We start from the raw sequence: 144,179 nt of genomic DNA, 5'->3' as shown, positions 1-144,179 counted from the left end.
TCCTCGGTTGCATCTATCTACTAGGATAGACTCCTGAATTGATCTTACCAACACCGTCTGCCCATCTGGTCTACTTTTCTTGTGAGATACTGGATCTACCCACAGGATGAGACTAGGATCAGATCACACCTGGAATGTGGTTATTGAGGTCAAATGGGTGTCATGACTCATTTTAAATTATAGTACTTTCATTTTTGCTTTTTATTACCTTGAATTGAAAGAACTTTATGATTTCCTCATGGAAAGAGAAGAAAATGAATGAAAATAATGACCAATGATGTGGAGATTCTTCTTTCCCCTCTTGTTGCCACCTGGCAGGAATGAATAGGCCAATACAGGTATAATCACTCCTGAGGTTTCTGCGTTCTGGGGCAAAAAATATTTATCTTTGGGAAGACACTCCCCTTTTTTGTTTTAGACATCTTAAAAATATATCTTTAATCATACAGGTCTAAGGCAAAAGCCTACCTGTGAGATGATAGAAAATATATATATTGGTCTCTGCCACTGGTATCTGGCACAGAGCTCCTAAAAGTCCTTGTAATTTCCTAAGTGATAAGAGCATGCAGAGCATCTTTTGTTCTAATGTTTGCTCTTTGACCTGGGTTCCTGATACTGAGCTCTTAAATCCTTTGGAATTCTCTGAGTGATAGCAATGTCTTTACTTTGGTGAGGTGACTCTTGGTGGGCTCCTGGATGGAGGCTAGTCACCAGAGAGACCAGGATATGATTAAAAGCTTGGAACTTTCAACCCCAATCCCTATTCTTCAAGAAAGAGGGGCTGGAAATTAAGTTAATGATAATCATGCTTACAGGATGAAGCCTTCGTAAAGATCCCAAAGATATTAGCTTTAGGGAGCTTCCAGGTTGCTGAACACGTGGAAGTGCTGGGAGAGTAGCGCACCCGGAGAGAGCATGGAAGCTCTGCGCCCCTTCCCACATACCTTGCCCTACACATCTCTTTCATCTGGGTGTTCATCTGTATCCTTTATTGTTTCCTTTTACCATAAACTGGCTCCATACAATATTTGGGACATACTTATACAAAAGAGTTATTCATTATTTATTGAAATTTAAGTTTAACTGGGTATTCTCTATTTTTATTTGCTAAATCTGGCAACCCTAATCTGGGAAGAAATGACATCTTTAAGATACTGAGTCATCCTTTTCACAAACACTCTATAATCTCCATCTGTTTAGCGTTTATATCACTAAATAATTAGGATTATATATCTTCCTTATTTTGTTAGATTTAGTCCTAAGTGACTTAAAATTTCCAGTGTTGTTTTGAATGAGATCTCTTGATCTCTTGAGGAATCCTATTGATTTTGTGCAGTGATCTCATACAAAGTGACCTCAGGCAACTTTGTTGAACTTTATTTATTTATTTATCAAGTGTCTTGAATTTTTGTATCCACAATAATATCACTTAAAAAGAATGAGCTTTATTTCTTTCTTTCTAATCCATATCCTTTTATTTCTTTTATTTTACTGCCTAGACTTGGACCTCCAATACAATGCTGAATAGAAGCAGTAGTAGCCAGTATCTTTGTCCTGTTCCCAATTTAAAAGGAATATATCTATGATCTTATCAAAAATATTATATTTAGTGAAGGTTTTTAGTAAATAGTTTTGATCAGGTTAAAATTTTTCTATTTCTAGTTTGCTAAGAGTTACTGTTAATAATGATGATGATTATCGTGAATGCATATTTAAACTTATCAAAAATTCTTTCTACCTTTAGAGATCATCATATCACTTTTCTCCTTTAATTTGTTAATGTAGTAAATGTACTAATAGATTTCCTTATATAAAAATATCTTTTACTTCTTGGGATATTCCCAACTTAGTTATGGCACTCTCAGAGACACACACACACAAGCAAGGGTGGATTCGATTTGTTAATATTTTGTTTAGAGAGTTTATATTCCATGTGACATCAGCTTATAATTTTCCTTTCTGATAGTATTTATGTCTGATTTTGAAGTGAAGGCTATATTGGTCTCATAAAATGAGATCACTAGAGGGGAATTTGTTCTTTTTCTAGCCATTAGTTTTCATAATTTTAGGTTGCTCTTTTTCTTGAAACAATTATATAATTCTCAAATTTCAGCCTGCATCACCATATAGATTCATTGGCCTCACACCCAGAATTTCTAATTTAGTAGATGTGAAGTGGAACTTGAGAATGTGCATTTCTAACAAGCTCCTGGGCGATTCGGATGCTTTTGAACTGAGGGCTGGAATTTAAGAACCACTCCTTTAAATATTTGGTAAAACTGATTTATAAAATCTGATGGGCCAAGTTGTTTGTTTCATTTTATTTTCTTCAGTAATGGGTGAATTTTAAACTATTAATTCACTATCTTAGTAACCTAGTTCTGGTCTAGTTTCCTTTGGGGTCTATTTGGTAAGTTATAGTTCTCTAAGAAATTGCTCACTTTTTCCAAGTTTTCATTTATGTGGGCAGAATTATTCTTATAATATTTTAAATCTTTACTGCATTGGGTCCTACTTTTCAGTTTTGATACTGTTTGTGATGTCTCTCCAGTGGTGTGCTAGAGCTGGCTTGTACCAGCTCCCAAAGCCAAGTCTGTGCTTCTCTTCCGAGTTTGCATACAATTACATCAGGTTGGTAGATTAAAACCAGCAATAGTGGGAATATTTACACTATGGAAATCAGAATTTACACAATTTGAGGCCTACCCCAACTCCAGAGAGAGCTGGTTTAGCAGCACAGCGCGCTCTCTCTCTGTCTTCCCTCGCTTCCTTCTCCCTCTCTCCTTCTTCACCTCTCTTCCTCTCTCTCTCTCCCATCAATCTTGTTATATATTTTTCTATTTTATTAGTTTTTCTCAAAAAAATAATTTTTTAGTTTATTTAATTCTCTGGTTTGTATCTTTCTTTCTTATATTAACTGATATTTGATCTTGGTTTTATTATTATCCTTGTTCTATTTCTAGGATTTACCCTGTGGATTATTTTTTTAAGTTCTTGAGTGGATGATTAGCTCATTAACTCTTTGTTTTTCTTGTTTTGTAATATGTGCGTTCTTAAGTCTATACATTTTGCTCTAAAACTGTTGTAATTGCATCCATAAGTTTGGCTAGATGGGAGTTTAGTTGTAATTCATGATTAATATTTAATAGTAAACACTGTCCATTATGATTTTTTCTTTGACTCGTGACTTTTCTAGAACTGTGCTCTTTTAAATGTCCAGATATTTTTTACTATGATTTTCATTTATTTGTTTATTTTTTTTTAGGCTATACATTATTGATTTTTCATTTTGTAGCAGAGTATAGAATGTGGTTATGTTGTTAATTTTTTGGCATTTGTTGAGAATATTTTGTGGTTCAGAACCTGACCAACTTTCGAAAGTATCTCATTTGAGCTCGAAAAGAATGCGCATTCCCTAATTGTTCTCTAAATTATTAATTTTGTCACTCATATCTTTAAGAACATGTATCTGCTTTAAATAGCTGTTTCTGAGAGCAATGTGCTAAAATTTTCCACTATGGAGATACTTTGTCACTCTTCAGTCTTCCTGTTTGCCTTAGAACCCCACCCTGACTGCTGGATCTGATTGAATACTCTGCGGGCCATGGTATCCGCTTCCCTTTCCCTCTCTATGCTTTCTTTATTTCTGTTTATGGCTCCTGGAGTTTTCTTGTCTTTCTTTCAAGCTAAGAGTTGTATTAAGCCATTTAAAAAGTTCTTCATCCAGGATTCTCTTTGTAGTCAGAGGGAGGCCATCTGTGCTAGTTGGGCTGGCTGTGTTTGGTCATGGTCTTCCGCTTTCTCCTTCTGCCTTGAGTTTCTTTTTACGGAGATAAAAATTCCAACTTTTAGCTTTATTAGTTCCTTTCATTTATATATTTCTTACTTTTCATTTACTGTTTTTTTCCTAATCTCTTGGATTGGACCCCTTATTTTCTTGTCATTATTTTGTACTTAATTTTATAAAAGCACCTGAGACTTTTGATTTCTCTATTAAGAATTTTTTAAGGAAAGATATATGTCTTGAATATCATTTTCTTAATTTCCATTTGTAGCATTGTTCTTTGTCTGTTCTTCTGTATCTTTTTTTTTTTAATTTGTTGAGGTTTTGCTTGTACAAAATTATGATTTCAAAAAAAATTTTCCTATTACAAGGACACTTGAAAAAGCCATATAATTTCTGTAGAATTTAGTCAATACATAGTTATTATATAAATCTTATTAATGAGATTATGCAGTTATACCCTATATGTAAAATTTTTGATCTAATTAACCATTCATGAACTGAGAGTGACATGGCACATTTATTTATTCCTTTTGTGCTTCTGAAAATTTTTTATTTAACTATTTTGTGTTATATTTTTAATGGTATTTAAATAAATGGTATTTATTCAAATGGTAGTTAAACAAATTAGTTTAAAATTTAAAATAGGTGTGATATATAAGAAATGCAATGATATATACAGCTGCATGATTATTAAATAGTCTTGTGGCTTTTACTCTTCATCCCTATATATCACTCTTTTCCTGTTTATAATTTTTTTGCTTGAATTATAATTTGTTATTGCAAGACTCCATAAATAAATAAATAAATACATCCTTTATATTTTCTACATTGCTCATACATATATATAGTGGTCAACAAGATCACTTCTGGGAACAGACCATATATACATCTCAAATCTGTGATATACTCACTGTATGTCTCTTTGTCTATTTCCTCAACTGTAAAATGAAGATAAGTGTAGGGTCTGGCCCCGTGGCCCAGTGGTTGAGTTCGTGCACTTGCTTCAGCGGCCCAGGGTTTCGCTGGTTTGGATTCTGGGCGTGGACCTAGGACGGCTCATCAAGCCGTACTGGGGCAGCGTCCCACATACCACAACTAGTAGGACCCACAACTAAAATATTCATCTATGTAATGGGAGGTTTTGGGGAGAAGAAGGAAAAATAAAAACAATTAAATAAAATGGAGGTAGGTGTAGAATCTACTTTATAGGGTTGTATTGAAATTAAATACTATATTATATGTAAAGTGCTTAACCACTCCATTATATGTAATCTTAAATTATCTATCATCTATCTATATATCTATCATATGTAATACAGCACTTAGTAAATAGTAAACGTTCAATAAATGTGAAATCAAAAAATATTATCCCTAAAACAGCATTTGGATACTGACAAATAAATTTTTAAAAAATAGGAAGCTAAACATATCCTAGTTGAATACCGTTGAGTCTCTGACTCATACAATTAGTGAAAGTGAGTTAGGGTTTTTAAATTTAGGCAGAGTATAATTCTATTAATAAATAACATTTGTTTGGGGGTATAGTTTACAAGATAGTTCAAATTTTGAAAGTTTTGATTTAATTATGTGTTAGAAAGATATCTTTCCGTTTGAAGCAGGAAAGTATTATGGTGAAGATGGTGGTAAAGAATTTGGCATTGATGAGCAAGAGATCTGAAATGGGGTTGAGAAAGGAGTTAGAAAGGTCAGAAAGGAGGAGTTTATTTTAGATTAAAATAGAGATATATGTTGACAAGAGATCTGCAAGACAGAATTGAGAAAAAATAGGAACAATTGCAAAGGAATAACATACTCATCTTGGTGAACATCAACAGTTTCCAAGGTTTCAACGTAAATCTTTGAAAACTAAGTCCTCTACACATCTATAAATTCCCAGAATTTTTAAAGGAGAAGTTAGCCTTTATTTATATTTGAAAAATAAATATTTAAAAAAATTTATGAGCACATACTTGTTTAAAAATACACTTTAAAATTTTAAATTAGAATTTTCTATTCCAGTCAAGGTGAACTAAGAAGGACCAAATCTTATCCGCATCCATTGCCTTAAACAACTGCTGAAAGAGATATATGAGAAATAAAAGTGTTCAGACATTGGACAGCAAACAGCACAGGACTGTGACCCCTAAGAGAAGAGAAATAAACAATATGAGCCCTGAGACTTTACCAGTTTGTTATTTAGAGACAGTTTTCATGCCAGTTATTGGAGCCCAAAGAGAGCTCAGCTGAAGAAAAAGAAAGAGTTCGGGGAAGCTGTGTTGGCTAGAATTTGCTGGTGAGACTACTGGAGAGGAAAAAATTGCAAAAAAAAAAAACATTCATGAGATTTTTAGAATGAACCCTTGAGTCTTTAGCTGAGAAGTGATCTACACATGAGTTTGAGGAAAACTACCTGAGGATCACAGAAAGAACCACCATGAAGGAGTAGCAGAATAATTCCTAGAAATCACACAGGGTTGAAAGTTGTTCACATTCCTACCCACAAATATGTAAAGACCTGATAATACAGAATTCATCAGGTAAAATTCTCAAGAGTATCACTTTAGTGGGACTACATTAATCCTAGACTGAAGGCTGCTTTAGACACTGTTCTGATGACTTCCTATTCACCCTCTTGGTGAAGGAGGGGTTCCCCACCCTACATAGCATGAGATGGCTGAACACATGGCACCCAAAAATGGACAGAAGAGATTGGTGGAAGTTTATTGACCACGCATACTCACAGCTTGAGAGTGGACACCATATGCCATGCAGGGCCACATGGAAGTTGCACTTGGGAGCAACATAACCCAAAAGGGGCTGTGGGAGGCAGGCTTTGCAGTAACAAGAGGTGTCCCTTGGTCCTTCAAAGATGTTGTGATTTGCTTGTTTGAGTAATTTTGTAGGCTGGCCATGAGGTGAAACATGTCAGGTGGAGGACCAAGTGCAGTATAACTAGTCAAGCTGATAGGGGAACTAACCAGATGGGCAGCCCTTCCCAGTGGGTGGAGGACATATCTGATGAGAGCAGGGCAACTCACAGCTAGGCCTTTGGGGGCCTGTGTGGCTCAAAGATATCAAGGCAGCACTTGAAATTTCAGTTTTTATGCTACAGACACACTATAATAAAGTTTAAAAGAAGACTCAAAGTAATTCCAGGCAACAGGTAAGTAACTACCTGTTATATAAATTATCTGTATCTTACATGTTACAATTAACAAGCCAGAACAAAATTCAACACAACTTAAAAGGAATATAACAAAATAGAGCAACCACTAGAAAATGTCCATTAACAATCACAATTAAAATTAAAGAAATTTTTTTGCAAAACATTAGAAAAATATGATCCATAGCTATTATAAAAATCAATCAATAGAAATTGATCCAGAAATAATAGATGATGAAATTAGCATTGCTATATACACAGTTCTTATAAATATGACACACATGTTCAAGAAGGTAGAGCAAAACATGAAATGATGAGATCTTTTATATAGAAGATATAAAAACGTCCCACATGGAACTTCTAGAGATGAAAAATACAGTATCAGAAGTGAAAAAATGCACTGTATGGAATTAAGAACAGACTAGACACAGTAGAAAAAAAGATTAATGAACTCAAAGACATAGCAATAGAAACTACAATGAAGCACAGAGAGGAAAAAATTGATTCAAAAAACAAAACAAAGAATCAATGTCCAGTAGGACAATATCTAGCAGTCTAATATATATGTAATTGAAATCCCAGAGGAAAGGGATGGGTGGGGGTAGTCTCAGAAAAACATTTGAAGAAATAATGGGTAAACATTTTCTAAATTTGCTGTAAACTACAAATCCACTGACCCAGGAAGCTCAATAAAAATAACTCAGAAGGCCATGCCAAATCACATCATATCAAATTACGAAAAACCAGAGAAAATTTTAAGAGCAGCCAGAGAAAAAGTCACATTAAAATGCAATACATCTAAGCATAACAACAGGAACAATGGAAGCCAGAAAATAGTGAAGCACCATCTTTAAAGCACTCAAAGAAAACATGGTCAATCTAGAATTCTTTAGCTAGTGAAAATATGTTTCAATTATAAAAGCAAAATAAAACGTTTTTGTCAGACTACTAAAAGTTGAGAGAATTCATCACCACTGGACATGAACAAGAAAAATTGTTGAAAAAACTTCTTCAGGCAGATGGAAAATGACATTAGAAGGAAATTTTGATTTAAACTAAGGAATGAAAAGCACCTGGAACAGTAAATAAATGGGAGATGGATATTTTATTTTTACCTCATCTTTTAATCTCCCCCAAATATAATGACTGTTTAAAGCAAAAATAATGTGTTGTGTGGTTTAAAACATTTGTCAATTAAAATATATGACAAAAACAGCACAAAGGACATGAGGGGGAAATGGAAGTATACAGATTTATGGTTCTTAGACTATACATGAGTTAGAAAAGTATTATTTGAAGGTAGACTGTAATGTTGATATATATTGTAAACCCTAAAGCAATCACTAAACAATTTAATAAAAATGAGAAGGTAGTCAGTAGTAAGAATAAAATAGAATAAAAAATGGCACTCAATCCAAAAGAAGGCAGAAAAAATGGTCCAAATTGCAATGGGACAAGTAGAAAACAAATAACAAAATGATAATTTTAAATGCATACATATTGATAATTATATTTAATGTAAATAGCCTAACACACCAATTAAAAAGCAGAGATGGTCAGGTTGAAGTTTCTTTTTTAAAGAAAGGCCTAACTATGCTGTCTGCAAGAAACAGAATTTAAATAGAAAAGAGCAGATAAGTTAAAAATAAAATCATGAGAAAATCTGTTCCATGCAAAGGCTAATCAAAAGAACAATGGAGGAGAGGCCAGCCGAGTGGCACAGCTGTTAAGTTCACACGTTCCACTTGGACAGCCCGGGGTTCACCAGTTCGGATCCCGGGTGTGGACATGGCACCACTTGGCAAGCCATGCTGTGGCAGACGTCCCACATATAAAGTAGAAGATGGGTGCGGATGTTAGCTCAGGGCCAGTCTTCCTCAGCAAAAAGAGGAGGATTGGTGGCAGTTAGCTCAGGGCTAATCTTCCTAAAAAAAAAAAAGAACGGTGGAGGACTTTCACTTCTGGCCAAGGTGAAGGAACAGCGATGGGGTTTACCCACACATGTGAAACAAATAAAAAAATGTATAAGTAATATGAAACTAATTTTCAAAACACTATATATATAGAAGGTTACAAGGACAGTGGTTTCTGGCAGATGGGAAACAAATGAGGTGAGTCGTATGATTACCTTGCTATCATGCCTTGAGAGAGTTTTAAGGCCAAGAAAGAGGGAGGACATTGTTTCATTTCCACATTAATTACCAAAGCTCACTCAAGAAGAAATAGATAATCCGAATACCCCATATCTGTAAAAGAGATTGAAACTGTAGTTATAAAATTTCCCACAAAGACAACTCCAGGTTCAGATTGCTTACCCAGTGAGCTCTTACAAATATGTAAGGGAAAAATAATATTAATTCCACACAAACTGTTCCAAAAATTAATGAGTAAGGAATACTTCCCAACCTGTTTTATGAGACTACCATTGAACTGATACCAAAACCAGGCAAAGGCGTACCAAGAAATGAAACAAACCAAATAGGAAAAATTCCTGATGGATATTCCTCATGAGCATCTATACAAAAATTCCAAACAAAATTTTAGCAAATTGAGCCCCAAAATATATCAAATGGGTAATACATGATAGCTAACTGGGCTTTGTCTAAGGAATATAAGGCTAGTTTAACAGAAAATAAATCAATGCATTCACTATATTACAAACTAAAAAAGAAAAAAATCATCTTTGAAAACTTAAGAAACATAGAAAAAGCACTTCACAAAATTCTATATCTATTCCTGATAAAAATGCTCAGCAAAGCAAGAACACAAGAATACTCCCTCAACCTGAAAAAGAAAATCTGTAAAAACTGCAGTTAAATTAATACTTAATGGTAAAAGAACGACCGCTTTCCCTCTAAGGTCGGAACAAGACATAGATGTCTGCTCTTCCTAAATCCATTGTTGTGAGGAAGGGTTTCATCATGGTGAAGTTGGGTTTCTGGAGTGAAATTTCCCCTGTATATAACTGTGTGTGTACGTGCAAGCACCTGCATGTTTATAGCTCAGTGACAGGATGAATAGAAAGATCATAAACTGCATGATTCTTTCCCAGATTCCAAAAGTATACAAACTTTCCATGCTTCTTTTTATTTAATAACTTTTGGGTAACTTGACAATTTGTAACAAATGATGAGTATATTTTGCGTCCCAAATTCCACCTAGTATTAGTTCTACTTAGTTGAAAGCTATTTTGTTTTAAGAGAAAATGATTTTTTAGTGGGGGTTAAAGTGAAAAGAACAGTGTCTGGATTAAAAGTTCTGGTTGTGGGGGCTGGCCCCGTGGCCGAGTGGTTAAGTTCGCGCGCTCCGCTGCAGGCAGCCCAGTGTTTCGTTGGTTCCAATCCTGGGCGCGGACATGGCACTGCTCATCAAAACCACGCTGAGGCGGCGTCCCACATGCCACAACTAGAAGGGCCCACAACGAAGAATATACAACTATGTACTGGTGCGCTTTGGGGAGAAAAAAGGAAAAAAAATAAAATAAAATCTTAAAAGTTCTGGTTGTGATTTTGGTTCTGCCATTGAGGCAAGTACCTTATCCCTTCTTGGCCTTAGTTTCACAACCGAAGAGTAAAAGCCTAGACTCAAAGATCCCCTAGTTCTCTTCTAGCTTGGAACTTTCATAAGTACCTAGAATAGTAGCTTTCAAACTTTAGCATGCATCAAAGTCACCTAGAGAGTTTGTTAAAACACAGATTTCTGATTCCTGCATCCAGAGATTCTGATCTGGGGTGAAGCCAGATAATTTGTATTTCTGATAAATTCCAAAGCTACTACTGCTGGTCCTCAGATTACACGTAGAGTAGCATTGGTCTAAAATCTAGAGATACTAGTTGCAATTCTGTTTCAAGACACTAGATGATGCATTTTTGGATTAACACTAGTCAGGAATGCTCCAGTAAGGCTATTTGTTTTAAATGGCCCATCTTAAAAAATATAAAAAGCTAGTATTTATTGTTTTATATCGTCATCTGTTTTTGGTTGGTTAATGAAGTGTGTGATTGGTTGATGTGTGTGCATTAGCAAATTTAATCTCTTTTACTGAACATCTTTTATGTACAAAGTCTTTTGATTTGTATTTTGAACGTAGGTTCAGGGTCTTATGTCTTTCATGAGCTGATAATCATATGGGGGAGACAGGCATAAACACAAACAACTTTTAAATAAAGCATCAAATAGAAATGCTAAAATAGTTCCTGAAAAATACAACATACTCCCCTTAAAGGCAAAAGAGCATGAGGGAGCTATTCGTTCTAATTGGAGGGTACAGAGAAGAGGAAACAAATAATATATGATGACCTGGTAACTAGATTCTGGTAATAAAGAAAATAGAAAATGCCAGACTAGGGAAATCTATAAAATAGATGTGGGGATCTATTTAAAATACTCTTCTATAACAAGACAACTAACCTATTGGGAACTTTCTTTTGAGGTACTATATGCATTTTTCAAGTGTACTAATCTTAAGCACAATGAAAAAATTAAGAAATAATTGTTGTCTAAAGAATATGCTTAAACACAAAAGCAGTCATTCCAGCCATAAAAATGTCACTTTTAAATCTATTACCTTCCGTTAACAATAATATCTTTTAAATTTTCATGTTCATGAAGAATGGATGAGCAAACAGATAATTAGTCAAATCAGACACTGGTCAAACCAAATTTACAATAGAATGGTCAATATTTATAAAAATCAATTTTGGTGGAAACCATAATGTAATATGTATTTTCTGATTTAATGACAATACACAGTTATATGAGTTACACATATAAACTGCATGTGAAATACATGTGTAGTTACGTGAGTTCCACATATAAAATAAATAAAATATTTAGAAGTTGAAGTTCTCGAGGCACAGGGGTTTAACCAGATCCGTGGATTGCACCTATGGGTTTTATTCTTTTATTCCAGTTCCCTACTTGTGTTATGTTATTAGAGTTGATATGATATTCATGATGATTGCTACAATTTGTTGAATGACTAAGTGCTATCCACATCATAAACACTTTTTTCAAGAATCCCAACAAGTCTAGAAAATAAGTAGTACTAACCTCATGTTAAATATGGCTTAAATAGGTCACCTATCTTGCAAATGGTCTGGTAGATTTCTACTTGACTCCAGAGTGAATTCTGTGCCCGCATCACTTATTTTGCTTTAACTATTCTATTTTTATCTGGGAGGAAGAAAATCTTGCTGATATAATTACTTAATGGTCCGTCCTGTTAAAAGGCATGTATCCACTCCCACCTTTGTATATGTCTCTCGATTAGCAAATAGAACAGGAGAGTTATCCTGACAGGAGATATGTGCTATTAATGAATCATATTTACCCAGATATATGTACATATTGAAGATACTTCAGAAACATGAAGGACAATGAAAGATACCAGAACTTATGATCTTATAAACATGGCCGTAGAGTCTGAACAAGAAAGCCAATCAAGACAATATGCACAAAGTAAACATAATCTAGAACACGAAGACAACCTTTTCAGCTAAGTAAAGCAGCATGTTTAGTTAGTTCCAGATAAAGTGTGTGACTATAACCACACAGTCCGTCATTTTATTTGTTTCCTTTTCCATAATTATCAACCCTCAGGTTCACTAGTTGCCTCAGAACATTTTCTGCTCTTAAACTCAACCTTCCCATGACATTTCCTTCTGGAAATTGTCCAAGGCTTGAGCCCTCCTGGTTTCTCAGACATCTGTGCGTTACTAACCTATTTATGCTTGAATGATAGCCACAAATTTTTTGACACACCTTCTGTCAGGAGGTAGAGTCTATTTGCACTCTTCTTGAATCTGGGTTGGCACGAGGCTGTTTTGGCTAACAGAATGCAGTGAAAGAGAGTATGGCAGTTCTAGACCTTGTTTTTATGAGACTAGTAGCTTCTGCTTTGGTTTCCTGAAGCCCCAAGCCACAAAATAAGAAGTCAGACTACACTGCTGGAGAGACCTGATGGAAAGGCCTGAGAATACAGGGAGAGAGACGGAGAGATCTAGTTGAGCCCAGCCTTCTGGATGATTGTGGCAAGGTGTCATGCTGGAGAGTGAAGCCACCTTATATCTAGCCCAGCCCAGCCACCAGGTGACAATCAGTGACACAGCACCCTATGGAGCAAAACAATCACCCAGCTGATTAAGTCTAAATTCCTGACTTACAAAATAAAATGGGTATTGTTTTAGGTTTTGGAGTCATTTTTACAAAGCAGTAGATGAAGGAAACAAATGGATATTCTGAATCTTGGACTTAATTTTCCCTATAGGATGGTTCGTGTCAGTCCTCCTCCACTCTCCATCCCTCAAGATGGATAGCTCCCCTCAAATCACACCAACAAAGACGTTTCTGCAATAGTTAAAGGCCTTTCTTTCTGAATTCCAGTTCCCGGTCTCCTTTAGCTTGCCCATCCCGTTCTTCTTGAGTCCTGTTTATTTGTGTACATCCTTTCCTGCCTTGGTTTGTATATTTGTCTGTCTTTATAAAATATGCATACCTTTTTGGGGGTATGGATCTCTCTCTGTGGTTGTGTGCAATGTGAGTCTCTTTATATCAGGTTCCCGTTGCCTCTGTGGGGTGTGTGTGTGTTTCTGTCGACACCTTTCTGCCTGATCCTGTATCTTTATGCACAGGTCAGTTTTAAGATGTTTAAACTTTTTTTTTCTTTTCTGTCTCTGCCTTTTTCTACTTATTTCTCTCACTCTCTCCCAGGACAGGTAGTATAGCACGGTGGATTAGAGTGCAGATGCTGGAACCGAATCGCCTGGGACCAGATCTCAGCTCTGCCACACACCTTGTGATGACCTTGGGCAAATTTCTTAACATTTCAGTGTTGCAGTTTTCCCATCTGAAATATAAAGATAATAATAGTCTCCAACTCATAGAGTTGTTGAGTGAATAAATACATACCTACACACATGTATGTGTACATCTATACATCTATGTGTGTATTTGATTGATACTTGGCCCACAATAAGCACTCTGTAAGTATTAGGCATGGCTGTAAGTTTTGAGTCTCACTGTGTCTCCTTGTCTCCATTCTCTGTTCTCTATTCTTTCCCTCTTCTCTTTTCCACCTTTTTATGGAGAGTAAAAGAAGTGGAAATTTGATTATTTTTGGAGTAAATAAATAGAATTCAACATTCTCATTAATAATTTTAAAAGATGAGTAGATTGTGATACATTTCTCTCCTTAAAAATTCCACAATTGATGTAAGAATCTTCAAACTTGTTTGAACATTGACTTAGTTTTCTTCTCTCCCCTGAGGTACAAAGACTGGCTATATAAAAAGATTCCTCATATAGGCTTAGTTTAGGGAGGGATTTCAACCCTTTTTTTGGAATGACACATCTGACTGACGGCATTCCTAGGAGGGACAGTTCTGTGCATAGACTTGGAGTCCTATGCAATTTCTGACAGTTTATCTCCAAGTTTATCATTTTTTATTCTATTCAAGACAGTGTATTGTCTTAGACAGGGTGTCTCAGAAGCATACTAAACCCAGACAAAGGATTGGTAAAGGAAGTACTCGCAGCAGACACCAGCAAGGGAGCCAGGTGAGCAGGACAGGGAAGCAAAAGAAGTCAGGGAGAAGCCTTGGCCTGGTGCTGGGGGAATGTCAAGTTCTCTGGAATGTAAAATTCACCTCAGCATTTGTCCTGATGGGAGGGGATGCAAACTGGGCATTCATACTGTGTGGCAGTAAGTAATTCGCCAAGGGCTGGGCGTGTGGGAGGTACCTGCACTCCCAGGCACTTTCAGCTCCTCTGCTCTAAGTCTGTGGCCATCAGCTTCAGATGACCTCGGGCAGTTTTCAAAAGAGTCTCAGGTTCAGGCCAGAAGCTGGATGAGGGATAATAAAGGGGATTCAAGGAGATCTGGGCAGAACCCTGGGAGTGCCCCTGGCCGTAATATATCAAAACGCAAGGAATGAGAATGGCAATATTTTAGCAACAAAATTTGAATAGGTTCGAATTTACTTCTAGAAACAGGTCGCTCAGTAAGTGTTGATGGTTTAACACATAGCAGGTGACATCCTCCGCCTCTGGTTGCTATGCCTCTTCTGTCGTAGCAACACAGTTTATATTTAACCAGCTTAGACACTAGTTCCAATTTTTTTCCTTAGAGTAGTAACTATAGTATATCTGTGTCTTAGGTCAAACTCATTTTCCTTATATTATGTTGTCCCTACAAGCTGGCACAGTAATAATGATGTGAGAAAGAAAGAGGAGTCATTCCAAGGTTAACTCAAAGAACAGGTTCATTAACATTTTCAGGTCAACACCACTCTAAATGAGGGGGCAATAGCTAATTTCTGTGTTGGGCTATTTGACACCACCCAGGCCGCCCTGAAGCACCAGGAGTTCAGAGGGGCCATCTCTTATTGACTTCCTGATTTCAGAGGTGCCAAATGGACTCTTAAACCCTCTCCTAGGCCCTGCAGAGCCTTTCCCTGACTCGTTCCTAAGGGCAGAAAAGGCCAAGCAGTGAGGCAGTAAAGTTTGTATTTGGCAGCCACAGTCTCTCTTTTCTGAGCCTTTCTCTGCCCCCTCTGCAACGCCTGTGAATCTATTGCCTTTGTTGTTATCCTCAACCAAAAGGAAGGAAACTAATACTGAGTTTTAATGATGTTCCTTATAAGCTCTATAGTGCTCTGTGAGAAATTGTTGAACAGATACCTCCTCAACCGCTGTAGTCAGTGTTGACATAGGACATGTCATACACGATGCTCAGGTTTTAGTCAGTATGAAAGTTATTACCCCATCCAGAGATAACTCTTCTCGCCTTTTGTGTAGCATAATGCCAATGCTCTCTAAGAGCTTTCTTTTTTCCTCCCTTCCTTCCTTCTTACCTTTCCTCCTTCCTTCTATCCCTCCATCCGTCCATCCATCCAAGAAAGAAACAGACAGAGAAGGGGAGAAAGAGACAGAGCATTTCAAGGTTAAGAAGTAAAGCAGGCTGAAAGTACTTTATGGAACAAATTGAAGGAGTCAATTCTCTATGGAAATCAACTGGTAGTGAAATGTGAGCATGTAGATATAAAAAAACGAAGACTACTCTGAAAATAGTAATGAGGGCTTTTAAATAAGAAAGACACAAATCCCATCGTAGGTGGCCTGATAAAAACTATCACAGTCATGGAAGAGACTATAAGAGGATTCCAGATTGAAGCAATACAGATGCTATATATTCTGTTCTACACTGGCTAAGAGTGTCTCATAAGCTCCTTAGTAAAAAGGAACTGTCTATTTTAGAACCCTACTATATCAGAACCCCACATATGTATATATGTATTTAGTTGTGGTATAGTATATGAATAAGTGTGCGTATGTATGTATGTGTGAATTGCAAGAAATTTTTATGGAAAGAGATACAGCTAGCCAGAATAGAATATCCCAAAGCTCCTTAATTCTATTCTTAACAGGTGCTCATACCTACAAATCCAAAAAAATACATGCACAGAAAATTAAACCAGACAAAGTCCCATTTTATTGCTCTCTGGGGTTGGCTCGAAACTCCCATGGAGCGCTCCAGTGTGCTGGGCTAGCTTTGACCATACAACAATTCTTTTGACTTGGCTAATTGGGCCTACAAAACCTTCGACCAAAGTCCAGTGGAAGGCTTACATGCTTTCTTTGCTTCTACTCCAGAGTTCAAGTCTAAATTCTGAATGTCTGCACTCTCTGAGTCAAGGAAAGCACACCCTCCATCAATAAACAGTGGAGGAAATCACAGATAACCAAGAAAGTGTTTGGCCCAAGGCATAGGGCAGAGCTAGTTGGATTCCCTTCCTCTGTGTTTTTTGGGTTGGCTGGGAGATGAGCTCAAGGGAGCTCCCTTGGCCTTTCTTATGCAGCTGGATGGAAAAACTAGCCAGGGTTATGCAATATACACCAGATAAAAGCCTAGCTCGGTTACATGAGGCCAGAAATATAAAGTGTCTGAAGATTGTTTTCTTTCTATAAAACTAAACAAAACGAACCTCTTCTCTTAATCAAGAACATCTTTGGTTCCCACAGAGAAATGAAAAGTTCCTTAAACAGATCTTATTCTCAAATGATCCCTGAAGAAATATTAAAATTTTTGCCTCTTATTCTGATGTTGGAATTAATGTTCAGGACTTCCAAAGCTTTAGTGTGTCAACTCCAGGTCTAGCAGACCTCTGCTGAGTTTATTTGCCCAGGAGCTTTCCTCCTTCTTCATGTCGAGTTACCATGCATTTCTGTTTTCATCTACCTGGCTTACTTGGAGGCTGACAGTGATTGGACCATGGATGAGAATAGTGCCCAAACTGGGCAAACCAGAGTTCCTTTTCAGGTATTGAATTTCTTTCTATCTTCTCTCTGGTCAGAACTGTGGGATGTGATTGAGTAGTCGTGAGGCATTCCACATATTCACCACAATGAGAAATCCGAGAAAATAAAGCTGACCTCCCCACCTCCTGAAATAGAGGTGAGAAGTTGAGAGAATGACTTGAGAATATGACCATAAATAGAAGATTTCTTCACTATCTGGCTTATCCCTGAGGCTAGTTCAAACCTGTTCTTCCAAAGTCTTGATTGTTTGGTAATTTTCTAAGTTCTGAGCATTAGGCAAATATCTTTCTAGAAAAACTTCCCTTTTCCCCAAGCTATTTCAGTGTGGGTTCCTGTCATATATATCTGATAAGAGCCCTGACTAATGCAAGACTTTCATTTGTTCTGTTCTTTACATAAAACATTGCTGTACCAGTCCTAACGGGAGCTTCAACTTCAAATTCTGTACTGAGAACTCTAGTTGATGAGGCTGACCCATGTAGAGGACCCTTTTTGTCTAGTTTGGGTTAGCCTGACTGGCCTAGAAGAAAACTGGCCAAAAGTGTGACTTTTGCCTACTCCACTCGAATTCATTTCCTGACATATACCACCTGGCAGAGACTGCTAGTTGCCTACTCCAGTTTCCATTCTCTTTTTCTTCCTTGTAATGGAAACCCTAGATTATAGTTGGAAATATGGCTGCCTGGAAAAAAGACTCCATTTTCTCATCTTCCTTGCAGCTACATATGGCCATGAGATTGAGGTGGATGAGATGTAAGCAGAAAGTTTTTGTTTTTTACAGCTTCTCAAAACCTTCCTTAATGGTCAGCTGCATATGCTCTTGGCTGCTTTCTTCTTCAAGACTCCTTCTTTTCAGCTGGCCATAATGCAGTCTAGCTGGCACTTGACTATTTCTCTTGGACTGTGAGGCGAAAGGCTAGAGTTGAGGTTGATAGAACCTGGACCTGTGACATCATGGAGCTCCAAACCACTGGAACACGTATCTTCAGGCCTTATTTTTTTTTTCCACATGAGATAGAAATAAACTTCTATCTTGTTTTAGTCACTATTATTTTGTTATATGCAGCCAAACTAATCCTAAGTGATGAGCAATTCCAGTTGGAGAAAATTCCAGTTGAAATCACATCTACTGGCAAGAAGATCCAGAGACTAATAAAAAGGAACCTGAATAACTAGATTAGAGCAGACACATCTTAATTCCACCTACTAAGACTGTGACTCAGTATGGTGATCTGAGGCTTGAACAGAATTAGACTAGAGCTATTCTTCATTGTGAGTAGAATTTAAGGTAGGCTTATGAAAGAGGCTTCAGTTCTTCTTAAGGCCAACATATTTATGTTTATGTGTGATAAAAAGTATTGAATTCTCATTTCATGAATGGATATAGTCATTCTCAACAAACATTAATCTCTTAATAATACTCGATGTCATATTCTAAAAAGGCCATCTGAAAAATGTTACCACCCTGCTAAAAGCCCTTTAATGACTGAAAGCTCTTACCATAATTAGCAAAGATTGTATCTTTGCTATCCTTATTTGTTTGGGGTTTTTGTTTATTTATTTGTTTTATTCTCTTAGGTCTAACTATAAGCTCTGTGAAAGCTGAGACCATGTCTATCTTATTATGTCACCAGTGTCTAGCACTGTGCCTGGCATATAGCAGATAGTCAACAAATGTTTGTTAAAGGAATGACAGAGATGAATGAAGGAAGCAAAAATTCATGAATTTGAGAAATCTTTGAGGTAACGCTGTTCTAGAATGGTGCCTAGACTCGATTATTATGGTCAAGATTCTGGTGTGTCAAAAAGATTGAACCAAGTAGCAATTTTTATAAAATCTTGTTTTAATATTTTTTTGTGGGAAGTGCGTGTCATAGTGTGTTATATCCAACTGGAGGAATTCTAAGATGAGCTCCAATGACCCATGACCTTGTATAACCCCCACCCCATGAGTGTGGGTGAAACTGAGAATATGATAGGATATCACTCTTATGATTAGGTTACTAACACTTGACTGATCAATCTCAAAACGGAAATTATCCTCAATTAGTTGACCTAATCAGGTGAGGTCTTAAAAGAGATGAGAAGCATTAGTAGATACACTCCAACTGGTCTGGAAGGAAGCAAACATCTATGTTGTGAACTGACTATGGGAGCCATGTGGCAAGAAACTGTGCTTGGCTTCTGGTCACCAGCCAATAGCCAGAAAGAAAATGGGTGCCTCAGTGCTACAACTGCAAGAAGGTGAATTCTTCCAATAATCTAAATAAGCTTGGAAGAGAACCCTGAGCTCCGAATGAGAACAGCATCATGACCAGCACCTTGATTACAGGTTTGTGAGGCCCTGAGCAGAAGATCCAGTTAAGCCGTGAGCAGATTCTTGACCTATGGTGAATTTTAAATCATACATTTGTGTTGTTTTAAGGTGCCTCTAGGTTTGTGGCAATATTGTTATACAGTAATAGAAAACTAATGCAAACAATTTCACATATATTATCTTATTATTATAGCAATACACAGGTGTATGTTTTTATCTCAGTGTTTATAGATAATAAGCCTGATTTCAGAGAGGTTAAACAACTTGCCAATGTTTACCCACCTAGTAAGTGCACAGAAGAATAGGGAGAGTTTTAGGAAGGAGTAGAAATACCTACATTAGGCATGTAAGTGAGGAGTGGACTGAGAACTGAGGCTGCAAACGCCTCCATAAAGTAGTGTGATTGTTTCGATCAAGCTGACAGGGTTGAATGAATATCTTGATTCTAATCAAAGTAGACTAACCTTTTTTAATTGCTTAGAGAACAGCTGTTACAGCTCTGTCAGTGCTTTCTAGCTACTTATTTGTACTTTCTACTCCTATTTTCTTTATTTTATTGGACATGTTTTGTTTTTTTTTTAATTTTTTGTTTTGGTAAAGAAGATTGGTCCTGAGCTAACATCTGTTGCCAATCGTCCTCTTTTTGCTTGAGGAAGATTGTCCCTGAGATAACATCTGTGCCAATCTTCCTCTATTTTGTATGTGAGACACTGCCACAGCACGGCTTGATGAGCAGTGAGTAGGTCTGCACCCGGGATCCAACTCACATACTCCTGGCTGCCGAAGCAGAGCACGAGAACTTAACCGCTATGCCATTGGGCTGACCCGTTATTGGACATGCTTTTATTGAAGTCTCTGTCAATCTTGTATGGCATGAAGTACACTAGAAAGAGAAGAAGGAAAGGAAGGAAAGAAAGCAGGAAAGAAAAAGAGAGGGGAAGGGAGGTGGAGAGAGAGTAGAAGAAAGTAAAGATGAAAGAAAGAAAAAATAAGATAAACAGGACAAAAAGAAAGACAAAAACTACAGAATTATGTCTTGCAACTGAGGAAACCATGACTCAGAGAGGTTAAATGACTTGCCCAAAGTCAGTTTATAGGATATAATGCATAGTCCCCAAATCTTCTGGCTTTAAAATTTATGCATTTTTTCTTCACGCTAACATAAATATTTGATTCTCCCCAACCTAGGACTTTCTATTTTTAAAGCAGTGTGTATATTTTGCTTGGGCGCATCATGAGGCAAGTACCTATTCCACTTACTCGCCATGAAGAGTCACCACTGCCCCTCTGTGACCAATTAGGCTTTGGACGAGAGTCTTTTTGCATTGCTAATAGGAAGAAGCTGATGAAGATAAAACATGGCGGATTTGGATAAGCTTTAATCCACATAAGCTCCAGAAATCACTTTTTTGCTTCAGGATTAAACCAATACCTTAAAAATTTAAGGAGCCAAAGAGAAGCCAAGAAAAAATGCAATTTTTGAAAGGAGGTAAAAATAACAAAGTAGAAGTTAATAGAAGAGGGGAGAAAGAGAAAAAGGAAAGTTATTAAACCAAACTAAAGAAAAATAGATTCTTCACAATGAATCTTAAAATCCATTCGTATTTATATTATATTTTCGAGTCTTAAACAGTTCCTGTTTGTGACATTTATTATGGATGCAGTTTAGATTGTACTATGCTTTAGACCATATGGAATATCAGAATATCTAGAACACACTGATCCATCCCACTTGTCATTAGTTCATTGTACAATTTGAGTTGGAATTGCTTGGTTCAGATCATTTTTTTACTCCAGGGATCAAGATGCTTTTTCAAAGCTTTGATATACAATAGCAATTAATGTTCGTTGAGGAGAGAGGTTAAGCTTGAAGAGAAAGAATAAATGCTAAGACCTTAACCCATAGTCTTCTCCATCGCAGCTAACGGCCGCGCTATCCTTCTAGTTGCCAAACCAAAAAATACAGGAGTCATCCTTAAATCCTTTGTTTCTTTCATACCCCACTTCTACCCTATGAGCAAATCTGGTAGCTCTGTTTTCAGAATAATTCCAAATTATATTTATTTCCAAATAACTCTAAGTTATATATATAATTCTAAATTATAATTCCAAAATAGTTCTGCTACTACCATCCTAAGACACCATCTTTTCTCAGTTGCTTCCTTTGTTCTTTGTCCCCTAAAATCTATTCTTATCCTAAAAGCTAGAATGTTTTGCTTGAAATATTAGTTAGATCATGGCACTTCTCTGCTCCAACTCTCCAGTGGCTCCTCATTTATCCCATAGTAAAATCCCAAACTTACTCAAGTGTCACCTCCTAAAATCTTCTCTGTCTACTATATTTAAAATTGCCAAATGCCACCCTATCCCCCTCTAGAGTGAAGCTTCACAAGCACAGGAACTTTGTGTATGTGTATGTATCCATTTTATTTACTGATGTATCCTGAGTACCTAGAATATTGCCAAGCACAGAGTAAGTATGTGCTCAATATTTGTTAAAGGAATATATGAATGACTTGACTTGAGCCTCCTCTGAGGAATACAGCGTAAACAGTTATCTAATCTTTTATTAACTTTGGCCAATTTAAAATTTTCTACTGATATTTGGGTGTTATTTTATTATCCCAATAAAGAAGTTATCATACCACAAAGATGAGACAGAATATGGCTATGTGAGGAAATGCAATTAAGGAGTTACTGTTGGAATGTAGCAGATACAAAGAAAAACATCTGGAAGAAATTGAGGCTGGAGAAACAGAGACCAGGTGATGAATTCTCTGATATGCTCTACTAAAAAGCTTGGATTTTGAGGCTAGTCTGATGGTGCAGTGGGTAAGTTTGCATGTTCCACTTTGGTGGCCTGGGGTTCATCTGTTCAGATCCTAGGTGTGGACCTACACACCGCTGAAAGGAGTATAGTATGGCCATTGTCCAGGTTCAAAGGATTTGGGGCTCATGAAGGAAAGAAAGGTGCCCATGAAAGGCAGTGACACACCACAAGCTTTATTGGGCAGTGCTTGGACAGGGCTGCATGAAAGGGGGAAGTCCCTCACACTGAGACCATCCAGAGGCTTCTAGGGCAAAAGGGCCCACAAGTACTTACTTACTTAATAAATACTTAACAAATGGTAATTATTACTATTTTTTTTAAGCAATAGAGAATATTGGGCGAAAATTTCGATTAGAAGTACATCTGGCAGCAGTGTGGATGATGAGTATAACTCCAATGACTTTTGGCAGACACAGTGAGGATTGTCTTGTAGTAAACTATGTGGATGGCCAAGCATACGACAGTAATCGTGGCATAATAATAACAACGTTATGGACTTAAGGAATATTAAGAAAAACATGGACAGGATTTAATCATTGAATAAACGTGAAGGTTGAATGCAGTTTCTGACTTGAGAAAATGGATGGGAAGGGGTAGTTCACTAAGATGGGAAAAACAGGAGACAAGCAAATTTAAAGGTGGGAGGAAGATAGTGAGTTTAAGTTGGGACATAATAAATTTGAAATACTATGGGACATCCAAATCAAGACATCCAAGTTTTGTTTGTTTTTCTTTACTTATCCTTAGGTACATGAATCTGGAGTGGACCACAGCTGGAAATTTAGATGTTGGAGTATTAATGTTAAATGGTAGTTAAAATCCTGTAAATGAATGAGATTTTCTCTATGGGCGATGAAGAAGGAAAAGCAAGAGTAGGTGATGGCATAACAATCAGATAAAGAGAAGAATTTCAAGAAGAAAGATGATAAATAACATCATGAGTAGTAACAAGGTCCTGAAAGACTAGATTTTATGGAAGTAAAGAAGCACAGATAGCGTGGTTGAGACAGTCCTAGGAAACAGGGAAGTGGAGGCACGTATGTACGTTTTGCTCTTTGGAGAAACATGGCTCTAAGAGGAAAAGGAACAGGAAGGTGATCGCTAGAATGAGATAAAGAGACAAGATGGGAGATGCCGAAGGAAAAAGAGAACTAAAAGATAGAGAAGAGAAATACACTTGATGTGCAGGAGATTCCCAAAGAAATGGAAAGATGACTCAAAAACCGGATTGAAGGATTAACAGTGGAAATCCACTTAGCCAAAAAGCCACATAGCTAAAATAGAAAGAGAAGAAGTAAGGCTGGCTCTAACTATATTTACATTTGTTTGCATTGTGGGGAGAGACAGGAAGTGGAGAAGGTTCTTGCCTGGATGGTCTCTATATCTCTCTAAAGTAGAGTTCATTTGCTGAGAGTGATGGAGAAAATCAGAGTGGTGAAGGTTTAAAAATATTACTGTGGGGAATGAGAGAGGAAGTGGACTAGGCATAGTTGGAAGTTTTACCGTGTAGTGTTAATAGCTCAACTGATGTGGGAGACCATGAGTTTGCAGTGGTTTCAATGCATGCGGTTGTGGCATTTGTTTTTGGCACTGCTGGGCAGCCAGATATGAGACTGGGAAAGGCACTCCTCATTGATCCAGGGCTAGAATTTTGCTAATTAGGTGCAGAAGAAGGATAAAGGGTGAGGACACTGCTGGTTATGGCAAGAGAGATTTTTAAGTAATAAATCATGAGGCTTAGGCAAACCAAGGTTGGTAATGATCATTTAATGCCTAGACTTAGCAAGGAGCGATGCTGTGTGTTTTACATAATTTATCTCTAATCCGCACATCAAATATGTGAAGTGGGCTTTACTACTCATTTACAAATGAGGAAAATGAAGCTCAGCTGAATAACTTAATAAAATCAGGAGGAGGATAAGAGATTAAGATAAATTGAAGGACCCAGGATTAGAATTCTTAATGAGACTGAAGAATATTGTTTGTAGACCAACAGTTTGAGAGAGCAGAAAATTTAGGAGAGTGAACAGAGTGTGGTAATCCAGAAATTATAAATCCAGAGCTGGAAGAATTCTGGAAATAGTAAGGCGAAGAGTGTCCACATAGAGATATACAACGAGCTTGGAGTGTTGGGTATACTGTCTGCACGGAAACGGCAGTCATCCAAGATGCAGTAGAAATAGGAATGAAAGGCTGACTTTAGGATTGATCTTCTCCAGGCTTTGATAAGTGTGTAGGGAGTGAGTAGGGAGTCAGAAATGGCAGTTGCATGTAAGTGTAAAGCATGATTATGCTAGATCCCTGAGCTTTGAGGAGAGGTTAAGGTTTAAAAACAGTAACAGAAATTTCATTCTTCTGGCTCCTCTTGTCCGTGCATCTCTCTCTCATCCTTTGTCACTCCCCCAAAGTTCCATCCTTTCCCTATTTAATCTGTGTTGCTTCAAGTCTGAATTATCCACTCTTCATTTTCATCTCTCCCAACCTCATACCTAGAATCCAATGCATTATCAAACTCTTCATAAATTGAGCTATTTCCTTGCTTTAGCTGAAATTTGAATAATTCTCTCAAAGAAACAGTGGACTGGAGAGGAAAGTTAGTGTTTAATTCCCCTCCTGTGAAAAAATCCCACCTCATGTGCTGGTGTCCACTGGCCTCACATTTCCCCATAGAGCTCAGGGGTGAACTTGAGCGGACCATGGCTTGAGGATATGAGTAAAATGTCCCTTTTCAAGATTCCAAACTAGCTGCTGTGGGTATTTTATTAGGGGTCTCTAAAGACATTCTAGCCCAGGTATGTACACACTCAGATTAGCTGGTTTCCAGGACCTGACCTTGAGGTGGAAATAGCGGCAGCCCCAGGCATGGCAAACTGTCCAGGGTACCATTGCTTCATTAGCTCCTTTAGACACCGTAACTGACTCTCAGCTTCTATTAAACCTGTGGAAAACTAAAACCTGTAAGGGTTGATCTCTTCCATGCCAACAGCTATTAATTCCCGTGTTCTGTGTATTTTGTTGTACTTTAATGTAGGCCTATGCTTTCTTTTCTCATAGATTTTATCATTTTGGTACCAGCCTATCATTTCACCCAAAGCATCAGTTATTTCTTTCAGCCTTGTCTTATGTTTTCAAACTTATATAAGCACACTTTCTTTAGCTTCATTTAAGCCATTGAGTTGCAGTAGCAGTAAAGGATAAAGGACAAAGATTTTGGTGCACCATTACAGAACCTGCAGGTTGAAATAGGTAATTTTATCAATATTCTTTACACAGAGTTTCTCAGCTAGATATGGATCCATCTAAGTGTAGCCACTTCTGTAAATCTTATTCGTGAAAATATGTGGAGAAATTCTTTGTTAAATTCAAGATACAGTCTATGAAATTTCTCTAATTTATTACTTTAAAAATTCTAAAAACACGACAGGAAAGTGTGATTTGTAAGGCCGAGCCTGACATCTGACAGCTGTGGTGGCTCCAAGTGGATTGTACGTCTCCTCTGAGGGTAAAGTCTGGTCTTCTTGCTTCTACAGCAATAGCTTAATGTGAGCTTTAGAATTTTGTCTGATATAAATGTATAACTTTAGTGTAGTCTTCCGAATCTACATTTGTTTCTCAGGGCAGGCCCTGTTATTTAGGCCAAAGACAATAAGTTTTGAAAATAATTTAATAATTTAGCAGTTTTGAGGAGGTGTTAAAACTTAATAGATTTTTTTTTCCAAAAGGATGTACGATAGATGTAAGAAAATGGCTCGACTTTCTGATCCTTGTATAGCTGATTTCATGATTTAGAGTCTGACTTGAAAGCAACCATTTCTCTTTTCTACTTTGGGAGGAATTTTGAAGATACATGATTTTTACTGGTTATCTGAGTTTCTATTTGTCAGAAAACTAGAATTCTATATTTATCATTGGATCTATACTATAAGAATTACATTAGGTTTCTGTTTTTAGTCATCAAATGAGTCAATGGACACAATTTATCCCTATTTTTGCTGAGTATGCTAAGCACAAGATGCCTTCTATCAGCAACTGAACACATTAATAAAACATCTAATTTTTAATTGAATAGCTGAAACTGTGCCAATATGTGAAAGACAGAGTTGTAAACTCTAGCAAACTCTAAAAGATTTCACTAAACAGGACTGCACACAGTGGGCTGCTGCTGCGTGTATTCAAAACAAGCAAAGCAAATATGGAGCCAAAAATTTATGTTTTATGTAAAATATACTTCATAGGTCTAAATTTTTCTTAGTAAAAGAAAGTAGACTTGAACAGTTTTTTTTCTTGTCAATGACTTGTATTCATGATTCAAACACTGATTTACAACTTGATTGAGGAGGAGAAAGAGCATCCTTAAATTGATATCAATAATATTATTGTTATACTTTATATTTAATATATGCTTTATATATTTTATTGCTATATTTTATAGTGTTTTAAATTTTTAGAAAGGACTTGTCCATTTTTTATTCTATTTGTAATTCATGTATAAAGTAACACAAAAAAAGTAGAAATTACTATATTATATATAAGTTTTGGGCAAAAAAGTTGTGTAGACAATACTGCCTAAAAGTTGAGAAAATTGACCTAGGTGGAGGGCAGGAATGCAGACTGGTTGTGGATGGCAAAACCAGTCAAGGTGAAATAGCAATGCCAAATGTGTTTTTATAGAAAAGGAGACAGACACATAGAAAGGAAAAGAAAATTATCTTGCTGAGACTTAAGAAATGATATGGGAATTGGAGAAAGAGTTGGAAGATGTATTGTGGAAACAGGTTAGAATGGAAATACTGTTTAAACTGATATTTGTCCACCATGCTTAACACAATATTTTTAGTTGCACTTTTAGTTTTATTACAGGTTTATTACATGTTCACATGATTCTCCTCCTTGTCTGTTAAGCTGGGAAATTCCTTTTTCTCCTTTGCTTTAGCAGGTTAACGTGCTCTGGTCTCGTTTCTTTCTCCATAAAGCAGGCCCAGGTGCATCATACCTTGCCTTTGGGTGGGCCCTGCTTGGATTCCCTTTCTCATCCACGTGACCTGCATGCCACTTCTGCAATTCCCCACCTCCCGTTCTATTCTCAGCACACAGATCTGAATTCTGGCCTGGGAACTTCTTTGAAACAAGTTCTGAAAGATGACCAGATTGGCAAATCCTAAGAACACGGGGTCTTTACATTGGTTGATTTTGTTGTGGTGCTTGATGTAGTCGATAGAATCACACCTCCTTCTAATCCCCGCCCCGTGTCGTTTCTGTGTTATCACTTTCTTTCTTCTTGGTTTACTTACCTCTCAGCTCGCCTTTCTCAGTTTCCTTCATAACTTCCTTTTCCTCTACTCACTCTTTAAATATTGTTGAGTGTATTCAATCTTTTTTCTCCTCTTTTAATGTATTCTCCTCAGGCCCACTCACCCATGCTCTCCCATTTATTTATACGATGATTATTTCTGAATCCATATCTCCACATTTCATACATTTTAATCAAGGGCAGACCTGTATTTGAGACTCCCATGAGTTCATCTCTGTTGAATGTCTCCCACATATCAAAACCAACAGAGAAAACAAGCAACCCCACTCTTGCCTGTGGTCCGTTCTCTGAATAGTGACATTGCTCTCCTCAGACACACCAAGCCACTCGGCTCACCCACTTCCTCCTGCTGCTCACCACGTTTTGTGGCTACTACCTCCAAATGACCTCTGACATCTCTCCCCTCCTCTTCTTCGCCTTTCTCTCTGTGTTCATTATAGCTCTATTTATTTTGGGTGTGAGTAATATAATTTTATAACCCAGACTTAAAACTGCTGCTCATCTGAGTCTTCTTTTCTTCATTCTTTAAAAAATCCCATCCTTTTATTGCCACCAAAGTCACTTTTGTAAGGCAAATAAAATCATGTCACTGCCTTTCTTAAAACCCTTAACAGATTCATCACTGTTTTCAAGATATAAAGTCCAAAGTCTTCCATATGGCACATAAGGCCATTTGTCATCTGTTCCCTGCCCACGCACCTCCTGAATCTCTTGCCAGAGAACACGAAAGCTCCTCGGAGTTCCCCAAACAGCATATGCTCTTTTATGCCAGACTCTTCTCGTGGATGGTGAGCCATAACTCCTCTGTTTCACTGGCAAAGAACTACTCACATTTGAGGAATTGGCTCAGGTTAGAGGCCACTCACCCTCTCCTGACTCTGCTCCCAAGATGGAGTTAGAGGTTCCTTCCTCTTGGCCCCCACACATCAAGCACATACTTAGGTTGAACACATTAATAGCATTTGGGTATCTTATGTGTTTCTTCCACTAACACTCAAAGATAAGGATTTTGTCTTGTGGATTTGTATCAGCAGCCTGTTGTCTGGCAAACAGCAGGTACACCGTAAATATTCATGGATTAAACTGAATATTATAGCTAGATTAATTATTGAGATGTTATATGTGTGTGCACACATCTATGTATTTGTACATGCGTGTGTATATATGTACGTGTATATGTATATAGGTATATGTAAATAAAAACTTCTGTTTTAGAGTGCTTTGGAAATTCTGAATATTTTAAATAAAGCACATATAAAATCTGATGATGACAGCAAAAATTCACGGAGCACCCACCATGTGCCTGGCACGCCGTATACTTTGTTTCCCTTAATCCTCACAACAGCTCTATATAGTCTATAATAACATATTCCTTCTACATAAGAGGATACTGAGAACCCAAGAACTTAAATGATCTTTCCAAGATTGCACAGCTCAGCAGTGGTGGAGGGGTTTAAAGGCAAGTCCTTCCATCTCCAACGCCTGTGCTGTTTTTACTAACTCTCACTCCATAAGACAACCCAAGACTTATTTCCCAGCGTTCTCCAATGATTCAGTCTAGCTATTCATCTTGGCTGTTTCTTCTGAAGTGCATTTGCATTGTTTGGTGATGCAGTTGAATGCGGTCTACTCGATGGGAGAGAAATAGAAGCCAGGAGTCACTGAAGAAGGCTGTCACGGGGACCGAGGGAGGGTTTGTGCATAAAGGCTAGCACTGTGCCCCCCAGGTTTGTACTTCCTATCCCTTCCTTTCTGCTGAGTTATACGGAATATTTGTTTTTGGCTGAATATGTTTTATTTTGTCACATTTAAAAGGAGCTTGCAGAATGAAAAGAAAATGTTGTTTTTGAAACTTGCAATATGAATGAATTTTTGTTTTGTTTCCTGAATTTTTGTTTCTTGAAAGAGAGGAAATGGTTAATCATCGAAGCTGATTCTTTTAAATTTATTACAACTTGTAGTCTGGGTAAATTTGACCTACCTCCGACGTTTTCAATATCTGATGAAAGAAAGACTAGAATTTAGAACATCCTTTGTGCAGCTCGACTAGAAATGGCATTTTGGTTAATCAGAAAAAGAAAGAAAGAAAAGATGTAAGGAAATGACTGTTATTTTCAAAAGAGAACCTTTTTTTAAAAGGAAAACTCAGTTCTCCATTTTGCTCATATACTGTAGGCTACATGTGAGAAATACAATAAATATGTGTCATCAGGAGAAGACTGTTAGCGGACGAGATGATCTCTCACGCCGCATCCCAGCAGTTTTCCTCCGCCAGACAGTCCTCCCTGTGGAAAGAGAAATAAGTACACTTTTAAAAAACACATATATGAGATTAAATATCCTTACAATATAATACCTGTAATTAACAGATTTGCTTCATTTTTTTTTAATCAAGATTTATGAACTAGGAACAAAAAATAAGTGAGAGTATATAAGTTTGGAACAATTTATCTGCTTATTATTATTATTTACTATAAATTAGGCATAAATATTTTTTAGGAAGTATTACAATTTACTCACAAATTACATAAGTTTCTAATGCTTTCGTTCCTTTGGCATTGGACGTGCAATGCTTACTATGTCACCTATAAACATTTTATCAGAGCATTGCATTAAAACAAGCAGAGTGACTCCTGGGCAAATAGCTACATAATAATTCTTAAATATACTAAGAGAGACTCAAGCGTTCCACCTAATTATTTTATGCAGAAAGAGAGCCTGACCATTGTTCTCTATAAATATTAATGGAATGAGATCACTACACACAAGTTGGATGCATATAAGAAGCACACGAAACTGAGTCTTTTTGCTTGTGACTGCAGTGATTAGCAACAATGAAATGTAATAATTACTATAATATTCCCTTACAATGGAAGTGGTGCATTTTCCTAGTATATTACATTGGAGATTTTAGTTTCCCATGGCAAAAAGAGGGTAGCTTTCTTGTCTACCAGTACTAAGAATAATTACAACTAAATAGGAACCATTTTCATATCTAAATGAACTGGCTTAGCAACCGAATGCTTATTTTCCTAGTTTTAAATAATAGAAAACAAGAGAATTAAAATATCCCTAAGAAGATTAGCCTAATTTGTGGAAAGATGTTGTGTGCAGACAGTATTACATTCTTTGGGACTTTAAAGTAAAATCAGTACATCTTTGGTTTGTATTTGGTCAATAATGGAAAGCATTTCCTCAATTTAAAAAATAAAAGCCGCACTTTATTAACAGAACTGAGAAAAGTTAGCCTTCTCTCTCCCCCCAGCCCATCCAAAGCTCTGCCTCCAGATGTTATGTCGTGTTTATTTTGCAATGTTTATTATGACAGCCCAAGCCATTTATGTTTTAAAGATACATTGGTCAGTTTATTTATAGGGAGACAGCTTCTTGAAGTGAGGACAATTTACTTTGGGTGTGGGTTGAAGCTACACGGCACCAGAAAGAACGGGTGTGGCTGGTTTTCTCCACTGTGTCTCTAGTATGCCTTTCATTTCCTTTCATTATGAGGACTCTGTTCTTTTCTTTTCTTTTTCCTTTACTCCTGTAAGGTTTTACATGATTGACCCTGTGAGAAAGACTCGAGCTCCTGGCGTGTTACCGTGCACAGGCAATGAGAGAAACCCAAGGCAGGATGGGTGAGTGGGCCTTGGTACATTTGCTTACAAATCTGGCTCCTGTCAACAGCGAAACTGGAGATTTTCCCAAGGCACCAGGATAGAGAGCAGTTTGTTGTGTTTTCATAGAATCACTGGTGCTTCTCAAACCAGGCTCAGTACTGGCCAGTGGGCAGGGGGCGGTGGGGTCGGAGGTGGTGTGTTTGTGCAGTGGCGCTCCATCAAGATTTGGAGGCCCCAGGGACTGCAAGATTCTGTTATCCCTTTCCTTTATGTGTTGCAAAATACAACAATATTAAACGGTAAAACCAGCATCAGAAAGTTCAACCAAGTTCTCATTTTTCCCATTGTGATGACCTCAATGCCACTTTGGTAAAATTAAGTAGTGTTGTTTTCTAAAATTGTTTTTCCTTACCTCTGCTTTGCCGAGTTCCCCAGAAGGTGCTTGGTCTTTCTATTGGGAAATGCAGCGCTGAGTCTGTGGGAGTGCAAACTGGGGACGTTGCAAAATAGAAGCCGGAAATGTGATCTCCCGGGAAGGCTGGGGACGCGCTGGGACATTTTGGATGAGGGCTGCTGTGGTGTGTTTAGGGACATAACGCAGCGCTTTGCAGTAAGAATGAGGCTTCATCTTGCAAATTAGAATATGCTATAGGGGATTCCATTTTTAATTATTTTCCTCCAGTTTAGCATTATTCTTCTCTCCACGCTTTAAGAAGTGATTTGGGAAGGAATTTGTTTTCTGAAGCATTCTCAATTCATTTTTAACTTACTGCTTGAGTTTTGTATCGTGTTTCAAGCGACACAAGAAAAAGCAGGACAATATGCTACCATTTCTTGGAGGATCTAGAATAACCTTCCGCGCGGCTGCTTCTCCTATTGAAATGCTACTCGAAGGTACACTGCATTTTTTTCAAGCTTTTGAAACGCTGCTTGGGTAGCAGATCAAGACCATAGTTTTGCTAGCTGGTTCGAAGTTCAGTCATGATTTTTTTTACGGATAAAGAGGTTTTCCTTCAAACTGATAATTAAATTACTTTATCTGTGCAAAGTTAGGCTCCTGTATTTTCACATTTCCTGGGGGTTTTTTTTGGTATCAAAACTTATAAAGTTGTATAACTATAAAAGCAATAATATGTTTTGTTAGCATTTTTACAGACTGGAAAACGTTAATACTTACTATGGATGCCAGGATTGGTAGAGCAATTATTACATTATAACACGAAGCTTTTAACCTCTACCTAGCAAGTTGATCGAAAATTTTCGGAGAGTATTTACATAGCCTATATATGTGAAAATGCTAAGTCTAGTTGGGTAGGTGTATTGGCCCTTCAAAGCACTGTTGCTAATTAGCTGTACAATAAGGATGGCAGAATCTATAGTCTGATTATTTATTTAAATGATACCTCAGTAATGGATGGTGCTATGGTCTGAATGTGTACTCCCCCAAGTTCATATGCTGAAATCCTAGTGCCCAATGTGATGGTGTTAGGAGGTGGGACCACCGGGAGGTGCTTAGGTCATGAGGGTGAAGCCCTTCTGATTGGGATTAGTGCCCTTATAAAAGAGGCTCCAGAGAGCTCCCTAGCTCATTCCACCGTGTGAGAACACAGCAAGAAGGTGCCATCTTTGAACCAGTAAGTGGGCCCTCACAAGACACCCAATGCCAGTGCCTTGATCTTGGACTTCAAGCCTCCACAAGTGTTGTCTATAAGCTAGCCAGTCTCTGGTATTTTGTTATAGCAGCCCAAATGCACTAAGACAGATAGGAAGTATTTCTACCGACTGGTTTTAGGTTCATTTCCCAAAGTGACTGTATTAAACCTGAAACAAGTGATGCTTTTCTATGGTAATTTCTCTTTAAGTTTCTTAATTTTTGATTATTCTTTGTCAGTTTGGGCTTAGTTTATTTATTATCTAATTGACTGGTTGTTTTGGGGAGTGGAAAGAGTAGAGGCAAGGAAACCGATACTGGCTCTAAATTTCAAATTGCTTAGGCATGTAGGAATGTCTGTGACCAATCTATTCTGATGATTGTGAGAAGGATAATTTTCCTAATAAATTTGGAAAATCTGGAGACCTGGAATAGCACATGCTTATGATCTCTTCCTTTCTATAAATATCATTTTGGATTTGATCGGATCATATGCAAACAAATTAAGCTCTATTCTCTTGACCCTTGCACATGTTGCATATTAAGCTATGCTTTAAATATTCCACAGTCAACAAGCGGAAATATTGGTTTACCACAATAATTCATTCTTCCCCCCTCCCACCCTAAAAACTCCAACATTTGAAAGGACGCTAGGATAGCAATCAAGAAAGCTAGAATTCATCTGCATGAAAATGAGTCACTTTCCTAAACTGACTCTGCTTGTCTATGTGTTTTTGGAATCATAAATTATTCTCACCGCTGGTTTGGATAAAACTAAAATCTATTTTCCTGTAGCATTCAGTGTGTTCCTAAAGTAAGTCATAATAATTTTTTGCTATGGGAAAAAGATCAGTAGGAGCAAACTTAGTGATAAATAGGACCTGCTTCTAAATAGTTAGCACATGAGGAAAATCCCTTGGATGTTAAAAACCAAGCATTTTTACTTTTGTTTTGCTAGTTTCCTTTGGTTTTGTTTTATGAAACTGCCGCTTTAAGAAGCATAAATAATATTCTTTCCTTAGTTTTATATTAAAAGTAGAGGAACTTACTAAATTGTTTCTTCTCCAACTTATTCTTGGTTAATTTTTAGATCATTAGGTAGTTTTTTTCCTTCTCAAATTAGCCAACCAAAAAATATCAACGAGCAAAGTACGGGAACAAAGCAGGCAAAGAGGCCAAAGGCCAGGACACTTGACACCGCCACCGTGGGGAGCCCAGGGTGCCAAGGCTAGGAGCATGGCTTTTTTTTCTTTAAATTTTTTGCATAATATTCTTGGGGAGAGGCAGTACATGGTTGTCACTGAGTAGCTACAAGGATGAAAGTAAAGGCCTCCATTCTTTTGGGAATCACACATTTTCTTTTTTGTCCCAAATTTTGAGACTGTCATGGCCAGATGGTTGACTGAGCTGTGTGGCCTACCTCTTGGGAGGTTGAGACCAACCAAAGGTGTGCATGGTCTGAGAAGAGAGAGCTCACACATCATAGCATCCACTGACTCAAAAATGTCTCTGGCATAGATTCAAGATTTAGTGGTAGCTTATGTTATTGTGTTTGGGCACCACAAAATGCACAAAGTGAAGAGGTGCCTGCTGCCCCACTTTTGAAGTAGCTCCATGCCAGTAGCTACAGAAAAATTATGTCAGAAGGAAAGGCTGCATGCTGCATTTTCAAATATATGGTCACCTCAGGAATTAGTACTTTTATTAACTCCTTCTTGAGAAGGATGTGGATAATTTCCTCTAAGAGTCAAGTCTCTGGTGAGGTCAACAGTGTGAGGAATGGAGAAAAGATGGCACTCTGTTGCTACAGTTAGTGTTGGCTAGCAACAATAGCAGCTTATGTATTTATGATCCTTTACAATTTCAAAGCACTTATAAATGTATTGTATTATTTCCGGTTTTATTATAAAGTAGATGCCTCTGTAAAATTTTTACTGAGCTGATAATTCATTGAAAAAATCTACTTCTTACTTCAAATCTGTTTGAGATGGATATTTGATAGAGATAACTAAAATAGCAACTGATATTAACAGCACAAAAGTTAGTACATCAGTTAAACCTCAATTAACCAGAAAACTTTGATAACTATAGTTATTATTCAGCTTCTTTTAAAAACTTTTCTATGCATTTGCTAATTCTATATTTTTAAAAGTAAAACTTAATCTTCAGTAGATAATTCAATATCTTGGATTGTCTCAACATCATTTCATTGCACACAACTGTGGATATAGAAGCGTAGGGTATTTTTCAGACTGTTGGTATATCAGATCATTTTATGATCATGTAATTCTGTCTTCTGAAATTATCCTGTTGCCAATTTTCCAGCTAATAGAATATTCCTACTGGTTGAGGTTCTCTTATGACTGTATTATAATGAATATGAATAAAAGTGGTTACTATTTTTTTCCTGCCTTCCTTCTTTCTTCCTTCCTTCCCTCCATTCCTTCATCCCTTCCTTCATTTTTTTTTTTTTTTACCTGTTTGTATGAGGACATGTTGCTCTCTGAATTACTTTAGTGAAAGATGGGCAAGGAAGGGTGTGTTACAATTAAAATATTGATATTGAATGTCTGAAGTAGCCGGGCGAAAGTGCGGCATATCCAAAGAAAGTTATTTTGGTAGTTCCCACAGTAAAGAAGATCTACTAATGTTTCTTCCTATGTCATTGCAATTTGGAACAAGGAATCAGGGAAAAGATGACAGTGTTGGTAAATATCCTGCTTACACTGGAAGACAACTGAACTGAAAGTCAGTCCATATCATAAAGGGCTATAGCAATCCAGGACTTTCCCAAGGAGCCATACCTACTGTTCCCCCTTTGTGTCTGAACTTTGGTCTTTTTATGATGCCACGTAATTCTCATTTTTCCTTTTCCTTTCCTTTTTCTGCTTAACACGCTTGCCTTCTCCCATTCACTGCCCCACCAGCCAGCCCACAGGCCCTCTGGAACTCACACACAGACATACAGATGCACAGACAGATACACAGACACACCCAGTCACACACACACACTCATACACACAGTCACATTTGAGTTCCGATTCAGAGTCTTATCCTGGGTTGAGGCTTCTTTGATATGACTTCTCAGGCTTCTTCATGAAGGACTAGTTCAGATCACAGGAGAATACTTCTATTATGTGTGTCATGGACATTCTTGGAACAATAACAAGTATGATTTTAAAGGATAAGATGTCAGGGAAGGAGCATAGGCTTTGGAGTCAGCCAGAGCAGGGAGTGATTTCCAGGCTCACTGGTTGCTGGTTGTGTGACTTTAGGTACTTCTGTGTGCTTCGGTTTCCTCATTTGTAAAACAAGGATATCAACAACTCTCTCAGAGGGCTTTTGGGAAAATTAAATAATATACTTAGTCAAAGGGTAAGTGGCTAGCATAAAGGAGGTACAGACAATTTTTTTTTGTTTTCTCTTTTCTAATAAATCTAGAAATATAATAAAATGATAACACACCTACTAGTGAGATGAAGTGTTATTGCTTGAAATGGGAAAAGTCTCAATTGATCCGACCTCCAGCTTTATTTAATCTTATTTTTTCAGTGGAGGATGGATTTATATTGGCTTTCAGACAAACTCTCTTTGTGTTACAAGAAGTAACACCCTGTTTGTAATAAATCAGCCTTAAAAGAGGCCTTTTCCTGTGAATTTGCCCAGGAATAGTTGCAGTTGTATTGAAAAGAGTCTAGTCAGTTCCTCTGCTATTAAAATATATCCATGAGAAAGATGGAGTGTCTTTGTTTATGCCTATTTATAAAAATGCATACTTTAAAGAATAAATAATTTCTTAATTTTAAGAGGATCCAAGACAAAACTGGTAGCATTCACATTTTAGTTACTGTTAGTCATTTCATTTCTGTGATTCTCACATATATACTTATTCCTTGAAATTATCACGTGTACACTCATATGGATATCATCACATTTTATTAATCAAGGAAAACTGATTTGTATGTGTGACTTGTGGAATTAGTCCTGAGTTTTTACTGATATTTATTTCGATAAAGTCTAGTTATTATTTGGGGTGATGAACTTTTTAATTCTCTTAAAAACCTTGAAAGATAGGTGTTGCCACTTTCATTTTGCGGATGAGGAATGGAGGCTCTGAGACACCACACAATTTGCCCAAGTAACACAAGTTATGACCACTTAAGGGACAGAACTGGGGGCTAAGCCAGGCTGTCCAACTTTAGCCATGGTGCACTTCCTACTTTCTTTGCTGTCTCCCTTTGTGGGGATCAGCCTCTATTCCTGGCATTAGCCCTACTTATATATTCCTTTCTTCCTTCTCAATGTTAGTCATTTCAATATTTTACTAATCACCAATGTGAACAACTTTTAATTCAATAACATCAGAGCAGTGTAGTTCAATCTGTATCCTCTAAGAGCCTACGCATTTCCACTTTGGGGAAAGCAAGGTTGGGGGACACAGGATACTGTCACTAATGAGGACTCGTTAGAGGCATCACCCTGAACCAACAGAGGATCCAGTGCTCCCCTGCCTGGGGCTACAATGGCCATCTCCATCCCTCTCCTTCCATGTTGCACAGAAGAAAAGGGGGCCCAGAGCAGTTACATGATTTGCCAATGGTTGATCATGAACAGCCGGGACTGGAACCTAACAGCCTAACAGAGACCTCCCCTCAGTTATAAAGTGGAATTTGGAGATCAGAGCAGGGGTGTGGAACAGACATAGACAGATCTGTGTTGCTGCATGCTCAATTCTCTTTGTGTCAAGAATTTACCGGTCATCTGTTACCATCAACAGTTTACCAGATCATGGCGACAGAATCAAAGCAGAAAGTTAGTGCCTCCTGTGGGTGACTATTGCAGGAACTTTCCCAGAAGTCGATCACGAGTTTTCTCTCAAAGTTAAGTAAGCTGCTGGTTTGAAGATCATAATGATTCCATGTGCCTAAAGATCTATTACAGGTGGATTGAGGATTATAGTTAAATTGATGTTATCTTTGTCTTCATTTACACACAATGAATGAATATTCATGTTAGCTTTAATTTCTTTTTCCTTTGCAATAATTCTACTTTTATTTAAGTGCTACATCAAAGGTTTAGGTCATCTGCCATAGTCTGGAGGACCACAGGGTAAAAGCCTTGAGTCAAAACACGTGGGAAGAGTCATTTGCCACAATTGTGTCCTGGTTTATTTAACCATTTTCCAGCACTGCATATGCAGGCATAGACCTTCCCAGTAATTGCTTGTTGAAAGAATGAAGACTGATAAATATAGAAAGACACACAAAATAATTTGGCCACTTATGCTTGACTAGATAAGACTGAGGACAAAGATGGTATTTGAAACCATCCAAAAGTTCTAGAACATGGGAATATATTTCCAACTGACAGTTCCGTAGAGAAAGGTTTGTTTCTCCTTGGTAACATAAGTTGTAGTTGAAGATAGAATTATTTTATACATTGGGAACAGATCTAGTTAGTTGAAATACTTATCTCATGTGGACGAGGAAAGAAAACACCAGAGTAAGAAATAGGAATACATCATTCAAAAATTTTATATCTTAGAAGAGAAAAAGAGAAGTGGAAAATGAATTAAGCCAAGCAGTTCACATGAACAGTACAGTTGGTGGAGAAAGAGTGACCACAGATAGGCAGCCAGAAGCCAAATTCCACTGCAAATTCTTCAAAAAGCAGGGGTCTTTAGAGGGCTAGGAAGCATGGTGGACGGAGCAGCTGTGCATTCTTCCATTACAAGCGGAAGGTTAAGGTGGGTCATAAGATTCTGTGCTGCACACTCAAAGATGCCTCCACCTGCCCTGGGCTGGCTGTGTCCTCCGTGAAACATTGGTAAGGCCTTCAGCTAGGGTGACTTCAGTCCCCCAAAGACATCCACAGACTGACAAAATATGGAGAGGAAAAGGCCAATGTTCCAGATGCAGGAGGAACCCACATACAAGAAAAGACGCTAACTTCTAAGCAATGAAGGGGGAGCAATGAAATCATTCAGGGCGGACCATATGTCTATAACTAGAATTTTGTTGATTAAAATAAGAAAAAAGTTGAATAAATAGTTCCTAATACCCTATAAGTAAATCTCCATCGGCTCAGAAAAAGGTGAATTTGAAAAGCAAACACTGAGAAAATGTAATATGTTCTGAATTACATAGCATACAGAATCCTCTTTCCTAATTCATGAGTCTCTAAGAGTAACAATTTTCCAATGAAACAAACAACAAAACAAAATGAACAAAACTTTAAAAACTATCAACAAATATATTTATTGTGGTGGCTTTCCCCCTACTAGATACACCTTGTTAGAAAGTAGTACCCCTTTTAGTTCCAGGTGGACCATTAAGCAGGTAATAAAATTGTTTTTCCCTCGTTGAGAGAGAAAGAAAACACATGACTTTGCAAACGTGTTACATCCTCTTTGCTCTAGTTTTTGTTTTCTATGAAATCAGAAATTTCTTCTGATAAGTATGATTTTCTTTCTGGAAGTAAGTTACAGGTACATGTGTACAGCTTATATAACCCGAGGGGTAGCAGAGGCTGAACCACACAGTGATGACATAGATTGGAGACCTGTGCCAGGTAATCAGAACCCTTCACAGTTTTGTAACGCACAAAAGTCAGCTCCAATTCTATGGTTTCTTCCACATTTTCCCTTTCTCCAATCCCATACAGTATATTGAACTCTGCTGTGCACTCTCATGCTTCTTGCAGAAGGACAGGATGAGGGCAATCGAACCAATCTTAAAACAGTTGTTTCTGTGCTGATAATTCCTATGACTCCAAATGCCAGGCCCTAACATCTGAGCACTCGCTACACCTCCTGGACAAAACAAGACTATCTTTTTGAAAGCTATTTCTCTCCCCTGATCTCTTATCTGTTTTGAAGGGACACTGCATCTTTGAATTTGCAGAACTATCTTTTGCTTCTTAGAACAATAGCTTGAAAAATATTTCTATAGGGAAAAGATGTTGCTTCTCCAGATGTCATCATTAAGTTGTTACATCATATAGCCTATTGATAATTATGTACAAAATTTCTTGTCTCTTAACAATGCACGTAAGGTAACTATTCGAAAGCGTCCCTTCTTTGAACTTTTGGTTCTTTGTTGTTAGCTATGCTTGTATGAAGAATATAGCAACTATTCGGAATGTTGTTTAGACTGAGCAGTAACTGACACGTTGTCCATTTGTGGTCCTAGCGGCTAGAGCACCTGTCCTGGGCATCTGGTTGAGATAGCAGCATCACGAGTCTACAGCAATCGCGGGGGACCCTCTAGTGTACAGTGCTGACTGATACCGATTTCTGTGGTTTATCTTGGAGCTTTCTCTTCTTCTGCTGCTGTTTGTCTTTGTTTTCTCGCTGTTCTGGGGTTTCTCTGCTGGGTTCCAGACCTTTGTTATCAGGTATTGCGTCCTTACTCTCTTCTTTATTAAGTTTTTTTCTTTTCCTCTCCCTTCCTTTTTTTCCTGAAATGAAAGGATATGCCTTTAAAAAAATACATTTAATTATGTTCTATTTGGTTATTCTAAGTTTTTAAAAACGAGTTAAATTTCTCTTAAGTTGCATACTATATGCATAAATACCAAATATCTCCTACTTCCATCACTCACTCAGCTACTCTTTATTAACTGTATACGATATTTCAAGGAATGTAAACATGAAATGCATACAAAATATAATGAAGCAATTAATATATGGTAGTTTCATTCTGTTCACATTGGAGAAGCGCTGAGAATTGTAGAGGAAGAGAGTAATTTGATCAAAGTGCATGAGCCTGGCACCACAATGGATGAATTTTTAAAACTTATTTCTGAATAGTGAATTATATTATCATGTAAACATTTTACATATACGATCTACAGTGTAAAATAATTTCTGAGAGCATGATTTTAGTAACATCCATTAATACATATATCCCAATGAGAAATTGCTGACTTAGATCAATGTCGTAGTAAATGAAATCTAGGAACCAACTATTCCTTATGTGGGACAAATGCTGATACTGCATATCCCCACATACCAAATCATGTAAAATTTGAAATTAGCCTCTGTCTACAAAAAGTCACTTTGGACAAAGGTATTTTGGAGAAATTATTTGCACGACAGAAGCAAAATATTTTCATGTCCTGAAATAGGCTGCAAATGTTGAATTCAGTGGTTTGGCTTTCCTTTTCTTGAGCTCTGGTTACAGAAACCTAGGGAGCAATATTATTAATATTGCATATGTACACTCAGCCAAAACAATCTCCTTGGGTTAATGACTTTTATGCCACAACTAGCTTTGTCTGAGACTATGTTTACAAAACCTTCCAGTTACTTTATGAAAACTTGCCTTGTGGGCTCAACATAACACACCTCCAAATTCTGGACTTTCATAGGACAGTTAACAAAAATGAGAATTCAGACCACCATAAAACAAATATCAGTGAAATTGTTTTAGATATGTAAAGGTGAACAACAAAACATTAGAATCAGCTATTATGCCTAGGTCGGAACGAGTTGTACACTGATTCACCAGTTCCATTATTCTTTTCCCTTAAAAGAATATTGCTAGATTGATAAGATTTCTACAGAAAGGATCCACGTTGGGTTCTTTTTTCCACACTGCCTTAAATTCCTACACATTTGAAATGGTAACTTGAACTTGGTAACTAAACAAGATAAAATTGAAGAGTAAATTTACCTTCCTGAATATATAGCATAATTTAATTTTCGTAAAGCTGCACAAACTGAAAGAGAGAAATGTTGATTTTCATGGTATGTGCTTGGTTTTCAGAAGGGCATGGCTGCAAAAGTTATATTACATAATATTTCCATTTTGAGAATAATTTCGGAGGTGTTCAAGTTCAATTCTAAAAAAAATCGTCAGTGAAAACCATTCCAAAGTTCCCCAAAAATTACCTACCCCAAACAAAATGTTATTTTTATGGAAATCATCCAAAAGTTCAGCGTTTCATATTGTTCTCTTGATGACGGTCCAACATCTTACTGCTGTGATCCCAACTTTAATGTTTTGGATATATGAGAACTATATTGTTTCTTTCTTGGTCACAGATTGATTTACATGTTTTTTAGTCACATGTGACAACATACTCAACTTACACTGCATTTCTGCTTATTAGCAAACTGATATGATTATTTCTTAAGACAGGCAGAAACATTTTTGGAAGTAGCTCGAAACTCAGTCTTATAGTTTTATTATCCATGGAATAGCTATTTAGTCTGGGCAGTGAGTGAAAGGGGAGGCTCGAGTAAAGTAACGGTAAACTGGCACATTGTACATTGTTCTTGCCCAACGAAGGGCTATTACACAATGGGAAAATGGGATTATTATTTTTTACAGGCCATGTGTTAGTGGTTGGAAACACTATCCTTTTGCATAACTGATATATTTTCCTCTTGTCCAAGAAATAAAATAGAAATGCAAAAGAGTGGCCATAGTCCATTAAAAATCACGTGCAATTTGGGAAATTTTGTAAGGTTTTCATTAAAGGCAACTTCTTTTTCTATTCTGGTGACTTTTCCTTGATGTGGTCAATAGCTATTTTTATACTTTTTAAAAATAATTTTGTGATAACTAAGCATTCCAGTTATCACAATCTTATATACATATTTGTGTTTTGTTGTTCTCCGATTATATGTGTGCACATGCACGTCTGCCACAATTGGGTTGTAGAACGTTCCAATGATTAAAATAATGTTCATCTTCCCTTAATGTTGCAGCTATGAGGGTGGTGTCTGGATAGAAACCATCAAAGAGAAGTTGCTATTAGTAATCAAGTACAATCCGAGCCCTTGCAGGGAAGCACTACGGTATAATGTCTAAAAACACCGCCTTTAGAGTCAGAAAACACGGTGTTCAAATTCTAGATCTGCCACCAACTAGTTGTGTGACTTTTGACAAGTTGTTGAAATCCCTCAGGATTAACTGTCATATTTAAATGTGGATAATCATTACTACTTGCTAAACTTTGTAAGGATTACACATGATGCTTGTAAAGCACTTACCATGGTGTGTGGCACACATTAATCATGAGAGAAATGAAAGCTAATGTTATTAACTCATTACACCAACACGAATTAAGCCTCTACTCGATGGCAAAAAAGCTAAAACTTGAGGATACAAGTGAGATATGGAGACAGGCACAATAATTAGTTACAAGCTAATGCTAAAATAGAGGCATGCACACAATCCTATTGGGAACACAGCGCTGAAAGCATTGAACTCTCCCAATGGAGATTGAAAAAGACTCCCCAGATGAGGTGATGTTCGTGCTGAGCCTTAAAGAATGAGGGAGAGTTTGCCAGGCTGATGAGGGAAGAAGGACATGTGGGGCAGTGAACAATATGTCGATGGCATGAAGGCATACAAGGACGTGGTGAATCTGGGGGACTGAAAGTAGACTTCCTTGTTTTGATCAGAGTCTATATATAGGATATTACCCAGAGGAGCTGGAATGATATACAGGACTCGATTGCCATGTTGGGAATTTGTCCTGAGGATCAGTGGTACTGAAAACTGGAGAAGGGCAAGTATCAGAATCTGAGAGCAGGGCAGAGTTCAGATGTTTCTGTGACTCGTTTAGAAAATGCCAATAGGATTTTGAAATGTGAAATACCTATTTCAGAAATACTTGTGTAAGTAATAAGAATCCATAGAAGGAGTAATAAGAATCCACAGGCAGTGACTGGTACTTATTTTTGAACCCTAACTTTTAAAAGAGTAGCTAAAATCTCTGTGCAGACCATATAGGTACTTATTATTTAAAATTTCATTACAAGTAGTATCTTATAATTGAATAGGTGATTGACATTTTTGAGTTAATGAAATTATTTCCTATTAATACAAAAATATATAGTCATTCACATAAGCCATCTGCAGACGAGGTTTCCAAACATAGGTGACTTTGAAAAATACAGATTCCTAGGCCTCCACCCCTGGAGATTATGATTCAGTAGTTCTTCTGGTCTAGGAAACTGAGGTTAATAGCAAGTTCACCTTGAGTTTATTCTGAAATGAAGCCACATTTAAGAACCACAGCTGTGGATCAATACAAGACCCAATTTCTTTTAACATACACTCTCAAAATTTATTTCACATCGCATGGTTTCTCATTTGACTTCTTGTGTTTTTTTCCCAATGGATATCAGATTTGTTTTTTGACTTACTGTAGCTACTAATTTTTTTTTTTTTTTGGTAAAGACTGGCACCTGAGCTAACAACCGTTGCCAATCTTCATTTTATTTTATTTTTTTGCTTTTTCTCCCCAAATCCCTCCAGTACATAATTGTATATTTTAGTTGTGGGTCCTTCTAGTTGTGGCGTGTGGGATGCGGCCTCAGCATGGCCTGATGAGTGGTGTCATGTCCGCACCCAGGATCTGAACCTGTGAAACCCTCGGCCGCCGAAGTGGAGTGACTTAAGCGGAGAAACTTAACCGCTTGGCCACGGGGCCGGCCCCTGTAGCTACTAATTTTTAAAGTAAGTTTTCTGATTATTTGAAATAGACACCTAGATACAAAATGAAAATTAGTTGAAGATTTTTAAAACCGTTAGATAGAAATAGGAACTAAAAAGAATAAACATGTAAAAAAGAACAAAGAGAGAAGAAAATGATCCTGAATTATTTTTCCTAAGTTACATATTTAAGTTCCAAGTGAAAATATGGACTATAGAAAGTGCTAAATTACCCTTTTAAATGTAATGGGGCTATGAATAAAAGAATCTTTCTCTCTAGAATCACAAATATCTTATTTATTGAGAAATTCAAATTGTAAATATCAGTTCTTGCTTTTCTGGGTGTTTAGAAATATCTATGCACTGGTCTTTATAAAAGCTGCTTCTTGGTGAATTTCTTGCAAGACACCACAAAGGGGAGCCATTGAGCTTCACGTAACTCCAAGCAGAATTTTTCTCAAAAAGCTAAAAATGGATCCCACATTCTAGACTGAGGACTAAATATCACTGAGTCTATGATTCAAACCAATTAAATAGACATCCCATTAAAAACATAAAATTTATTGCTAGGTCTTTTCTCTTTTTTGGGTATGGGATGAAATTCAAATGGAAACCCAATGGTTTTTTACCTTGAAAAAAGTATGAATGGTATGAAAATGGCATTAATCTAATGATTCTTTAACCTAGAGTTGGACTTGATTTTTAGGTATAGAGGATAAAAATTGCACCTTTGCTTCTTTTTAGTTGAGATATCACTGGGGGAAGTTTGCAAAGGAGGGAAAATTGCTACAGTATATCTTCTTCAGCAACTATGATCTAGTGTATAGACACATATTTAAAGGCCTTTGAATTGTGAGCTACATAAGCTCAGGACAGCTCGACTCCGTGGTGAAGAACACAACTGAAAATCAATAAGGCCAAATTCCTTCTCAGCTATATGACTACCAAGTGGAGTTAATCTGAAATGTATCTAAACCTTTTGTCTCTTTGCTTCTTGTTTGAATAAAACAGAAATAGTTATTTTCTTGCTATTATTTTAAGCTAGGAATTTATAACATAGCTAGTGAAAATATGAAAGAATGAATAGCTTTTTTTTTTCTGCAAATAGGTAGAAACTTAATTTCTCCAAATTGAAATTTAAAGCTACTTGAATTTATCTCCTCTGTAGTTTACTACATGAATCAATTCAATTGCATTTCTATTTAGTTCCAAGATGCTTCTGATTAATTATTCACAGAAAAATAATTTGGCTTATCATTACATACTCTACTAAATGCTGTTCATTTGGGAAATTAAATTGAACCCATTTTTGCAAAGATAGCTCTGATCATGAAAATATATTAAGATTGAAATAGCATTTTGCCACCAATTGAAAAGGGCTAATATAGGAGATGCAATCTATTTGTGTCACACTCTTTTGGGAATTCCAAAACAAGACGGTCCTGATGGTAAGACACTGAGTGTAAATTTTAGGAGCTGAAAGCAGATAAACCCAAGCTTCTTAACATGGCACTCGGAGTCCTTGCCCTCTTTGACCTGGCTCCTGCTTGCTTGGTCATCCACTTTGATGACCTCCCACTTCTCTTCCTAGTCACCCCTCTCCGCTTCACTCACCAAACCCACGACATTTCCTGATCCCATGTATTTGGTACTTTTACCTAGAATGCAGTCTTTACCATCCTTTGCTGTCACTCAGACTGAGTATTTAATTCTCTGCCCACGTCACCCCTTCAGGGAAAACCTTCCTCACTCTTCTAACCTTTGCTTAGGTTGATTATTTATGTTTCTCCTCTCTGTGCCCCTTAACTCCCAATTGGTAATTTGTTGCAATAATCAAGGTGAAGATGACTTGGGTGCTCTGGTTTTAAATATAGTAATAGTAACGGTCACTAAAATTCAGTGAACACTTCTGTGTCCCAGTCATCCTTCTGAGTAGGAACACTGTGTCTGTCATCTCTATTATACCCCTGTTTAACAGTGAGGAAAATGAGGACTCTTAGCACGGCACCCTTCTGCCTCCACGTGGCATCTCCAAAGAGAACGATGTGACATGGCATCCTTGTTTATTTTACACGTAAGCTACTGAGCAGAAGAAAAGGGGCAAGGGAAGTGTCCAGGCATGGAATAACTTATTAAAATAGAAGGGTTTTATAAAAATTAAGGTTTAGAACATACTACTTATTCTCTTGAAATTTGAATTTTCTGAATGGCAAGTTGCTCATCAGAACTGAACAGCAATTTAGAATAGATGTTTTGTGTCCCAGCACCATTCATTTACTTCATTCTCATCTCTTCTTTTTTATTCTCTTCTTTTGTATTGCCATGGTCTATTTATTTTTCAGTATTTCCACCCCTCCCAACAATCATAAAGAGGTAGGATATAATATTTTTATAACTTGGAAATTATTTATGTAGTATATCATTTATATCTAATTTAGAAACTTTATTTTGCCTTTAAACTATCACCATTACATTTTTGAAATCCTAATAAAATTATCAGAGATTTTTGTCTTTTGTGCCACTTAATACCAAAAAGGAGAAAGAAAAACTGTATGGATTTAAATTTTAAAACTCCACTGAGGTTTGAAGGCAGTCCTATTATAAATCACTTCATTTTATAGCAAACCTCATAAATATTAATAATCACAGTTTTTTAGAATCCATGTTTCCATAATCTGCTTTAGCATAATGAAACTTCTTTTTCCAAATCAAATCCTTTCCTTTCTTTATGAACTGATTATTGTCAATAAGCCTTTACAGATTTTTTTCCCCTCTGTTATTTAAATAATCTTATTACTCACTGAAGATTCAGGATCTGAAATTTTGAATTTTGGCTCTACGTCCTGACAGAAGTTTCCGTGGCTCTGTCACCCAAGGTAACTCCATTCCACCTCATTGCTTCTGTTGCCCAGAACCCTAGCCTGGATGCCCTGCATTCAAAAGGAACATTAGCTGGAGTCCAAAAGAAGCTGGTAAAGATATTGGATATTGCATACCAGGATGTTTCCCTGTTGTAAATCATCAGTTTTAAAAGAACAGTTGAGAGTGCAAAGAGGAGAAAGTACCCGAAGATTTTTTACTATTTGCAATATTACAATTTACTCATTATAAAAGTAAAGGGTATCCCGTATTTTATTTTATAATATTTTCAAAACATAGCAGGGCATAACAATTTATATTACATAGCTATTTTAAATTTAGTATTCTTTTATGTGGGCTTATTTCTCTTGGATCCACTACCTTTTGGTTAAAAGTTCATTTGAAATTAGTAATTTCAGTGTTTCTTTCTTCAGTGCAAAATCTCCTGACTTTGAAATTCTATCCACCACGTTAGGTTAGATTATAAAACTCTGGGAAACTAAATCACACACATTAATTTACACGTTGACAATTTCTTGTTTTAAGCTTGTTTGCATAATGTGTTTTGAACTATATCTTGGGTCTTATACAAGTGTTTCTGTTGGATACGCATGTAAACTTACTCTGATTTTCACTTGCTGTCAAAGGGTGCATTGGCAAATTTCATGTCTTAAATCCCCTCAAATTTTCTTCATTACTTTTGCCATGAAATTCATGACTAGTTTGTGAAATGAATATTACTATTTCCTTAAGAAAGAAAATGAGTCTGCATATGATATTTTGATTATTTTATGTACTGTTTATAAACTTATAATAGGGGGATTTATGTGATAGTGCATATCTTCAGAAATTTAGACAGGCGTGGCTGGCTTCATTGTTTCAAAACCCTTTGAAGCCTGCCTAGTCAAATTGCAGTGTCCTCCTGAAATTTTCACCTTAGATCAGTCTTCTCAAAGTATTAATGACCATCTCAAAAACGAATTGATGTGTTTATCTTTTTTGTAACACTCACACTCAACCTCCCTCCTCACTGCCCACTCCCAACTCATGCTGTCTGCTGCTATAAGCTGCCATCTTATATCTCAAGGTAGAGAATATGTTTGAGTCTATGGAATGTTTATGTTAAATATTTCTTTCACATCATCCTTTAAAAAATCTATCTCAGCAATTTAAATAGTTAAAAAACCCAGTGATGTAGCCTCTTTGAATATTCCTATCATATACATATTGCCAGACTTAAAGTATGTAAATAGATCACAGATAGATTTTCCTATAAAATTGTCATTCAGACCACCTATTGCGTGATTCATTTAAGAAACTTGGAGAAATTATTTCTTTAGTACTTCAGTATAATTAATTCCTTTTAAAAAGTTTCCACATTCTTTGTGATAAATTAGTTTGCCTAATTTTGTGTCAATTTAAAATTTAAATGTAACAACTTTATTTAGTATATTACTAATCAGCAATTAAGTGGAAAGTACTGCCTGAAGGGTGGATTGCTTTGAAAATCTGAGTCTCAAAAATATTTTTTTCCTGGGGAATTTTCCTTTCTTCTGCTCTAAATCTTCTGCTCTAAATCGACCATGCTGCCTCAGCCTCAGCGACATGTTAAAGTAACACAGTAAAGAACCCTGACATTCATTGACTCACCCAATTCATTTACCTTAGAAAAACCAGGAACTTCAGTTGTATCAATATTCCATACTGAAAGTTAATTTCTTTTAAGTTTTTTCCCTCCTTAAATTTTCCTCTCAGGAGGGACCACAGTGATAGTGAATTTTCATGCAGATCTTAGAATAATGCTGGTATCTGAATTCTCCCCATTTTTCTTTAGTTAGACGTGTAGGCTTACAGTTCAGTCTTTCGTACTTGAAATACATGTTCTGGAATCTGTTTATGGTAAATATCCACAAAATGTCCCCCCTTAAAAAAAATAAAAGAGAATCACTAAGCCAAGAGCACTGTCTTTATCTTTGATGAAATATAGCTTTCCAATTAACAGAAAAGCCCTTCGTTTCAAAAGACTGAACAGAATGCTACTTGAAAATTCATTCCAGCTGGTTAAACTGAAGAACTGAAAGAATTCCAAAGAAAGAATATTCTCTTGGCATTTGATTTTCATTTGGATAAATTTCCATTTGCTCCAAGAACTTGTCTCAGAATTTTGTTCTTCTGAGACGGAAAAAGAAGTGTTGATAGCCATGTCTGACGGTGCTGCACTTACTCCCGCACCCGAATTGTTGACTCGACCGCACTGACAGGAGGGGATGGCCTCACACTTGCTGACACAACTGCAGTGATTGATTATACAGGAAATATTGATATTATTCTAGTCTCTTTCAGCATTTTACGCTCTAGTTGGCTCTGCCGTCTAATCCTCATTCTACCGCAGCCCACTCTTTCTTCTCTTTGAAGTGTTTTACTGTTCTACGGGGAAAAAATGTAATTCTAGTCTGGAATTACATCACAGGGGGAAAAACAACTACCAAGTCTCTTATTTTAGTGTATACTACTCCATGATATTTTTAGTAAAGATGTCACGCACTAAGATAGCTATAATTTAATATTTCAGCTATTTATTGATTACCTATGTAAAGCTAACTTTTTAATGCACCTTCAGTACATTCTCAAATGTTTTCACTTTGGTTCAGTATTTTCTTTATTCTTGTTGCAGACTCTGTCTCAAACTATTGATTTCTTAACTAGCTTGGAAAACATAGAAAACCTCACTTAGCCTCCACTATATTAAAATTTGTAATAAATAAATTTTATTCATAATGTAAATAAGACCATGAAGGGCATATTTCAGCTAAGGCAGATAAGGCAAACTGTTTTAAGTACTTTTTCTCCCACTCTGTTGGTGCAAATATCTGTTCTTAACTAGAAATACTTTCCACATGCATTTCCATAACCAGCAAGATAACTCCTTATAATTACTTCATCAATAGTGGTTATATATACTCGAATGGAAGACCACTGACCACTGATTTAATTTATTTAAAATTTTTGGCAGTTGTGTTCACTAATCTAGAAATATCGACCCTATAATTAAGCAAGATTAGTAAGATTTTACTGAATTTCATTTTACTGCTTTTTAAATTTATTTATTAAAGATTGGCACTTGAGCTAACAACTGTTGCCAATCCTCTTTTGTTTTTTTTTCTGCTTTTTCTCCCCAAATCCCCCTAGTACATAGTTGTATATTTTAGTTGTGGGTCCTTCTAGTTGTGGTAAGTGGGATGCTGCCTCAATGCGGCCTGATGAGTGGTGCCATGTCCGCGCCCAGGATCCGAACCAGTGAAACCCTGGGCCGCCGCAGTGGAGCACGCGAACTTAACTACTCAGCCACGGGGCCAGCCCTTACAGCTTTTTATTGTGCTCCCTTTATTGTTATTTTGATGCGTGTTAGGGTCAGGGAGGAGAGTTGGGAGGGTAGACACATGTGCAACAAATGTGTGTGTATGTTTGTGTGTGTGTATGTGTATATATATATATATATACACACACACATATTTATTTATAGGTCCCTTCCCACCACAGATGGAAAAGTTCTATTTTTTGAGTGGATTTAAAAATATCAATTCAAAGACAGAGAGCCCATTTTCCAATTTAATTCTCAATTAGTTTGAAAGGAGATTCATCCTATTAGAAGAGTCCAGAAACTTGAATCTTTAAAATTAATAGACTTTGCTAGATTATATGACTTTTAACTTTTTCTTAAACATATCTTCCATATGTTAAATTCACATTTGCATCCTCTCTACTTTTTTTCTTCACAAACCTTCAAAATGTTGTGGAAGACAGAACATGGTCCTCTAATAAGTACCTAATTAGCACAGAGGAAATCAAAGAATTACTTTCATTGTTTGGATTCTCAAACTCCTATCGGTGGACTTTCCCTCCCAACATTGACATTGTCATTAGAAGCCCAATTTTTCTCCTCTTTCTCTGCTACTAACTAGTTCATTTTCTTCCATTGTTTTGATTGGTCCTTAAGTGCATCACTATAGATTATCTACTGAATTTTGATCCGTTTGTCTAGGCCATTTGGTAATTTGTCAAGGTGATATTGATCTATGTTTCTATTTTTTGTAATGTTAGAACAGTACAGTAGTAACTTCAAATTTGATGAACTTAATCTTAATTCTCTATAAATACATTAAAAAGAGAAATGCAATTCACAGGACAGGGTATTTGGGGGCGGGGTGGATGGATAATATTAGGGCTTCTAGCCATGGGTTTCTCATTGATTTGCAAAGTTTTGTGCACAGAGAACCTCACAGGCATAGGAGGCCCACGTACCTGGGACACTGGTAAGCTCTGCTATAATTGTTCCAAAGAATGTTGTAGCTTCGCCTTTCTCTTTGGCAAGAGCCTGTACGCAGTAGCTACTCAATATTTGTTGAAAAAATAAAATGAAAAGATGAATGATGCTCTGTTTTCTTGATTTCATGCCCATCATTCTATCTGAGGGAGAACCAGGGAAGGGCAGGCATAGAGAGAGATGCTTTTGGTGTTACTCTCACATACACGAGCACGCTGTGATTACCCAGCATTTCCAACAACTTGTCCTAATGACTTTCATTTGTTATTATGGAGTCCTCAGTCAGTTAGCCACTTTTGTTCCAATATTGGCTTTAAGTGGCTACAGCCCACTCTAGAAAGCTACATCACAGCCTCTGGGAAATAATTTTGACTTATCATGCCCTAGAAGCTCATCTTTGGACTAAACCAATAATGAATAACTAGAGTATTCTTAAGGCTGTTTTAAGAAGAGAGCTGAGAAAGTCCAGGTTGCAGCAGAGAGGTTACGGAGGACCGTAGTCTCTTCCTCTATTTTGAGAAGCAATTTAAACTAGAGTAGTTTTGGGGATTTGAAGGCTCTGAAGTTTCACTGAGGATGGGAGGGTGGACTGCAGTCCATCGCCCAGTCCAAAGCTGTGAAACAGTGATCTAACAAGACGTTTCTGAGACTGGAGAATAAGAAGCAGTCAGGGAGAGCGACAGAAAGGGGAAGTGGAGGAGGGGAGGAAGGGACTTCAGAAGATTGTGAAAAGTCGAAAGATGGCAAAATAACCTTTTCTTCCTTAAATTATCTCCTATAGCAGGTGTAAATGATGATTTATTTGATGGAGCTGGGAATGTAGTCTTCTTTCAAAATAATGAAATATGACCTTGGCTCATCTTGGCCCAATCTTGGTGCTTTTGAAGTGGCACTGTACAGTCTCAAAAGCTCAATTTCCTCCTGTGTTTTGAATGACTGTGGCTTTTGCTGTCATTCACTGAATTTTGTTTTCAGTGGAATTCCACCAAAATGAAGGGCTGTTGGGTAGGGTGATGAAACTTTCAATTTAAGAGGGTGTAGCAAGGGCAGCAAATGGCATATGTAATGCAATTAATGGGGAGAGAAAGTGCTAGGAAGGACTTAAGGAAATGAGTTGAAAATTAAAGAAAATGTGACATTTCCTGAAGAAATGAACTCTATCTTACTCAATCTCCAGGAAAATGAGTATTTATTGTTTAATTGAGTATTTAAGAATCAAATAAGATAATCCTGGAAATAAAAAGGCTAAATGAGATAGAAAAAAAGTTTTAAAGGGATAAATAGTTTTCAATAACCCACATTTTTGGGTTTTTTTTTTTCCTGAGCCAAGTGAACAACCTTCCTGTGTGCCTGACAGCCATATTAAGGTAGAAAGAGGGATATGTGGTCAATGATTGTACATAAGCCCTTCCCTTTTCTCCAGGGAATTTTTAAGAAAAGGGGTAGTGGTCAAAAGGTGATTAAAAATATTAGGGAGTTGGAGCTGGCCCCGTGGGCAAGTGGTTAAGTTCACACGCTCCACTTCAGTGGCCCAGGGTTTCGCCAGTTCAGATCCTGGGTGTAGACCTAGCGCTGCTCATCAGGCCATGCCGAGGCAGCATGCCACATAGCAGAACCAGAAAGACCTACAACTAGAAAATACAACTATGTACTGGGGGACTTTGAGGAGAAGGAAAAAAAAAAAGATTGGCCACAGATGTTAGCTCAGGGCCAATCTTTAAAAGAAAAAAAAAATACTGGGGAGTAAAAATATTTAAGGAAGCAGAAGCAAGATTGGCACATTTGTCTCTCTGCTATGCTGGGAGTTGGGGGTATAGGAAGGAGAATGCTTTCTTCTCCAGTGTACCTTGGTCACCCTTAGACAAGCACATTTTTGGGTCCTGCAAAACTCTGTTGGAACTTTTTAGTAGCAGAGGCTCTGAGGAGTTAAGCACAAAATGTCTCCTGGGCAGCCTTCCCTGAGCATAAGTGGGTCTGGGTCTGGGTGTGTGAATCTGCCCTAACCAACAGAAAATGATACCACTGACTTCTAAAAATCCGCAAATATTTCAGAGATCACTGAATGATCTAACTGATGGTTTTCACTACCGCTTATGACACATGGTAAGCAGTTGTATTCTTTATGTATGTTAATATATTCAACATTTTTGATTTATACATGGATTAATATATTAACATATTTTACTGTGCTAGTTGTTAAATGTTTTAAAAATCACTCCTTGTCTATATACATCCTTTGAGATAGATTTCAAAGGCTGCGTTCTCCATGAAATTTTCCCTGATCATTCTCTAGCAGGTGAAGAGGGGATGCAGTAAAGTATGGCTTCTATGACCTTGGACTTTGAAGTTAGAAAGATCTGAGTCTGATTCTCTGCCAAACCACTGAGTCATTGTCTTTCCTTGGGGGATGTTATTTAAACTCTCAAGACCTCATTTTTTTAAACATGTGCTTAAAAAAATATGTGTGGCATTAAATTAAATGTCACAAATCTGAAATAGGTATCAGAAAATGTGCATTTCAGACATGGCTACGTTGCTTATCAGCAATACGACCTTAAATGAAGCACTTTCTGTGCTGTAGTTGACTCATTTATAAACTAGATCAGATAGTTCCTATTATTCTCACAGGTCTGAGGAACAAATGATATATGAGTACTTAGAAAATCGAAAGAATTATGAAATTATCACCCTTAAAATAATGATGATGATGATGGTCTCCATAAAAATATAAAACAGTTGAGTGAATGAATCAAGTCACCTTTGAAAATAGAACAGTTTCAGTCCGATGATGGTAAAACTCAGGGTACTTAATTCTTTTGAGACTTTTAGTGGAAGTCCTTAACCCACTGAGGTCTATCTGCTTTGGTACAATTTTGGAAATTTTACCACTTACATATCTCTCAAGTGTGTTATTTCCTCTTCATTCTCATTTAGTTAAAACCTCTTATCATCTCTAGAATGTATTTTTGCAAAAACAGAGACATTGCTCCTTTTGCTTCCAGATGTCTTCCACGTTGCTGTCATGTTACCTTCTTATAGCGCAGAGGGCTGGGCTGTTGTTCTTCTTGGTCTCTAGTTTTTCGATCTCCCCAGTGCCTGTCCTCCCAAAGCTGGGACTGACTACAGCCTATTCTATAGGGCGTCATCTCTTCCCCTAATTTCCCTCTGCTTCAGCCACGCTACATGTCTCACTGTTGTCTGACCACATCATGCTTTCTTGTTTTTGTGCCTTAGATGCTGCACCTCAATGGAAAGCTTCTTTAGCTGGAAAAATTCTACTTGGCCTGACAGAGTCAATAACACCTTACCTCTTCTGTTACCAGAACTCCATACCCACCCATCTATTTTGCCATTATTTGTTTACAACCAACTGTCTCATGAAACTATGAACTCTCGGTTGAGTCTCACACTTATTTGTATATCTTCCTTGTCATCTTGCCTTCTAGCATTGAGCACAGTTCTTGGCATATAGTAGTTATTCAACACGTAAACTCAAATAAAAGGATAAATAGATGGAATGTTCAATGCCAGAATCATACAAAGCAAGGCGAGTGCTGGTACCACAAGGTTTAAATAACTAAACAGTTTAATGACAATTCCATTCATAAAAACAAATTTTCTAGAAGGACGTCGTTATTTTATTGCACTTGTTTTTATTTTGTCACAAATATATTGCTTTGTCAGTTTCTTTAATGCTATTCCAAGTAAAGGAAATCTTTGCTTTTGGCGATGATGTAATCTCGTAAACAAAATTGTTCTATATGAAGCATGGTATCATGACATCACCCCAGCTGGGAGCAGTGAGGATGCAAGGCTTACTCACAGTACCATTGCATCCAGCTTCCAATTTCTAGGCTTCAATTTGTCCTCTGATTAATATGCACAACACACGCATGCTGAGTTAGGGATAATTTAGTCATATTTTTCTACAGTATGCTTATGAGAAAGGTTAACTTTTCTTCTTAAAACAATGAAAGTTCCATGGGAAACACACAGAGAGTAAAGAAAGAACTGGGCAGACTTAGCTGATTTGGTCAACAATTTCTCACGAAGGAAATAAACTCTATGATTGCCCACTTCATAAAAATGAGCAATGTCAGTTAAGGTTTGTCCTTGGCGTGGTGACCATTCATCTAGAATCCATTAAGAGAGCATTACGTAAATTGAGGGGCCTTAAAATTTCCTGTTGTTCTAGAACAGCCCTGTGTTAAGCGGAATAATAGCCACCAGAAGATGTGTGCGTCGTCTTCATTGTGGGACCTGTGAATATGTTACTTTACATGGCAAAAGGGAATTAAGGTTGCAGATGCTGTTAAGATTGCTAATCAGCTGACTGTGAAACAGGGAGGTTATCTGGGATTATCCAAGTGGGCCCAACCTAATTACATGAGTCTGTAAAAGTGGAAGAAGAGGCAGAAGAGAGGGTCAGGGAGAGGCTATGTGAAAAGGACTTCACATGCCATTTGTGGCTTTGAAGATGGAGGAAGGGGCCATGAACCAAGGATGTGGCTCAATAAGCTGGAAAAGGCAGCTAACTGGATTCTCCCCTAGAGCCTCCAGGAGGAACACAGTCCTCAAGATACCTTGATTTTAGCCTGACAAAACCTGTGTTGAATTTCTGACCTATAGAACTATAAGATAATAAATTTGTGCTGTTTAAGACACTACATTTTTGGTAATTTATGGTAGCAAGAGAAAACTAATACAAGCTAAAACTTTGTAATGTTTTTCTTGTGTTTCAGTTCATAAATATATGCCAAAAACAGTTTTGAAGACCACTATCCCACTCTTCAGTTGCTCTAGAGAAGCTTGGTGATGAACAGCACCTAACTTGTCGACAAAGACTGTTAGAACACAAGGACCTTAATTTCCTTTCTGGAAACTTTATTCTAGGAAATTTGGAGAAATTAAATTTATTGATGATCAGATGCTAAATAATAGATCAAAGGGAGCCAAGAGCCAGAAAGAACCACATCCTAGTTGTTTTTAAAGTTCATACCTCTACTATTTATCCAATTCTTAAGAGAACCAAAAATTTGCCTTCCTAAAAACAATGTGATTAATTACTAGCCAAATTGTGAAACAAGCTATTGTAGTGTGCTTGGGTCCTCCCCATCTTATTTTTACATATATGGTGGACACATTTTCAGTGTCAATTTGTGAACAAGGATTCCTATTAAGCAGAAATTCATCTGGACTATATCATCTGCAAGAGGAGCTTTAAAAGAAATGAAAGAATGTGAAAACAGGGAGATTCTTTAAGAATGAAATTACGCCTTCCTCCACACACCCACACCAGTGTGGTTACAGAACTTTGGGGAATTCATTCCAATGTTTTCTCTGCTCTCGGTGTTCATTGCTTCAGTTCTTCCTATCAGAACCTCCTGGGGTCAGAAAGTTTTGCCCTTTTCAGAGATTTTTTTCAGCCGGTGAAGGCTTCTGAGCGAACTAGAAATTAAGATGGGATGCTGCATTATGTCAGAACTGCATGTTTAGTCTGCTTTCCTAGAAATAATCAAGAAAAGTTATATGTGAAAAGACACAGATGCTCCTTTCTCAGCAATATTTTCATACTTTTGAAGTATAATATAAAAAAACCTGGTTGAAATCTAGAACAATGTGTATTTTGTATATCCACATATTTTTTGATTTCATTTATAAAAGTTCCCAAAATATAAACATCCCTTAGAAATATCTAAGATTATATATAGAAAATATAATACCGTTAGTATGTATGTTGTATATATTATTATTATAGTATATACAATATGTAACACAAAGTAGTAAATATTATATCATGTTGATATTGATTCTTAGCCCAGCAAGTTTTCCTTTGAAAATTCATGGGAAACGGATATTCTACCACTTATTCTGACTTATAACTGAGCATATTTATAGCATGGAGAGTATTTTTACTTAGCAGGCTTCCAATCATTTTAGGAAAATCTTTGAAGGGTTACCTAAGACTAAGTTCCTCCAAATTTAATCGTATTGCTTATCTTTTATTTTTATGGTTATGTGAAAAAAAGAGGTCTCAAATTAAAGCTGCTTGAAGACACAAATTCTGTTGTGAGTTTGGTAATTAAGCAGCTCTTGTGCGTATCTTTGAGAATCTCAAGAAATTGTCTGTGACATTTACAATTGTTGTCCAGCCCCAATTCTCCAGAATGTTTTCACTTGTCAACTACAGTATATAATCTACTAATTAAAAATCTACACAGTGAAATTTGGATTCAAGATAACTATAAAGATTTCCTCATAGGATACACAGCCCTAGAAGAGTCCTAAGTAAGTACCTATTAATATTCAACGAATACCAAGTTCATCTCACACTTCATTTCAATTTCAGAAATGAGTCAAAGAAGGACTATATCCCACAGACTATGGGACTAATACTAGTGTAATAAAATTTATTTCACCATTCTATTTTTGGAAAACAACAACAAAACTCCAATAACAAAACAAAACTTTGAGACCACTCTTTGGCTCTCTCTAATTCCTTTCCCTGGATAGCATTTCCCATTGACTTTTAAGGAAAAACAAACACATTTGTAAAAAAAAGTCTGGCCTCTTGTGAGTCCTTTCTCCCTTTGTCTTCCATCCCTTTTACTCAAGTTATAAAAAGAGAGAAAGGCAATGCAAATCTTTTCAGTTTACATTTTTTAAAACTTCTTTTCAGTTCTTGTTTTACTATTTTAGCTTTTCACCCAGCTCTGATTCTTCATTCCTATAGATGGGGACATGCTATGTTCATACCGTATCAATAATTCTAATAGAATATAGAGTTAAGTTCTTGTGACCAGTGCTTACTACTGGCATAAAACATTTGGTGCCAACCTCAAATCAATTCCAAATTGGCCAGCTGGGTTTAAGAAGGAGGCAGAACCTCACAGTTGACAGCTACCAGATGAATGTGACTCTTCTGTACAGCTGAGATATGGAATTGTCATTGGGAGCATTTGGTACAATTTGGTAGCTTGAAAGGCTGGGAATTCACATTTGTGATATTTAAGCAGATTTTAGTCTCACTGGCTTATTCCCAAGAATTGGGTAACATGTTATAGCTTTTGATGATTTGTTGGTTATTTGTTATTCTTTTAAATTCCCAAGGAATGAGCAAAATATCCAGTGGGAACATTGACGTGAGCAGTAGACTTAGCAGTCACTTCCACGGGCCATCAGCCGTGGCACATCACATTAAAAACCCCAGAGGTAGGCCAATCTTGGGTCAGAATTCTCCTCAGTCTGAGGAAGGCCCTACGATTAAAGAAAGAGCAAGTTCAAAAGAAGTCTTGGCTTAAAATGTAAGGTTTGCAAATCTCAGTATGGTTGGGGGAAAACAGGTGATGTTTATTTGAAATAAAGCTTTGCTACCATAGGGAATCACAGGGATTATCAAGAGCATATTAATTCAGCCACAAGGAAGCCATACTTTGCAACAGGTGTCACTTGAGCTAAATGAAGATGAACTTTGACTTTTATTTGAAATTAAATAAATATGTAAACTCTGGAGTAGAATATTTCTTCTTTAAAGTGTGCCTTGAGCCTTTTCATTGTCCAAATTCTGGATTATCATAAATTCATCCTAAATTACTTTCTGGTGACTCCTAAGATAAAGTGCCTTTTTTTCTTCTTGGACATTAAAACACATCGTGCTCTTTTAAAACTTATTCTTTACATCAGTTTGGCCATATCAATAATTGTTATGAAAAAATAGCAGACCTATCCAAGTGGGGTTTTAGGACCCAAAGAAGCTGATAGTAAGGAGTGAGTATTTTAGGTCTATTCACAAAAAAGGAAATAACAAGTTCCCTGACATTGGAGCTCCAACCCCTTTTGTTACAGGCTTGTGCTTCAGCTTCCTTTTCTGCTTAGTCATTGCTTTAACTCCCACTCCGAGATTAATTGCATGACCCTTGGAGATGAACGATCTTCCACTTAATGTTAACCAATGCAATCTGGACAACCTCAGGGTTGGTGAGGCTCCTCTTGGGTGGTTTTCATTTGTTTTAAGAACATTAAAGTATCTCATAAATCTATATTTATTATATTGGTGAGTAATCTACTATAATTAAATATGAAATGCTGAAGACAATGTTAAGGTAACATCGGGTTCACAAACCTCTTTTTATGGTGGTTTCGTCGCTGCAAAAATACTCTGGAATTTGCTTTTGTCTTTATGTCTGCATCTGTTTAACATTACAAAGCATCCAACAACATATCATTTTCAGATGGGCACTCTATAAGTTTTTTAAAATAATAGTGATGATTTTGATGATAAATACACAATGCTTATAAGAAAAGAATTTAAGACAAATTTTAGAAAGAATATGGCTAGGAATCATCTCACTCAATATAATGTGTCCTCACTTACCAGTGTTGGAAAATTTGGTGAGCTGATCTTAAAGAACACAGTTTTTAAGAATATCCAGGTTTGATACTTTATCTATTCTTACTAGTTTTAAGACTGAGACCAATATGGAGGTGCAGAATTCAGGCTGAGTAATTAAAAGAAAATCAACTTAAGGCCATGAATTTGGGAATCTATGATTTAGAACAGACTGAGATGTGTGCTAAAATTGACCTTTGCAGTATCATCAGGAGAAAAGGGATTTGTTAAGCAAATTAATATTGAAACAAACATTGTTTTTAGAGGTATTTAAATTATCAAAGAGTATAAAGTTTTCCGGCACTTTTTACTCGTTTATGAAAAAAAATCAACGTTACCAGGCAGTATACTTTGATAACTGAAGCAGTTACCTAACCAGTTTCCACTTGGCAACAACAAAGTAACCATATGCAATTGAGGAAAGTAAGACGATTGCATGTCTTTCAAACATATTCTATAATTCACACTAGCAAAGCTTTTACTTCTTGGATTTTCTGGATTTTCAATATTCAGCAAGATGAATACCCTTCCCCTACCCCAACAAAAACTAAATAATGTGCTTTGGGGTTTTATCTTCAATAAAGGACCTCTATTTTCTAAGTTAGACAAATGAACAAAACAAAACAAATGGGAATAACTGAAGATAAGAGACTCAAAGAGTCAAATAGAGGGATGAAACTACAAATCAATAAATAACTCTGATTCTGGGAAAATGTATATGGTAGGGGATGAATGAATTATAGAATGCAAAAAGAGTGAGGTGAGGAGCCAGCCCGGTTGCCTAATGGTTAGGTTCGCATGCTCTGCTTTGGTGGCCCAGGGTTTGCGGATTCAGATCCTGGGCACAGACCTGCACACCGCTCATCAAGCCATGCTGTGGTGGCATCCCACATACAAAGTGGAGGAAGACAGATGTCAGCTCAGGGACAATCTTCCTCAAGCAAAAAGAAGAAGATTGGCAAGAGATGTTAGATAAGGGCTGATCTTCCTCATCAAAAAAAAAAAAAAAGAAAAAAGAAAAAAATGAGTGAGGTGATCATTGAGTGCTCTCAATAAGCTGGAAAAATTACTTCTTTTTGCACTGAAATGTGCTATAAAATCTATTCACTAAAAAGTTTTCAAATTGAATAAATTTTTATGCATCTGTGCCTACAGTCAGGGACATAAATGAAAGAAATCCAAGACTTTCTCACTAGGATTCCATGGCTAGCTTGAAGATTTAAGATAAAGCTGCCCGAGGGTAGAAAGTTTCTCTGTAAATCTAAACACTATTTCTATCAGACATCCCTGCAAACTGGCCTAGGAAAATTTTGCTGAGTACTTCAAACGGAAATTTATTGTATGGCTGAGAATAAATACAAATAGATCATAAAATAGGCTTCTTTAAAAAAAAAATGTGTTGATGACTATGTTTCCAGTTCGGAGACTCCATGTGTATTATTTTTAATTACTGTGTAGCACACACATAATTAAACTTTGAGGAAAATGGCATAAGACTAGCTCCATTCTAATGGTTCTAGAGAAATAATGGCGGCAGTGAGGTCCACCTGAAAAGCCATGGTCCTCATCTTCTTATAGGACAACAGCAACAAAATAAAATCCAGCATAGAAGCAGTTTAATAACATTATCTGTAACCATGATTTCTTAACATCCCATGTTTCTTTTGGTCTCTTCACACTTCTTGGTCTTTTCCTGATGACAGCATATTCACTATTTCCAAACTAGGCTAAATGAAGTGTTTATAAAAATACACAGTCAATGCCAAAATGGCAACCACCAATTTGTTCTTATTTCCATTAGGCCATCCTTGAATTTGAAAATCTCTAATTATGTTTCAAGTGCTTTAGGAGGCTGAATAGACCACTAGTAGGTTTTACCACATCTTAATTCTGAAAATTTGTATATAATTTAAAGGAAACACATCCATGTGTTTCTGACTAACTTGCCATTAAGCTTATTTTGTGAGCTCAATTTCATGTCAGGAAAATATTTAAAAGCCTCTAAAATTTTAAGACTTTGCCAGGAGCAAGGTATCACACACACACACACGCCATTAAAAATGGGCTGGTCTTTGACAGCCCAAAGTCAAGGCTGTAAATAGATGTCTAATAACACTTCTAGAGGAAATAAATGCTCCCATCTTTTTGCAAACAGGTAGCTTACTGACCTCTGTTTGCCCACTTGGGTGAGCATGCTATACATCTGTAACTTTAGAGTAAAGATCTTATTCTTTTAGCAGTCAGTTTGCCTTGTTTCCAAAGTTAAGTTACTAAATTCTAGGAGGAATTCTGCACCGTTGCCCTAGTCTCAGTCTCACGTGCCTTCAGCAGATGTCTACAGCAATTGAGAGCAGCATGAGATTTTTCCATATAGTCGTGAGTTCCCAAAGAATAAACCAAAAGTCATGCTGCATCTGCTTTCTTCGCACATGCACATCGTGTTCTCTCTTGGAACTCACAGCTTGCTTCAGGCTTGGGAGCCCCCTGGGGTGGGAACTTTGCTCTACGTCTGGCATATCCACTGATTCACACGACACTTCGGAGACCATATATACTTCGTAAATTGAGTCGAAAATCCGAACCTTTGAAATACATTTTTAGTGTATTTCATTTTAAGTCTTCAATGTTATTTTATAGTAGTTGGATGGGGTATTAATTTTCATAACTTTTTAAAAAGCCAAATGAGGATCTTTATTAGGATCCATATTTAACATAACCCTGTGAAAATTGCATAAAGCCTGAAGATCAATGACTTTATTGACTGACAGCATCTTTGTTTGCACAGCATGATTCCACTAACATAACCATTGACTACATTTGAATATGATGTTGGCAATTTGTGAAAACCATTTGGCTTTAAAACATCAATGTGATTTGAATCAAAGGGGAATCATTGGGCAATTTGCTCAGTAACTTCAAGTTTCTTCTTTGAACAACAGAATGGCTTAAAACAGAAAGAAGGACTTAGTAGATTTGGTGGTAGAAATTGAATGTTCTCAATTTTATTTGCAACAACGACAATAATAAGAAATAATGGTGAATGCCAACCACATGTCGGATGGGTATAATTAGAAAAGGTGAAATAGGAATAAATGGTCATCTTGAACATGTGGCAAAAGTGTTCAAAGAGACAGAATGGGAAAAAGGTTGGATTCATAGACAAAAGGTCCAGGTTGTAGTCCAGATGCATGTACCTGCCGGCTAACACTCTTAAAGTAGTTAGAAACTCTTTCCAGCCTCAGTTACTTGAAATTTCACTGGACCTGGAGGCAGGCCTGGGTTTAAGTCCTGTGTCTGTCACCTGCTATGAGTGATTTTAAATCAACTATTCATAGTCAAAGCCTCAATTTCCTCATTTTTAAAATGGAGTTGATAACAACAATGCAGAGATGCCCGGAATACTTAAAGGACTACATGAGATGATGATGCAAAACTGCCAAGATTTAGACAAATCATATTATTAAATCACAGCCTAACTGGAATTAATCTATGGCAATGGATATGGTTATTGGATTTGAGTAAGGACACACAACCCAAGCAAATTATTTTCCTGCCTTTTCTCTTTTTGTAAGATCACTCTGGGTCCATTGTAATTCCCCTAAACTATTTTTACTTTTTTGATAACTAGAAGTGTCATCTTTATTGTAATCATCCTATCAGGTTTCTAGAATAATATAACTAGGTAACTGAACTACCATGTCCTAACTCCTTAGTGTCCAGAGGTGAATAAATTCCCTTCCAGTTGTTACGCTATTTAGTGGGACTCCATGGAATGTTAAGATTTAAACCAACTCAGAATCCGGGTATTATTTTTTTACTTTCTGATTATAAAAGCTGTGTATGTTAAACAATTTGGTTTTAGACTGGTGAGATCAATAGTTAAGGGCATATTAATGGTTCATAAGCCTCTTTTCCAGAGACATGTAGGCTGGTGAAACAGGCATTTTAGTTTAAAGGAGTAGAGTTTCATGGCAATCCAATGCTTGACACAATGAATTAAAAATATTTTTATGTTTCCTATGGAACTTTGGGTGTTTGCAGTTAGAGGATTCTGGATCACATGTTGGTAGTTTTATTCTTTTCATTATTCCAAATACATATATTCCAGTCCTTTGGGTCTTTAACTTATTTTTTTTTCTAAATTTAGCATTGCACACACATTTTTAGTTAAGTAATAAACATCTGTCATCTGCCATTTATTAATATTAATTATAAATGGTCAGTGGCTCATGGGATCCAAGTACAGCAGCTGAGATTTTTTTCTAAATCTGACCTCCTTAGAGTTTATATAAAAAGTGTTCAGAGTAGTTCTAAGCTCCTAGCCAATTTAAGGCTGGTTTGCAACCTGGTGTTATAGATTATGCATTTAGCAATCAAAAAAGGAGAGATAAATGACAGAAATCCTGAAAGAAACATTGTGTCAAGGGATTAAGTGGGACAAACAACAAGAAAGGATGTTGTTCAAAATGATATGATGCCATACATTAAACATTAATACAAGTTAAATGTTACATGTAAAGTGTATGTGCTAGGAATGTTACAAAATTTCATGTCCCTTTTCCAGTTTTGCTGCTTCCGATGACAAATGTGGGAACATTTCCATAAATTGTGTAAGTGAATACAAATTTGAGGACAAAACCAAGAAACAAAGGCTAACACGTTAGTACATCCCAAGAGAGCTAGTGTTCACAGCTACTTATTTCTTGTCAGCTGTAAACATCCTATAGCTACAGCATAACATACACAAAGACATCTGACATAACCCCTGCACAATGCCTGGGGGGCTACACTGACATATTCCTCCCTTACAAGATTCAAGCAATTTTCCTAAGAGAAAATATTGTGCTTTACTGTAGTAAAGAGTGCATAGGAATGTCAAGTTCAGATTTTACCTGAATCCAATTGAAAAACGTGAAAGAGATTTTATAAACCATCCTGTTTAATGGTATCATGTAGAATGCTCTAGCACAAGGCTATCAGTTGCTTAGCTCTTACGTCAATACAAGCACTTCTATTTTTTTTTATTATTTTAAATTGTGGCAAAATGCACATAACATAAAACTTACCATCTAAACCATGTTTAAATGCACAGATGGATGACATCAAGTACATTCACATTGTTGAGCAACCATCACCACCATCCATCTCCAGAAATCTTTTCATCTTGCAAAATTGAAACTCTGTACCCATTAAATAACAATTCTCCATTCCCCCCACGCCCCAGCCCCTGGCAATCACCATTATACTTTCTGTCTCTATGAACTTGTCTACTTCAAGTACCCCATATAAGTAGAATCATACAATATTTATCTTTTTTGTGACTGGCTTATTTCACTTAGCATTATATTCTTAAGGTTTATCCATGTTGTAGCATGTGATAGAATTTCCTTCCTTTTTAAGCTGAATAATATTATATTGTATGTATACACAACACATTTTATTTATCCGTTCATCTATCAATGCCCATTTGGGTTGCTCCCACATTTTGGCTATTGTGAATAATGCTGCTATGAACATGGGTGTCTAAATTTCTCCTTGAGACCTTGCTTTCAATTATTTTGGGATATACTTAGCTGTGGAATTGGTGGATCATATAGTAATTCTATTTTTAATTTTTTGTGGAACCATTCTGCTGTTTTCCATAGCGGCTCTACCATTTTTACATTCCCACCAACAGTGCACAAAGGTTCCAATTTCTCCACATCCTTGCCAACAACAAGCACTTCTATTTTTATCTATTTTATACATTGGACTCTGCATAAGATTTCAATAAAGTAGAGGATTCTGTCACCAAAATTCATTCTAAAGTGACTTTTCTCATCCAATCTTCTCATCTTGCAAGCATCTGTAGATAGCTCAGCAATCTATTAACAGGAGCAAAACAAGACTCTGTAAAATGCCCACTCAAAAGGCTGCTCTTCTCCCTATAAGAAACCTCTTGCTTGCCTCTTCTATACGTTTTTTTTCGTTCCACTCTTTTGGTGCCCCTTCCCAGACCCTACCTTTCCAATGAGAAATCTCTTAGCCTAATGCTCAAATCTGCTTTCCAGAATACCTGGCTCTAAGCCATCCCAAGCAATGAGAACAAACTCACTGAGAAAGACCTATTTCATTGACAGGAGCCTGTCTCTTTTCCGTTGTAGCAGCTGAGGATCGCTCAAGTAGGAGGCTCCCTTTGCTGTTAAAAATAGGGTTGATAAGTGATTCAAAAAAGGAGAAAGCAGGTAAAGTTGGTATGATGATACATTATAAATATCTGTATAGCTCCAGAAATGGAATTAATAACAACACAGTTGTTAATGGAAAGCAATAACACACTACAGAAAATATTACATGCATTAAGCCACATGATATAGTGGAATATGCAATGAACCAGGATTGTGATAAGGTCATTTGGGCAAAGTCATTTATTCTCTTTAGGTCTTGGTATCATTTATTGCTGAAAAAGGACCGACGAACTGTCCATCTAAGGTCTTTATTGACTCTCTCATTCTGATTTTTCATTTTACAAGACCTATTACAATAGGAATAAGATTAGTCCTAATACACATCTTCTCTTAATTACGTTGGTAGAGGCAAAGTGAATTTATGAGGGATACTGGCAAAATAGCTTACATATATGGACCGTCCTATGTACACACAGATCCATTTACACTAGTGTGCCTAGCGCTATGTCTAGCACACAATTGCTGCTCAACAGATGTTTGTTGAATGAACATTCACACATATAAGATTACAGTATCTAACCAGTTTTTAGAAAATCAGCAACCCAGAAGGAAAAGTTGTGATTACTCAAAAATAGGATAAACCACTATAAACAGTCAAATAAATAATAGTATAAGAAACATATTTACTATACACATGACAAAAGGTTAATATCCCTAATATACAAAGAGTTCCTACAACTGATTCAGAAAGCAAATTAACTCAATAGAAAAGTGGGCAAAACATATAAATGGGTATCTGATAAAAATCTCAATAAGTAATAAATGTGATTAGCCTTACTAGTAGTCAGAAAAATGTTAATAATAAACCAATAGGATATCACTGTTAATGCATCAGATTGGCAAGAATATGATGGACTGATAACATCCAGCCTGGCAAGGATATAAGGAAATAGGCATTTCTGATATTCTGCTGATAAATCTGATATCTGGTAAATGTGAACTCTGTTAAAACGTTTTTGAAAAGTAATCTAGCAGAATACATTAATATTTAAAATGTATATATCCTTTGGTTTATCCATCCAATGTTTGGCACTCCATTTTCTATTAGATCTCACAATTATGGAGTGCTTACCATGTAGACACAAGTCTAAGACTTTTATCCACACTCATGAACTCCTTGCTACAACTCTGTGAGGTAGTTACTGCTCTTATCCCCATTTCACAGATGAGGAAAACAGGGTAGACAGAGGTTAAGTAACTCGCTTAAAGTCATAGAATTAGTTAAAAGCACAACTGGATGTAAAAACAGCTACTGTGCTTCCAGAGCCCGTATTCTAAGTAAGATGCTGTGTCGCCTATCTTACCTCCAAAAGAAAGTGGGTGCATCAGCTCCTTATCATTATAGAGATTTTTATTATAGTTGTAAGAGCAAAAAACAGGAAAAAATTTTTACTATCTAGGTATAGCATTGTGGTATATTGGTATGTATACTTTTATGTACAAATAGCACGTATACTATTACTGATATTAAAAAATAATGCTTTTGTGAAAACTAAGCAAAGAAACAAACAGCAAATCCAGAGTTGAACTGAGGTGGTACTGCCTTTCAAATTATTTCAGTACTTTTTACTTCACTAAGCTGACGTTGCAAATATTAAACGTTACATTTTGAAGATGGTGAACATGAAAAGAAACAATGATTCTAGGAGCAGATAATTCTTTGAAAATTGAAGAAACCTGCAGGGATGGGAAGAAAGGATGATAAGGCAGGATATGAAGCAGGACGAGGGCCACTAAGAGCATAAAACACGGTAGGAAGACAACAGGCTGAGGGAGAGAAATTAAATATAAAAACTCCCTTCTACACATTTCAAAACAAAATTCGACAAACTGGATGAGTGTGAATCCACCGCAGGTTTGCCCATGAAATACTTGAGTAAACTGCCTTGTTACAAACAGAGATAAAACAACTGAGATAAAACAAAAAGCCCTTTATGATTTCGGTATTGGTTGGAAACCAGAGAAGCATCATATCAGATGCTTACAGCGTGTATTTATTATTCTGAGGGATATTTCACTATCATATGTCCATATTCCATAAAAAAAATTAGCTATCTAATTAACATTCTACAAATTACATTATGCAAAACTAGGTTATTATTTCTGTCAATTAGGGTAATAACTTTTGTTCACAGCTTACAATTAATTAGATATTAACTGCTGATCCTAAGTATGCATACATTTCTAAGTATGTTTTATTTTTGGAATTAGCAATGAATCATACTTCCCAAGTGTGAATATGTTGATATTTCCTTGCCTAAAATGTGATATTATTCAAACCATCAGTGAAAAGTAACTGTCATTGTGCTTCCAGACATTAGATTTCATGTAATGCAACAGTACCAGGAATATCTCATTTAAAAATGTACATGTCTAGCATTGAGAAATAAAATGTAATTGGACTCCACTCAGAAGCTCTTTCCTTAATCTGTTCCTTTGCAAAAATAGGAAAAGCAGGCTCTTCCAGCAGAAACAACAAATAAACAAAACAACCCTTTACAAGGCATATTTCTCAATTATGGCAGCCTGGGCTCACAGAGGCTAGAGTTATGACCGAGTGGTGTATACACAGTATAAACACAAGAGTTCAGTAATTAGGTTTGAGTTAATTTGAAAGCTTCACTGGCCTGGTGCATAATCAAGCAAAAGGTCATTACCCACACTGGTGCATTTCACACAGAACACTCAGCAGCTAGAAACGGACATATCTTGACTTAAGCTTGCACAATTCAATTCCAGAAACCATTTAAATAAGAAGTAGATTCTTTTTCTATTCATTTCAGAGGCAGTTTACTCACATAGAAATGTTCTAGCAAATCAGAGAACTTAGAAAAAAATTAAATTAAAATATTATTAGTACCATGCTGGACATGTCTCTCTAATCTAAACTAGATGGAGAAAAACTTTGGTTATTCTTTCTCACTTAAATTTTTTTCCATGAATAATATTGGACAAGGATTACCCTATAGAAGAGTATAAGCTTCTAGATTTTGTAAATTTTAAACTTTTTTTTGGAAGGGGCCATTTACATCTGTTGTTTTGTCAGCACCCTTGTTTCTAAGTAGAACTGTCACTCAAAATGGCCCATTTGTCCCTTGGCTTCAAAAGTGGGCATGTGACTTAGGCAGACCAGTCACAATATCTCAATTCCTCCGTCATGGTGACTGGTTCAAGGTTGGATATGTGACCAAGCAGGGTCAATTGAGTCCTTTCATGAGATTGGACAAATGGACGCTGAAAGACGGAAAGCATTATCCTGTTGGATTGACAGCAATGTGGATATAGCTTAGGGCCGCCCAGAGTGAGCTTTCCCCTGGGTGGAGAAGGCTCTCAGCAGCAGGGGAGAAGAAGGCCCAAACCAAAGAGAAACAGAGGCAGGGTGAGCTGAAATGATGAGAAAGAGAGAGGAGAGAAGGAGATGGACCCAGTGATAATATCTGAGCACTCAGAGCAAGCTTTGCCTAAAGCCAATAGTTTTCATTTTGCTTAAGGTAATTTGAAATCTGTCATTTTCATCTAAAACTTCCTGATGAATACACAGGGGTAACACCGAGTTTGGAGAAAAGGGGCCATCAGTGGGGGCTAACCATGATACAGTGTCTTTCTGTTAAAGTAATAATCACGTATATTTGCAAATAAATTTTTTAGAGAAACTGAAAAACAGAAAGAAAAATTATGGAAAAGTATTTCTATCACCGACTTGTTGCCCTGAGGAACTCAAGGGTGGGTTTGGAAGCATTTAAATATTTTTCCAAATTGTTCTTTTCCCTTTTGTTATGTTAAAGAGATGCAATCACCAACCACCCTGAACCAGACCAAGCCTCACCACAAGAGCTACGCCTATGACCTTTGCCTTATTTTTAATGCTGAGATCTCTCCAGGAGGGGCTTAGGTCTTATTACCTCAGTGTGCGTGGAATCACATTTTCCAACTGAGCCTGCCCAAGCCAATACCCACCTCTCCTTTTTGAATATTCATTCCCCATCCAAAATAAAAGGTCCCTGCTTCCCAGGACACCATGCCTCTGGAAGTGATTCCTCATGGTCTCCTATTTGCTGCAAATACACCTTACTTTGTGAGACAACTACTTCTGGTGGAGAGTCTGATTTAACTCGCCAGGAGGGAACCCATTTTGGTTTCAGTCATTTCCAATTTAAGACATGAGAAATTAGGTGCTTTCAATACAAGGTAAAAGGGACTGAATTGAAAATTAAATGGAAAGAGAAGTACATGTGGAAGATAGTAGACTCATAGTGGATTAAGAGGTTTGAAGAATTTGCCATTTACACCCATTTTGTATATGTTAATAATAATAGCCCACTGGTGCCACACACTGTGATAGAAGCTTCGTGCTTAGATTTGTCCATAGGTAAAAAATGCACCTCATTCTATCTGGGGTCTGGTTTGACAGCAATGTACAGGGATTAAACCATGTGAGTAGGGCATTCCCATTCATGATGCTAAAAATGATATGGTTTTAATGTAAACAGTCTGAGAATGTTTCTGTTTCAATGACATCACAGAATTTCATTGTAACCTGGCTGTATGTGCTTGGTTACACCTCTTGGGGGGCCTAAGGTCAAGGTATCCAGTCCTTTCTGTCAGGCTGTAACAATCTACAAAGTCAGTCTGTAACGTTTCTAAGAAGAAGTTGCTGGAGTAGATAAAAAGAGAAGGAGATAATGATCTATGGAAAGAATAATTCTTTTGTGCCTTCAAATGTGGGATGTCTTCTCTGCCAAAGAGGTTTCAGCAACACCAGCAGTTTCAAGGAGTGACTGTATTAGGGAGGTAGGAAGGAGGACAGGAGCATGAAAGGAGGAAGTGTCTTCTTGCTGGAGAAATGTTTACTTTGTAATTAGCAAAGGACAAGAAGGCCCTTTTGGAAACTATACTTGGGGGTCCAGAATTTAAATTTATGCTGATGCTCTCTGAGTCTCTCTCTAGGGAACCCTCCTAATTGGCAGGGATCTCACTTGGCTAGAACAGGCTGCGAATGAAGCCAAGGTCTTGGGGTCATTCCTCCAAAGGGCCCGTTAACTCAGCTCTGTTCCACAGCCACAAGCTGTACCTTTAACCCTACTTAGCCAGCTTACAAACACATATTAGCACATCAACATGGTGGTCACAGAAAAAATACAGATATTCGCCTTGAGACCAAAACAGAGAGTAGGCAGAGATATTTCACTTTTGCCAGCATACACAAATTCTTTGTAAACATGTTAGCAAACTCTAATGAAGACTGCAGCTACTCATGGAGCAACTCGCAAAGATGAGAACTGTCCACACAGGCATATGCTACAAGTGAGCTGATCATCAATGGTCATTACCTTGTGGACTGACATAAGCCATGATGCCAACATCTAAAACACAAGATTCACGATGGCAGGGCCTTTTGTTTCTTGTTCACTACTATATCCTTACTTAGCACCTAGGATTGCTTAGCACACAGCTGGTGCTTTAATAAAAATTTGTTGAGTGTATGAAGGTATCTTGGCCTGACCTTTGATTTATTCTTCCTATTCTGCCCTTTACAAATTGGAAAGTACAATGGAAATAATCTCCTATGCAACATCTCCTGTATCAACCACTGACTGTGTTTTTACAAAGGAAGAGATAGTCAGTACCTTAGATGGTAAGAGAATGTTAAATGAATGAACAAGCATACTCAACCAACTGCCAACAAGAGAAAGACCTCTGTGGTAGATTGCAAAAATGGTTACAATTCTCCACTCATCCCTGTATGTGCATGCCACCTTGCAAAGTAACTTTGCAGCTTCTCCCACCAAGAGGTGCAATCTGTTTCTTCAATTCTTGAATCAGAACTGGCCCTGTGATCTGCATAGGTTAACAGAATGTGGTGAAAGTAAAATTGTGCCAGTTTTGAGCCTCGCCTCAAGAGGAACTGCTTGGAACCTTGTAGAACCCCTAAGCACCTTGATGATGATAGAAACATAGCAGAATTTCCTCAGTCCTCAGCCAGCCAGTCTTATGAGGGAGCCCCGGGAGGACTGCACGGTGGATCTCACCCCAAATCGCACACACACCATTTATTGTTGTTGTTTTAAGCCTCTATGTCTTGAGGTTGTTATGCAGCAAAAGCTAACTGAAACCACGTCACTCTCATGCACAGGATCTAAACAATGGCAAGGTCATTGTTTACTTTGGAGCTGAAGAATGCTTTATATACTACAGTTACTACTCTATTCAATAACCTGACCAGTGTGTGTTATGTTACACACACCAATGCGTCAAAAAGCATTAGATATTTATAAACATCACAAAAGAGAAATCCTAGAAAATACAGGCATTAATTTAGATAATTTATTACAAAGATTGTTTTAGAATAGGGATGCTGAGGTACACACCAACAGAGCAGAGAAGCCTAAAAATATTTTTTTCTATCACCATAGCAAGGAAAAGACCTAATGGATAATGGTAACACAAGTATTTCCCACCATGAATTTTGACCACCATGAATAATGTCCCTAAAATCTTAGCAAGCCATGGTAATAATTGTAAAGAGATAAGAACTGCTGGTTGAATTATAAAAAATGGTATTGTACCTAGGGTTGCAGGGAATGAAGTAAAAGGCTTTTTATTTTCTGCAGAGATTTTTCTTTGACATTGAGAAGTTTAAGAACATACAATGGGATTGTAAAATGTGTTAGAGGCAAGAAACCTAATAACTGTCAATTCACTTTTTTCAGCATCTACCCAGGTGCTGACTGCGATCCTTCTGCTCTGTCATTACAGAGGGAAGTAAACTGTACATACAAAGGATCTTGGCGTGGTCTTCAACCCACAAACCTGGGCAGCTGAGAATCCTCATAAAGATCCTGCCACTGTCACGTCAGTGTCAGAGGAAACAACGAGAAAGGTTGGGGCCCATTGCAGAGGCTATAACATTCTTTTAGCTGTGTGGATAATAGATTCGGACACATATTAGGGCCAGCCTGGTGGTGTAGTGGTTAAGTTCACAAGCTGTGCTTTGGGGGCCTGGGGTTCGCGGGTTCAGATCCCGGGTGCAGACATACACACACACCGCTCATCAAGCCATGTTCCACATACAAAATAGAGGAAAATTGGCATATATATTTGCTCAATGTCAATCTTCCAAGCAAAAAAAACCCCAATTCTGACATATCCATTGAATTTTCAAGCTGATTTGATGCTTCAAGGATTAAATTGGAGTTCAGGAAAGAAGCAAAAAGGAGTAACAGTTGAATAATATACTAAGGGAAATAAAAACCCATAAAGTCAGGGAAGAGGCCATGAGTGAACATGATTGACAAGGATCTGAAGATGAACCATGTTTTTATGGAGGTCTTTGGAGATCAATAGTGCCTGCATCCTTCATACAGTAGTTTACCTGTACTGTTATTGAAAGCCTACCATTTACATGGGGTTATGGTCTATACAAGTTGTAATTTTTTGATCAGTAACAATTGTACTCTAGGTCTGGTTCTAGTATTTACAAAATTTAGATAAAATTTTGAAGTATTAGATTGAACCATATGAAACTACTAATAATTGGCCATTTATGACCTACACAAATGGCAATTTCCTATGGTTCAGCCTAATAGAGAGGAGAACATTAAACAACAAGAGATGACTGTAGCCACATAATTAGTCTTGGTCAAGAGAAAGGTAAATAGTGATTAAACAACTGGCCAGCTTCTCCATTGAGGACATTAGATGAAAAATTGGGCTTAGCCTTTAAGCAGAAGTACATACATTTATACTAAGGAATATCTCTCTGAGAGTGAAAAGTGTTATTACTGCAGTGGACCAGCTTTTTCAGAGGTTTTAGACATGGTTGAATATTTTTGTGTGGTACTGAAATATTTTAAATTGAAAAATTATTAATTTTTATAAAAATGGATTATTACCTTTATATTGATCAGGGAGCAAAAATTTCCCCTCTGTTCCACCATCTTATTCTTGTTATTGAAGCTTTGCACCATGTGCAGGTTTTCATTAATGGCAATTGGTCCTTCCCAGAACAAACAACCTGTTGGCTAGGGATTGACTAGTCCCCAAGAAGGGATAACAAAGAGAGATTGTTGCCTTTATACCAGGTTTTCTCATCCTTGACACTACTGGCAGATAATTTGTGTTCTGTGGAGCTGACCTGTGCATTGTAGGGATATTTAGCAGCATCCCTGGCCTCTACCCACTAGATGGCTGTAGCATTCTCCTCCCCCACATTGTGACAATCAGAAATGTTCCCTGGGGAGCAAAATCATGCTTGATTGAGAACCACAGTCTCTCATGCCATTATTATCTCAGCTCTGTACTACGTTAATTTTCTCTGACCTCTGTCAAAGGGCTAGCCTACTGACTGGGTGTAGAGAAAGAGCAGAAAGCTCCCATCCTCCAGTGCTTAAACAGGATGAGTGTCTGTAGGCCAGCTGGTCTTCCTCCATGAGGTGAAGGTGGGGAGAGGACATCAGCTAACTACTCTAAGCCAGTTGGCATCCTACAATTTTGAGCTAATGAATCCATCTCTTTGGATTTTGAGAACTGTTCTGGAAATCTTGGCTAGATGTCTTGTTTTGAATTTGAGTGAATACTTAATATAAATCCCTCCTGTAAAAAACTTAACTATTCATCACTGGAATAGTTGTTATAAAGATTGTAAGAAGTAAACTAAAAGAGAAGCAAACCTAGGGAAAAAAACAGACATCGTTTTTTATTTGCTTGATTTTTTAACACTGATTTTGCTGTAATTTTAAATATTGTGCTTATGATACATACAATGCATATTTATAATACTGAAAGCATTTAAGGCATGATTGATAGCAATTTATAAGTTAACATGTAACACTTTTCCTTTATGTAAAAACTAGTAGACGTTTATGACTTCTAATTTTGGGAAGGCACATAAGGCGACCTATGATATATTCCAATAATGCAATAATTCCCACACGTGTTTCTTCCTTGGAAATGTCTCTGAACTTTTTATTTATTTATATTTTTATAGATTCCTTTTCTCTCTCTCTGCTAGAGGAGATGCTATTTCTTCTTTACACCAAAAACGTAGAGCCTGCCCCATTTCTTCAATGACTCTGCCCTTCTCTCTCTTTTCTATCCCAAGATCACACACTACATGTAATGAATTAGTATGTTCTTTATGCAATTGGTCAAAGAAAATTTCTTTCATTCCTTGTGAATTGCTTTAAAATTGAATATCTCTAGGAAATTGTCTTCAGTTAATTAAAGAAATGTACAAATGAATGAAAATATGTTTGGCGATCCTCCTTCCTCTGCCTGCCCCCCTTCCCAGCCCCCTCCACAAAAATCACCATTGTGCATCAAATGCAGGCACATGTATATATTTACCTGTCCTGTTTCACTTCCTCTTTTCTAAGATGGTTACACCCAGTATATCAAAAGAGTCAATAAATATAAGTTGAGAATCACGGAAAGTGCATTTTTTCCTTGTTTACTTCTATTTCAATATATTATTTTAATGCATATGTAATACTAGCCTATAAGTTAGTCTTTATAATCTCTTAAAATATATGTCATATATCTTTGACATTTCAGATATATAATTTAATTTAGGTAGGCTCAAGCTAGAAAGTATTGCAATAGTAATAACTTCTTATTAAAGCTAGTGATTGATGAAGAAGTTAAGATTGATTAAAAGGTAGCATGTCAGGTAAAGGGAAATAATCTTAAATGGTGCAAACAAATAGTATATCAGACAAAAACTCAGATTTGGGGCTAGAGAAATTACATTTTTCTTCCCAGATTCATTTACTCTAACTATTCTAAGCAAGAGAAGAATGTTAGTAAAGAAAAACATGTGTATGTAAGATTTTGCAACCAATTTTTCCAACATATATCCATGAAAAAGCATCTCACAAGTAGAATAATCCATTCTGTTACTAAAAACTATTTCCTTCTATTCAGCCTCTTCTTTGTGTACATTTTGGAGAGTCATTTCTGGATCTTATCATTCTTCCCCAGAGACCTTGCCTTTGGCAATTACAACACAGCAGAAAAAATCCTGAACACATGCTCCATACCTTTTCCAAATATGAGTTATCTACCTCTGTCTATTGTTAACTCTTAAGCAGGGATGATAGATGTAAGTGTGAATTCAAGATTTCCAGGCTAAATTTTATTTTTAAAAAGACCTTATCTTTTAGCTTACTCATCTAAACATTCTCAAGCCACGAACCTAAAAGATCTTATCTTATGAATCTACAAGCATTTAGGAGCAAATCAAGTAATAGCTATTCTGGTGGCAGGAGAAATCATGTCTTCATAACTTTATGGTGTTTATCTTTATCACTTTATTGTATATATATATCTCTAAGATATATATATTTCAGAACCTAAATGAGAGGACTCTGGGTAATGTAACTATTTTGATTTGATATTTGATATATAGTGGCCTGTCCAGAGGTCATAAATACTTTTCTATTTGGTTTCTTAATGTTCGGATAGGATATTTGAGAAGTTACCATTAAAAGAAGTTAAGAAAACTGTTAGGTTAGAGAAGTAAGGAATGGACAGAGAAGTCGTTTCCTTCCTATCTTAAATTTCTGGGCTACTTGAAAAAATTTTTTGACAGACATATAGAAAGATGAATGAAGATTAAATAAAATGGAACTGAATGTGGAATTTAATTATAAATGTGATCCACATTTCCTACTTGGTAGTCTATGCATTATGAAATTTGAAAAAGAATAATTCACCTACATTTTTAAGGTTGTATAAAGTTCTCTTTGTAAATATAAATTGACACTGTACCCTTCTCAGAGGGGAGGAAAAAAGGCCAGAAAGAAACTTTTAAGCCAAGCTTTTGTCACAGGTTCCTATTTCAAACTTCTTGTGGCATCCTTTACTTATCCATTGCTAGTTTTAAAAACTGACATTTTCAATGTTAATGTTTAAGTCATGTGATAGCAAAATATATTAAAAGAACACATTCTCTAATAGAGGAAATAAAATGTAATTAGCATCATAATTTAATTTTTCTATTGGATAAGATTTTCTTCACTTATATTTTAAAAGCCAAGTTCACTGAATACTGATTAGTAATGTAGAGTCTTTGTGCAAAGACTAATATGAGCAAAGAGCACCTGTAAGTCATTAAATTTCAAGAAAAGTTAGTAAACATAAGTAAATGTACGGCTATGGGAGCTTACCAACAAGTAGAGTGATGAAATATTTGATTTCCAAATCCAGCTTTTAAATTGTAAGATGTTTTAAATTAATTGGTAACCAATGCCAGAAAGACCTTTTTCACTAGCCAACTTTCATTCCTTAAGCCTAATTTTAATCAAAAGCTCTTACAAATTTACAAAAGCTTAAAGTTCCCTTTAAAATAATCCATGTCTTCGGGAATTTTATCACATTAACTACTTGGTTACTAACGGCAACAACAGGCTGCATACGTTCTGATGATGGCCAGTCATTTGGTGTCGGCAAAGCACAGGTGACTTAAATTCTTTCTTGTGTGAGCACTGTTGGAGTTTGCAAGGCACCCTCCTCTGCGTCCCCACTGACATTTGTTCACACGCCTATAATCTCTCTTACTTTATGATATGGTGATTATCTGTTTAAACATCTCAACCCTCCATTGGACTCTGAGTGCACCTTCAGATAGAGACAGTACTGTATTCTGTTGTGAACCCCAGGGCTTAGCCTTATGCGTGGCCATAAAGTGAAAAGTCAATGAAATAATATTGATTGAATGAATGAATGAAATAAACACAGGAAGTTCAACTACAGGCGCAGCTAAACTTCTTACAAGATGCAATTAATTGAAAGGATCATTTATAGGCTTGCCAGATAACTACCAATAGTTATATAAAGCTAAATAACGTATTTATAGGCAGTGACGCTGAGGACATTAGTGAGAAGGGTGGAAAAATTCTCTTCTAAATGGAAGTTTAATCACCTTAAAACATCACATTAAATGATATACTTCTCCTTCGCAATCGTAAGACTTCCGAACAAGCTCTGACACAGTTATTGAATATCTATCTATGGATTATGTAATCTGATATGTAAAGTTAGCGTAATATGAAAAAAATCTGGGGATTAAATGTCATTAATTCGTGTATTATATTTATGAAATATGGCCTTGGTCATTTACTTTAACTATAAAGTCAGTATTAAAAACATCTACCATTTAAATATTCTAAAAATCCTGTGTAACCTTTAAAACAAGTTTAGTGACAAAAACTTAAACCTAATCGCACTACTTGGGTTCATAGGCAGTGAAGAAAGGAATAAGCTCATGGCTGGTGTTCACCATGGTCTCATACTAAATGGTATTAGACCTTGCGTTTATGAGGCTTCCCAAAAGTTCTCCAGGCACTAGGAAGGCGGATGATAGGAAAGATAATGGCCTAAAAGAAAGGTAGAGGCCCAAATGCATCCAATGCAGCCTCCTTTGCCAAGATTCAATTAGCACACTTCTAGAGTAGTTTAAGCTTCTGATATCAGGCTCCCTTTTTTAAAACTATTACATCAATATTCTGTAATTTACAGCCGACATATTCTTGGTTTGGTACATATTTCAGGGTTCTAGACACAAGTGATAATACTAAATATTTCCTAAGAAATGAAGTGAAATTTGCATCAAATTCTGAGGATTCAAACAAGCACAGTTTGTTAGTATGACTGTACCTCGTTCTCCCTTCTGACACTTCTTTCTTTGCACTGTACACTTTCTTGTCTCACTGGTGGGGGGACACAGGTTACCCTTTGCTGAAGGATGCTGTATGATTTCTCGGACCCGTGTTTCAGTCCCTCTTTTGAAGCCACATGTTTTTCCTTTCTTCGTGCATGGACTCCAAGGACTCCATTCACTGGCCTCACAGTGCACTGAAACAGAACAGCAGCAAGAGCCTCAGCTGGCTCACAAATATTTTCACAATTGTTAAATAAACAAAAAAGTTTGCTTCCATCAATACTTGCCCAAACTCTCAGCAGAAATCCTGCAGAATGAAGTTGGGCAAGATGACTTAAAACAAAGAGAAAGAGAAAGGCAGGAATAGAATGTTTTCCATTTTTTCATTCTCATATTATCAGGTAAACTCATTCTTGCTTTGGGTTTACTTTTCACTCTAGAGTTGATTAAACCAGGCACTAATATAATTACTCACAATTTACCAATGCCTTACAATTTCTAGGGCACTGATACATTTATTGGTTGATCCAGGGTATAATTTGATAAAATAGTCATTATTATGTGCTAGAGAAATGATTCTCAAACTTTAGTGTACAAAAGAATCAGCTGAGGGGCTTTCTAAAACACAGAATGCTGGACCCCATCCCCAGAGCCTCAGCTGTCTGGGGTGAAGCTGGGGAATTTGCATTTCTAACAATACATGTGATGCTGATTTGCAGGTCCTGAGAACACAGTTTGAGAACGTCTGTGCTAGAGAATGGTTAGGCAAAAAAACGAATCCAAGTCCTTGGCCTACAATTCCCTGCCTTTTCTCTTTCACGTGCTCTTGGGTACTTAAACGCTGTCATTTATTAATGGGTTTGGTTCAGGCATAGTATCTATTTTAAGTGAATTCTAGGTCAATTTCAGCTGATAAACTGCTTCTAGAATTAACTTGACCGAATGATTTCTATGATGAATTGATGTACTTTTTCTAAAAATTCTTTTGTAGATTTTTTTCTTGTTCCGTATGCATTAATCTCTTCTCTTCAATCGTGGCTTCCTTGCAGAGACTTTTTTTTCCACCCCAGGGAAAGATTCGCCCTGAGCTAACATCTGTTGCAGATCTTTCTTTTTTGCTCCTCCCCAAAACCTCAGTGCATGTTTGTATATCTGAGCTGTAAGTTTTTCTAGTTCTTTTATGTGGGCTGCTGCCACAGCATGGCACCTGACAGATGAGTGGTATGGTTCCATGACTGGGAAGTGAACCCAGGCCACCGAAGTGGTGAGAGCACTGAACTTTAACCACGAGGCCATCGGGGCTGGCTCTTTGCAGAGATTTTTGCACTTAGAATGAAAATAAATGTCTGTAAGGTGCTATTCTTATATTTAAGGCATAAAACTTCCTAATTTACAGCAATGGAAACAGCCGACAGCAGTAATTCTTTCAGGTGACGTAAGACTGTCCACCGAAACAAGTTTCGAGTAAGCTTTCTTGCTGCCTTCTGGTTTAAAGAACCCTGATTTTAGAGTAGAAGGCTGTCTTTCGTACAACTTCAAGAAAGGCAACCTAAATGTTTTAGAAATTTAAATCCATTTGCCATCCACATTTTCACACGCTTTTTATCCCTTTCAGGTATCTGCATGCAACACGGAGTTAAATGGAAATGACTGGATAAGTAAACACAGGTTTCTATGAATTTAAATGAACTTCACTGAACCACTTTCAAAATAATCTTCATGCTCACTTACACCACTATAATTTTGGTTAATGGATAGAGCAACCAAGTCACTTAATGGTATAATAATATCTTGCCAGTTAAGGACATATCTCCCATCCCAATATTAATTATTAAAAAGCAGTGGGTCTTTAGCATATACGAATAAAAATACCTCCAAGGAAGCAAATAGAAAAATAAAGATCAAAGTTTGTGAGCTGTCACTTTGTCCAGTATTCATTTAATGCCAGAACTAAGAGGACTAAATTAGAAAAAATTATATGATGTGGAAGTGACCAGAACTTTGGTGCTTTTTTCATAATAGGAAAGGTGATCTAAGCAAATGTATACCTAGACTTCAGAAAAACCGATTTACAAAATCCCAGCAGACGTAGCTGAGTCCTTAGTCAGCTGGTGCATGGTTCGAAAATGAAACTCTAATGACAATCTTTGATCGTTGCACTGAAGAAGAAGGAGGAAAAATATTCAAAACTAGTGAATTCAGGTAGTAAAAAGGTCTAATAAGTAGGATGGTTAAAAAGCCTTGAGAGGAGGAGAATTTTCCCTCAAAAAATACTGTAGAATGAACCTATAATGTTAGTGTCCTAAAAGTATTTCTGGAAAAAATGGACACTTTGGGAAACATGTAAAGACAACAAAAAGGGTGATTTAAATTCTATTCAGGTCATTAAATGAGCAGTGTAGAACTGGGGCACTATTTGGTTAAGAGGTAATTAAAAAAAAACAGAACTACTCAACTTCTGTATTTCTTCTATCTTTTCTATTAAGAACAACCTGAACACTGGAAATCTTTATTCACTAAAGAAGCTAGTATCTCAAAAATGGAATTAGCTCCCCGGCCCTGGAAATGGTCGCGCTGTGGTTGACAGGAACACTGTAAAAGGGATTCTTTCTTTTTTTTTTTTTTTGAGGAAGATTAGCCCTCAGCTAACATCTGCTGCCTATCCTCCTCTTTTTTATTATTTTTTATTGTTTTATTTTTATTTTTTTTTAAAGATTTTATTTTTTTCTTTTTCTCCCCAAAGCCCCCCAGTACATAGTTGTATATTCTTTGTTGTGGGTCCTTCTAGTTGTGGCATGTGGGACACTGCCTCAGCGTGGTTTGATGAGCAGTGCCATGTCCACGCCCAGGATTCGAACCAACGAAACACTGGGCCGCCTGCAGCGGAGCGCGTGAACTTAACCACTCGGCCACAGGGCCAGCCCCCATCCTCCTCTTTTTTGCTAAGGAAGACTGGCCTTGAGCTAACATCCATGCCCATCTTCCTCTACTTTATATGTGAGATGCCTGCCACAGCATGGCTTGACAAGCGGTGTATAGGTCCACACCCGGGATCCAGACCTGCGAACCCCAGGCTGCCAAAGTGGAACGTGCGAGTTTAACGTCTGTGGCACTGGGCCACCAGTGAATTAGGAGAGAAGTTGAACTGGATGTCCCACCAGTAGTGGCTTTACAACACCATTACTTGTTTGCTCTCATTCTTGTTGACTGACTGCATCGTTCCTAGAAAACAGAACTAGGACTCATTCTTTGCTACTTACTCTTTGGAGATGGATATCTTCCCTCTGTGACTACTTGAACAAGGCCAACTCTCCAAGAGGAGCGATGGGGATGACAGAATGACAGTGCAAAAAGGAAGCAAATATCTGGAGCACAAAGTGGAAGAAATATGTTCTCCTATAAAATTGGGTTCAGTGGACATTTATGCTTAATTTGACCTGCAAACCATGGGGAGTAGATATGCTATGGGACAAGCCTTTTGCCCCAGCTCTATATCAGGGTAGTACTTTCTCTGGTTATGACCTTTCCTTTCAACACCTGGGTAAAAAACAAGTCATACAGTGTAGATTTTAGCAAAGGAGAGACACGTTCTTCAGCCTCTTGGGTGAGCACTAGAGAGCTAGAGTCAAGGTACTGTACAGCACTGACAATAACTCACATTGCACCCTTGGGATCATCATTTCAGCTCTCTGGGTCCTAGTTATCATATTTATTAGACAACTAAGCTTTACTGTTCCTTCGTGATAATCAAATAGATCATCCTTTTTCATGAAATTCTGGAGCGAGCCCATGGGCACGGCCCATATAGCGTTTGTAGGTTAGGCGCTGCTTGATGAGAGCTGCCTTATGGAGCCAGCCACAAGAGCCAGCCCTAAACAAAAGTTACTGATTTATGCTATTACTATGTCCTAGGTCATTTATACCCATCTGTTCAATGAGCCCGATGCACTAAATGGCCTTTAGATTGCTAACCCTTACTCTAAAATATATAAATTTCTTAAATTTAGTTACGTTAAGACCTAGTCTTTGTCTAAACAGTAGTATAAATTACCAGTAAATTTTCATAGCTAATCCAGCAGTGCCAGGTATTAAATGCCCTCTGTGATAGGAAAGCGTTAATACATTTAGGATAAATAGACTTTTCAAGGACTGAATGCTGCGCCTTCAACAACTAAGACAGTCTAAACCTGTGCCCTCTTTCCTGGGGAGAGAAATACCACAAACTTTTCTGCAACTCATCCCAAATTTCTGTCCTTGAATATGCCACAGAATTGGTTCCTATTTTTTCCACTGTTTGGAACTTATTACCTCTAATCATCAGCCCTCAGGACCTACAAAGAGGTGAACATGCAGTGCTTTCTCATGTATCTTTTTACCCTATTACTAAGTTGTTTTTCTGTGTCTTTATTGACTAGAGGGGGAAAAAAAAAAGACTGGACCAAAAGGAGCCATGAACTGTTTCAGGATTGTTGTTTTCCAGATGCTTCTGAAATGATCTTTAAAATATCATCTATTTATTTCATCCTCTCCAAAACTTTGCTTAGAAGTAAATTTTCCGTGTGGATCTGAAATGGTTAAATCACCACTTTAGAGTTATTACTCCAGCACTTTAGATTTGAATGGATCTGTCTGTGGGGCCCCCAGGGGAGTCCTGGACACTATCTTGTACTGAATCGGGAGAACATTTGTGTGCATGTGCCAACATTGGTGCAGCATCAAAGCTTCTTGTAGCTCTTGCCCAGGGGACTTTGAGATTTAGTATGCTGTTTTCCCATTTGGTTTAGCATCTGCTCCCCAACTGTTCATCAAACTTGTAGCTGTAGTAGCTGCACCACATTTAAAAGAGGGAAAATATACCCTGACAGTGATCCGTTATTTAGACAAACAACTTGTCTGAGGGACCTCCCCTCCAGGAAATTCAGCCTGCAATTAGTCAGACCCTGGGACTGTGTCCGTCTGTCAGTTTGAGTAAGTCCAAAATCCTCTCCTTGTTTCTGAATACCTGTGCAAGCAGGACATTTCAGCAAAGCAGGGTGAGAGAAAAAGTGTGATTTTTAACTTCTTCGGTTCCAGTTCTCTGAGTCGTTGATCCATCTACTGAGTATTAATGGGCTGCATCCAGAGACTATGTTTTCTCCTTTTGGAAAATAATTTTGGTCAGTGGTTGACATCAGACCTAGTGTTTTGTGAAACTCTTGCCCTAAGGTGGAAATTTAGTTCAAGACCAAATTTAGAGGCCAGCCTGTGGTGTAGTGGTTAAGTATGGTGTGCTCTGTTTTGGGGGCCCAGGATTTGCAGGTTTGGATCCTGGTCGTGGACCTACATCACTCATCAAAACCATACTGTGGTGGCAACCCACAAACAAAAATACAATAGAGGAAGATTGGCACAGGTGCTAGCTCAAGGCCAATCTTCCTCAAGTGAAAAAAAAAATCAAGTTTAAATAAATATGTAATCTATATATTATATATATGTAAGTATATATATAATTATTATAAGTGAAATTTCAGTAAATAATCACACGAAAAATATCTATAATGATCAGAACAGTTGAAACAGCTATTGACAGAATGGAGAATAAGAAATAATGGAGCAGCCACAGGTGTTAAATTGCACTGTGACACATACTGGGTAAAGCTATGGGAACACCACTAAGATGGTGTCTCTGTAAAGAAGGATGGATAGAGCCTGTAAGAGACAGGCCCGCAGGTTCTTGTGCAATGGGACTTTGAGCAGCACGTCCATGGAGACCGACATCACCATCTGAGGCATTTCTCATTCTTTCTAAATCTTAGATTCCTTCTCACCGATACTGACGCACTCCATAGTATGGTTGTTGGCTTCCAACCCTTCTGGGCAGCTGTCAAGGCACTTTCCAAGGTGTAAGTAGAACCCACTTTTACACTTTGTGCAGAAATTTTTGTTGAAACAGGTATCACAGTCAGCTTTGCATTCTGAAAGAAAAAAAAGAAAAGAGAAATACGCTTTCATTATCTTCACTTAACTATGGTCAGTCCAGGTCTGGATGCCTACCCCACAGGCACGGGAGACTTTGGTGTCAAACAGATACTTAGGATTCAAAACTATTTTGCCAGACTGAATTAAGGATTCCTCCACAGTCATTTAGTTGACGTACGTCAGTCACTGATTTCCAAATTATTGTACTGATTACCTTTTGAAAAAGTTTTTGGCAACATGTCTACTGCCAAGAATGTTTATAAGACCAAGTATCTGTTTGACATTAAATGATAGTGAAAATGATTCCATCAGAACTTTAATGAAATATGCTGGGATGTTGCCTTTGTGCTGTTCCTGAAGTCTATTCATTCATTCATCCAACAAATATTTGATTGCCCGCTATGTGCTAAGGATGATTCTAGGTATTGGTTGACAGCAGTGAACAAAAGAGAGATAAAGTCCAGATTTCACAAAGCTTACATTCTAGGAGGGGAGACACAATAAAGAATAACAATAGTTGATCCTTATATGGTGATTACTATGAGTTAGACACTGCTACGAGTATTCTACAATATTAAGCCATTTAAACCTTACAACAACCCAGTGAGGTAGCTCTGATGATGATTCCTATTTTATAGATAAGGAAACTGAGGCTCGGAAACGTTATGTACCTAGCCCAGGACCACAGAGCAGACTGGTTTTTGAAACCAGGCCATATGGTTACAGAGTGATAAGTACTCTGGAAAAAATAACAACAAAAGATAGGGAAAAAGATATGGAAAAGGACTGATAAGGGGAAGAGGTTGATTGTTTTGGGTAAGATGGTCATAGAATACCTCTCTGAGAAGATGACATATGAGCAGAATCTGGAATAAAAGGAGAGGGCCAGCCAAGCAAAGGTGTGGGCAAAGAGCTTTCCAACCTGCCAGAACAGTGAGTGCAGGACGGAACCACAAAGGCCTTGAGGTGGGAAGATCTTGTAAGAAGGCCAGGGAGCTTAGTGCAACGTGCTTGGGCGGCAGTCACAGATGAGTGATATGGCGTATGATAGAGGAGCGGTATTTCCTAATGCACATTTTGAAAGGTTACTCAGTCCGCAGTATAGAGAGTAGACCTTCAGGGTACAGAGGAGAGGTGATAACGAGAGTGTTTGCAACATTTATTTCCAGCTGATAAACAAATGTTTCAATTGCTATACTGAAATCCTTCTTGAAGCCAAAATACCTGAATTGATTCTTTGAGTTATAAACACTTAGATTTTGGGATGGTCAAGGGAACCCCGATGGTATTGATGCTTCCAGTACTTTTCTATAGGTTCAATGAGTTATAAACGTGTTCTCAGTTTTCACTTTTATAATGAAAAAAAAAAAAACCATAAAACTTGAGCGTTTTTTTAAGTGTGAAAATTTTCCTGTTCTGAGGGCTAAGTCCAAGTATGGTTTAGCCTAATCATCAGGTAAATATTATTATTTACTTGACATTGAATATCACAAATATGCTAGAGGCCATTTCAAATCTGGCAAGTCCCCAAGGATGAGATAAAAACATAATTTTGTATGAGCACTTACTTGTACACTTATTTATATCTGGATATCGAGTTCCATAATAGCCACTTGGACATGAAGAGAGACACACTCCAATCTGCTTCATGCCAATTCTTTCCAGAACAAAAAATAGTCTGGGCTTACATGACAAACATCCATTGTAATCTGAACACGTTGCACAGCCTCCTTGGCAGCCTTGACTGACGTTAGGATGCACTGGGGGGACAAATAGAGAAAGACAAAACAAAGGTTAAATCACAAATAGAGGAGTTCTATGACATTCTCTGGGCAGAATATACATTTTCTTACTTAGCTTTCAATTGGGTGGTAATGGATAAATGAGTTGGGATTTTTTTTCCCTCTTTTTTTCTGCAATCTGGTATTTCCCTGTAATACATACATATATTGTTTTTAATTTCAAAGTTCTTAAAATTTGAGCATTTGAAAAATAAGAATATATTGCCTCAAACTATTTATAGATCATAAATATAGTGAAAATATCTTCATTGAACTAGCATTCTGGCAGATTGGAGGCTGGGTAATTTTGCGCTCATTCATTGAAATCAATACACATTAGTTTTGCTTTTCATTTATTGGTGGCTGAAAGCGTACGTCTCTAATTTTTTCAAGAAGGGATGACAACACAGGCTAGGGCTTGAGTCCTTACTCAAGGACTTACTCAAGGACACTACATTCTAGGATATCTTTTTTCAACTATGGTCTTAGCACAATTTTACTCTTTGATCCGATGCAAACTGATTCTGAAACTATATAGCTATTCAGCATCCCACCCCCCCAATGCTTTCCTGAAATATTTCTTCTCACATAAGTTTAATATTTATCATTTCAAATCGATATGATGGTGAAAATGTGATAATTATCTTACCAGTATTTCCACATGGCTCATATGTGAGTATTTACAATAATTTATGTTCAACAGTTTATCTTTCGGGAGAGGTCTTACAGTTTTTGTGCCCTCACATTCCACTTACTCAAGTGAAATATATATTTGGTCAGGACATGACCAGTCCACACTAAGAAGTACCGCTACACATATTCCTGAGAATTCCAAGCTTTCCAAGAGTCACCAATGTGTGGGGTGAGAGTGTTCATCAGCAAGTCTGAACAAATAGAAACAAACATTTGGAAGATTCGCGTTTACTTGAGATCTTCAGAACTCTGAACCTTTTTACAAATATTAACTGGTCGTCGACACCTATGTGTGAGCTGATGGAAAACTGCTGACTAAGGAGCATCCCTCACGTAGCTGGTGCTTGGGATGATTTCTCCTGCTAATGTATTCTCTATTCAAATACAATATTAACAGTTTTGTTGACCTTTCAGGAATCCAGAAGGGAAAAGTCCTGACCCTTATCAGAAGCAAAGTTTGATGCACAGGAGTGCAAAGACATCCCAGTGTATTTCTGACTTCTTTTGTTGATGGTGGGAGGGTTAGGCTCCGATGGATCTTACCATTATTAAGTCTGTCTTAACAGTGATGTTTGGTTATTGCTAAGTTTTCTACCACAAAAACAAACCCCATTGGGCTGAGTTAGAGGGGGTATCCATAAGCCCAGTCAGCCTCACCCCAGCAGTGCACCGGCTAGCTACAGAGAGGTCATACGGTTGACCAGCATCCTCTGTCTAGAGGAAACCATCCCTGAATCAGCCACAGGAACCACAAGCAGCTCATTCTCATTCCAAGACGTTTTGTAAATAAACTGAGGAAATGTGTGGGGGAAGGGAGTCTGCTTTTCCTGTACATGCTCCTCTGTGGGGTGGGGCAGACATATAAAGTGGCACAGGAGGTTTACACATTATAGGACCTGGGGGACTTGTAAGTGAAAACTGCTTTCCAAGTAACGGGGTCATTTTTCATGCCAGTAACTCAGCATCGGAGACTTACAGAAAATGTGTACACATTTAAAAGGGGGGGGGGACCCTAAAAAGTAAAGGAGTAAAGAGAGCTCCATGTGTTCAGAATCTAATGGGCCCATTTCAAGAAGCAAGAGGTGTAGGTAAAAACCTGTAAAACCTTTTCAAAACAACTGTCTATGAAAAGAGGACCTCACTTTGCAAGAAAATCACTCCAAGCTCGGGGCAGCAAGTGACTCTGAGTTTAATTGAAGATGGATTGAATTGGTCCACACCAATCTATCTCCATCTCTGAAATGCAGCTGCTCCAAGGAAGCACAATTGTAATTTTATGCACTTTAAAACTTTTGTCAATTATGATATAATTTAAATAGATCAATTATAAAAGTAAATATGATTTACATGTTCAGAGCCTCCAAAACTGATTCACCTTAAAATAAATTTTATTTAAAAAATTGGGTTTTGGATGTTTGGAAACTTCTCCAGGAGAGAGTTCTATATGTGTCTGACGATTGGTAACAGTTTCCACTGAAATTATGAGCTATGCCAGAAGTGCCTTGCTCAACTCCTTTGTTAAAACTTTTGTCTTCTCACACATTGTGCTACAATCATTCTTTTTGCTTGCTTTGTTTCCCCCATATTTTTCCTTTTTAGACAAAAGTTTTTGACAAAGTAGATTTTTGAAAAAGTAAAGAAAATATAATCGTTTTAACTGGCAAAGAAAATTCCTGTTTGTTTTTAATCAGGGAATTTTGAATATGGGCAGGTACAAATGATGGCAAATTTCATTTCTTCACGAAGATTTAAGTAGCACCCTGTGGTTAGTGAGGAACATTGAGACCATCAAGCTCAGATTCTATGATTCCAAATTTTCTTTTCACAGTTGGGTAGCATAGTGATGGCTTTCTTGAATGCTGTGTAAGGATCACTCAGATTATACAGTCAGTATTACACAACTAGATACAAATTTCCCAAACTTCATCTTGAGGCCAGAAGTTTTACTTTTTATATGGAAACCACAGAACACTTTGGTCTGGATTGACTGTAACAACTCTTTCAGCCTTAAAGTCTTACGATTGTAAGACAGAAAATAGAATTGTACGTTGTCATGTTTCTTCTTATTTCCATTCTAATAATAACTTTGCATTATATTTCTGAATGACTCTTTTTCAAACAATGCTTTTGTACTATTATTTTATATGAGCAATGAAGGTTTTGGTGGTAGGAGATTTCATAGAGTATCTAATGTTTGAATTTAAATCTTAGAAAATGAGTTGCAGTTATCAGTATGTAAGAGGCCATTAAGGGGCTACAGGAGGGAACACCACAATTACCCACATCAAGGAAACTGGTATGAGTTTGATGGAACTGATGCATAAGTAGTGGTTAATGGAGGTGTGAAGAATATGAAGAAGATTGGAAGCATGGGTAGGCCTAGATTAAGGAACTTTTGTGGGCTGTGCAAAGGAAATTATTCTGTAGATATGTGGGATTTCAATCTGGTGGGTGATATGATCACATTTGTATTAGAAAGGTAATTTTTCTGGTAGCACGGCAGGCACAGAAACTTGGAGAAGACTAATGTAGTGGCCAAGGTAATAGACTGACGATAGCTTAAAATATAGCAGAGGCAGTGTAAGGTGGAGAAGAAGAGATGCATAGTCCAAGGATATTTAGGAGGTGGACTCAATCAAATATGGTGACCAGCAGAATGTGAATTAAATAAGAGAGAGATTCACAAAGGCATGTTTCAAGTTCCAGTCAGTGAAAAGAGATAAGGATGGCTGGAGAAGTAAAAGCCTGCAGCTGGAGGACTGGGGCAAGGAACACAGAATAAAAACATCTACAAATATAAGCATGGTTTGGGATCATTGATTTTGCGGGTTTTATGAAACATCCAGAAAATGATACTTAATAGATGGAACTTAATATTGTGATGGTTGCTAGCGATGTACATGTGAGGGTCTGGTGGTAACTACTTAATTAGAGAAGACATCTTGAAATGGGGAGGCACTGAAGAATGCTGGAAGAAGGAAAAGTAGTCCAAAATAAAGGACATTTGGTAGGAGAAAAAGATACGTTATCAGCTAATCGTAATAATAATTTGCATTTCTATACTACTTTTGCTTTCAAAGCATGCATCTCATAGATAGCTAAATGAATTGTAGTAATTGCTGTAAGTAAAGGTAAAAGCTATCACCATTACTTTTTTTGAAACCCCAAACTAGGACTCAAAGAGATGATGTAAACTACTGGACAAATAATGAGTTTAGACTGAAGATTAGAACATAGATCTTTGCTCTCTGGTACCAATCTCTTTATATCTAAGTGATAGCAGTGGAGCACTGTGATAGAGCGCTGGAAGGTGAGACGATGGCACTGAAAGACCACGCAGGGTTCCGCTCTGTCCACAGCAGCGCTGGGAGTTGGAATCGACTGGATGGTACTAATAACAACAACAAATTTTAGATGTGTAATGTGGGTAAATATTAGTGGAAAAATGGGCAGCATTCATGGGAACTTTAAATTGTGAACTTCTGGTTACAGACGTGTCAAATACATGGTAAAATTAGCATCTTTCCCTAAAGTTGGGAAAGAAGAAAGTATCTTTTCTCAACTTGTATGTGAAGGTTAAGTATCAAAAGAATATACATTATGCATAACTTAAGCCAGTTTTCAGTGTCTGAACCATTGACACTCTCTTGAGCAACTGACTTCAATTTCTCTAGCTGTTAAAGAAAGCTTCCTACTCTTTCCCTATTTGGTAATCTCATGATGTGTAACTGATGCAACAGTTCTTATGGGCTATTGTCATGAGACTTAATTCAACTTTTTTGAGAAAACATCCAGAATATAGAGTTTTAAATGGTAGTAGAGTATGTAGTAAATACACAATCTTTGGCTCGTTATTTTCAAATTTTATGATATACCAAACAGATTGCAGCATTGGAATCTAGGTTCTGTTTCTGTAACAATTTAAGAGCAAGCTTCAAGGTTTTGCCTTACTTTAATCCCCTTCTAAAGCCCAACTGCAAATGTACTAACGTCTATTGTAAATTGCCATGTGGAAGAAATCCATTATTGCATGCTGCCAATTACCTCTGATGGTCATGGATTTGTGGCTAGAGAATTTCCAGAAGTACAAAATTTAATAGACTTTAGGTTTAGAAAACAGGTTTCACTAAGTTCAAAGAAAGTGCTAAATACATGAAAGAAACATTGATTTTATAGCTCAAGATAATCAAAATTAATAAATTAACAAATTTGATAAAAGTCATTTTTAACCAAAAAACATACAGATTCTGGGGCTGGCCCTGTGTCCGAGTGGTTAAGTTTGTACTCTGCACTTTGGTGGCTCAGGGTTTCACCGGTTCAGATCCTGGGCACTGATCTACTCACCACTCCTCAAGCCATGCTGTGGTGGTGTCCCACATGGAAGATAGAATGACCTACAACTAGGATATACAACTATGTACTGGGGCTTTGGGGAGGAAAAAAAAAAGGAGGAAGATTGGCAACAGATGTTAGCTCAGGGCCAATCTTCCTCACCAGGAAAAAAAAACGAAGGGAAAAACAACCATACAGATTCTCTCTCTAAAGCTTTATTGTTTTCACAACATTCACTGTCTGCTCTTCTCTATGTAGTGGCCTTAAGAAAAAAAGGTAGGGAGAAGAGATTAATGGGATTCTATGATCTAAATTGTTTTTACGTCTGCTCTTTCCTCCATGTCCTCTCCTTTTATGAGGACATTCACACTGACTGGAAGCTTCTTGAAGGCAGGACTCTGGTGGGTCTTCATAATTCTTCATAATTTTCTTGATAATTCCCAGCTTCTACACAGGGCAGCTGCTTATCAAATAGGTTCTAAATAAAGAGTTTTTGATTAGTGAATGGATGAAGGCACTAAATATAAAAGATAAGTTATTTATTTGTGTTTTTAAAAAATAATAGGGGCAAGCCCCATGGCCGAGTGGTTAAGTTTGCATGCTCCGCTTCGGTGGCCCAGGGTTTGGATCCTGGGTGTGGACATGGCACCGCTCAGTAGGCCACGTTGAGGTGGCGTCCCACATGCCACAACTAGAAGGACCCACAACTAAAATATACAACTAGGTACTGGGGGGATTTGGGGAGAAAAAAGCAGGAAAAAAATAGAAGATTGGCAACAGTTGTTAGCTCAGGTGCCAATCTTTAAGAAAAAAAAATAATAAAGATGTCAAAGCAAAACAATATTTAACAGAAAGTATCCATAATAATTGATTTTAAGTGGGCTGTGCCTATGAACATACGGTAAAGAAATCAAGTTTCAAATCACATACACTTTGAGAATGCTTAATTATAAAATAAATCATTCAAAATAAAATAATGAAGGCTTTTCTAGGTGCCATTTACTTGAGTTACACATTCACTTAGAGAAAATGTAGAGTTTTTTCTTTTCTAAGTTAGGACAGAACATTTCTATCATGTCTTGGGATTTGGCTGTTATAGAATAATTTTTAAGTTTAATGTAATGTTATGGTCACAGAAAGAGATGTTTCATGGTTCCTCTGGAATGTTTGGCAATATTTGCTTTAAGAGAAATCTAATGTTAAAAATTTGAATTACTTGGCAGTCTCTTTCAAATTCTATTGAATCAACCCCAGAACATATTGAGAGTCAACGTTTCTTATTCGTTCCTAAGTTAAAGCTTCTAACGACTGGGTCTCCACAACCATTTGGGCAGTCTGAGAGTGTCACGTATAGACAGCAAAATATCAAACGCTCTTTGAGTGAATATAATTACTTCTTGATATACGGTACTCCTTTATATTCTCAAATGATGATCTCTGAATGAATAGGGGTCTATCACAGCCCTGCATTATTATTTTTGACTAATAATTTGTTCAAAGAGCCACATGTTTATATATACAAACTTATTATAGATTTTGCTATTTTTGAAATACTGTGTCATCTGATAGTTTTAATCATTAAATGAATTAAAATTCACCTATGTTATTTAAATATACTAATGTACACTTGTGTATGTGTATGTACATGTACCTATATGTATATATATATACATAATTAGACACACGACACACAGGTTCTATTTGGTCTTTTATCAAAGTCAAAGCACAGACGTTAATTGACTTGAAACCCTTAGGATAAGAGAATCTGCCACATCTTTTGTCCCAGTGAATCAACATTGAATATTCTCAAAGTTTGTGCCCACACCAATAGGTTCGTAAAATTCCTAACAGTCTCAGAGAGGAATGTCTTCACCAGCTGCTGAACACAGTCCAGTTAGAGCTCCACCGTTATTATGTGGGGAAACATACTGTTTTTAATGGAAACTATTTCTTGGAGAACTTGGAAATGCTTTCTCTTTCTCTTACTGAATAATAATTTCCGAAGGGAGTCTAATATTTATATTCTATAAATACTTTAAATAAAACCACAGCAATAAAACAGACCTAACATTAAGTAGCAATTAGCTAGACTTTCCACTAAAATCAAGCCAGCTCAAAATATTAAGAAAATGGCTAGCAAATGATGGCAGATATAGAATTCCTGAAATCTAAGATATGATGAATATTTGGTCGCTAGACGCCAAGTTGGTGGCTGGTGGCGGTTCTTTGTCTATCCACAGGCTGCAGTATCAGGACTAGAAATGAAAGCCAGAAAAAGTGGGCTGCATCGTATGTACATTGTGGAGACTGTAATTAACGTTTTCAACAAAAATTTCTGATAACTCACTATATACCCAACGCAACACGATGCAGAAAATGGAGGTGTGAACAAGATAATCTGGTCCCTGACCTCATGATGTTCATCAGTTAATAAACAAGTAAACAAATAATTAAGTGATTAAAGATTGTGATGAGTGTTGTGAAGGAATAAGCACGTGGGTAAGGCAGAGAATAACTCTGGGGAGCTCCTTGAAATATGGTGGTCAGCAAGGGCCCCTTGAGAAGGCTGCCCTTTAGCTGAGACATGGAGAATGACGAGGCAACCATGAAAACCTGATTCCAAGTGGAGCATCAGCAAGTGCAAAACTTTTACAACTGTGGAAAGAATGAGGCATGAGGAGCAGCACAAAGGGAACCAGTGAGGCTGCAGTGCTGTGAGCGGTAGGGATGAGCTTCGAGCCAGATCCTATGGACCCTTGTGGACCAAAGCAAATAGCCAGGACTACATGTGAAGTGCATCTAGACTCTGTGTTGCTAAGCAAATATCAGAAGGAAAGGAAAGAACACATTTTGCCTGCTATAGTTATTCACTTTAATTTTTGTTAATTTTATGGGTTATGGAACAAGCCGGCATCTTGTATTCCATGAAAACATGTTCTCTTATCAATTGTTATATTAGAGGAGAAGTTCTAACCAGCCACAACTTAGGAATTTACATTCAGGTTCCAGTCTTTGAAGAGACTGTGCCTCGATCTACATGTTCTTTGCTCTTGGGAACATTTTCTTTCTCCTTTGTTCCTCCTATCTCTCTCTAGCAGTAATTTTAGTTTGCTTTGGGGTTTTAAATGTTCAATTTCTTTTACTAGAGTGTTTGTGTTTGGGGGTGGGTGGCGGTGATGGTGGTGAAGAGAAACAGGAAAGTTATGAAATATATGAGATCGTAAGAACAAATAAAGAAAATAAAAAGTAAAACATTTTGCAATCTTACATATAATCTTTTTTGTATTTTTCTGAATTCTCGCCTTTAGTGATGCTCATTGACACAGTCTAAATAATTTAGAGCGACAACATGTTAGTTTCACTTTTAGTAGAACTTCCTTTTAGAATGTCAATATTATGTTCTTTTGTCCATCAAATGAATTAATAATCTATGGGCTAATTCTAAAGTTGATTCTTCAAAAGTCGTGAAAACCATATTGCGACCTACCAGACAGCTGTAGTTGATTCTGCTACTGAAACTACAACCAAAAGTATTTGCAGAACCAAAAATAGTTGTTTTTTTTCCTAACCACTAGTAGAAAATCTATCATAAGGTTAGTGCACTCTGCTACGGGTGTAAAATATAAGGGACTGCATCAGCATCTCCAGCTGTTGCTAAGGGAGGGAAAGCTTCCCCTTCTCCAAGTGGCCATGTTCCCAAGTGGAGGTGAATAGAGGACAAGAGGGCGTGGACAGGGGTAATGGAGACCCAGATTCTGTAGAGAGCCAGGACCTGTTGATGAGTTAGTGGGTGGTAATGACAGCTTTTTTCATGAGACAGATCCAACAGTGTTCATCCAACAGTGGGAATCATTATGTGCTCTGGTCTGGCTGAGAGAGCCATCCCCCCCCCTTTTTTTTTTTAGGAGAGAATTAATTAGAAATCAACATAAACAGAAAATGTGATAGTTTAATGGGAATGAATCTGCATGAGTGTGATTCCATAACTGCTAAGTTCACATTCTTGAAGGAAACAAACTTCAGTTTGTGCTAAAAACAAACTCTACTTTGTTATATTCTGGACAAACTTGGATCTTCCTGCCGCACAGCATACTAAAGTAGCATATGTGATGGCTGAGGTCTTAGCATAAGCAAACAGCATGTGAGGGGCTTGTGGTATTTTAGCAGGCTCAAGAAGATGTGCAAATAGTGGGTATACCATTAAATAAGTCCGGCTTTATGTGCACATCTAAGATGCTGTGCAGAGAAAATAAGCGGATTTCTCTCCTAGATTCATAAAGTTGCTGACAGAACAGAAGGTGCTGATATGCACCTTTGTGAGTATGAGGCATTTTTGTACTTGTATGCACGACTCACTGCATTGCCACCTAAGTCAGAAATAAGCCCTGCACCCCTCTCAGAGGAGCACAGGCACTGGGCGGGGGAGAACTGGCTTTGGACTCATACAGAGTTCTGATATTTGCTATCTGGATAACCAAAATTTCTCTCTCCATCCAGCTAGTCATTTAAATGAATTATCCAACATCCAGACACTGTGCTCGTTATTGAGCATCCAAAAATGAGTAAAACCAATAATCTGTGTCAAGGAGTTCACAATCTGCTTATTTATTTAGACGAAAGTTGCTTAACCTCTGTGAGCCTAGGCTTCCTCATCTGTAACGCGGGAATAGCTACGTGATAGATCCTGGGGTTAGTAAATGAGATCATCCGTAAGCACCTGGCACTCTCATGGGCACTCATTACAAATCAGTAGGTCTAAGACATTTTGTTTTACCCAAGAAGTACTAACTACATCCTCATGCTGTTTCCACTCTTATTCCAGGCAGCTGGGAGCTTTAGTCAATAATAACTCTCTCAAAACACTGCAAGCAAGGAAGCTGGAGAGAGGGCAGATGCCGGTGCTTGTCTAACACAGGAGATTTGGGGAAACTCAGGGAGCCAGGGACTCACTAACAGTCACAGGCAGGGCTACTTTTTATGAAATGCAGACATAGCTTTCAATCAATGGGGGCCTCACAAAACATTCTGGGCACGAAGCCCTCTGGGTCTGTAGCAACCCACTGAAGACAAGAACCTGCTTAAACAGACTGAAAGAGGTAAGGCAGGCCATAAAAACAATCCTGGAAGAGTGTAGAGAACCTGCAGTTCTATGCCAGTGGTTCTAAAACTTCACTGTGTGTAAAGTTGACTTGGAGTACATTTTAATAATGCAGTTACATAGGTTACACTTCCAAAGATCTTGCTTCAGGGATGAAGAGGTGGGCCTAGGTAGCTGCATTTATCAGAAGCACCCCAGGTGGATGTGAGACAAATACCACACTTTCAGTATCACATCCTTGCCATCTTCACAAATAAGTCTTTATTCAGTGATTACTGGAAATACTCTTCTAGGGGCTGAGAGACAAAACATGGTCTCTGACTCAAGAAACCTACAATACAGTTAGTAAAAGAATCTTTTTTTTTTTCTGAGGAAAATTGGCCCTGAGCAAACATCTGTGCCAACCTTCCTCTACGTTGTATGGGGATTGCCGCAGCATGGCTGACAAGTGGTGTAGGTCCACTCCTGGGATCTGAACCCAGAAACCCGGGCCCCTGAAGCAGAGCATGACGAACTTTAACCACCATAGCATGGTGCCAGCCCCAGTAAAATAGTCTTTTTGTATTCTAAGGGCCACAAATACATAGACTAGAAATTCAGTGCACAAGAAATTAAAAGGCAGGAGCAGTGACTGAAGATTGAGGTATTTGGAGACCATGGGAGCAGTTATAAATAGTTATAGGACTTGAAGGAAAAGAAAAACTTAGACAAATGAAAGGGGGAAAAGAGAAAACGTTATAAACAAGTGTTTATGTAGGAATACATCAAGAATATTTGAAAGAATGGTGACTATAACTAGAATTTAAAAGGACCTCAGATCTCTTCCTTCTCCCAAATTTCAGATGAGCACACCGAGGTCCACACAGTTCATTATCTTCCAGCTGATAGAATCATAAACCTTTGGAACTTTAGAGGGATTTAGTTCAAACAGCTTCCCCAGAACAGTCTATTTAACCATGTCTAACAAAACAAATCGTATGATATTTAGGGGCAGCCAACATAATTATTTTACAGCATCTGCTCATGTTGAACATTTTAAAACTTCTCCCCATATTGAACATAAACCTGTCTTTCCGGAAGCTCTACTACCGTAAAGCACACCCAATACGTCTTCTCCTTTTTCCTTGAGGCAGTTTGTCAAACAATGCTTGCTGCTTTGGATGGAAAGATGGATAAGACCTAGGAGTGCAAAGTATGGTGAGAGACCATATGCAAAGTAAAGCCAGTGTGGTAAACATTACGTACGAGGCCTGGGCAGGAAGGAAACTGCTAACCTCCTGGAAGCACCTTCTTTCTTCGAGCTGGATTTTGAGAAAGAAGGGGAAACCTGGTGGGGGTTTGAACTTAATCTTATATGTAATTGGGAGGAACTGTTTACGGATAAATCAGTGTCATGATCTAATTTGGTTTTAAGAAAATACTCTGGGACGGCAGAGAGACGAGTCACTGGGGAGGAGAGTCCACAAGTTGAGACAGTCAGCAGGATGTTACGTTCTGCACCTGGCATGGCTGTGAGCTGAACTGGAAGAGCATTAGTGGGATGCACAAGAGGATTTTAAAGTTATTTCCAAAGAAGAATGGGCAGGATTGACAGGACTTGACAATCAATTTTAAATGGGCAAATGAAGGAGTAATAAAAGTTGATTTGAGGTTTTCTAACTTGAGAGACCAACCACAAAATAATGTAATTAACTGAGATAAGGGGATTTAAATATTAAACTGGATGGATAGGTGACAGAGGCAGGGAGAAAAGCAGGTAAAATGATTATTTTGAGGTCCTGGGGGCTTGGACTTCTTATTCCTCCTTTTTCTCCCGGACATATAGCCCAGGATGAGGCATATTAACAGGTTCATAATAAATCAGAAACAATAAATATACCCCTTCATTTTATATAAAACAAAACCCCCCAAAAACCCCAAACTGAGGCTTATGGAGTTTTGGTACTTTGACTAGGATCACCTAGCATTAGTGGAGTTCCTCAGTTTTTTTTTTTTTGGTTTGACTGAAAAGTAAAATTTATGGCGTGAAATGGAGGGGAGAAAAAGTTAAGAATAAACATAAAGAGTATGAATAGCAGGCTAAGGAGTTTACTGTGAAGATAACAAGGAAACATCACAGTTTTGAAAGGTGATGGAATTTTAGGAAAAGTTGTTCATGCATCATAGGAGGTCAGAACACACAGTTGGAGGGACACTTCCAACACAGTAGTTCAACACACCAGAGCATGCACAAATTTAGGTACGGAATCTAAGAGTTTTCCAAAGTCAAAGAGAGCTAAAATGCTGGAGCTAAGCTTAATTTCTTACAACAGCAATATCCCATTACATCATCCAGTGTTTGAGATCATTCTCTGATGTTCAGTCCTGGGTGAGTAGTCATCGTGGAGACAGGACGTGGAAAGTTGGTCAGGAAAAGTGCCCAGAGTAGGAGCAGAGACACCTGACAATTATTGCTCTGATTTTCCATCTTCCCCACTGGATAAAACAAATTTTCCGATGGTCTATTATAAATGATCAATCTATACTTAGACTACTGAGCCCAAACCTTTTGTTACAAAAAGAGATCCAACATGGCTCATTTTCTATCACACCCCAACAGGTATGCCGCTTTGGACCTTCTGTCTCACCAGAAGGCTCACTATTAGCTAATTTCTGCATCCTAATTCATTCCCTATATCTAACAAAAATAGTGATTATAGACAGTGAAATAGCAAAATTGGAACTTTTTTTCCTTAATCATTTTCCAAAATAGCATATCACTACAAGTCTCTATTTTTATTTTCCTTTAGCTATGAAAGACTACGAAGGGAGCCATGGGCTTAGAATTTTATTCTTAGATCTGAAAGCATTCATGTTCAGTCTTTAAAATAGTTTATTTGGCACCCTTTTCCCTGGGTATCTTCCCCCGCACCCCATGGGCTCACATCTGATCTTCAAATAGGAAAGGACCTTAAAGATCCACCAGTTCACCTTGTCAGCCAGTAAGAATAATCTCATCTTAACCCAGATTTCCCCTAATTTACATGCCTTTATCATCAAACCCAAAGAAATGATACTGATAGTAGGAACTTCACAGAAGATAAATGGGGATTGCAGCAATGCAGGAAAGGCCATGGACTTGTAAAACAAAACAAATATACCCCTATAAGAAATCTGAGGCTGAGTTCTGCCACTTTGTGTTACTATACAAATAATACACTATACAAATCACTTAACATCTTTGAACTTTATCTGTCACATGAGAATGGTAAAACCTGCTCTGCCCATTTCACAAGGGTATTAAAAAAATCAGATAAGATGATGATGGGAAAGTGTTTATAAGCTGTACAAAATTATATTGATGTTATTGTTAATGATGGGCATAATGATACTTTGCCAACTCAGGGCCAGATATGAACCTAACCATTCCCAGGAATAGAATAAGAATACATTTGATGGGAAAACTGACAACTGTATTTGATGAGAGTATGTGTAGTTGGCTTGTTTTTTTAAATTGTGCCGTATCATGAGTCATATTAGACTAGGGCAACAGGTTATAGTAATTTTGTAAGATTTGGATCTCATGGAATAAGGAAATAAGGAGATTGTGAAATAAATCTCCATCGAGTGAACAGAAATTCTCTTTGAAATGACCATTAATTAAACAAATAAGATATCAGATTGCAGAAGATCCACAGAGCGCTTCCCTGGAACGTCAGTCCTTGGGTCCATCTGCTGTGCGTCATTTGGTGTTACAGAATGGCCACAAGAGTTGTTTCTACTCTTGGCTCCACTGCAAGGTGACTTCAATCTAGTAACTTACTTCTCTGGTCTCGCATTTTCCTCTTAAGTAACATGAAGGCCTTCTGCATACATTATTCCCCCAAGTCTTCCTGGCTATTACAACATGTCGTACACCTAATCTACACATGCCCTTTCTCCAGTATTTTCTCTCAGTAAACGGCACCATCCAGTTGCTGAGGGCAGGAATCTAGAAGCCCTCCTCGTCCACATCTCCAAGCCCTTTCCTATGGATTCTACCTCCTTAATTAACAGCGCTGGCAGCTTTCTATTTCCCACCCCCACTACTGCTACCATTTAGCAATTAGAGTCAGCTTTTAAGAACAATCCTTATGATCTTATCAGGCCCCTGCTTTAAAAACAGTTTAAAGTCTTCTCAATGCACTTCCCAAGTAACCACTTCTGTCAATTAGCCGGGCTTACTCTGTCTCACCCTCACTTTTTGTCTAAGGAGGCATTAGTAGTTCCATCTCAGCTGCAGAAAAGGACTCTCCCCGATTTAAACCTCCTCTGGCATTCTCCTTTCATGGGTTTAATGGAAAGCAGCGTGTAATGGGGAAAGCTGTGTCTTAGTCAGACGATCTGGGTGTACACTGAGTTGTACCATTTCTGGCCATGTCATTTTGGTTTGTTTCTTAATCGTTTCGAGCCTCAGTGTCTTCATTTACAAATAGTTAACATAGCATGAGATTGTTGTGAGACTTACAGGAGATAACACATATAAAAATACCTGATAGTTACCTTTCTTTACTCAAAACCCTTCACAAGTTACTAATGACCTACAGAAAAGAACTGGATCATGTTGTTTTCAAGACTCTGAATTCTGGCAACTGGCATCTTTAAAGCTGTCAATTGATGTTATGAAAGGTCATCAACAGCCTTATGTAAGAAATCCAAATAACTTGTTGACACGTGTTTGCCAAACTGGTGCTTTAAGTAGATTGGATTGTATGCTCCACGTAGTGGTCAAGGGGTTACCATAAAAGGGGTGAAAAATGCCTTGGAGAGATGGACAAAAATGCACTATTTTTAAACATAAACAATATTTTAATGTTTGTTTGGTGAAAGTAATTCCACTTAATGAACTAGTGTGAAAGTTCACTATAGAAATTAGTCAATGTGCCGAAAATGGAAATTTGCTCAGCGAAACTATGCCATTCCATTACAAGCTTTATCTAACAATGCCAACTACGTTTACAGTGCGCATAGCATACTTCCGATGATTGTCACACACGTCATGCTAAATGATGACTCCTATTCATTGGTCATAAATTTTCAGACAAGAAAATACTGGGAGGCCCAATAAACTCCAGTGTTTTCAGTTGATCTTCCTTCCACCTTCCTGCTTCATCCCCACATGCTGTCTAGTATCCTTGTTTTCCAGAGAAAAGTCTGGGTGTGCATCAGGCTCATTGGTAAACTAATTAATTTCCAATTCTATTTAAACAAGCCTTAAAAAAATGTTATACAGCTTAGAAAGAGTATCTAATAGTTCTAACTTATCTTAAGCCGAATACTGTTTAATTCTGGCTTTGTATTTTCTTTCCTTAACCACTGTGACATGCTATGATGGCAGGTTTCAAGTGTGTGGTGCTCACTTTGTAATCCAGCACATACTAAATGTTCAATAAATAGCTGTTGAGTGAATGAATGAATTTATGCTGTTTTAATTAGGGCTAAGTTTAATTTCAATTGTTCCCCATATTTTCCCCCAACCAGAACTTTCTTTTCACTTGTCAGCTTTTTAAAAGTATGGTCTAAAAAACTCCATGAAAGTACAAAGAGAAACTTATGCTTTTGAATTCAAGCCCTAACTTCACATTCTTGAAGTTTTGACTATCTAAGGTTAGATCATGCTACATGAAGAAAATGGAAAGCTCTTGATCTTACTGTTGGAGGCGCTTCAAGATGTCTCCTGCTTTTAGACAAATGAAAGATTATGAGTCCCATTCTATAGTGAATGCGACTGAATCATAGACTAAATGATTTGTCTAAATGATACAGCAGAGTATTAATTATAAATCAAATCCACCTGCCCCCTATTGTGGGCTTTCTCTAGCTATAGCCCAAACTTAAAAAAATCTAGACGCTAAAAAGGCAATTAGAAAGATGTTCTTCTCCTGCAATGAAGCTTATAAAGTTTCCAGCTCATCTCGCTTAAGTCACTTTTTATTATTTTCTTTGCTAAATCATGAACAAATGCAGGATTCAAGTGGGATTCAGTTGGAGACTCAGCAGTGAACTATTGTTATCAGATGTTTGAAGCAAAAAAGGAGGAGGAAAATCCCATTGTAGATATTTTATCAGCATTATTTGCATGGCATCCTTTTTCTAAAATGCTTTTCCACAGGAAAAAAAAATCCTAGTGTAAAGTAAAAAAAAAAATCCTACTCCTGTAAAGAAGAAAAAATTGCATATGCTAATGAGAAATCTCAGATGGTGACTTGTCAATAAAGAAACTGAATTCAAATTCACAGCTTCTTATATTTTTGTGTAGACCTTAAATCCTCAAGGGAAGAAAGAAACACTTGTCTAAAGGAGGTAGACCTTTTCTTGTCAAGGATCACAGTAATCATTAATACTGCAGAATTAATTTGAAATTCAGTCAGTGAAACCTCCGATGCTCTAAATTAGTTAGGTGTGTAGGCCCCTAGTATATAACAAACACTTGAAAACGCCATACAAACAGCAAAGCACAGAAGTGGAACAGTGGTGAGCTTCCACCCCTTGAGGCAAGGGTACCACCCTATCTTAACAAGTGATATTTGATATAAGCATTAGAGGCCTGCCATTATCCCTTTTAATAGTTCTTAAATAATAATATGGAAACTAGAGCTTACATCAGATAGGATCTCAGACGTATTACTTCATTTTGGTGGGAATATGGAGAAACAGCTCAGAACTGCATTATATTGGCATGGTGATAAAAAGATCTGTAATTACCCCTCACCTTTTTTAAACCATTAAAACAGCAGGAGCAAATTTTTACTATTTTCAGTTTAAGTGAACTCATTTCCCCCACATTCTGTGCGCATTAAAACATGTCATCTCTATCGTGATAACTTAAAATAATGTTTTGCAGCTCAGATTACATACAATTCAATCTAATTCCTGTCCTGATTCTTTTTCCCCTCGTCTTTTCTCCTGTGTACAGTATTGGAATCTGTGCATCCGATAGCATATGGCCTGCTGTTGCAAACATTAATAAGATCTATCATTTACGAACAGTTACTTACACTTTGTTTAATCTCTAATGGAAAGGATTTCTCTAAATATTTACACCAGAACAGTTGTCAGAATGAATCCTGCAAAATTGCTGGCAAACTCCCAGGAGCTGGGGGCTGGCGTGGAGGGGAGGGGAGATTCCTGGTCCCTGGTCGTATAATTTTAAGCAGTCCTAGAATTTCAGGGAGCTGCTTGCTAGAACATGAAAGGTTTGTATTAACAAAAAGGTACTTCAGTGTGCAGACCAATTCAAGTAAAGTATCTGAACAGCCACTTTCATTTATTGCTCTTGTAAAAATGACTCCCCATTTGCTTCAGGTTTAAAGTAAAGGGATTATTTAGGTTTCAGAGACCCAGTAAATAAATTGTGTATGAGGAAAGAAACTTGTACAAGAAGTGTGAAGAAACACCAAACTTATTCTCTGCAATAGCCCTCGAGGCACTTAATATATAGAAATGACTTACTCGCATGAGTTGCTGAGTGAGAGTCAGCATGCAAGAGTTAGTTAGACAGGAGAGAATTGAAATCTGCCAAGATAAATGCCAAGATAAATGCAGCAGTGTGTTATAAATTAACTAGGCTGTCTGTGTGTTTGCTTTTTCTTTAGAAGATTCTAAAATTAAGACTCTTGAACTCATCTTAGTAGTGGTTTAGAATTTGGGGAGTGGATGAGGAGGTGAGTTTGGGCTAGGAAGGGAGGAGAAAATATCCTGCACTGGAAAATCTTGGCAATTTTCATTTGAAATGTGTTCCTATCTGATGAATGACAGCACTTCTGCTCCACAGCCTATGAATTAAGCCGTTTGGTTAAAAACTGTTACACAAAGCTTTCTGGGATTGTAAGCTCTCCATTTATAGTATGGGTAATATATTAAGTTCAGAGGCCAACAGTTTATAATGAATTCCTGGCGTGTCAGTGATATGTCCACATGGCTGCTGAAGATGGTAGCAGTAGCCTGAAATAGTTTGGAGATCTTCCTGGAGCTCTCCCTTATTCTGTTAGAAATTAAACTTTGAGGTGTGAGCACATAATGCTCACAAGTCTGAAAACACACATGAATCAGGGCTGGGTCCTAGAGGCTCCGTGCTGGGTGGAATGGCACATACTATTGATTGTACTAGGGCCAAGTATGCATTGACATGATCCTGCACGCCTAGTTGGCTTCCAAGGGAATCCCACTGATCTATGTTAAAAGCTTGGATCTACATCAAGCTCTGGACAGAGCTGAAAGGTGGGTGGATGTCCTATAAATGTGCTATAGGAAAGAGAGACTCCCTCTTCTAAATTATATTAGTTTTTGTAGAGGGGGCTAAGAGTTACCATCTTGACAATGGCATGAAATGAGTGGGTAAATTGAGGCCAAAGGGGCTAAGGTACCATCTTTGGACTTTATTTCTTGCTACCAAACAGTAGTGAGGGGCCTTTCAGACTTATATCAATAAATTGGTCATAAATTGGAAAACAAGACTGAATTCTGTAAGAAACAAATATTCAGCTGCTCACTACGTGCTCATTTAGTTTGTGGTCAAGCAGCATTTGCCTATATCTTTTGTATTTCATGGCATAAATTAATGCCATCAAAAGGTAGTGATACAAGTAAACACAGGTCACAGTTTTGCTGCTAAGTTTCCAAAAATTAAGATTCTTCTATTCTTGGATTATCTCATGGTCAAATGAAAGACTGAGGAAAAGTAAATATATAGTTCCATCAAATTGGTCATATCGAGAGCAGGTTATTATAACTCTCAGATGTGCACAGCACACGAGGTCGGGGTTTATTTGCTAAATGTTACCTGGAGAGTGCCAGTTGCCAGAGGAGGCTGGCCAGAAAAAGAATCTGCCTGCCTGCCTGCCTGCCTCTCGGTGGATTTAAAATAAGCAGTATCACACATCCACATGTTTAAACAAAGAGAGCTAGTAGTCTAAGGTCACAGGAGTATTGAAATCTGCCGAAGTCATCTGAATCATAATGTGAAATCACATTACGGACAGTGATCAATGAGAATTTTGCGTCTTTGTTCCATTAAAGAGCCATCACATGAGGTGACAGTGTACCCTTCCTGGGTATTTGAGGCAATGCCAATAATTTCAAAGACAAACTTTCACTTAGATTATTAAAGTCCAGATATATTTGTGCTACTTGAATATTTTCCTAGAGAAAGATTAAACAATCTTCTAATTTCTAGCATATTGAAAGTTTAACAATCGAGGACCACTTAGTTATTGATAATGTCTACTTAGCTACTTAACAGCACCATATTTCTAAATAGTATTGTTTTCATCCTGAAATCGTAAGTTTGCTCTTGGCCATTTCCTAACTCGAGAGGTTTTAGAACTCTTTTTTTCCTGGGGTAATGTACTACTATTTTCTTCTTTCCAAATGTACTTCAGTAATACTATATCTAAATTGACCTTAGGATATTTACAAGGATCCCTTCCCTTTCCATCCTGATCAGACACTTCTCTTACAAAGACTCAGACTAAATTCCTTGGGTTCTTTTTATCTGCTCAGGAGGGAGGAGCAGACCTTGCAATGATGCCAGCAGGAGCTCTGTGCGTGCATCTGCATTTATGCAGGCAGATGAGGTGGTTTATAAGATGATAGTGACGTGAACTGTGCACATATACCGGCGGCATATTTCCATCTCTTGCAGGCTTAAGGTGAATAACCTATTGAGGAAAAAAAAATGGGTGGAAAAGTATTGTTTTCTGGTGGATTTCCTGCTCTCTGTAACTCATGATCGCTCCCAACCCTTGGGGACAAGTAACGAGGTCTGACCGTGGAGCAATGGCTCAAGCGTGCTGGGATGACCCTCCTCCCAAGGAGCCTGGCTTTCCTCAGTCTAATTACTTTTGGCAATTGTAGTTATTGCGATTTGGCCTAGTGACTCACTGGAACCCTGATTCTCCCAAGGAGCCCCCTTAACAAGCAGAATGAAGTCTGACAGGAAGTCCGCACTTCCACTTCACTTTTACACGGAGCTTCCCTGGCTTATGACAAGGTTTGAAAATCCTTCACGAACTAGAACATAATAATAAACAAGATTTAATGAAGATAGCCACCCAAAGAAGAGCACATTAGGAGAGAAGTAAAAACAGTAAGTTCACGAATAAACAACCTACCGCAAACCTTAACCCATTAAGATAGAGTTAAAACTATGCTATTTATAGTAGTTTTACTGATCACCAGTAGTCACTCTAGTTAGTCAGGAATTGTAGAAACTATAAAAGAAAGAGATGTTTACTTCTTGTTAGGCAGTTTTCTAATCATCACGTTTTTCCTAAAAACAAAGAGGACTCTAGGGCATGTTACCAAGCATCTGGTAAGCCATGAAAACAGTTGTGTATTATTAAGTAGCTTTGAAAAAAATTTGTGGTATAGCTGATATCCCATCTTCTACAGTTATCCTGTTTCCTCCCTCCCTCACCCACGGTATACACTCAGCCCTGACTGCCTCTGTTCTGGCAAGCAGTATCTGTCACAGTCACTATCTTGTCCTACTGTGGACACTTTGCTCTCTTTTTCTTAGACCCTTTGGCAGTAACAACTCTACATCAGATGGTCTTGTTTGCACTAGTCAGCACCACAAGTTTAACAATACTTTATTGATAAACAATATGGGGCTATTGCTTTATATTTTAAACTACTATCTGTTCAAATGACATATAGCTCATCCTTATCACAGTCCACACAAGTCTATTTTGTCTGTCTAACTCTCATGAAATTGGCATTGTTTTCAACAGGTGCTCAGCCATAACAGGCATTCTTCAATCAAGGCTCCAACAGTAGTTCTCAGTCTTGCTACAAGTTAGAATTACCAGGACTACTTTTGAAAATACAGATGTCCAGGCCCCATTCCCAGAGACAGTTTCATTTGGTTTAGGGTGGAGTCTGGCACTGGTTTGCTTTTAAAGATCGCCAGTGATTCTCATTTGAACTCAGGGTTGAAAATCACTCTACCAAGATCCATAAAGCAAAACTTTGGAGTGGAGGTTACTGTTAATGCTCATGGTAAAAGTAGCATAAATAACAAATTTTATGAAGCACCCTAAAGATAACTTTTCTGGATAACAAAAGCCAGCCAGGGAAATATCTATTGCGGTTATAAACTATGCAAAAAAGATTTTGATATTTGACTGCAAAATTATAGACTGTGCTCACATCCTCATGTCTAAATTAATCTTCCCTTGGATATGCACAGTGGAGATGGGAAGATTAATCTTAGAGTATTTCATGCAAACTGTGCTATTCTGTGGCTTCTAATGAAAAAAGAATCAGCCAATTTTATGTTTAAAAACCATCAATAGGGCAGATTTAAGGAAAGAGAGGATAAAGGATAGAGAAGACAAAGAGATGTGGGGGAGAGTACTAAAATCCCGACAGTCGAGGTGGTGTGAAGAGGTCAAGGCGGGACGTGGGCTTTGGAGTCACATCTGGGCTGGAAGCCCAGGTCCACCACCTCATTTTTGAGTGATCTCGGGCAACTTATGTGGGACTGTTGGCACCTTCCTTACAGGGTGGGTGTGAGGACTAAATGAGAGAATCTTTACAAAAGCCTCAAATACAGAGTCTGGCACTCATAGATAATTAAAACATGGCAGTTATTTAAATAATAATCATTATCACAATACTCACTGTAACAAACAAATATAAATGTATATTAAAATAAAATGTATGTGAATAGAACAGTGGCTCTGAGAATTCCGAAGCTGTAGTTTACCAGGAGGCATTTACACCGACTTTGGCGTAACATTTTACCTCTTATTGGCAAAATGTGACTGATACCTCCTCTCCTTATATGACAGCCTTTGTCAAGATGACTGTGTTCATATCTGTGAGATCCCTTTGGATGAGAGGAGAACATAACAATGAGAAACCAGCTGCTCTTTTTCTGACCAACTTATCAAGCATATGTTAAGAAAACAGTGTTCTAAAGTAAGCAGCTCACAAATTCTGTTATTTTATATTGTGTGGTGGTGGTTTGTATTATGTGGTTATAAAATGGGGGCTGCTTTACCACTTACTCTCAGGAATGTGCTTTGTATTGGGGTATAATTATGAATATGCTTACCAGCTAGTTTTCTGAGGACAATTTTTGGGAGTGAATATAGTGCATTGCATTATCGTGTATTCATTTTAGAAAGATGTTTTAAGGTAACTAAATCTAATCCCACGCCCATTGCCAAGAACTCAGAAACGAACAAGGGAGAGAATAGACACACTAGAAAACATAACTTGCTTCTGATACAGAAAGCCCAAATTGAACAGGAGTAGAGAGAGAGGGCACGGGTCCTGGTTGTTACTGAGGCCAGAAAATGACTCAGTGGGGATGTTGTAGATGCAATCCGCGCACCGTGTAGATGGCCTGGGTTCCTTTGCGTTTCATCCGTTCCTGGGATTCTCTTATCATAAGAGAGCGGTTTACAGGGAAATCTGCTTGAAAGTAGAATGCCACTGTTCTGAGTAGATGCTAGGTCCAAATGGAACCACATAAAAGAAACAGGTTTACAGCTTAAGGAAACTTATCTTTCATTGCCATAAAGTTTTTCAAGTGTCCTATGATCTGTGGCAAAGTCATATAGTCCCACAGGTGATGAGACTTCCAAGTAGGAGCTTCAGGTGGAAGATGTAGCAACGTGAACCTTCAGCTCACGGCATCAGTTACTATTCTCTTATATAATATGGAGAGTATTATAAAAATGAAAAACGACAGTTGCGAATGATATATTTGACTCTTTAAAATAGATAAAATACCTTAATGTAATACTCGGATTTTGATACTACCGGTAAATCTCAATGTCAGCACTACAAACACTGTCGATATCAATAAACAAGGCACCACTAGGTTTTACCTCATGCATTCAATTATCCCCTTTATGTGAGTGACTCTAAAATACTTATCTTCAGCCCCTGACACTCTCTGAAACTTTGATTCTAAGTTACTAAATGTCCTGCCGGCCCTCCAAATAAAGATAGCTCAAAAGAAAAATGTTTCCTACCAAATCAGCTTCTCCCACTTTCTTGCCTTTTTGTTTATTTCCATCATTTTTCCAGTCACCCAGACCTGGGTCCTTACATTCCAAAGTTTAATGCCAAATACAGCCCTCCTCCTCTTTTCCCTTCATATCCAATTAGTTGGCAAGACCTATTGATTTAATCAATTATCAGCGGTGTGCACTCTCTTGCTCAATCAGTCACTGTCACAGCACAGGGCCTTATTACCTTAAAGCTGGGCTATTGTAATTACCACTTCCAGCCCAGCACAGGCAGCTTCTGAAAGCCTGTCATGGTAGGAGAGCTCTGAAGCATCTCTCCAACTGGCATTTCAAACCAGATCCCTGTGCCTCTAAGCCCAAGGACATGCTGGACCTGCTGTTGACTGAGTATGCTGATCAATGCTATGACACTGGTTTTCAGGCACTAGAAATTGTGAATGAGGGGAATATCATCATTAATTTATTCTCTACTTTGATAAATTACTTATTAGTTAATCTTTATTTGATGAATTTACTTACAATAAATGAATCCTTATATTTGTTTGCATTCTTAATTGTCATCCACTATACTTTGTTGAATAATATGACTAAGTTTAGAAGGACTCCCTAGTCATGATTTACGTTCACATACCAAAAGATTAAAAATTGAAGAGACTATAGCAATCACTTAGATCTATAGTTTTGAGCAACCACCTCATTTCACTTACGAGGCACTGCAGCCTAGTGGGTAAAGGGACCTTTCTGGGTTATCCAGATTTTAGCAGCAGTGCAGGATGGAGAATCCAGGTCTTTTACTTCTCAGTCTAATTTTCCCAGCGTGCATGAGAGAGTCTCCCTCAATGGCTTCTTAGGTCTCAGTCTCTACCATAAACTTATGATACTTGCTATTCATCAAATTCTTAAAGGTCAGATGGAACCCTAATAAGGTAGTGTTTTGAAGACTGGATTAGATTCTTACATAAAGCATAAAGATAGTTAAAAGCTACCAAATACATATTTAATTGGGCAATAATATTCTTTAGTACCATAGAGTTTTCTCTAAAAAACTTCTAGAAGAGTTTTAGTGACAGCAGATGGTAACTAGGTCCCTTGCCAAGATTGCAACTAAAGCAGAAATGCTCTTATCAGATAAGAAGCACCTGCAACCATATTTTTTTAAATGAAATTTAGAAATTATCAAACTTCACATGCGAAAATAATTCAGGTATTTTGCTTAAAAGTTTCATGTTGTTGAAACACCTTTGGAGCAGAAAATGGGATTTCTTAGCACTCAATGGCACTTAGATGGTAAGTATTCTCAGCACCCCCACAATCCTTGAGAATGGAACATTCCATTCCTTTCAGTATTGCTGGATGAGCACTTTAATGAGAACGCTGGTAATATTCCTAAATGGAAAGATCTGATTAGTGGAATTAAATAGAAAAAGTGAGCAGCATGGTTTACAGATGTATATTTTATACTTTATATATTGCGTTAAGGTATAATTGCAAAGAATTTCGAACTTACTGTGTTGTCCAACAGACGGTAAATTTGAAGATAATCCAATCATTTTAAACCTCACAATCAAAAAAGCAATTCACATTTTTCCTTGAAATCAAAAGCAAGGCAAAAAAATCTATATAATTTATGACGCAACACTTTTTCAAATGATCACTCTCAAAAGAATGCAAGCATACAATGCACTGTTAGGAGAAGAAATAGTCTTAACCAAGTAAAACATAATTTCAACACACTGTCTTGCATGATCCTTACCATGCTCTCAAAACTGAATGATGTTTTCCTAATGGCAACCAAAGTTGATTCTTACATTTCATGAAATATAATACCCACTCTGATGGCATTTCAAGAATTCACTACTTGGAAAAGGATTTTTGGGGGGTGGGGTGGGTGAATAGTGAGGAAGTGGAAAGAGAGGTTAGAACAATGTGCAAATGGGACATTTGGATAGAGACAGAGGAAAGATGGTTTGGTAAATGACTACATGTAGAATAGTTTTATTTTTTGATAGTTCATTCTTATGATTGCAGAGGGATCATTTCATCTTAACTCTACATAGGTACTGAGAACCCTCCATAGTATTTTATCAATACTAATAGGATTTAAAAGAACTATTGCATTTTTTAAAACGATTAACCATTTAGCTAGAAAATGCTTTGGATATTTAGTAGCAATCTGCAGATCTGTGTGCAGATTCAAATAGTCTAAAAGGATCAGATGACCAATAAATTTGGTTTGTAGTAATGTGGCAAGGGTTTCCCCACAATAACTTGAAAATGAAATTTAACTACATGTTGTAATTTCCATTCATCGCCTTCTGGGGACTCAATTTGTAGATTATTAAATGCCAGGAAAATATTTAATGGAAAAATGATTTAGCAAAACTTATCTACTTACACGCTGAAGTACTGTTCAGATTTCATGCTTAAAGGAATATTGAAATGGTGACATTAAACCACTGTCACACTCTTATATTCTCAATTACTTTACATACAATAACTTGGGACTAAAGAGAAAATATTTTAAAATTATCATTCTTAATGTTCTTAGTAAAATAATGTTCTTACTTCTATTGAAGTAATAAACAAAGAATTAAAATAGTATAAAAAGGGACATTTTAGAAACAACTCTGATAGAGTAGTGAAAATTAAATTAGAAGTCAAAAAAATAAATGTATTTTCTTATATTTTGATATTACCACTACTGCCTAAGAGTTTGAATTTGTGGCTTTGCTTCATACAGATATCATGATATGTTGCAGAATATACTTTCTCCAGCAAATTTTACTCATGTCTCCATCTGGAAAACACTGTTTCTCTCAAAAACAAGGTAGACTGGCGACAAAAGTAGACGGGTTTGTAGCCAATATCCAAACCATACTTTCATTCAAAATTAATATTACAAAATGCATAGTAGAATGAAAGATTTTCCTCTCTTAAAGGTAACTTGTCATTTTCCAGGATTAGCAATATACTCACCTAAACTCTCAAAGAATGGCTCAACATGTGAAATAATGTCATGCTCTGAGCAATGACCAGTAGATTTCAATAAACCACTTTTGATTTTATTATGATCAAAATTATTTTCCTTGTATTCTTACTCCTGTATTTCAGACATCTTCATGAAAGACTTTAGTTTTTTTTTTTTAAAGATTGGCACCTGAGCTAACAACTATTGCTAATTTTCTTCATCTTTTTTTTTCTTTTTTCTTTTCCCCAAAGCCCCCCAGTACATAGCGGTATATTCCAGTTGTGAGTGCTTCTGGTTGTGCTATGTGGGACGCTGCCTCAGCATGGCGTGGTGAGAGGTGCCACATCCACACCCAGGATCCAAACCAGTGAAACCCTGGGCCAAAGTGGAGCACGTGAACTTAACCACTCGGCCACGGGCCGGCCCCCAGACTTTAAATAGTTTTATAGATTTTGCAATAGGTGCTTTGTAATTATTATGTGTACAATGACTTCTCAAACTTTCATTTTTTTGGAATCGAAACAATTAAAACCCAATTAATAGATGGCATCAAATAAAAAGGATACTCCACTGGCATGCGATGTTTCTAACAATAGTCTTCTGGCATAATATGATCCTGCAATGTCTTTGGAATAATCAAATAATGTTATATTTAGCAAGCTTCACTATTACCATTAGGTATTTAATTCTTTGACATTGGTCACTTATGTATAATACATATAAATATCAGTTCAAAAATTTCCAGTCAACTAGAGCAGCTTATTCTCGAAACATATTGAATAAGTGATGGTCTGGAGACCATCAGGTATAACATTTAACACACCTGGCATCTTCTCTATGACACAGATCAGCATATATTATAAATAGCAGGAAACGAGTTCCACTTACTAGCTGTATGGTGTTATATAGATTACTTAGTCTCTCTTTCTCAGGTTCTTTTTCTGTAAAATGGGTATATTAATACCTGCTTCTCTACTTCAAGTGGCTTTTTAAGGCCCCAAGTGAATAATTCAAGTGAACATCAGTGCAATAGTAAGGTATTGTGGTTCCTATTATTATGTCAAATATGACCTTTAATTTTATTAGCACATAACCTGGAATCCAGAAGCTGATAGTACCAAGTTGCAACGTCTGAGATGAAAATGAGTTAAAAACTGCGCTCGGGCTTCTTGACTTAGCATCTGGTACTTAAAGCTAAGGCTTACCTCTGAAAACATTGCTGGCTGGGGATTTCTGAATGAGGATTGCCTTTCATTTTTATCTTGAATTCAGTTTAGTTATCTCTAGGAGCTGTATATGAATCCAAATAGGTAAGAAAGTTATTGTGCATTTATTCACCTATAACTCAATAGAAAGTTTTTAAGGCCCAAAACTCCTGTTTAAAATCTTTCTTTTACAAGAGGAAACAAGATCACTAGTTTGCAACAAAGCAGAGACAAATTGTATAAGCGTTGTTGCAAGGAAACAGGAGAACACTGATAGGGCTTTATCTACTATAGCTGAGGATTGGCCACGGTTCCTTACACTTGACAAGATTTAACACTGCAAATAAATATCTTTTTTGACAGAAACATTCAAGAGACCACTTAAACAACTTTGAACAATAGTTCTTACACCTTAATTTTCTCTCTTTCATATTGTTAGCTGTGATTTTAAAAGTTTAGGAAAGCAAAGCTACTTCACTACGTACGGACCAGAGGTATACTCTTAAATATTCACTTTAGTTGTCTCTTGAAGGAAAAATAGGAAAGACCGCCTCTTTCTAATATTCTTTTGACTACTACCTTATTTTTCATTTTAAAAACCATTTCTGAGTCCCTATTGGAGAAAGGGGTTTTTTATACGTTTCTTTCAGAGATTTCCAAAGAAACAAGCACTTGCAAATGCAATTTGACCTTGAATTTAGGGACCTTTAACGAAGATCTCTCCTCACCATTTAACCCTTCCCCATTCTCCAAAAACCGTCCTGCACCTGCCAAGAGAGTCTCGTCTGTCTCCTCGGAGGACGCAAGGGGTCGCCCCTCTCCCAGGATTTCATCAGCAAACCCAGCCGCAAAGGCAGATTCAAGTGCGAAGCAGCAGGGAGCAGCCACTGCAACAGGAGCTCTCTCCCAGCCCCACTCCCACAGAATAATTGGAATTTCAACCCAGTTCCACCGACTCCTTTTCTTATCCTGGCTACACAACCAGAGGGCGCCTTTGACTTGGCCTTGAGACTCGTAAGGCAGGTCGAAAAGCAGTTGGCCTTTTGACTCGGCGATTCCTCTCTAGCCCCAGCCTGGAGGTGTACCATCCCGCTGCTCCCCGCAGCCTCGGGGACAGGGTCCCCGGGCGGCTTCCCGAACCGTTATCCTCGCTGGGGGAGATGGGAACGAACGGATAACCAGCTTTCTTTCCAGTGTCTTCCTTCGGAAACAGAGTCCCCAAAACTGCAATCGAAGACACCACTAACACTGAAGTTCAGGACCCTGTCCCGCCCCAGCTCCTGGCCCGGGGGTCGTCCGTGGGGTGAAGGAGGGAATGGGCTGTGGCCGCCGAGTGGGCACAGGCTGGAAGAGCGATGGAAAGCAGGAGGCTGCGCTTGTGCTTGGCATCCCTTTCCCCACCGACCTGTGGCTCAATTTCCCCGCCAGACCCTGCAAGGAGAGGAGGCGGAGACCACCAGGCGCGAGGGCAAGGCTCGAGCCGGGGGCCGCTCCTTCTGTAAGGCGGCCGCACGACTTGAGTGAAAGTGTGGGTGGAGTTCCGAAGAATACAAACCATTCAGAGGCCAAGAATAATAAATCGGACGCCCTGACATGTTTAGCTTGGGTCCTCCTGCCCCCTGCTACGCGATCCCAGAAGCAGTGAGGCCGGCCGGAGTCCCTGGCGCTCCGGCCCAGCCATGTTTTTTAAAGGTAATTTTCAGGAGAATCAAACCTTGTCTGCCCCAGGCGAGCGGCACAAAGGGAGCTTTCAGGGGACCCTTCCGTCCAGGGGCAGGGCAGAGACGAACAGCGGCGGGGAAGCGATCGCTAAATCTCCATCTCACACAAACCTATGCTGTGTCCTCTACGCGGCAACCTGCCTGCCCCGAGGGGCCTCGCGGCCGGCGCTCCGAGTGGGCTCGGTGCACATGACCGGGCGCTGCCAACCGTCCTCTGCTCCCCCGCCGGGGAGCTCCGAGGGGCCAAGACAACAGCATCGCTCGCTACGACCTGCGAGCTCCGCGGAGGTTTCTCCCTCCCTGTCCCCACCAGCGTCCCCTCCACTGGAGCCAGGGTCGAGCCCGGCTCTGCTCTTTGCGAGGGAACTCCCCAGGCCGGCAGAGACCCCAGCGTGCCGCCGGGCTGCCCTGGAGCAGGAGAGGTGGCCTTCTCGTGTCTGTTCCCTCTTCTCTGGAAGACGCCGCCTTTCAGACAGACCCACCCAGGTTGAGGGTGCTCTGGGGGTGTCCGTTTAATCCCAGCCAGGACACTGTCTCAAGAAACCTTCACAAGCCAGCCTTCCAAGTACCAGGAGTCAGGATAAGGGGCAGCGAGGAGGCGAGCGCGAGTCTTTAGGGGGAACCCCACCCTCAGTATGGGTCTGCCCCAGGGGACACACTTGAAAGGGCCTGAGATGGTAAAAGCGCTCACGCGTGACAGGCAAGATTGTAACTGGAAACCCGGCACCTCCGGCTCCCAGCGGCGGGGCTCGGCAGTCAGACCACGGGAGTGGGACCGCGAGCGGCTCCGCAAGCGCGCAGGCACGCGAACCTTGAGCGCCTCGCGCGCCCCTCTACTCCGGCCGCGCGTGGCTGGGGGAGCACCGCGCAGGCCCCGGCTCGCTGGTCCCCGGCTGGCGGGCCAGCTCTTCCGCACCCGAGCGCAGCCGGGTCTCCCCACGCGAGCCGGCCATGCGAGGTGAGCGGGCGCCGCGACCGCGCCTACCCAGGCGTTGACTCGGTGGTCGGGGCATGCCGCGGGCCAGGCGTCCAGGATGCCTGGGGCGCGAGGCCCCCGTCTGCGTCTCGGAAGGCAAGCGCAGATCCCGAGAGCTGGTCTAACCAAGGACGGAACTTCTCCGCGAACCTTAAGTTACGAGGGGGCGGGAGCCACCTTAGCGTCGGGGCCGCGCGACTCTGGCACCGGCAAGGATGCCGGGGAAGAAAGCGGCGCGGGGGGAAGGCGTGAAGGACACCGTCCACACCGGATCCCACACTGTTACCTCCTGTCGGAGGCGTGGGGTGCAAGGCGGGGGGACCGCTGCCGCTGGGAGCAGACTCAGGACAGGCACAGCGACCCGACAGGTGAACGCGGCGGGAGGAAGCAAACGCGTAAAAACCCCTGCACTTACTTCTTCGCTGGCGCCTTCCCCGCGAGGCGTTTTGGCTGCCGATGTATTCCATAAAGTTCAAAATGATAAAAAACCAAGAAATCAGTCGCAAGTGCATAGTAACCCAGTAATGTTTCCTTTCCTTTTCTCCTTTTGCTTGTGATTAATTATATTGAATGTTTCAGAAATATATGGAGGTGTAAGGCGTGTAGAGAGAGAGCAAGAGAGAGAACCCAAGCAGCGGACAACTTCTCCACTCAGATCCGATAGACAGGCGTGCTGGGATGGCAAACGAAGCGGGTCGGGTGGAGAGGGAAACCAACTATTGTACTTTCAAATTGTCCAAGCCCTGAACCGCGGCAGCTCCGCAGGGGTGGCTGTCAACGCCGCGAGCGAGGGTTCCGGGAGCAGCGCGCGGCCTCGCCGGGGCGGCCGCAGGTAGCATGGTGCGCGGCGGCGGCGGCCGCGGGCGGGATCCGGGCTGGCGGCGGCGGCGACGGCCCCTGGGGCTCAGAGGTGGCGGCGGCTGCGGCGGCAACGGCGGGGGCCCGGGGAGCGCAGGGGAGCGGGCGCCGTGGGCGCCGCGGCCATGGCCAAGGGGCGGCGGAGAGACCCCGAGCTGCTTCTGCCGTTCGCGAGCAGGAGCCGCTCCAGTGTTGGGTTGGGCTCTCAGGAGCACCCCAGCGGGGAGGAGGGAGGGAGGGAGAGAGGGAGGGAAGGACCAGCGAGGGAGGGGAGAGGGGGTATGGCTGCGGGGGGCGGGGGGAGCTCGGGGGCGGGGAAGGAAACTGCTGGAGCAACAACCCTGAGCGACCTCAATAACTTTCAATTTCAAGAGGGAAAGAGGGAGCTGGAAAAGTACAGGCGTTACGATTTGGCAGAGGGACGGGAAGAGGCGCCTAAGGGGTCCCGGGTCTGCAGCGGAGCATCTCTGGACACTGCAAAGAAGGCGGGAGAACATGAGCCGGGGACAGTGGGGGAGGCACTGCGCGCCGAGAGGAGCCCCTCAAAAGGGCAGCTCTCCCGGGGAGAGGTGGGCGCGCTCCGGCTGGGAGTGTTAGGACCGAAGGTCCAGCGGGGCACGAGACCCCCGCCCCCACTCCCGAGTCCCGCTGATTGCCTCCACCTCAGGCTGGGCGCACGCGGCTGGCGGTGGCCTTGCGCCCCTGCGCCCCTGTGCTACCACCCCCGGCGCCGGCGCGCTACGGCTGGATCTTGGGCAGCTCGCCCGTCGCCCCCTTGGCAGATCGCTGGAGGGTTTCTGGCTGCGGACTCCTGTTCAGTTTCCTGAGCCCCTCCTGTGTGGCTTTTCTCCTTTTCTTTCAATAAAAGTAACTGCACTTGGGCGCTGGGCGGGTGGTCTGGAGGAAGCTCAGTGGGCGCTGAGGGTCAGCTCGGCCGCAGGTTACCTGCCTGGAGAGGGGAGGCTCCGGAGGTGTGTGCGCTCGGGACTGTCCCATTGGAAATTCAATTGTGCTGCGGCTGACTTCCAAACTGAGCCTTTGCTGCGGCTCTGGAAGATTCCTCCTTCGCTCAGGCAGTTCCCTCCGTAGTCAGCTTGCTTCCGCTGGGCGGTTTCTGTCTCACCCTCTGTCTCCCTATCTTCCTGAGAGAATCTGTTGTACAATTTGGTTTCTTATCTAGGGGACTGGGAATGATATTTGGAAAGATTTTTCCCAGTCTTGGGGGAGGCAGGGAGGGCCCAGTACTTCCTTCTGTTCCCAGAGCAAGTGGGGGCCCCCTGGCAGCGGAAAATAAGATTCAGTGGTCAACCAGGGGGTGGGACCACAGAGGGCAGGCAGTTCTGAGCGATGCGCACCCTACTATTAGTTAATGGTAAGCTTCCCACCTCTTTTCTCCGTTAGTACAAGTCGATGGGCTTCCAGGAGTTGTTGAAGAAGTATTTAGTTGAAAGGCACAAGCCCCTCCAAATGATTTTCATATAAACTTGTCCTATGTGTTGTATGTGACAGAATATCTGAAGGAGTACATTCTGTAGCACTCCAGTTTTACACAGCCCCAAACTGCCAAGGTCATTTTGAAACAGTCCCTGATTCATAGACACCTTGTTAATTCTTATGCTCAAATAATTTGGGTTTAGAAAATAGCGAAAGCCTTTCTGGGAAAAGACATAAGATTTGTATTTCTCTCTCTTTCTTCCATTTGTAACCCGTGTTGCTGGATTGCCTTCAATTTATGTGTTGATAAATGAGAGGAGAAAAAAAGGTTATTGCCCCTATCCATCCCATTTTACACATTTGCAGTGCTTTAAATTGTTGTATGACTCTGAAGTCTTCAATGATGTAGTTGTTATACATCCCCAAAGTGAGGACTTGGGGGATGAAATGGCCTGGATGTGAAAGGAAGAGAACATGCAGTATGCATTCTTGTCAAAGTGCTAAAAATTAAAATCTGAGAGACTGGTCTTTCCATGCTAATCTCTTAATTGAATGTCATTTATTACCTTGCATACTTGTATTGGAATTTTGAAGGTAGGAAAAGTTTTCTTTAGATTTGACATTATGGGGAAGACAATAACCCCATCAAGATTATGATTTTGGGCTTGTTTTCAAGAATTCCCATTTGCAACATGCCTCTTTCTATGGTGAAACTGTCTTTTCGGTACATCACACACACACACACACACACACACACACACGCTCCCCTCCTTTATCTGCTGCGTAATGTTCAGTTGCAAATGACTGAATTTATCACTTTGAACCAGAAAAGTTACAGATAACAGGACAATTCCAATAATGATTATCCAAAAAAGAAGCTACTCTATTTTCTGTGCCTGTCCCTGTCAGTTGCTTTCCCTCTTACTTAATACCTCAGATTTTGAATATCTGCACCATAAAGCATGGGGGATTTAAAGGCTGTGGGAGGCTCCCTTTGAAAAGGACTCCAGAGAGGGCCTGTCTAATCCGGGATACTTGAGCTGGATGGGGTGAGATTGCAAGAGGGATGTACAAAACCAATTTGGTGAACAACTTCAGGGAAATGAACATGAAGAAAGACATTTACTTTTCACTGTGTGTTGTGCAGACGTATGTTAGTTTGGATGAGAACAGGAATGGCAGTGTAAATAAATAAACACGGTGAGAAGCTAGAGTCCTTGAGCCATCCCAAGAAAGAAGTACTAGATGCAGTGGGCAGGAAAAGCTTGTCAAGGAATAAGTGCTCTTCTGAGGAAACATAAGGAAAACATTAAATAAACGGCGAGTGTATTCTTTCTCTCTTGACGCTGTGCTTCAGAATAACGTTTTCCTGATCCATGTTACCGTACTATTAAATGTGTGTTTACTTGCTTGGCTGAGGCTTGCATTCCCTCAACTGTCCTAGATGCTTATAGAAAGCATGCCATGGCCTATTTTGTGCAATGTATTACTTTTTTTTTTAATCAAGAAAACAACACTCACAGAAGCCCGTGGCTGGCAATGGATTCCAGGGCCTGGGCCTAAAGCAAGTTAAAAACTATAGGCTCACCATAGAAGTCAACATTTGCTTGTTATTTTTCTCCAGAAAACATGAAAGTCCCAGGGAGTTTGGATAACCAGGAGTTTAAGAGTTGGGCCAGGAGAGTAGAATCATTTTGGACAAAGAGAGGAGATTAAACACATCCAGACTAGTTACTGCAACTTCTCGTCTCTCTTTTACCACCTCCCCCACCAGGCTGTGACAACAGTAATAAGTTATTTTTGTCCATTGCAGCAGTGGCACTTTAAGGAAAGAAAATGATTGTCATATTGTTGAATCTATACTGCAAATATGTGAAAGGGAGTGTGCTCCAGAAAGAGAGAGCAAGCCCAATAGCTTAGAAAGGGGTATAACTAGTAGTGATGAGAGATGTTTGGCAAAGTTGAGGCTGACATCAGTCATTATACCACAGAGCTAACATGCAGATCCTGAAAATGCTCAGCTCTCCAGTTACTCAGATCTGGAGGCATCTGAGTGAGTGAGTCAAACAGGGTACTGCTGGCGGGATCCATGTAACTGACGCAGCTAGAAGTCATCCCTGAAATATAAAGCAGACGGCAGTATTTAAAAACCATTAAAATTAGTAGATGAAAGACAACTACTATTTTTAGAGAGAGAAATAAAGGAGACAGAATTATTATAGCAATTTTAAAAATGATTAAATGGTTATGTAACATTAAGAAAATCAAGGCCCATGATGGATTACTTTCTGTCAACAAGAAAGAATGTTCTTCCTCTCAGATAAAATTATGGGACACATGAAATTATGGTGAGCACTGTTTGGTGTGCGTATTTTTAAAAACTCCTTTCTTTCACAGTTAATAACTGGGGCCATATAAAAGTGAGTATCCAGTAGTATTTAATATGAAGAATTTAACACCTCAGAAAATTTTGTTTGATTATAGATCTTGGATATTAAAAGAGGATGTGTGTTGCTTTGAAGGGACTAGATTAGCAATCTAGGAAATCAAGGTGAGTCTTTGTTCTCTGTTACTGTGTTTCAGGTTTCTTCATCTGAAAAATGAGGAAATTCAACTAAATGATCTCCAAAATCCCTTTTAGCTCTGAAAATAATGGCAATATATGAAAAAGAAAGACAGATTTGTAATTGCAAATGTCAAAGCTATTTCTAGTTGTGTGACATCACAGCTTTCCCTTACAGAATTGTTTTTAATTGAAAGGGTCCAGATTTAGAAATCTGCTTTCAAACTTGTTGACTTTCTGGAAAAATCTAACCCATTACAAGAATCTTAGATGACTCTGGTCTAGGCAAATAGGTCCAGGATGAGTTTAATCTTTCTAGATGTCTCTGAACTTTGGGGACAAGGAACAACACACTTTAAACCTCAGATTCTGGGCAGTTTCCTAGAGAGAGCAAGGAAAAGGACTTCTGCACCTCATGGAGGTACCCCTCAATTTCAGTTTGTTTCCAGGAATCGTAGATGGGGAAGGAACATGGATTTCATTGAGTGAGGACTTTCCTTTTTATTTCATGGTATTTCTATTCGTGTCTTTGGATGAGGAGTTGTATCCACGTCTCTTTTGTCCCAGGAAACTCTTCCTAAGGTCAACAGTGAGGCTTGAGTGGCTGTGGTCACAGCTTTAGGTTAAGAGATAACTCTCAAAGACATTGAAGTATTGCAAAATGTAGAATGCATGGCTAAATGAGGGATAATTTATAATAAAATAAGCAATTTTTTTGCAGTTGCTTTTGCATGTATTATCTCAAAACAGTCTCAAAACACCTTGTTGCATAGATAAGACAACTGAAGCCAGAAAGGTAAAGTTATTAGCTTAAACTTATATAGAAACTATTCTCGTGATTTTATATTACCCCACCATCTATTTTCTCTACCCTCCCTGACCGCTAGGGTGTTGGCTTCTGTGCACTAGTTAGCAGAGCCTTCTTCCTCTGGTTTCTGGTTGAGTTCAGTCAGTGGGGGCACCAACAGGAGATCAGAGCATGGGAAGAAAGTGTGATCCTGCTCTGGCATCATTCTCGAGGTGGCTGTATCCCTCGGAGTGAATACAGCTCTACCAAGCAGCCCCTTTGCCATGACTCTAGCTTTCTACCAGCCTTCAATAACACCTTTACTCTCGGAGCCTCTTTAGGCCTATGGGTGGAACTGGCTTCCCACACTTCCTAGTCCCTGGGGTGCCTCAGCATCTCCTGTTGTTTCCCTCAACGCTGCACTGTTATAAACAGTCCTTTTGTTAAAATATCTCCCCAAAATCCTTGCTGGGTCCCTAAGTGACACATAAGTGTCAGAGCCAGGACTGGAAACCAGGTTGTCTGATTTGAAGCCAGTGCTTTTTCCACCATGTCATCTGGCCTTTCCAGGGAAATGCGCTAATTAAAGCTGAGTTGAGTGAAGAGGGGTGGTCAGCGGAGGCTGGAGGGTTACAAACTAGGAAGGCTTATCAAAAGGGTTGGGCACATAACAGACTGGAGAGCAAGGTCATGGGCTAAACCAGAGTGAATGGCTAGAATCAGAATGGCAAGGAGGAAAGCAAAGTTCATGTTCAAACTTATAACCAGGCATCAGAAACAAAGTGATAAACAGGAAAAGAAGGAGCAGCAGTCATGATACAGCAGCAGCAAAAGATGACATTGATTTTAAAGGCTGTTTTGGCTAAGTCACTTTTTATTTATTTATTTTTTCCTGCTAGGTCTAAAACCAGTCTTGCACAATCCATAGGTGGGTAGGGGTACCTGGTTGGAAAGAGTAGTGAAGGGTGGCAGCTAAGGTAAATCAGTCATCCATTCATACCACAGATGCTTGTTGATGCTGCGTACTAAAGGTGACTCCAGGCTAGGCAACGAGGCAGAGTTTTAGGCATGGTCATTAAGAAAAGAATATTGACGGGATGACGTTATAGGTTGTATTGGTGCTCTGGTTAGAAGCAATGTTATAGTTTATGACAGAAATATAATGGCATATAGAGGCACATAAGGGCATGCTCAACAACAGGGTTTAGGCAACATCTCTTCAAAGCAGCTATATTAAAAAAAACATCCTCAGTCTGGCCCAGTGGTGCAGTGGTTAAGTGTACATGTTCTGCTTTGGCGGCCCAGGGTTCGCTGGTTTGGATCCCGGGTCTGGACATGGCACTGCTTGGCAAACCATGCTGTGGTAGGCGCCCCACATATAAAATAGAGGAAGATGGGCATGGATGTTATCTCAGGGCCAGTCTTCTTCAGCAAAAAGAGAAGGATTGATGGCAGATGCTAGCTCAGGGCTAATCTTCCTAAAAAAGAACAATAACAACAACAAAATACCATCCTCTCTGCGTCTACATACTAACTTATCATTTAAGATTTACAATTTTTAGTATTGACGCATTTGGGTAGCTACTTTTGGTCAACTGGTTGCTCTTATTTCAGCATTCACTGAACATGTGGCAAATACTCTGCTAGGCTCTAGAGATAGAAAACTATGAAGACTAGGGCCCTGCCCTCAAGGAAAACACCCTCAGGGAGGGAGGCAGGCACAGGAACGTTTAAAGCTTTCATGAGATAAATGCTCTGCGATAAGGGCTATGTGGTATGTTGTGGGAAGAGGAAAGAGGAACAATGCTTTGGGTGTGGGGAGAGATAAATTCTGTGTCTAAGATGTACAGCATTTAAAGGACTGATGGTGAGTCTTAATGTGGATAAGGAAGGATTCTCTCCTTTGCTTAGACTGGCCCTGATTCAGAGGTGGAGGGATAAGCTCTTCTTCTATCTTGTTTTGTGGAGGTCAGTGGTCATGGTTGGCTGCCTGCTTGCTAGGGAGGCAGCCATACTCCAGGAGTGGAATCAGGCCTCCTCCTCCTGCGATTCAACGTGGCTCAGTATTGACCCTGTGGGAGTATTGTTAATGGCTGATACATGTGCGGGTGTCTATGTAGGTTAATAATTTGACCAGTTTACTGTAGCTACACTGTGAGTAGATGGCTGTCATGTGAGAAAAATGACATTTCATTTCTCCTATTTTCTACAAGTGTTTGAGTATATTTAGAGTAACCAACAAAGAAATGAGGGTCAGCTTTCCTCTGGCGGGCTGCTCTCAGTCTCTTGCCCCACCCTCATGCTCCACCATTCCGCACGCATTCTGGTATTCCTCTGCAACATGTTCTCCCAAGACAGTGTTTTGTGCACCCAACCTTACCCAAAGTCCCCTGCTGAGTGTCAGCCATTTGGCTGGCTAACTGCCCACATTAGAAGCTCCCTTCTCAGAAACCTAAGTCTAGCTCACATATTAGTGATAAAGGGTTCACTTAGCTCTGCCTTTCTCTCCTTCTTTGCTCTCCCATGTCATCCTTTCTTTCTAGAAATATATTTTGATTTACATTGGCCTGTGGGGCATATCCAAGATGTAGGAAATTTCAAGCCATTATGAGGAATAGAGAAGCTCCTGGTTGGTTGGCTGACATTTTGATGCTAGCTTACTTGCCACTTTTTCCAATTTGGCAGGTGGTATTCTATATTTATAGGTGAGATTGCCTCAGTGAGAAGGATTTTGCAAGAAGATGGAGGGAAACAAAAGACTTTCCTCCCAGGGAGCTTGTATCTGTTACATGTTGCTGTATAACCAACCACCCTTAAACTTAGTGGCTTAAAATGTCAACTATGGCTTCTCACGATTTGAGGGTTGACTGGTTCTCCTGCTGGTCTGCCTTCATGTGCTTCACTCATACGCTACTTTTAGCTGTCAGGTCACTGGGGCTGGGCTCAACTGAGAAGGCAGAGAACGTAAGCCTCTCTCCCCAGGTGGTTTTTCATCCTGATTGTGGCAGATCTCTGAGTTCTAGATGCATGAAAGGGGAAGTCGCAAGGCCCTTTGGAAGTCCTCCAGTGTCATTTCCCCTACATTCTGTTGGTCAAAGTGAGTTACAGGGCCAGCTCAGATTCCAGAGTTTACCCTATAGACTCCATCTTCTGATATGAGGAGCTGCAAAGAATTATTGGCTGTTTTTAATCCATCACAGAGCAAATGAACAGGTTATTGACATCTGCATAAAGTCAAGCTTTCGAAGCCTTTGGCGGGTTAGAAAACAGACACTGAATTGAAACAAGAAAGCTAAAATGAAGTTTACCTATAGTCTATCTGTAAAGAGTGTTCTGGTTCTAGATTAGTTCTTTCTCTGGGTTAAGTTTCAATTTTAGTCTTGAGGCCTCAGAATATCAAATCAGCACAAAGTTCCAGGCCACTTTTGGGACAAACTTTTGGCCTTAAGCACATAAGTAGAGACTATTATGATTTAGAACTGATAGAGAAAAATCGTTGGGGCATTCTGATCTTGGGGGAAGTCACAGGCCTTCTCCTATACAGAGGAAACTTCAGGCTATTATTTTCTTTCCTTTCTCTCTTGTCTCAAGAGCTAAGACAGCATTACTTAAGATTTGTGACTATGACATAGAAGACTCCTCTTTAAAAAAAACCCACTGTGTAAATGCTTTCTTGCTGGGAGGACTTCCTTTTGTTTACTAAAATTGACAGAAGGACTTATCATTTTAGTGCACAGGGACGTGAAGCTGCTATCTTAATTCCGTAGTTGTAAGATTCAATGAAATAGATACAATCATTTTGCTCTACAAAATGGATTTACCCTCAGGGTTTAGCAAAGGAGGCAGATAAACTAATGGATTTCCTCTCTGGGTGTTAATTGATTCTCTGACTTACTTAAGAATGATACATTGATTTTGCGTGACTTAATGGTGAATTTTTATTATTTGCGGTCATAAGAATCAATACTTTTTTTTTAGTAACATTGTCAATTACATAAAATATGGTGTCTTTCATGTTTTTGTTAAAGATACATAGAATAATAATTAGAAATTCAGAGCCAGCCTGGCTTTTAATAGGTAAGTAATAACTTGAAGATGTCTCCCCCAATAATTATATTCATATGTATAGCTTGCTTTCCTCCTTCTCTATGTGTGTGTATGTGTATATATATTTTTCATCTATTTTCATTGCTGAAATTATTCACATCGTTATGTATACTACTGAAAGCATCACAATTAGAAATTTATCTTAAATGCAAAGATTCCCAAGAAAGTTAAGAATGAGTGAATTATTTTAATTAGATTGTTTTCTTCTTAACAGATCTCTGACATTTGGCAAGGGGAGAAGGTCTGACCTGGGCAGGGCATTATGGATGTGAGTATGTGGGAGACTTGTGTCTCATATGGATGCTGAGTAACTATAGGAGGTGGAACATGAGCTACAGGAAAAAGCAGCAGCAGAAGGGAAAGTGTGAGTTTCAAGGATGAACTTAGTGTTCTACGGAGGGCCTGATGAAGTCTTAATAAAAATTTTGATTAGACACCTGATTGCAACCCCCTTAACAATCTCCTTAACATAGAGTGAGATTGTGTAAAAGATTATACGATGGATTGTTCTAAAAATAACTTAAATTCCTTGACGTAAATCCACCTGAGTTGGCATGAGTTCCTATGAAATAGAAAAGAAGAGAAATTATCCAAAAAGTGCACTTGAAGATTGAAAGTAGATGAGTATATATTCTCAAAAATAAAAAAGTGAGGCAGAATATACTGTACTATTTTTATTCTTTGCCTGTTTTCCCTTTGAAATAAATTGTTGTTGAAATTGTGGCTAGTATCGATACTTGTTAGTGAAGATTGTATGAAAGAATTTTCTCTGATATGACCAACTTCTAAATGCTTCACTGGGGGAAACCCTCAGTGACAGCATAGATATTTTTGATTGGATAGTAGTACTCATACTATATTTTAATTTAAAGACTGCCCCAGATAATAAAAAGAATTTCGGTTAATTTACAGCCCTGAAGTTTAATTTTCTACATTGCTTAATTTGAAGATAACAGTTTTGAAAATGTCAAGCAGATGCATTTTTCATTCCCTGGAAATTAGGCTGCTCTCCAACTACTCTATCCATTGAATTCACACTATTTATTGTTTGGGGTCAGGGCATCTATCACTCAAACCACAGCTCCATTGTTCTGCTTTGAGTCTCAATGTTGCCTTCTTGAATCCCTAGTAATATTAGTCTTGCCGTGGATTTGTTGAGAGACAAGATATTTCAAAACTCTGAAACTTTCCTTTACATTTACAAGCAAAGTTGGAGGTCCAGATATAGAGTTTCACTGAGAGTCATGGTGTTGTGAGGAATCAGTACTTAAAAGATTTCCTTGTCAGAAGGAAGAGGAGGTGGAGAACCCTTCTGGAACTTGAGGAAAGAGAATGGGAGAGTAGGACAAAGAAGTCATAGTCCCGTCTCCTCTTGACAAAACTCCTCCCTATGCTGGTGGGACATACTATAGTAGTTCAAGGGCAGATCTAGTTGGGGGCCAGAGACATCTGGTACAGCACTCAAGTAGGGGTGAAAAGTGACCAAAGGAGGGCTCCCTGTAATGCCAGCGCTGGCATGGCCTTGTGTGGAAGCCATCTCTCTTCACTATGCTTTCTGGACACAGGTAGAGATTTCATATCCCTGCCCCCTCTCCCTTTCAAGTTAGGTATAGAATGTATAAGTTGAAAGAAATGAGAGCAGAAGTGTTGCTAAGTCACTTCAAGGTAAAAGCTTTAAGAGCCAGGGTCAGATTCACCACATTCTCTTTCTAGGGCTGTGATGATCATGCAAGCACATGGAAAAATGAATCCTTCATCAGACTAGGTCCCTGTGGGACAATGGTGAGCAGCCCTCTCCCTCCCTCCCCATTGCTGCTGCTGCTGGGCAGATAGATAACAGGAGCAAGAAACACAGCTTGGTAGTTACTGGGCTACCAAGATTTCCCTTTAGTTAGATTCGGTTTCCTTCAGTCAACATAGGTCCTAGCATATATAAACCAGGATATGTGTGCAGGAAGGGGATATATAAGGGAATAAAAATAGACAATTTCCATCAAAATAGCTAAGAGAGAAGTAATGGATAATTTACAGGGTAAGAGTCACTAGATCCTTGCTGATAATGGGCAAGATTGACTGAAAGATGGAGCAGCTGAATCCTCTGGAATAAGATATATTTGCTGTTGTTGAATTAGTAAGTATTTAAAAGTTAAATACAAGAATGGATTCTTTTATTTTATGTCCATTGCCAAAGAATGATTACCTTTAATACCAAGTTCAAACGCACGTATTTTAGAGAACTTGACGGGTTTGGTAGTTAATCCGATGTTTCTCACTTGGCAGATATTTCACTAGATGCCACAACTCCCTCTCTGTGAAGTGCACATTACTGATGTGATCATGACACTCTGCACCACCAACTCTAGGGTCCTTTACACACCATGCTCTATGGGTTACTGCACATCGATGGGAGAGGAGTACCACAGGGAAACCTGTTTGCACCTGAACTTGAGGTGCGAGAACATTGAAAGCATCCTTGAGAGACAAAAGTGTATACAGTTTTTAGAAGCCTGTTGGGGAGGGAATGTCCAGCCTTCTTTACAAGCTTTTAAAAATACAGAGCAACAAATTTCATTTCCCTCTGATGGTGAATTCTGCCAGCATAAGTTTTCTGTACTGAACCGAAATTTCAAAAGCCAGTTGGAATCTTTACCTAGAAACTGGTTACACTTCTGATGTTTAACAAAAGTTTTAGTTTAATTTGACTTGCAAAATTCATAGAATTCTAGAACTGGAAGGACTCTTAGAGATCATCTAAAATATGTTATTTTATTTTGTATATGAGGAAGCTGAGACCTGAAAGATTAAATGACATGCCCAAGGCCATGCTGGCAAAACTGAGATTAAAACCCGCTCCATCTCATTACTAGGAGACTTTTGACCACAGCAGGATTCTTTTTTAAAATTTCTTTTAATTGAAGTCTAGTTGACAAACAATATTGTTGGTCTCCGTATCAGGATTCTGAATGCTGTTTCATTCAGCATTGTGTTTCATTACTCGTGCTACTTTAGAAATCTGTATCCTTTTGTTTCATACCAATGGAACCTGAGAACAGCTCATTCATTCACTTACATTCATTTAACATTCCTTTAGTATCTTTTTTGGGCATTGTCTTTGATCCTCATTACCATTTTCAAATGAAGAACTCTTCATAAAGTTTAAAATAATTATGAATTTATCCATTTCCTTGGGTTAAACACTTTGATTCTGCGTCTTTTAATAATTCTTCAATGACTTTCATATACTTTTATTTGCAAAGTCTATAGTCAAGTGAATTCTGAATATAATAGAAGGAAGACTAATATTTCACCATTTACTTCTGTAACTGAAGCCTATATTTATTTTTTTTAATAGAGAACTCCAGTATGGATTTGCTATAAAGTGGCCCTGTTGGGTTTTTTTTCAGTCATACTTAAGGAAAAAAATTATAATCTGCTCAAATAAATAAGGCAATGTGTTTATTCCATGTGTTAGCCTATACTTGTACTGCTGAAGCCTACTCATTTATTTTCAGATGAAATCAAGTGCTTCCTGACTGCCCATTAGTGAGAGTGCTAAGTGTCTACTATGTGGGCAATAAGCATAAATTTATTAAATGTTGTGAGAGTAACACCAAAGAAATGAAGGTCACAGGTCTTCAGGAGCTCATAATTTAGTCATGAAGAAGATAATAAAGAAATATATCCATAATGAAAACATTATGCTATATGTACTTTCTTAGTCCTAGAAAAAAGTTACTCTTTAAACTACAGAGAAATGAGCAGAACCAGGGCAATTCAATCAAGGTACCAGTCTTTGAAGACCTGAGTCTTAAGCCAGATTTTGAAGCAAATTTGATGGAGATATAGGGAAAGAGCAGTTCAGATGCTGAAATTATTACTATTCAAAGGAAAGACTTAGGCTCGAATTTTTCCTTCTCTTCTTTGAGGCCAATTGAATGACCCGTTCTGTGCATATGCCCCTTGAGAATGTTCAGATCCACCTTCAGCAGCAATTCCTAAGGGCTCATGTTCCAGGCTCTATGCGGGCACTATGGCACATTGTCACATTTGTTAACCTCATAGTTCTTCCATCTAGGCAGTTTGACACGTCCTTCTCAGTCTTCTCTGTCATGCTCTTACTCGCCACTGGAATCTAAAATATATAAATAATGTATGTTGGGGAGAGGAAGAGAGGGAAGGAAGGCGAGTGAGCGAGCACTGGTTCTAGCTCTGGCTTTATTCCCAAAGATGTCAGTTTAATAGGCCTTGCTACTCACATGTGGTCCACAGAGCAGCACCACAGACATCACCTTGTTAGAAATGCAGACTCTCATGCCCCACCCTAGACCTGCTGAATCACAATCTACTGAATCATTTTAACCATTTCCCCAGATGATTTGTATGCACATTAATGTCTGAGAAGCTGCTTCATGGTATAATCATTCCAGGGAGCTTTTAAAAGTACTGATGAATGGGCTGTATTTCAACACCATTAAATCAGGATCCCTGGTGATTGGGGTATCTGTGTGGTTTAAACACTTCCCAGGAGGTTCTAGTGTGCCACCAGGGTTGAACGCACTTCTCTACTCTTTCCCAAATATTCTTTAAGATGAGAATCACCTAGAGCCCTTGTTAACAAAATAGATTCCAGAGTCTAGGTTTAGAATGTACTGAATCAGAAATTAGAATTTCCAGGCGAGACACCTGTTCATTTGTATATTTAACAAGTAACCCAGGTGATGTTTATTAACAAAGAAGCATGGGAAACACTGGCAATCCTATGATGTTCCATTCCTTTCCTCTGGTGACCTTGTGGGAGCTCATTTTTGTCTCAGCGTCCCTATATCCTTTTACCAGGTGACAAGAGGGAGTGGACTCACAAAGCAGAGAGGCAAACATGGAAAAGAGAGAATGTGGGATGAGATATCACTTCCAAAATATCTGATAGGGTGGGAGCAGAGGTGGAGGTGGGACCCATCAACCTGGTCCTTTATCTTTATCAAGAGCCAGCGCAGCACGTAGATCAGTGAATGATTCTCAACAACTCTAAATCTCTTTGTTTGGGAAAGGGCTGGTGCTGAAAGGGAACACGGAGAGAAGATAACCAGAGTTTTTAGAGGAAGAGAGAGCAAATCAGAATGGTTAACTTGACTGAGGGTCTTAGAGTTCCATATGAAGGGAATGAGGAGATATTCTTCAGGATGGTGGGAAGCTATCCTGTGGATTCCCTTTACTCTTATTTCACCCCCAGATTGAGGAATACTGATTTCAAGAATGTTTGGTCTCTTTATTAGTAAATGTCACACAAAGGCAACAACACATTTCTATTACTGGTGTGGATTACGCTTGTTGCATCTGTTCAAAGTATCTGCCACTTGACATAGAACATCAGGTTGGTTTGACAGATTAATTCTTTGTAAAATTACATTAGTTGTCATTCAAGACCTTGTATTGATTTATAGAATTATTCATACTGTTATTTTATATTTTGTAGTAGAAAAATAACATGTATTTATTTATTTATTTTTGCTGAGGAAGATTGGCCCTGAGCTAACATCTGTGCCAATCTTCCTCTATTTTGTATGTGGGTTGCTGCCACAGTGTGGCCGCTGATGAGTGGTGTAGATCCACACCTAGGAACTGAACCTGGGGCCACCAAAGTGGAGCGCAGTGTGCCAAATTTAACCACTAGGCCATGAGACCAGCCCCAATAATATGTATTTTAAAAATCTACATGGAGAAATGTGTGGATCTGCTAGGCACTACAGATAAAAAAAAATTAGAGAATACAGCCCCTGCCTCTGAAGAGCTTAAAATTTATTGTGTGGGTGGGATTGGGTCACAACTTGTGTGCACACAAAATAAACAACGACAGAGCAGAGCATATATTGAGAACCAAATGGGAGATGCAGACAGTAAGTGCTAAAGAAGCTGAGAGTGCTGTTTTGCTTTGGGGTTCTGTGCTTTGGGCTCTCCCTCTGAAAGCTGCCTGTGTGAACTAGGGGACAATTTTCCATCTCATCACCCATTCTCACTTATAACTTTAACAATTGTTTGACTGCTCTGAATATTAGCTAGCTGGATGCAAATGATTTCTGAATGTCCCCTGGTGCTAAACTTAAAGGTACTTCAGAGACACAATGAGTTATCTTATCAAGTTTGAATATCTAAGGAAATTACATGACCCTAAGATAATTAGCCTTTGAAATATGCACCTAACTGGACATTTGGCAGATAACTATTGTCCTGCTTTCTCATTCTAGCAAGGGGTTGTGATTTCCCAACAAAGGCAGAAGAGTTGCAAAACAGCAGGACTTTGCTACAGTTAGTAATTAATGAGGTGCTAAAAGTGCCAGAGCAGAGGCTTCCAGACGCAGTGTGTGACTCAAAGGGATCAGAAGCACCCAGAATTTCAAACAAGAGTGTCACTTAAATAAACAGAAAGTCAAGTGATCCAGTCTGTGGAATGGGAAATGGTCTATTGACATCAGAAGCCCTCTCACAACTGTGTAATACAATATAATAAGGATTACTCACTACATTTTGCAACTTGTGAAAAACTGAAGTGTTTTTTCTCAGTCCTGCAGAAAGTGAGCAATTATTTGCTCTGCGGTGTTCAAGCAAGTCAAAATAAACTCTTAATGCGCCACAGTGTTCAAATAAATGACCCAGTCTGTTATAGGTTCCTGCCAGTGTGACTTTGCCTCTTTAATGTATATTAATCAATCAAGTTAATTATTAATTACTAGTAGACAACCCAAAGTACTTTGCTAATCAACTAATAGCTGGTGACCCAAGGCCTGATGAGAGCTTTCTTTACTGGGAGGAGTATTACTGAGAGAGAATGACATCAGGGGTCATTTTGGACCATGAGAGCTGCCTAAAAATGGAAAGTGTTTTCCAGCAGCGTAGAATTCCTGCATAAATTCAGATGAGTGTTAAGGTATTTTCAAATTAAGATTTATGGTTTCTTTTCTCATATTATTTCCAAGTTTCTTTATGTATAGTATTTAAATTTTAGGGTGTTAGGTAATAAAATAACACAGTAATAGGGTCTTCCAACATAGGATAGCAGAAGCTCATTAAGCAGAGCTCATTAAAAAATATATACCTATATCCATAACTATATCTACATACGTATACATATATATATACTTTATGTAAGTTTCCTGCTAGAATGGAAAATGACAAGATCTAATGTAATTTGATTATCCTAGCATAAGTGTTATTCCTATGAGGGATTTCATAAATCTATTATTGATATATGGTATTTAATGCTTCAGGGACCTTGAGAGAATTTTTGTGTTGAATCAGTCTACCTGAGATCTAGAATGCAAAACATGTGAAAGAAATCTCTTAAATGCATTCAAGTGTTAAGGTTTTCCTTTTTGCAATATGAAATGGACACATGCATATCTTGCCATAAAAGAATATATCATGTTTGCGCATTTACAGATGAATGTATATTCATTATATATGTGAAAAGCTGAACCTCATTGAAGTTGCTTAGTGAACTTTAATTGTAGAAATAAAGGCTTCATGATAGGTTTATCTGATTTGATAGCATTTATTAAATGCTAGCTCATTAATAAACACTACCTGCCTCATACTAAAGTTGTTAGTGTGAATCTGGAATTTTAATAATTTAAATCACAGAGCCAGTATTTAATGATTTGACTTTAGAGATATCTGGTTCTAGTATCAGTAGGTGAATGAGTTAAAAATATAAATCAGTAGTTTGCTCAACAGAAAGATTTCAGCTCTATCTATTAAGAAAGACTATATTGCTTTTGCTATTGTTTTTAAAGAAAACTTGTAGATTTTGTGAGGGAGGAGAAGTATTGTAGCAGGACCTTTCCATGTTTTAGAATGTGTTTTGAAAAAGAATTCACTGGATCAAGTCTTTTCCTCCAACATACTCTAGAGGGAGTCAAATCTAAGAAAGTTATGTTTAATGCATTTCAACTGCTATTGGTTCTTTTTAGAAATTCCTTTTCTTGGTGACAACGTCGTTTTGACCCTCTTAATAAGGACCTAGTCTAGGAGTTGGTTAGAACCTGGAGTTAATGAGGCAAAAGTAGAGACTGACTCCCTGTGTGAACCAATTAGCATCTTACAGAGAAAATACCCTCTCCCTTGGTCACAGACTGTGAACCAATGCATATTTTGTCATGAATGGGGAGAGGGTGAGAGGTAGTATGTGGAGTAAGACAGTATTTATGGACCAGGGAAAATCCTTCCTCCTGGACTGGAATAATAAACTCCACTGTAGGTCTCAACACTGCCGTTAATTATCTGTCTGAACTTGGAAATGCCATTTATCCTCTCTGAAATTCAGTTTTTCAATTCTACCAAAATAGAGGGTTGAGCTAGAAGGTCCTAGATCTAAATTTTATGATATTATTTCAACAGAAGATAGTTTATGGTTTGTATAAAAGCATGTCTTGAAAATGTGAATATGAGCCAGTAGTTCCTAGAAAAATCGTGGAAGTCTAGCATTTTGTTCTCAATCTACTTATACCATCACTAAACATACACAACTGGGCACGTTCTTCCCCTAAACACTTCTTCGACTTTTTTCACGTTTGCTCCTTTTATTGCGCTTTTTCTTTCACTTGGAATTTCTTCAGCTTCCATCTATAATTATAGAAATCCTACACGTTTTTCAAGGCCTGACTCTGCTGGTGTGTGTGCTCCCTGAAAAATGCCTTGTCCCTCCTCAACACGATAGGAATGATTTCTGCTTCCTCTGGACTTTCCTGGCATTTTGCTTTATTTTTTCTTTTCACGTTATCATTTTCTGCTCTGCATCATGGTTCTTTTTTAGACATGTCTTACCTCTTCAACAAATCGAGCTCCGGAAGGGTAGGGATCAAGTGATCCAAACTTTACATTCTCCGTTTTAAGCAGCATGGCTTGCTCATAGGAGATGCTCAACAAAAATTTGCTGATGGAATGAATAAAAGAATGCTGCTGAAAAAAGAACACCTAGTTTTTGAAAAATTAAGTGGACATAGAGTCTGTTTTAGCGAGATCCCTGATTGCTGTTCCTCAGGCTTCACACTTCAATGCTGAGACAGCGCTTATGTTTGTGAGGAACTAGTTTTAGGAAATTTTCTTTTTAGGAACTGAGGGAGGAAAAAATATTTCCTATTTCTTTTTCTTTTATACTTTGCATATCTATTTCTAAGAAATCATGCAGCTTCAGTTTTTATCTCTGGCAACTGTAAGTTGGTATCCACTCAGAGCAGATTTGGAGTGAATGTTTTGAAAGATTTGCATAACATTTTCACACAATCTCCTGTCGATGTAACTCTTGGAGATGAGGAGTAGCTAGCGTTTTTCTCATCAGGAACCAACTTATTTCTGTATCACAACAGGATCAAATCTCCAAATAGACCCGAATGAGAAATTAGAAATTGCCACATTTAGTACGAGATAAGTATCAGGATTTTGCTTCACAGTTTCTTCATTATTACGGTAACTTTGATTTCTGTTATTATGCTTCCTTCCTATCTTCCTACTTTCATTTCTACGTTTTGTTTCTTCCTTACATCCCAAAGCTATAACAGGATTTATCTACTAGGTACCCAATACATATTTTATTTTCTTTGATTCTCACTGCTCTTTTCTCTTTACCAGGGTATGGAATTTTATCCAGGGAAAAGAGTGACATATATAGAATTTGTCTTTTTTTATTTTTATTTTTTTTTACTTACAGTTACCTACCCTCTCAGTGGCCTTTTTCATCCCAAACTTTTCATCCTGTATTTTAGCTTTTCTGTATTTCTTTCTTCAAGTGGCTGCCATTTCACTCCTCATGGGTATCAGTTTACACTGTGGGATCTCCCCCCTGGGCAATTGCAAAGGCATTAATCCCTGTGGATAAAATGTCAAGTGGTGGGGTTGGGACTTTTGGACAGGAGGGCCTTGTGAATCATCATATCCTTCATATTATCATGCCAAGAACATATATGGCTCTATTAGGGGGTGTGGGCAGAGTGTCCTTCCTCCTACCCCATGTTGAATCTCTTCCACTTAGGTGTGGCTTCCTCACCTCTCAGCTCAGCTCAGCTCAGGGCTGAAGGCTGAGATCTATCTGGGTGGCTTAACTTTTCTCTTTTTCCCCCTCTTTGTGTCCCCTCTGGACTGCTGTGATGACTGGGGTGAGAAGACCTTATCCGCATCTAAAGATATATCTGAAAATTGTATCTTAATGGTAGTATATCAGAGTAGGGTCATTGACCAATCACAGAGTCAAAAAGTATCAGAAAGATTGATGTTAAGGGCCAGATAAAAATATGGTGTTAGAGAGAGAAATGTCATTTGCAAAGCCTAGCAGTTCATGGCAGCCTGGATTTTAGTTCTGTCCCTTGGATTTATGTTTTGTTCAACTGCTTTTTTTGGAGTTCCATTAAACGGAGCAGTGTGGAGTGTGCAATATCTAACAGAAACCTTGACTACAGAGGCCTTGTAATAACTTGTCTTCTGGGTTAATTTCTAGGTTTTCATTGTAGAATTAAGAAGTCTTCATATAAAGTCAAACTACTGAATGACAGAAAACAAAACATTTTTATCTTTTACAATGAAACTCTGAACAGAATTGCATAATAGAGATAATTAGCAGCATGTATGATTTTAGAGTCATAGTTTCTGTATCTTTGACAATTTCAGGTGTGCCTTTAAATTACAGAGGAATGGTTTGAGTATTAAAGCCAGTGTGACTCTACTGAGGAGCAGCTGACTCTGCCCTTACAACGTGGTTCGTATCATTCTTTTCTGTTGGCTTCAGAGCTGACTTCAATTTCAGGCTGGTTCCTTGTGCTGTTGATAATGATGTAAGTGGTGGTAAAATGTAACATACATATGGCCAATATTAATAAAGTGGACATAAATTTTACAAGGTTATTATAGAATTGATCTACACTTAGTATTTCAGAATTTTAGATTACGCCGTCTCTCTTCCTTCTTGCCTTTCTTTCTTCCTTCTTGGTTTGTTTCCTTTTCTTTTAATGGCTGGAAAGTGTGTATTAACTGATGAATTGATGTGTATATGTGCACTGAAGCTCCTAAAATGAATAACTGATAATGCTAGTGCTTGAATATCTTGGAATGAAGACACTAATGCCCTAACATTTTCAGAGTCTAGAACTAAACACATCATAGCTATTGTGTTTATCTACAAAGATGTATAAGGCCAGCACCAAGATCATTCCTTGGAAAAAATGTTAGTGCCAGAAGAGTAGACTACACGGTAACTTATGGGCTACTTATAGCTATGAAAATGTTTCTGGTATTTGCTGACTTTATCTGGATGTATGTTTTTTATTCTTCATATTTTATGTGTTTTTGGGTGTAGTTCAAATCAAGGACAGACATAAAAGCACAGAACAAAATTAAATAAATATCTTTTCTTTTAACTGCAAAATTTCCTGAGCATAAATGGTAAGGACTTTGAAGGCATATGTACATTTCTATAGTGCAATAATTATCTCAGACATTTAGATATGACTTTGGAAAACCCACTGAAGATCCTTGAACTAGAGAGGGGAAAAAAGATTAGATTTTATTTATAATAATGCAGAAAAATATGGAAAAGTTTGCAGGGAAAAAAGTTATGTTGTGGCAGAGGCACAGAAATCTGAAACTTATCTTAATCGTAATGAACTCTCACAAAAGTCTTATCTGAATTATTACTAGTGGGTTTCTCTTGTTGCCTTTATGCTTCTGTTCAGTCTTGTGCCAAGATTTTAAAAAATGTGAAAAAACATGGAGAAGTGAAGCTCTCAAAGGAGCTTCTCCATAAGCAAAAGGATTTACATTCTTCTTCCGCTTTTCGTCTTCCCATCCCACCAAAAAAATCTCAATGCCACAGTTTTTTCCATGATTTAGAAAATGATACATTTTATTTTTATTTTTATTTTATTGAGGTCGTAGTAGTTTATAACATTGTGAAATTTTAGTTGTACATTATTTTTTGTCAGTCACTATATATATGTGCCCCTTCACTCCTTGTGCCCACCTTCCAACCTCCCTCCCCTCTGGTAACCGCTAATCTGTTCTCTTTGTCCATGTGTTAGTTTATCTTCCACATATGAGTGAAAACATGCGGTGTTTGTCTTTCTCTGTCTGGCTTATTTTGCATAACATCATACCCTCAAGGCCCATCCGTGTTGTTGTGAATGGGACAATTTTGTCTTTTTTATGGCTGAGTAGTATTCCATTGTATATATACACCACATCTTCTTTATCCATTCATCAGTCGATGGGCACTTGAGTTGCTTCCACTTTTTGGCTGTTGTGAATAATGCTGCATTGAGCATAGGGGTGCATAAGTCTCTTTGAATGGTAGACTTCAAGTTCTTTGGATAAACAACCAGTAGCGCAATAGCTGGGTCATATGGTATTTTGATTTTTAATTTTTTGAGAACTCTCCATACTGTTTTCCTTAGTGGCTGTACCAGTTTGCATGCCCACCAGCAGTGTAGGAGCGTCCCCTTTTCTCCACATCCTCTCCAACATTTGTTATTTTTGGTGTTGGTGATTATAGCCATTCCTACTGTGTAAGGTGACACGTTAGTGTAGTTCTGATTTGCATTTCTCTAACAATTAGTGATACTGAAGACCTCTTCATGTGCCTATTAGCCATCTGTGTATCGTCTTTGGAAAAATGTCAGTTCATGTCCTCTCCCCATTACTTTTTTTATCAGGTTGTTTATTTTTTTGTTTTTGAGTTGTGTGAGTTCTTTACATGTTTTGGAGATTAACCCCTTGTCAGAAATATGATTTGAAAATATTTAGAAAATGATACTTTTTTTTTATACTAGAAAACAAGGAAACAGAGTCATATTTCTACTGCTATAGATAACCTGGATGCCATTAAAAATAATTTAATGAGACATTTAGATTCAAACTTCCAGATTACTGAGCTCTGGTCATCAGATTCTATGCACAGACTGTCAGAATATTCATCTACATTCATCTATGCATTTTTGGGCTCTCTTTCTATTGACAACTGGAGATGCATTGCATTAGATGAAGGTGATATCTTAGTTTGTGCACTGCAAGGTCTCAGAATTTATGAGGAGTGTTTTGCCAATAAATATTTGGATATTGCTCTGTTTATTTGCTTTAATATTACGTAGCCTTGTCCCCTAATGGGGGAGTTAACCATTTAGCATAATTTAAATGTATTATCTTTTTTTTATGCTTTCTGATTTTTATTCTTCCTTGGAGTCTCCTTTTATTTCTTTTGTGAACTATATTTTGGTTTTCACTTGTCCAGGAATTTGAAAAGTAAGCATACTGTTAATTACCAGTTAAGTAATTAGCTAGTAGAATTAAAACACTTTAAAAAATACTTGTTTATTTCTCTTATTATTGAAGATAAAATATATAAATAACTTTTATTTGTTTAGTTACTAATTTTTAATCTATAATTAATGTATTTACATAATTTAATATATCTGTGATGGGATTAAATGTTGATACACCTTCCCTCATTCACTTGGCCCTATCTGCTTCTTGGGGTCTTGGCTGCTTGCTCAGTGGAGATCTTTGGCAGTCACATTATGGTGTCACCTCATCCCCAAATATCACTTGCAGTCTCAAGTTCCCCAGTTAAGAAATCAGGCTTTATTGCACCTGATGACGGGGGAGCTGCACCAGCATCTAAACAAGGCTCAACTCAACTAAATGCATGCCAATTCTGTCTCTTCCCACTGGTTCTGCATTCGGATGAGCAGTGGTCATTGGGCATGAGATCTGCCTTTCCCAAAGACTATTCAGAGGCAATGAGTAACACAACTCAGAAGTTCACGGGGGTTAACTTGTGAGGAAAAAGTTGACCAATGAGGATTAAGAGATTAGAGAGAACTGATTCTAATCCACTCCCCATCTCACTCCCAACTGTTCCAAGTGGTCTGCCAGGACATGTCCACAGCCATGCTTTCCCATGAAGCTGGGCCAGTTCCATGCTGCCCCACATTGTTTCTGCTTTCCAGGAGTCCCTGCCCCACTTTCTTGTTTCTCCCACTCTTGCTGCCGTGAGATTGCACCTCTCCTCCCAATCAAGCATTGAGATCCAAGATTTACCTTAGCCTCTGTTTTTTAAGGAAACCTGGCTTTTTTGACAGATGTATATTTATTTTAAAATAAATCCCATATGCAATCGTAAAAATGCAGAAATAAAAAAAATTCTTCTTTCTCCATTTTTCCAGATTTCTAACAGACAATTTCATATATTTAGGGCAGACAATAATATATATCTTTTTTGCTTTGTGGAGTTTTTCCATAAATGGAATAATCTTGTATGCATTTACCTGAGATTTGATTTCTTCATAAAACTATGAATCTTGGACGTTAGTTTTATGCCAGTTCATAGTGTTCTATCTCATTCTTTTAAACACAGTGTTCCATATTATGAATGTACCATATTGATTTAACCCATTCCCTTTTTAACTCACACTTACGTGTTTCCAAATTTTTGCTGTTACAGATAATGCTGCAATAAATATTTTGTAAGTTGTTCTATGGGCCCATGTTCAAATATTTCTCTAAGATAAAGAAGTCCTATGAGTGAGATTGCTGGAGATGAATGTTATGCACATTGAAAATTTTACTAGCTACTCCTGAGTCCTACTTCTTCCATCATCCATACACATTTTTATGGTGATGAATTTCACCCATCGTCAAATTCAGTAGCACTGGATGATATAAATATGCTAAGCTCATATGTGAGAAATAGCATTTGGTTTTAATTTGTATTTCCTTAATTAAGAAAGACAAATAGTTTTCTGTGTTTCCAATTTTACTGGCCACTAAAGTTTCTTCTAAAAGTTCCTGTTTTTACTCTTTCCTCATGATATCTTCTGGGCCCACCAGTATGGTGACCTACATGGAAACGATTTTACTCTCTTTAGCTCTTATTGTTACTGAGGTTCTGATCTTTTGCTAAATATTGACTTTTATACAAGATTATTATTAGCAAATAATTATTTTTTTTCTGGTTTCTCATTAGGTTTTATCATCAAATGAGGATTTCAACTTGATTCTATGCTTAAGGATTCAGCAATTACCCTGATTTTTAATATTATAATTGCCCGCTAAGTTCCTAATTTTGTTCATCACGTTGTTGCTCGAAACATTTTTTAAAATTTTGTTATTCTTTTATGAAACAAGTAGTTACATGCTATAAAAATGGAACTTCACGTGAGCAAAAAACCTTTTCATGTACATTAAAATTTTGATATAAAACCTTTTGAATACTTTTATAATATACTAGTAAAGATTTATATTTTTTCAAAAAATGGCTTAAATAATGCCTATTGTTTTGTAATCTGATTTTTCCACTTATCTACATAATGCAAACATTTTTTGAGTATGTCTAATTTTTTTTCATAAATGTTGCAAGGAAGGTATGTTTGTGAACCTTTGAATATCTTCAATTGCCTTCACAGATGAATTATAACTTGGCTGAATATTAAACTATTGGGTCAAAAAGGTTGATCTCAATTCTTTTTTGTCAATTATTATAATATAAAAAAAGCTATGTCAGCTATTTTTCTTTATAGTCATCATATGAATTTTTTGTCTGGTCTATGTTTATTTTTATGGATTTATTCTGACATTTGATGTAACTTTTAAATCCTTTATCAGTTGAATTCTCTTTGTTTATTTGACTATTAGTTTTTTTCTAGATATTCTTTTTGCAGGACATTACAGCAAAGTGACTAACACTAAACTTTGAAGTCAAATGGCCTGGGTTGTAATTCTCTCTCTCTTTACTTTGTGACCTTGGGCTAGTCATTTTTTCCTCATTTTCTATATCTGTAAACATGAGGATGGATTATTAAGAGAATTAAGTGGGTCGAATGTATGTAAAGTGCTTTGAAAGATGGTCTGTGTCAACTATTGTTGCTTATTTAGATCTTTGTTACCTTGCCTACACATCCATCATTTGGTTTTTTATTTTTTCCATAGTACTTGGCAGGATATTTCAAGCATGTTCACTACATCACTGGTTTGATTTCTCATGGTATTAATACTGTCATTTATGTTTTCCAATATGGATTTTAATTCTGTTATTGCATTTTAGCTTAACAAAGCAATTCTTTCTTGTGTCATTTATAGCTTATTTTTTGTGATTCTGCTGGCTCTTCATCTCACTTCTATAGCTTTCTCTTCTATTTTATAAATTTTCTATATTGTTGTTTATTAATTGACACCAAATGTACACATTTCAAATTTATTTTTTCTAAGTTCTCTTTCTCAGGTCTTAAATTGGTGTAACTTTCTTGGGTTGCCATTACTCTATTTTTTTTTTTCCATAAGTCCAATCTTCTTTCTTTCCTTTTTATTTATTTTATTTATTTTTTTATTCACTCTTGGTGTTTGCCAACACACTGGCTGTGTGTTTTGCTCTTTGGCTTCAGAGTCTGCTTACTTTCGTGATGGTAAAGTCTGCTTCTCAGACTAATGGCTATAGTGGCTGGTTGGTGCAGAGTTCTTTCCCAGTTCTCACTATCTGCAACTTTTTATCTAGTGTCATTATCTAATAGCTGATCTACTTTTACATTCCACTGCCTGCTATCTGCCATTTCGAGCACATAGGTACATTAAAACTGCAATTTTCAATATACCCTGCTTCCACAAATCTTGTCTCTACCTATACGTGTGATGACTCACTTGTAAGAAGTATACCTTCTAGAAATAAATGTGCTAGTATTATTGTGCCCACACTCTCTTCCCTGCTCTGTTCCATAGAGTTTGTGGGATTAGACTAGATGTAGAGTGGAAGGTCCAAATGGCGGGTTAGGAAGCGGAAGTAGGAGGAAGCCCTCTGCCTGCTTTAAAGACCTGCACCCACCACTAGGGACATATGGGTACTCTCTCTGGATAGCACACTTCTGATCCGATGAGTTGTGATGAATTAGTTTCCTGTCTAAAACACCTACTAGATTACTTGACACATGGTAGGTACTCAATAAATGTATATGATACTGAACCTCTTAATCTCAAATTCATGTGCCTGATGCACATAGGCCAATCATTGAGACACTGGTGCTTGGAGATAGATAGAGAAAGTTTTATTCAAACTGGCCGAAATGAGAAGGTGGGAGGAGAGGTTCTCTCAAATCCACCTTAAGAAAAGAAGAAAACAGGGGTTTGTTATAGTGCTAAAAGGCTTGGGAGGAGGAGTTTTGGGGAAACAAAGGGGAAGTCCATATTTCTTTCACTCCAGATAAGGCCTTGGGCAGCCAGACTTCCTGGTGTCAGTGGCCCCTGGGGGCTGGTTATCTGGTGGTTGTAACTTCCTTAAAGGCATTCTTTTTCTTCTGCAAAACAGGCTCATAAATCCTTGTGACCTTTCAGTCACCCCTTAAGTTAAGCAAGAAAACAGCAAATTAACAAATTATAATGATGCATGGGCTATGAAGCAAGCATTTGGGTTCAACAAATACATCTAACGGGGAATAAGGTTATGTTTTTCTTTTAGATAGGCACCTGAGCTAACATCTGTTGTCAATCTTTTCTTTCTTTCTTTCTTTCTTTCTTTCTTTCTTTCTTTCTTTCTTTCTTTCTTTCTTTCTTTCTTCTTCTTCTCCCCAAAGCCCCCCAGTACATAGTTATATATTCTAGTTGTGAGTGCCTCTGGCCATACTATGTAGGACGCAGCCTCAGCATGGCCTGATGAGCGGTGCCTTGTCTGCACCCAGGCGCCATGTCTGAAACCCTGGGCTGCTGAAGCAGAGTGTGTGAATTTAACCACTCGGCCATGGGGCCAGCCCTGGGAATAAGATTATTTATCTAGGAT

General features: G+C 38.2%; 1 protein-coding gene and 1 long non-coding RNA gene across 3 annotated transcripts; both read right to left on the bottom strand.

The window, feature by feature from the left end:
- Positions 1-29,651: 29,651 nt before the first annotated feature.
- Positions 29,652-117,721, bottom strand: RSPO3 (R-spondin 3). 2 transcript variants are annotated; one of them, XM_070222744.1, is made up of 5 exons: positions 117,052-117,721; positions 86,427-86,618; positions 84,708-84,854; positions 78,897-79,094; positions 29,652-30,010 (listed from the first exon to the last, which is right to left on the bottom strand). In XM_070222744.1, exons 1-5 carry the CDS (start codon positions 117,146-117,148, stop codon positions 29,934-29,936), a joined length of 711 nt encoding a protein of 236 aa, XP_070078845.1. In that variant the 5' UTR covers positions 117,149-117,721; the 3' UTR covers positions 29,652-29,933. The 2 variants fall into 2 exon arrangements, with proteins under 2 accessions (XP_070078845.1, NP_001103152.1); NM_001109682.1 differs by lacking the exon at positions 29,652-30,010 and adding an exon at positions 40,258-40,451 and having other exon boundaries at positions 117,052-117,148.
- On the bottom strand, positions 92,005-116,454 carry LOC111775369 (uncharacterized). The gene is made up of 3 exons (XR_002811016.2): positions 116,352-116,454; positions 113,940-114,024; positions 92,005-92,142 (listed from the first exon to the last, which is right to left on the bottom strand). It is a non-coding gene; the product is annotated as an uncharacterized lncRNA (long non-coding RNA).
- Positions 117,722-144,179: the final 26,458 nt, after the last annotated feature.

The sequence above is a fragment of the Equus caballus genome, chromosome 10 (assembly GCF_041296265.1).
Source record: "Equus caballus isolate H_3958 breed thoroughbred chromosome 10, TB-T2T, whole genome shotgun sequence".
In the NCBI taxonomy this organism is placed as follows: domain Eukaryota; kingdom Metazoa; phylum Chordata; class Mammalia; order Perissodactyla; family Equidae; genus Equus; species Equus caballus.
This window is presented reverse-complemented; position numbering and strand designations above follow the sequence as displayed.

What these genes read in the sequence shown, in the direction of transcription:
- RSPO3 (NM_001109682.1), bottom strand. Translation starts at nt 117,148, where the DNA reads ATGCACTTGCGACTGATTTCTTGGTTTTTTATCATTTTGAACTTTATG. An exon ending in AGATATAAATAAGTGTACAA is followed by an intron (nt 84,855 to 86,426) that starts GTAAGTGCTCAT and finishes TTTTTCTTTCAG; the next exon opens with AATGCAAAGCTGACTGTGAT. An exon ending in TATGGAGTGCGTCAGTATCG is followed by an intron (nt 79,095 to 84,707) that starts GTGAGAAGGAAT and finishes GTTCTGTTTCAG; the next exon opens with TGCACTGTGAGGCCAGTGAA.